Genomic DNA, 144,179 nt, shown 5'->3' with positions numbered 1-144,179 from the left:
TTCATGTTTGGTCTTGGTGTACAGATTTGCTGAAGCAAAATTTGTATGTCCTTTCAATAGCATGTTATCTCAGAATTCTCTTTGCTCTGTAGCCCTATATAAAACTCTGGTCTGCTTTCAATTACAGTTTTTTACAAGGTCCTTTGTATCTTTTATGTGCTCCATCTGAAAGAGTCTTTAATGCAGGAACAGGAAGAAAAAATTCTTTACCCATTATCCTTAGGTTAGACATCACCCAACAAAAATAAAAACAAGAAATGCCCCAAAAATACTGCTATTGACCAACAACCAAAAAACCTTGTAAAACACAAACAACACAGCTCCAGGAAGGCAGAGATGAAATTCATTAGCATTAAGAATATAATTTTTTTCTTGCGTCTTCACCTTCTTTTACTGGACTTTTGCCCATCCCTTCTGCCAGCTCTGCTTTTAATAAACTCTATTTTCTGGAATAAACAGAGTGAGTGAATCTCAGCTTTAAATTTTTAAAAATAAATTTCTCTATTTAAATTTTTTGAGAGCAACTACAGAACATGAGTTAGTGCTTTGAAAATGCAAATTACAGAAATTCGATAATAAGCCATGTTTTAAAAATTTCATTATTCTTTTGCAAAAGTTACAATTTTTGACTTTGTAATTTCTTGTACAATCAAATTTATTACTTTCTAACTTTCTCTGTCGTGCGTTCACCTTTTTTTTCTCCACTAATCTGTCCTGCCCATTTTAGCTTTTAGAATAGCATGCTGACTTGTCAAGCCATGTGTCACTTGTCTCTCTCCCCTGACATTTTCATCAACCTTTCAAAATGGTTGACATCTTAAGTGGCAGGAGGTACATATAAAAAAAATAGGTCTAACAGGTAGACAAGCTGTTATCTTATGTTAGGGAAAATATATTTTCTGCATTTCAGTTGTGCTGCATTAAATTGTTAAAACATTAATTTTAATGAAGGTTTCATCCTTCTACTCCATGATTCTAACTCAATTTCTTCTAAGTATTCCTATATACTGCTCTTCCTTCCTGGCTTTAAGAAATTACTTGGCTCTACAATGTTGCGATGGTGCTGTCTGTAATGTTTCATGGAAAGTTTTGTTCTAGGACTCCTCAGTTCCAGTATCTTCTCTGGAACGCTGGTTTCTAGGAATTCCATACCTCTTAAAAACCTGTAAAGCTTTCTTGAAGTTTTGATGATGAATCAGTTTGTGACTCACGTGGAAAAAAATAGTCAAACTTATACAAACTGAAAAAGTTACGGCTTTTTTCAGTGTTGTCTTTGAAACCAAATAGATAGAGAAGCAGAGAATAGATTACATCATCAAGTAGACATTGGGTTTAAAAATATTTCTCTCAATTAGGTATACTTTTTTAATCAGTTACATTTTGAAGAAATTTAGATGGGTATATTACATCCATAGAAGTAATTCTCGGCACACTTTTTGAACAGAGAACAGGGAATCCCAGGTGATGAATGAACAGTTCTCTTGCAGTTGGTTTTTGTAATGGCAGCAACAAGATAGATATGTCACACTAAAAATTATTCATTTGAGATTAGCATTAGTCCCTTAGTGTTGTGTGATCTGAAATCATGCATGTCCAATCAATTCTCTTCACACAAATGCAAAATTAAATTTATGTAAGCTATCTAGTCTTTCATATGTCCAATAGTAAACCTGGGTCTTCCATACTTATACAGACAATTAACAACCTTCCATGCTATAAAGTTTTCTTTGTCTTCAGTCCCAGTTCTGATATTGCTGTGCATAGAAAGTAACATTAAATATGTGGACAAGTTCTCAAATTAGCTCTGTGTTATTCACGTAGGGATCCCGGAGAAAAGACTGAATTTTTGGTGTTCCCGAAAGAGTGAGGAAGAAGCATGAGTTCTGGCATACAAAGTAAAGTAGAAACAATATGGGGCAGAGTATGGTAAAGGGTTAGGGTTCCTATTTTACTGCAGCTGTGGGTAAAGAAGCAATCTTTGCATCCTCCTTTGCATCTTAGGGACCATTACTAATTGCTGCAGAAGCATGATGTTTTGTGCCTTTCCCTCTGCCACCTGGACAAAAAGAGCTTTACATTCTGTGCAAAATGAAGTAGTGTTTGGTCACTACCCCAAGTGTTGTAGATCCAGGAAAGAGTTTAAAACATTTAGGATCAATGCATTGTGATTCTCCAAGTACTTGTTCTCCTTAGGAGCACCAAGTAATCTCCTGTTCTCATGATCTTGACCCATCAACTATAGAAATATATTAAATGCATGGTCTTGTCTTTGGCTGCCAACAAGAAGGCATATATGCTAGTTGGAAAACAAACATTAAACAGTAAAATTTCCCAAAGGACAGGGATTCCATTTTTTTGCCCAGTTGTGACATTTTCTCAAGTAAGCTTTCTTGGGAGTATGCTATGGTTGGTTCATGTAACATCTTCCTTACATGAAACAGCATTTGTCAAAGGTGAAAGTCGTCCAGGATTTATCTTTCTTTTTACCCATATTGAAAACTATTTATCAAAATAATATAATGTGATTTTAGTGTCTAAATAATGTCCAGATTCACCATCATTAAAATAACTGAAAGAAAAAAAGACAGGGAGCAAGCCACTGTTTTTTTTCAGGAGGATTGGGTAAAGAAGTAGAAAAAGTTAATGTGAAAACATTTGGAGAATGGAAAACTAGGAATACATGGCAAGGAAAAAGCAGAAAGTAGAGATGGGGTAAAAGGCTATTAAGCTTTTGATGTGCTAAGAGGTGAGGGAGACATCCAGCAAAAATTCAGTGTTTCACTGGCTCTCTTTAACTGCTCTTGGAAGCTTCTTGGCTCTTCAAGGAGTACAAAGTACCCTTGAGTATAAATTATATAAGAAGCTCCAGAGATTAGGTAGTCTGGAGCTGAAGGTGACTATTCATCTGTTCTTTTTCATTTAAAAATGTGAATATGAGTATCCATTAAAAATAAGTGTGAATAAGCGAATTATAACTTTATACTCAGGTCTCTGACTGCAAAATTGAAATTGACTGCTTACTCAGTCCCAAATTTACTTAAGCTATGGATAAACTACAATCATCAGAAGAGCACAACACATGGAATCCAGTGGAAGTGGTGCACAGACACACATGTTGCACTCAAACACCATGACTGACATTTGACTGGAAGGAATATGAGAAGAGTCAGTACCGTAGTCAGCTGAGTAGTTCCTTCCCACATGCATTCCTACAGATTTTACACTGGAAAAAAACCCAAAAAACCCCCAAAACAGACAGAACCAACATAATTCAAACCAAACAGAAAACATACTGCTATATGTTCAAAGCAAAGCATTCTTGTCTTCAAAGAAAGATAACTGTGCAGTGTAAATTCTAGGAAAAGAGGTCTGAATGTCAGAGGAAAAAGATGTCACAGAATTTTGTGATGGCATATAGCTTTTTCATCACAAGAGCAACGATTGATAGTATAGAAACACTGGGAAAAGTAGCACTTTGATCCAAATATCTTTGAACATGGAGAAAGTTTTTATTGTATCTGATTAATGTTGCGGCCTGTAATTCACACTGGACCCCTTGCACAAGTATCTTCCTGCTTTTTAAGTGAGGCATCAGTCCTCCTTGCAGGAGTCTTGGCCATCAGTCTTCCTTGCAGGAGTCTTGGCTGCAATTAACTAGCTGAGACAGCTGAGCAAGGAAGGCATTTAAGTGCTCTTTCTGACCTATTATTCTAAAGTAATTTAAATCAAATATATCTTCAGGTGCACATTAGAGCAGCCATAATGTTACCTTAAGTTGAAGGAGCTGTCACATCTCAAGGACAAAGAGCATCATCTGTATTTGATTCTTACAGTATCATTTAGCTGCCATGAAAGGGTGATACAGCAATTGATGCTGCATTTGGAAGCACCTTCTTCTAAACAACATTTAGGAACAGAGATCTTCATTTCACTTTACCCCAGCATAGATCAAGACAAGGTCAGGATCATTACAAATTATTTCCAACTGCTTCTTTTCACTGATTACAAAATACCACAAATATAAAGCAAGATCAGAATCTCATAGAATGTAAGTAATGAGTTACTTTCTCTGTTGTAGGTTTTGGTAGCTCCAAGAAACTGTGATCCATTAATTGCAAAGATCTAAATACTTTTAAACAAACTACTACAACTGAATGCTGCTGAATTTTTAAAACTATTAAAAACTGGATCTGGATCTGGAGATGTTTTAAACCTTTCACTATCCCACTGCTTTAGTCATAGCAAGCTGACATTATTTGCTCAAAAATGCCATTCACTGGTGAGAAAACTTTAGCCGGCCTGTTTCTAAACTTTGGGGTGATAATAAATAAGCTTTCCAAAACTACTGCCAAGTGTACAAATGATCCGTTTGAATTACCTGTATCTTAAAATCTGTGTCACCAAGAATCAGCTCATCAAATTAATTTCCAGTTGCCAGGTGATGGTTCATTGACAATACCTGGTTAACTTCACAGTCTGGTTTTTTGTAAGATACAAGGCTTCTCAAGAGAATAAAATACAGTGTTCTTGAAGAAAGGAGCAGAATAAATCACTCAAATGATACCATGCTTCTCTACTTTTTTATTCCAAGGAATACTGAATTAAGCTTCTATGCTTTCAAAATTGCAGTTTTCTCAAAGACAGTTTGGAATCAGTAAATATCTAAATGCCAGAATGAGCTCATTCAAGTTTCCTTTTCGGTATTCACCTCAATACCATCCACATTATGCATCTAGAAGTGAGCCTGATTGCTGCATTCTGAGCTGTTTCTTTTTTCTGTGCCTTCCCAGATTTTGCTCTCTGCAATACTAGGAAGATGAAAAGCATTAGTTTTCCTCAATCAGAACTCAGATATTGTCTGATTTTGACCTTAATGCCCCCCTTCATATAAGCTGGCAACATATAGTAGAGATGGAAACCTGACAAAGAAACCATGGTTAATCATGAGTAATATTTCTCAACTCTTGTATAGATTGCTGTCTTAACTCTTTCCTTAACTGTTACTCATAGGACCATTAATGGATTATCTTAGTCACAGCAAGACTTTCATTGAACCCACAGTTTCAAGAGACAAGACAAGAATAAATGGTCTGCAGCTACAGAAATGAGGATCCAACAGCGATGAACTTAACAGCTTTTCTTGGCTACTGGATTTTCTAATGTACAGCATCATTCCATCTCCCATGGTCTGTGCTATGAACATTTCCCTCAAGAAAAAGAGGCATGAGTAAGTGTGATTACACCTTCCTTTTGCACCATAAATATTAGGCACACCAATAAAGGTATCACCCTTTGACTGGACAAGGAATAAAAATGAGCCAATCAAGGATGAGAGAATGGAGGGTATGGGACAAAGCAGGATAGTGGTTGAACCCAGACTTCCAATGAGGGAGCTTTAATCTGTCAGACAGATCTCAGCTGACTTCCAGCAGACAGCTGACCAAAACTAAGTCATCTAACTTGGAAACATTGTATGACAGACAGAAAATACATTTGCCAGTGACTTACACAATGTCTGATTGATTACTGGCTATTGGAGCAATTTGGAAGACTGCCTTTGCTGTGGATCCAACTACAGCCTGTACATTTATCTTGCCATGGCACTTCCTGTGGGTTCATTGCCCATTGACAGGTTCTTTTCTTCTCTGTCCCTTCAGATTTGTCCCTTCAGACCTTCAAGTCATATCAACGGTTCCTATTTCTGTCGTTACCCAAGCCTATAAACATGAGCAGTTCCTCTTGTGTGAGAAGTGGTCAAACATTTGAGTTATGTGGGTAGTGTCATGAAATGTGATCTTTGATTATTTAAACAGAAGATTCCCTGGTTCTTTAACCCTGAAGGTCTTGGTAGCACTGCTTTGCATTAAATTCAATTTAAAAGAGCTTTGGTAATTTTCAAAGCAAAATTAAAGACAACATTCCTCTTTCCTTTTCCTGATGCTATGCAGAGAAAAAAGACCTGAACTATTGCAAATTGCTGATTTGGTTTAGGATTGTAACAAACATTTATCTTAGAGAAGATAATGCTCCATAAATGAAAACTGAATATTAATCAGTGGATATCCTTTTTTATGTAGACATCCCTTAAAAAAAAAATCCAGATGTCTTCAGGACAAATTTTCATTGGTTCTCAAAGTATTGTATTAAGGGAAGATATCAATTACAGAGAGAAAAAAAAGAAAAATAATATAAGCCTGTTTTGAATGTGCCAAAAAGTAATATTTACATTGTTTAATCCTTAACATTATTGGAGAAAATGAAGCAAAGATATTATTTAAAAAGCTTAGGTTATAAGATGGTATGCAAGACAAATGTATACACAGGCAAAAAAATTTCACACTGATGTTATTCTATAGACTAGTTTCTGTTTTGTGCTCTGTTCAGCCATACTGAAAAATGTTCCTTTGTATGTGAACACCTTCAGAAAAAATTGGACTCTTTCAGAATTCAAGCTCATTAATAAAAAACAAAAAAATCAAAAACCAAATAACAAACAAACAACCACAAAACAAAAAAACATCAAAAAACCTAAATCAAAAATTGGACTCTTTCAGAATTCAAGCTCATTAACAAAAAACAAAAAATCAAAAACCAAATAACAAACAACCAACCACAAAACAAAAAACAACAAAAAACTTAAACCGAACAAACTCACAACATAAGAGACGTGGAAGTAAAATTAAGGTTTTCAAGTGATCACTATACTTGGTGTCACTATTAGAGAGTATTTTCATGTCAGTTTAAGAAAACTTTTTCAAAGGGATCAGCAATATTTTTGAGCTCACCATCGTGTCAGTATGAATAAATAGCACCTGAGGATGGTGCTGGGCCTTACAAGATGTGATCTGTCTTGCAAGAATGCTACCCATAACATCAGAGGCTGATGCCAACTTGGATGTCCAGACATTTCCTGAACAAGTTTCTCAAGCACCACCTGGGAGTCTGTCTGCTTCATTGTGCAGGGCTCTCAGGTTCACTAGCAGAGGATCAGGCTACCCAGCCATGCTGCTAAGGATGGACTAGATTTTTTTAAGCTTTCTATGAAAGTTTGAAGCAAAGCTTTTCTTCAATATCAAAGCACTTTTACAAAGCATTGGTCAAAGAAGGTGTTTTCAAACTGATGAAACATGTTTCTTTCAACCTATAGTAATTTATAGTCTACCAAATTTTAATGAAGACAGAGAATCCTAAGCTGATTTTTTTTTCTGGTTAGAGATGCTTCAGTCACCATACTAGGACCAAAAAAATACAGTTTCTCTCTACATTTTTCATGAGGGATGGGTATATCCTCAGCTGGTGTAGTTCAGCTGAACAAAATGTGTATTTTAGCTGAATGAAGTTTTTCAGGAGAACTTTCTGTCTCAGCTGGAAGTGAAAATGGGTATTGGCCATGGGTTGTTCCTGCTGTCAATGATAATGGGAAACTTGATGGTAGATGACAGGAACAATTTGTTAAGAGCTCCAGCTAACTCCTCTCACAGTTTAAAAATATCTATTGGGATTGGCTGCTAGATGAACAGGCATTTCTGAAGAACAGATGGAACTGAAAAATCGTGGCTCAATAAAGCATGCCAGAGGTGGGGCTGATTTCTTTTTGAGCTTCTGTTAATGAGAGTGAGTGGGGATTGTTTCCCCAGTCTGGAATGGTTTAGGGCAATGTGGAATTTCTATGCATACACAGGGAACTCTCCTTCCCCCAGTAAGCCTAAGGTTTCTGCAGGAACATGTGTCATCACATACAATATGATTGCTAATATGGTGGGGTGTTATGTGTATTAGCAAACTACATTGAACCTGTTTGAGAACACTTAGTTTTTAATTGTTTTAAGAAATTTACTATTTTAATAACTAGCATAGTAGAGAAAGGCTAACTTCAATTTTCAAAGGGTCAAATTAAGATTTTAAATCTGTTCTTTTCAAGAAGAACCAAAAGGTAGATGCTGGAGTATGTTGCATCCCAAATAAGATACCAGCAAGTACCCCAGCAGAATCAACAAGTGATTGGGTAGTAGTTTGAATCCCTCCCATCTATTACTCATAGACATTGGTAAATTATAATCAACTCTCTGTCTTTGTGCTAAAGTGAACTCATAGCTGCCAAAATGTTACTCTAGCTAAGGGAGGAAGCCTTTAGGAAAAGAGTGACAATGAACAAATTATGAGCAACAAAAAGGTCTGAGGTTTCCTAAATTAGATCTGTTAAATATTTCCATCAAAATATTAAGGCAAATCAGGTAGAGATTATCTTAAAGCAGATCACAAATAAAAGAAGTTTTCCACTGTGTGAAGTTCATAGATTTTTGTTTTCTTTTGTATAGATTTTCTTATATCTGTTATTATAGGATCAGTAGTATTGAAGGTCTCTGAGACTGCAGAATCACATGCACACCGTACAATCATTTACTTATGAAATTTAGCAAAGAATAAAAATTTAACTGGAAATATGTTGTTTTTTGTTTTTTTTTAATAATTGTTTTCTTTCCTATGCAACCTTTATTTTCTCTTTTAATATGATATCTTTTTAGGCTTGAACATAAAATACATTGTGAAGATAATAACTGTTTTTCTGTATATAATCATTAGAAAAAATTGTTATTTCTTTCCATTAATTCTGCATAGTTTCATGAGTACCAATGAGAGCATATGTGATAGGAAACAAAGTGTATGCCATGAATTAGTGAATTGCTCAGGATTAACTTGAAATCTAACTTGATAACTGCACATTAGATCCAGAAACAATTAAGAGATAAAGCTTCAAGGTAGCATTTTCACAGTGACTTCTCAGAGCAAAATGTGCATTAAGTAAAGCAATCCAACTCTGTTTCTGAAATTGCTTGTAAACCTGCCTATGAGAGCAGAAAACTATAATATTGATCCTTTAGTATTCTGCCTGACTGCACCAGAAGTCTACAATGCTTGTGTGTCTTTTATATAACCATTGCAAAATACAGACTAGATGGAAAATCTAAACTGATCCCTGTATTATACATGGAATGGATAACTGTGTAAGTACAGACATTTCCTACTCTTGAGCTATTTTCAGATGGTTACGGTTTTGTAAAGCCCTAATCTCTTGTGAGGGCTTGACTATACAGGCTGCATATTTTAGAAGGAATATTTTTGTAGTAATTTTTCTATTATACGCTGTACTCTATCCCAGGAATTTTTCTGATGCCTGCATGCTATATTGAAACCTAAATAGATACAAATAATCTTTGATGTTTATGGTTGAACAGCTCACTGTAGGTCATTGCTGGTAGAAATGCTTACAGTTTTCATAGTTGAATTTGCACTCTAGCAACCTTGAAAATATTTTGACTTGTTGCTTTTTATGATTTGAGAAATATTAACATTTATATTTCTAATTGAGAATCTAAAAAAGGCTTTTTTTGCTCTTTGTACTGTCATGCTGGCAAGGAGTTTGGGTGGGTGTGCATGGGAGGAGGCACAGCTGAGAAGGGTGATCCTAACAGACCAAAGAGAGGTTCCAGACCATCATGCTCAGCATATAAAGTGGGAGGAAGAAGGAGGAAGAGTGGAATATTTGAAGTGACAGTGCTTGTCTTCCCAAATCACCTTTTACTTTTTATGATGGAGCCCTGCTCTCCTGAAGATGGCCAAACAACTGCCTTCCCATGGAAAACAGTGAAGCAGTTCCTTGTTTTGATTTGTTTGTGTGCACAGCTTTTGCTTTCCCTATTCACCTGTTTTTATCTCCAACTACAAGTTTTCCAGCTTTTACCCTTCCAGTTGTCTCTTGGTTCTTCCTGATAGGGGAGAGAGAGAGCTGCTGGGTGAGACCTGGCTGCTGACTGGGGTTAAACAGCAACATTTGGTTTGGTTGTTTTGGGGCTTTGTCAGGTGCTGTTTGTAAGCTTGAGTGGGATGCCATTGCTGCTTATAAAAGAATGTCTTATTTTTTGATTGTTATTTATTTTTTATATGTTCTGTGAGCTGCTTAACTTCTGCGAACAGGACACAGCCCCATTTTTAAACTGAACATCTGTAAGGTATTTTCTATTCCAACTTTGACATACTGATAAAGCATACATTGAAAGCAGATTGCTTATAAGGTTAGAAGATTAGATTGCTTAAGGTTAGAATATGCCCACTGGCTACAAGAATTTCCAATGTAAAGCAGAATTTATATCAAAAATATTACATCTAAGCATTCCATACTCTTCCAGTACCTAAGAGATATGAAATACCTGAAGTTTTAGAAAAAAGCTGCAGGGGCATTTTTGGAATAGCAGTACTATTACTACTAATTCTACTACTCCTACTACAACAACAAGAATTTTCTGTTCCTTGACCTCTAAATTGTGCATCTTCTCTGTTAATCTGAGCTTTTACTGAAGTAAAAGGACTGTGTAAGTAATTAAACCTATTAATCAGAATGTAGAATATGGCATAAACAGAAGACATAATTCTGTCTGGACATATTTGCAATGCTAATGCACTATAAAGAGGCTGTAATATTACTGTAAACCTCTTTTTATTTTGTACCTCAAGTCACCTTTGCAAATGGCAGAGTTCCTGTCAACCATACATACATTTTTTTGTCACGGTCTTTTGAATAAATGAGTCATCACTGAACAGAATGTTTGATTGCTTCCTTCTCTTTATTTTCAACCCTGAAAACTCCCCAGACTCACAAAACTAACCAGCTTAAAATAATGAATAATGAAGTCACATGCATTTGATCCAAATCCATAATTTCTTGGTTTTCTTCCTAGAAAATCAGAAAATAATTAAAAGACTACACAAATGGCTGGATGTTTATATTAAATCCACATATATTCTCAGCAAACTCACAGTAACAGAATGTCTTGCTGTCATGCACAAGGAGAAAAAAAAATAATATGGAAGTCTGCTATGTAGGACCTCTAAAATGAATTGCTATTATTTTTGGCTAATAAATGTGTAATCATTCCCTTCCGAATTGTCACAGCTTGTGTTAAAATAATGACTAACTAAGAAAAAACGCCTAATTTATTCTTATAAATGCAACTTACAACAACTTCAGTCCTGTGGTTTTGATGTGATTCAGAATAAAAAATCTGCAATAAACAAATATATTAGGGATGGTAAAAACTAGTAGAGGTACATTTTTTTCAGCTGTGAATTAATTTACTTAATATGAAGAAAAATATTCATTGGGTTTCCTGCAAATAGAAAAATTGCATCTTGTGGATGCTTAATTCAGGGTCTAGAAATATTTAGAACTTCTGATGGGGCTGAGAAGCTTAGCTGTGCAAAGGAATAGGCAAAAACCCACTGGACTTGGGGCACAGAGACTTATTATTTGCAGGTGACTTAGCAGCTCAGAGCAGACTGAACAGAACTGTTAGAGGAGGGTGGATAGCATGGTGAGCAGTGAAATGTAATAGCAAAATTTGTGTTTCAGTGGGTGAGCAGAGGTGGACAACACTGTATTCACAGGGCTGCATTAAATTGTGTGTTAGTAGATATGATAGCATCTTTTCAGAATTATGGCTATGCCTATAATGGCTGGCGTTTACTGTGAGAAAGAGCAGAGTCTCAGTGAAAATTGAAGGCTAATAATATCTTAAAATCTGATGTTGACAGTCAGTATTCAAATTTGATGGTCCTAATTTTCCCTTTATTTACACCATTTTTATGATTATCTAATTCCATTCACTTCAATAAAGCAGTTGTTCCTGATTTACAGGGACTGTGTGAGAAGTGCTGCCAGTCTTGTATAATCTGTTCATAAAAATTCCCACTATCAAACAACTTTTCTGACAACACAGTCTTTATGTTAAATGCCTGACTGCTCAAAAGTGCATTATTAAAGCCAAATTCTATCCTTAGGTGTACTCCAAAGAAACATGACTTTGGTCTCTAATACACAAAACAAAACACTGAAGAAGACAATGATTCATCCAGCTATAAGCCTTTAAATTAATCACACATTTTAAACAGTGATTTAACTGAACTTACAAACCATATAAATGCAACTGTTTTTTTTATTTTGCAGTTTATAAGCAATGTTATCAGCTTTCTCTAAATGATGCCCTTATCATGTCAGGGAACTTGTTAAATTCATAAGGCTGACACAAGTAACAGAAAACGGGCTCAATATGAATGTTCTAGAAAATGCCAGTATGAGTTTCCATTATATTAAAAAAAAGAAAAAGGTGTGGAACAAGGATCTTTATTAATAAATATAATTAATATAATTTTGATAATGTGTGCCATCTTCATATTAAAAGCTGGGTCTCTATATTCTTCTGTGGCAAGTGTAATTCTAAGGCTGCTTCTGGAAAGACAGATTAATATATCTGTGAAAAATGAAATATTTAATGATACAAAACAGCAGGCAGGCAGAAAAACACATGCAGCAGAGCAAAGGCCTTTAGCAGTGAACAACTTCCCTCTAAGCCAGCTCTCTCTTCAATCAAACCATGGTGGTCCAGAAGCACTAGACAGAATTCTGACAGGTCACAAAATAAGCCTCACTCATTTGCCATGACAAAGAAGATGCTACAGCTGGAGTTGACCACTGAAAATTGCATTTGCCTGCTAGTGTAGGTCTCCAAATCCAACAGGTTTAGCTGTACTGGGTACTGTACCATGACCCTGGTACAGGCGCTTGACCACTTGACCAAAACTTACTGTTGGTAGATTGCAAGTTGCACTGGCAGTCTGCTTGGCTTGCAGGATCAGGGAGTGAAAGAAGGACAAGTGACTTGAACATGCCTGATGTAAAGCTGTGGAGCAGCATGGAGAAGCAATCAGTTGCATGGTTCTTCTGAATGATACACCAGTCTAGACAAGGCTGCCCTCTGCCAAGCCCTGCTTTCTGACTGGGGATTGGAAGGTGGAAGACAGAAAGCTTCCTTCACTTCTGTGGCGATGCCTTTTCCAGAAACACTCTGAGTATTACCTCTGTTATTCTTCCTAGCTTAAAGATGTATACGTATACATATACGTATATGTATATGTATATGTATATACTGTGATGGAGATTTTTTGGTTTGATTTATCCCCTAAGTATTCACATTAAGAAAACTTAGTAGCTAACTGAAGACTATATTCTCGCACTGACAACCAACCTTTTACAACAAGTGAGCATTTATTAACCTGAAAATGTAACACAGTCCTAGAGTGCTCAGATTAATTAGGATTCATCAGGGATGAAAAGCCCTTGTGTGGCGCACTATCATAAAAATGTCCATTTCAGCTGCTGAACATACATAAAGAATTGACATATCTTGCTGTTGTGCTATGTTGTCAGTTTTCAAACTAAGTATACACATATAAACTCTTGGCCTGACACACTCAAGTTTCTATAACAAGACCAGGTAAGAGTTTATCAAAAACTGTGACCATTTTTATATTACATATTACCTTCCAAGGCTTAATGCCTTTCTCTTTGTACGGATAATGTGGAGATCTGATACATGACTAGCATTACACGGCCATAGCAGAAAGAGTAATTAATATTTAGTAAAAATTTAGAGATTTTGAGTTGTGAGTATGAATAGAAGAAGTTGATGATTTGCCAGATGCCTTTGATACATTCTTGGTGGAGTTTTTTTTGTTTTATTTGGTGGTTTATTTGGAAGGATTTAGTTTTTAAATTTTTTTGTTTGCTGCTTTGTTTGGGTTGGTTTTCTTTTTTTTTTTCTTTTTTTAATTAAGATTAAATGCTGTTTCCTTGAGTGTAACAACAAACAAATTAGCAAAGAAAGTGTCTCATCTCATGACACTCAAAACCTAAAGCTCGTATTTTGATTTTAGCATTTTCTCAGAGCCAGGTCCTCTTTGCTTCTATTGCTGAGCTTAATACTTCTTTGGAAATATCTCTTCCCAGATCTGTAGTGCTAGACTGTATTTCTTGCTATTTTGATTCTGTCAAGTCATGTTCCAGGACTTAGGGAACATTGGTTTCATGTATTTGCTCATTCAAACTGTATTTGTTTTCTTTGAACATGTTCACTCTCTCCTTAAAAAGTTCAAAATAGAAAACTTTAACATCCTGCAGCATCTAAAGACACAATAGAGCTGCATGATTAAACTCATGGAAAGTATTTGCCAGTATTTAAGAACATGCTGAAGGAACTTGTCAAAAATACAATTTTTCAGAGTTCTAATGGACCAGGACACTAAATTTTGAAATCCTGAAAAGGTGCTGAAATTCTCTAATGAAATTTAATGGAAAATCTTGGTGCCAATTTTTCCCTGATCTATTTCTTGTCATGCCTTCTTCACCCTTCACCATGCTTGTTTTGTTTTCGCAGAACCAAGGGCTTGGTACTATACTCTGTGAGGCCAGAATGATAACACATTGTTGTTTCTTCTAATCATAAATGATGTCTCTTAATCTTTTGGGAAAGTTGAGCTTTGGAAGTGGGTGTGGTTTTATGAAATTTCTTCTCCTTTCTATTCCTATTTTATTTAAAGTCTTTTTCCTGTCTATTTAGGCAAATATTTTTTTCCTCCTACACAATATATAAATATGAAAACATGCTTTAGCCTCAACTAAGACTTCAAACTGTGACCCTGGCACACTTCAGCCAATGACTTTGAAGACTTTTGCTCGCTTAATCAAAGAGAACAGTAAAAAAAATATTCAGCAACCAAGCTCTTGGTTGATAAAGTACTCTTGGTTGATAAAATACTCTAACATACTTGAATTACAGTGTTTCATACCTATAAAGGCACCTGTTACTTTCTTACATTAGCTGAAATGCAGTCTCTAGTTAATGATAATTAAGCAATATTAATGACCTGGGCAAATGGAATGAAGAAAAATAACTTTATCATGAAAGGGTCACTCTATACTCTCATCTCCAAGGAAACACACACACAAACTTCTGTCAGAATGAGCAAGTGCTGTGTTGACAGGGTAGAGAACGTTCATATGGGTTTTACATTTTTTCATGCTTTCTTCTGATTTTTTGTGCATTCTGTGTGGAATGAATCTATAGGACAGTAGAGAGAAAAGAAGGGTCTAAGCAGTGATGAAGAGCTTATTTCACAGTGCTAAAGTTACTGAACCATTTGTAGAATGAACACCCTGGAGCTGATCTAAGGGGTTGCATGGAGGAGCATGAACTATTTTTTCTGGATTAGTGTGGAAAAATCATCCTCTTATGCAGAACTTCCTGCAGGGAGTAAGAAAGTAAAGATTTCTATGCTGGTTGACAAATCTGGATTGACGAAACTCAAATATTTAGCATCTGGAATGGCAGGATTCACCACTTTGTCAATGCAATTAGTTGCACAGACCTCTATGTCTGAGATTTTTCTTCTATTTTTTTTTTTAAATGATAAGGTTTAACATATGTGCCAGGACTGATGTAACAGCAATGGCTACAACTTTCTCACCTTCTTCTAGCAATCTGAAAATGGCAGAGATCCCATTTGTAAAGCTTCTTTCTGAATCTAATTTCACAAAGCGGGAGGGAAGAGGGTTTGCAATTAATCAAAGCCTTCCTTTTTCATTACCTAGGGATAGGTAAGGGAGTTTTCTGTAACTGCGACTGAGGGGGCAACAGTGCCAGGGAAGAACAATGAACAATGAACAAGAACAATTTTTCAGGACCAGAAATCAAAGACCTGTCAGGCACCAGGTCTTGGTGAATGGTTAAAAAAAGAAAGCAAGGGGCTAGTCTTTAAAAAGGCTTAATGATCTTTGTCACATGTTTACTTGAGATATGTTTAATGAGATATGTTTAATAAGTGCCAGCTTCTATTCAAAATGAAAAGACAGATTTGTCCTAAACGAACAAAGGAGAGGTATATGTTGGCATTTCCTGAATAGCTTTCCAGACTTAATTCTTGACAATAGCAGACTAATTTTTCCTCATTTTTTCCTCATTTTATAACAATTATTTTCTAATGCTACTTCACTATTCTAAAAAGATTCCATCCTTCTACTCACATCCTCACCTCTTTTAAGTGCAACTGAAAAGCTGTGTGATGTTCTCATCTGCAATTTTCAATTTCACTAATCAAGTCCTTGCATTTCATATATATTGCAAGAGAGGTATTTTGGGAAGGCATTTGTTTCCCCTATTCTTTCCCACTTTTTGTCAAGCTGTTCAGAATGTTTTTCATCATCCCTCTTCACTTTTCTTTCCATATTAACAAATGAACCTTTGTTAAGCTGAAGGTTTGTACTGGAGAGAGAGTTGGAATGACCACAAAAGCTTTCTTGTTGTGCTGGCTTTTGCTAGAGTAAAGTTAATTTTCTCCACAATAGCTAGTTTGGGACTGTGTTTTGGATTTGTGCTGGAAAGAGTGTTGGTAACACAGGGATGTATTTGTTATTGCTGAGCAGCACTTACACAGAGCCAGAGTCTGCTCCTTACCCCATCCTATCAGTGAGGGGGCTGAGGGTCCACAGTTGAGAAGGGGCACAGCTGGGATAGCTGACCTTAACCAATCCAAGGAATATTCCATACCACATGGCATCATGCTTAGTATGTAGAAATGTGGGAAGGAGGAACAGTGGTATGTTTGATGTGATGGCTTGTCTTTCTAAATATTCTGATTTAGGAATGGCACTCCCTAATTTAGTGTCTTCCTACCACCGAGACTGTCCCAGACCAAATGCCAATTGCTCATTCCCACCCCCCTCCTTTCACTCTCCCTTCCTGCTTCAGGGATGGAGTTGAGAATTGGAGGCACAAAAAGGTAAAAATTGTAGGTTGAGATAAGAACAACTTACTGGAAAAAGCAACAAGATAGGAAAGTTAACTGTAACAAAAACAATACTAATAACAGAGGTGTACAAAGAGAGGGGGATTCACATACAAAAATGCTCACCAAATCCCAATGGGATGTGACACTTGTATCTATTAAACTCTTTGTCTCAACCCACAAATTTTTTCCCACTTTTACCCCATTTGATTCTCTCCCCCTCCCACTATCCAGGGGGTGAGTGACCATCTGTGTAGGGATTGGTTGCTAGCTGGAGTTACACTATGAGACCTGTCCTTCATAATCATCCTTCTGAATAAACCTGACATCCTGACATAGAACTTCTACAAAACCCATATTTGGTTGTCAGCAGTAAAGGCATTGGTTCTCTTTTATATTGATTGCTTCTCTCAGAAAAACCTCCCCATGCGTGTTGATGCACTCCACCCTCTTTGCTGAGGTGTGTGTGCTTCAGGGAACCCAGCAAGTGTGTCATAAAGATGCAAGTATTTTTTTCTGTAAATTAAGCTCTCAGACAGTTTTAGGATCATTCCTTTGCTGGAGGAAGGGTCCAGAAAGAGAAAGAAAGACAAAAACAAGTGGGTTGGCACATGTTTAAATAAATAAAAATAAGAACTCTTTATCTCTCTGTAGTGATACGGTTTAGCACTAGATATGAATTTTTCTCATTTTGCAATTCCTTACTTATGGTACTTCTTGTTTCACTGCTGGGAAGTACAATGTTGTTCTTAATAAAAACACAGCATTGATTTTGCTTAGAAATATATTATACTAATCCATGAATAAAATATGAAACATTGTTTGTTTCACCATGAAGGATGTCAAAACCCTTGTAAAACAAACGATTTTAGATAATATCAATATTTCTGTGGCTATTTGTTTAATTAGTACACTGCAGCTCTGTAACAGTTGGCCTCTCTTTGCTACCTTAGCAGCAAACAAATCTCTTCTGAGATCAAAATAATCTTCTGCTATATTTAGAGCATTGCCTTAAGATGCTATATATTTTATCACTGCATCACTTTTACACTAATGTACACTCACTGATGAAGGATTTTCCACCTCTAGGTGGAAATAAATTAGGAAAATAAGCTTTTACTTGTGGTCATGTACTCAGGACAGGTATCAGAGAACTGGAATTGGGAGACTTGTTGAGGTTAAGAGCAACCTCTGAAGATCAACTGGTCCATCCTTACTGCTCAAACAGGGTCTTCTAAGGGAGGTTGATCAGGACTGTGCACAGTTGTGTTTTAAGTATCTCTAAGGATGAAGACTCCACAACCTCTCTGTGAAATCTGATCAGTGTTTAATCAACCTTCAATTATTTTTTTCATATATTCAAGTAGAATTTCTTACATTTTAATTTGTAGCTGTTCCCTGTTTTCCTTTAAGTGGTCAATGCTTATGAGAATCTGTCTCCTTTCCCTTCATTCACTTCATCAGGAATTTAAATTTTTAATAAGTTCCCTCCTGAATCTTCTTTCCTTCAGGCTGAGGAGTCCATCTCTCCCAGCCTTAGCTGCTGTCCTTTAATCTGCAGAAACCAGACCTGGACAGTGTAATCCAGATAGGAACAGGAACACATCCATCCATTTGATTTATTTTCCATTTCTCCCAACTTGCGTCATCTGCAAACTTGCTTAGGATGCACTCTGTCCCATAATCAAGGTCATTAATGAAGATATTAAACAGTATTGGCTTTGACATTGACCCCAAGGGTACAACACTAGGGAGTGGCTCCAGCTGGACATCATGCCATAGAGCAGGAGCACATCTGGTGCTGCTAAATCTGACATGACCAAGACCCTAATTTGAAGAATTTGCTTCATCTTTATGCATCTTAGATTTGCAATACCTGGAAAAAGCTGTATCTCTTCTGAGGTTTCTGGTTAAAATTGCTATGTAAGACCTAGGCTTTTTTTCAGTCAGGTATTTTACCCCTTATTATCAGTCATAAGTTGCAAATTACCTTTCTCTATTAAAAGATTTCAATTCATATTTTTATGTCAGAAAGCCACAACTTCCGTGTTCCAAGTCTTTTTTCTTAACAGATCTTGGGAAAAAACTTTGCACTCAGATTTAATTTCAGCAACATCGGCTACTGAGCTTCAAAGAAACCACATTTTCAATTATTTTTATGTTATTAAAAGAAGAGTCTGAATTCAAAGACAAAAATTATTTCAATTCTTAGAAATCATGCTGTATAGGCTAAAAGGTGATTTATTTTTTCATTTAGGAAGAGTAGGTTTCTAATCTAGTTTAGCCAGATTTTAGACCAAGTAACATCAACCTAATAACTCCTAGCAGTACTGTAACTCTAAGTGCCCATATAAAGTATCTACTGTGGCATGTTCTCTATTTTTTAAAAAAATGCAGTGTAATAAAGAATAAGCATTTCCTGCACAGAACAAATTGAGACATGACAAAGAGTTAAGTATTCTATAAATGCTTCTGGCATCCTATAAATCATCAACTAAAGAAAATGCTGACAAATATCAACATCAGTGGAGTATTGATCTACCAAATGCACTTCAGCCTCTCACTAAACAGTTTTCTTTAAGCATACAAATTAAACAGATGAGAATGGAAAATCAGATCTTTGGCACTACCAACATCTTCAAGAGATTTGCAGAAATTTTTGCAATTATTCTCTCCTTCTCTTTTACTGTTCTCAGATTACTTCATTGGAGATGAAAGAGATGTCTGTAATATTGCATTTCATGTGCTTCAATATATGCCATATGAAAACAAGCATTTAATAGCATTCCACCCAGTATGTGTTCACTGTGTACTAAAAATTAGATTTGCAGTTAAGAACAGTGCAAGACTGTATTACCAAAAAAATTTCGTACTGGACTTGTATACTGAATTAAATCATCTGGATTCTAATATAACTTTTTATCAGTTTGGTCAGCATGGTTGATTTCACCTGTATTCCTTATAAAAAAGAGACCCCTGAGAATAGGTAACATTATGAGAATCCTTTAGCAGGTAACATTTAAATCAGAACATCCAGAGGCAGTGCCATAAGCAGATATGTCTTTTTCACCTAATAACCCAAGGCTGAATGTTAAATGCAGACAATAATATTTTATTAACATTATCAGGGTATTCAAAGAGAGGTTATGAGGCAAACAGGTAACTATTTTTATATCCTTTCATATTTCTTCTAAGAAATAATTGCTTCTAGGAGTCAAATTATTTCAATTTGTTTCCTCCTATTTGAAGGATTCATTTGTAGAAGGATTCCTTTGTTAATGTAATGATTTAGGGGTGCTTAAGTTCTACAATTCAGATCTTGAAATTCTTCAAGACAAAGCAAACTCAAGCATGTAATCACCTAATTCTTGGGCAGAGTAATACAATGATTAAAATCTCAAAAAGCCCACTTGTTTTTTCCATTGCTCTTTGCTCAATTGCAGTTTAGTTTTTTTGTCGGGTTATTTTGAAATTTTTTTTTGGTGGTATGCTTCTGGTACTACCTAAATTAAGGCAACAATGAAATGAGCTCAGTTTGATGTTAATTTTTTTGCACCCTTTTTTGAAGGATTCTATAAATGGAGAAAAAGGAATTGACACAAGAATAGGAAATAGCAATTACCATTTTAACTACAGTTTTTTCATTCAGCAAAACAAACAATCTCCATACACTAATGATTGGTATTAAGATATGCATTTCATACTTGAAAGTTTACTCTTTAGAATTATTTTATCTTATGAATATACTTTCTGTAAATATATACACATATGTATACGTGTCTAAGTCTATGTGTACATGCATGCATTTTTTCTAAGAAATAAATGACCTCAGGTATAGAACAACAAAAGGTTATTATATATTCTCAGTGTGAGTGGAAGGAATGACTCATGAGAAATATTGCACGCATTTGTTATATAAATAGGTTAGCCTTGTTTAAAGGTTGGCAAGTTCCTACCTCTGGTTCATTTTCATTTATGTTTTACAAGTCATATTATGTATTAATTATTGTATTTTGATCACGCTGCTTGTTAGATAATGCATGAGCATCTCCTTTCAGATCTCAGCTGAAATTTTAAATGCACACTGAAGCACATGTCTAGAGAGCAGTTCCACAGAATATGCTTTTAAAATTGAACTCCTGTGAACAATAGCTTAAAAGTCTAAGACTGCAGATCATAACATTTTTATATAATGAACCTGTGACCCAGACAATAACTCTTCCCTTCCCTTTTTTTTCCTTTTAAAGAAAGAGGCTAAACATTAACTTATTATACAAATGACATTGCTGTATCTTGTACCTCACTAGTTATTTGCCAATGATTTTTTTATACAATGTAATTGTTTAATGAACGATAAAACTCGTAGTTTCCATCAGCTGAAGAAGCTGACTAGACACTTGTATTTGGGCAGAAATATTGTAGACAATAACATTGCATACCAACCGTCCTGTATTTGTGTTGACTCTTTATTTCACTTCACATCAGCTTTATTTCCCCAGAGTTTAATGGGAGGACCAGCTGACACAACCTATTTTCTTTAGAGCTCATCAATACTCCTATTAAAAATCCAAGGAGAATTTAAGAGTCACATGAGATCAGGTCACCAACCTTAAGTGACTATCAACATTTACTTGAGATTTGCCATGAGATTTTCTAATGGAGACTAAAAGCTTATCTTATTTAAGTCTAGGTTGTTCATCTTCACATCACTGTATGAATTTGCAGAAATTTAGGATAATCCATGGTTGCAAATGAGAAAAAGAAAAGCTAGCATTATCTGCTAGGCAAGAATGACTGATAGAACAGTGCATCATTTTAATTTTTGAACTTATTCAAGACTATAACAGGTTTGTGATTTAAATGTAAGAAAAATCATTGTCCTGAAAGCTCAAGGTGATTCAAATAGGCCAATATTTAGAAGAAAAAAAAAGAAGTAAATCTATAAGCTGAGAATGGAAAAATCCTGCAAATGACATAGTTGTGTAGAAGGTCAGTGTCAGATAATATTTTTTTTTAGATGCTGCAGTTTTTTAAGGGAAGGAATAATTAGGATAAAGATTTGTACAAAGATCCACAATATAGCATTGAGTGCTTTGGTTTTCATCTCTTATCATAATTAAAATATTAGCTCAACATAATCAGGCCTCCAGTTTGGTACTTGCTGCATTCACACACAACAACAAGATGATTCCAGTCTAAAGAAGAATCCACCCCAAAATCTTACAATTTGGGTAGAAGACAAAGAAGTAGAACTAGAGTAAATGAATGATAACTGAGAGATTATCAAAGATGGGAAATATGAAAATGCTGATGTGCTGCACATCACTTTCTGGATCACTGTCAAGTGGCACTAAGACATAAGTGAGAGTAAAAGGAAGATCTGAAGAATGATACTGTGGCAGTTCATTAATACAAAACTCCTTCCTCTGTAATATTCACCTTCATAGACAAAAAGTACAAGAAAGTCTCTTCCCTCAATTAGGTCTCTGAGGAAGTAGGGGCTGCTTTACCTTACCATTTCCTACAATGTTCTGACATTGAATGAAAGAAATATGAAGCCATTCAGAGGAGATGAAACCAAATTGCAACCAACCAAATGAAGAAAGCCCCACAAAAACAAAATCAAAAAACCCATTCTCAAAATGCAATAAACACCTCTTCAAAAAAAACTCTTAGCAATTGCGCACATTTCTGTGGAGAGTAGGAATCCATCCTCACACCTGCAGCTAATCAATTTATGCCCTGAAGCATGATATTTGGTTTACCCTTATTATTAATTTTGGCATGCATAGCTACAAATGTTGCTAGTGTTCATATAATTAGCCCATGTCTTTTTAACATTCAACCGGGGTATTTGACTTGATGGCCTCCTGTGAGGGTGAATTTCACAGGTTGATTATATGCTGCATAAAGCAACATTTGCATTTATCGGTTCTAAATTTATTGCTTTTTAATGGCAGAGAAGAAAACTGGAGAGTAAAAAGCCATTTTATTGGCAAAATCTGTTAGGTTGCCCTAGTGAAAACTAACTAGGAAATTGTTGTTGTTTCAATAGGGAAGAAAAGAAATCCCAGAGAGTCCTAAACATAATTTCTTCACTGCTTGTGTGTTTGGGTAACAGTGGGTAAAGGAATTAACACCAGGACAAATACTGAATGACAAAAAAACCCCCAAAAACAACCCAGATCCGAAATGCAGCAGAAGGGAAAAATGAAACATGTCAGTGTATACTAATAGAATTAGGATGATGACCTATGCCACTGTATCATGCAGGAAACTTAGTTAAAAACAGTCCCTGTTCACTTTAGAGGAAAGAATGTGTGACATAAATGTCAAATGGGAGTAGCAAAACATTGATCACCATTACTTTAGTAGTACGGCTGAAACAATTTTAGATATAATTCAAGAATTTTTATTATCATAGAAAAAAACTAAACAAAACAGAAAAAGTGAAGAAACTGAATTAAAATTAACAGAATTAAGTCACAAAAAGGAAACCCTCTAAGATGTGGCCAAACCATACAATGATAATGGACTATTTTCAAAACTTCTATGTATGGCTTATAATGATGAGAACAGCACAAAAAAATACCAAAGGAGGAAAATAAGTAAGGGGGGAAAATATAAGTCTGAATAAGTCAAGCTCAAACACTAAAAGAAGAGAAAAAAATTTGAAAAATAATCAAATAACAAAAACATCTGAAACATCCACATATGAAAACATTTGAAATACGTATGAAAGAGTACCTTGCCAAAAGCTTATGAAACCTAACACTCCCAGCCCAAGAAATTTTGGGCTACATCATGCTAAATATCTACAGAACAGATTTATCTCTGAGCTAGCTGCTTAGAATTTATGTATTAATAAATGGGAGAAACAGTTCTGGGCTCACTTGGCCTATCTTAGGTAACTACCTTATGATGTAGCAAACTAAGTTGCCTCTTTTTTCTTCCCTTACTTTGAACAGAGACCGACAGTAAGTAAACCTCTCCTGCCTGATGCAGATCATCACCACTGAAGTAATCTCTAGAGCTTCTATAAAAATCAACAGGTCACTTTGAAACATTTGAAAAGATAAAGAAGTAAACGTCTATTCTCTTTATGAAGAAAATGTTGAGCAAACAGCACGCCAGAGAACAAGCCACCCACACATTTTATCTTTCATTGTTTGCCACCTTCTGCATAGGTAGCAGTGCACTAATGGTGAAAGATAACATTTTATAGATTAACTGTAAACTGCTGTCAACGTTTTTCTGAGTAGGCCGAGAGATTAATAAGATCTACTGGGCACCAAAATGCTTATTGAAAATGCAAAAGTGTTGCAATAGCAACCAATTGACTCCTCAGAAGGACTTATTTCTAAGAGTAAACCTTTGTTCTGTCATGGTTATCTTCCTTTTAAAAGAACTTGACTCATGTAGTTCTAAACCAAAGCAGAGTTTGGTCATGTAGGTCTGTCCTAGCTAATGAGAAATATCTGCAACAACAGATATTATTTGCTCCTCAGAGGTACTACAGACTTTCAAACACTAGTCAGCCAGGAAAAAAAAGGCTGAAATAGGAATGCAGTGGGATTTACTAGAGGATACAGAGAGTCCGCTTAAAATCACAAATTTTAGAGGAAGCCTGAAAACATAAATGGAAAGATGGAAAGCCATAGAAACTTTTGATGTGTGGAGAACCTGAACAAAGGTCTGCAAGTGCAAGTTGACAGTAGTTGCTTGCAAAGGACAGACTTCCACATGACCTGATAAATGAAGATTCAACAGTCTTAGGTGAGCAATGGTCTATCATGTAGCTTTGATGTCATTAACTCCACAGAAGATACTAACAAATCTTTCCATGCACCTGTACAAATGTTCCCCCGACCCCCCTAAAAGGTCTTGCAAGTAGAAAGGATTGGATGAGATGCTCATTATTGTAATTATAACCATGTATGTGGGAATACAGCTTTTTACAAGGAGAAGGAGTATGGGAAAAGTATGCTTAATCTCTGTACTAGGACTTTTCCCTTGTGTATTGGATAAAAAAGTTTGTCTCTGTAGATATCAGTTTAAATTTGCTCCCTATTTGAGTTAAAGCAGAAGTTAAAACCTCTCAACCCTTATGAAAGGCTTAAAAAAAATCCCTGAAAATCAAGACACAAAATCAAGACAGCATACAGCCTGGTTGCTGGGGAGAACTTTTCCTCAGGTTCAGTGTGGGGGTGTGCACTTGTTTAATTACAACCATAATGTGAGGAATAAGGTACCCCTTAACTGGGATGGTATCCACAGCTGTACACATGCCCCTCACAGGCCTCTTTTCTTCTCAGCTTTAGGAAGGAAGAAATAAATCACCATCCCTCAAATAACTATGGCTGGCAATGGGCATTTACATAACATAGTATTGTCTCACGTTGTGATCTCTATAAAAGGTTCTGGAAGACAATGTGGCAGCCTTTATTTGACTTTCACAAGTACTTCAGAGAGAGAAAAGGAGAAAATATGTATGTTCATAGGAAATAAAAGAGGATAAAAGAAAGGCCATTGTTGAAACAAAAATCTGGTTTCTCAAAATGAATATTAACATCTCTTTTTAGCTTTCTTCATGACTTTGAAAAATATAAGTTCCACAAAGCAGTCTCTAACACCTATTTATGGAAGCAAAACACTACAAGTAGAAGCAACATGATATCATGTGTGACTTTTTTTTTTTGTGAAATGCGATAAAACACACTGTTAGTTTGGTGGTCTTGGAACTTTATTTTTTGTGTTATTGATAAATAGATAAAGATTTGGGCAACCACCTGGTCTCAAGCACATCCCTTAAGGTTGTGAGTATATTGCATTCTTGCTCCTCAATAGCTGATGCTAAAAATCAGTATAAAACTAGAAGATAGTTCCCACTGTTCTCACAATAAATTGCTTATTTATTGTCTTTGAAATCTTTCTCCTTACTTATTGTTGATTCTCAGTCGTTCTTCCCGATGTTGTTTTCTTCATCTCCCCCAGATTCCCTCACATTAATGTTTTATGGCTTATGTAGCTATAGCAGCCAGCATCTCTCCTCTTTGAGGATCTCCTGCTCCTCCTGCTTGGATTTGTACAGGAAAACCAATCCATCAAAGAAAACTCTGAAAGTGATTTTCCCAGCTTTGAGCAATCTATTTAAACTAAGCATAACAATGGTTCAGTACCACTTTAAGGGAGATCTTCCTGAGTATGTTGCAAAGCCTGAGCTATTTAAATGCATGGAGGATTGTTTTTTCACCTAAGCAAGAACATTTGTAATCATAAAAACTAGCTAGATGAGTAAAAAGCACTATTAAAATAAAATATGTATTTACCAAAAACCTCAATATTTCAGCTTTATTGCTCTATCTATGCAGTACTAAATCATAGTAAAATGGCAAAATGCCAGGAGAAATTGAGTAATATTAGAGTATTACAGGAATACCACACCTGAGCGACTAATATAAACCAGAAGGGAAACAGTAGACCAAAATTAAAGAAAATATAAGGTTCTAAGGCTGTGCTGCATTATTCAGTATTCAAAGGTATATATCAGAATAGTATTTTTCAGTGTTTAATCAGATCTTCTTTTACTTACCTTTTTCTGCCCATCACTTCACATCTCTTTATACTCTGTGTAATGCGGTGATTTCAACCTGTGTCAGAAAGTTTAATGCTCTGCTACACAGCAGTAACAACACATCCATCTTCATTAGAAATTGTTCTTGTATCTGCCCATTCCTAAGGCCTTTCATCCACTTCTGTACAGAATGGTGACATGAAGAGCAAATCAAAAGTAAATAGGAGAAAACGACATTTTAGTGATTTGCTTGGAGATTTTGAAAGCATTACATTAACTGGTTTGGAGAAGTTTATGCATTAAAATTTTGGGAGCAGAAGCACTTTGGTTTTCTTCTCCACTTTTTTCTTTTTTTTCTAATTTTCTTTTTTCTTTTTCCCTTTTGTCTTCAAGAATGAATAATTGAAAATATCTAAAGAAACATTTCCAAAACCAATAGGTACTTTTCTTTCATTATGTCATATTATTCCCAGAGAAGGAAGAAGACCACCCCCACTATTACAAAAGATATCTTTTGGCAAGCAAAATTTAGAGTGAAGAGCTGGAGAACCAGCTCTAATATGCCTTTACCTTGCCAAATGATTGTGTATATAAGAATTCCAGTTTGGTCGTTTCATTTTTACTGAGAGTGTATAGTAATTACTCTTCACTAACATTTTGGTGCCATATGATATTTTTTATGTAATTATAAACTTTTAAGTTTTTATTTGTGGAATTTTGTGCTTTTAATGATCCTCTACATCTATTACAACACTAGCTGTGACCAACCTGGTAGCAGACAGATTATCTCGTCAGAAAAAAATGATTTAGATGGTATTGATTCAAGATCTTGAAATGTCTTTTGGAGTGAAGGAATAATTACATCCCATTCTTCCAGAAATCATTATATGTAATTCCAGGTGCTTTCTTTTCTGAAAGTGTGAGCTAGCAAAGGCTTGCTAACTATGCAAGTACTTTTCTCTTCCCTTTGTATCAAGGATAAATTAAGCACCTGGAATCAGAACTAGAATAGACTCTGGAAATAAGCACAAACTGTCCCACATCAAATAGCATATGCTATCATATGCTATCTGGTGAAGTTAACTCCAAATTAATAAGGATATAATGCAAAAAGAGGAAATATAAATCCCATCCACAAGATTAATGCAGAGCTGTCTCACACAAGACAGTGAAATAATTTTTCAGTAATAAAAAAAATAAATTATTATATTAAATTGTAACAGGGCATTTAGATATTTCATATCTCCTAGATAACAGTTTCTGAAAACATGTTTCTGTCCCATCCTAAAGAAAATACTATATTCTTAACCCAGAGGTTAAATAAGTGGGTGTTAGCATGACATACAGATTACACAAGTCTAATATAACTCACTGGTGTGTATTGTTTAATTAATTAACATTTTGATTCACAAATTGGCATCATCTGAAGTGAGATAATAATGCAAAATACATTAGCATGAACAGCAGGAGTTCCTACCTTGCCAGCTCCGAAGGATTGATTGAGGCAGCATCATTTAGGTGACTTTGGAAAATTACTTAGGTGATTTAAAAATGCATAATAAACTTTTTGAACTCTTACTGTAATTGTGCCCATGTGTGCCAGTATATTTTAAGATATTGTTAGATATATGTTAGTGTCATATGCACACAACCTCTAAATTTTTAAAAATGTAGCTTTCTTTGAATTAACAATACAAATTAATTATAAAAGTCCTTTTTATTGTACAGAAAATGCATTAGAATTATATATTAAAAGTTAAAATAGGCTATATTTTTCCCCTTGTTAGAAGACAAAACCACAGTCATCTTTACTGCAATACCTATAGAAAGAACATATAAATATGCTATTAGTGAACTGTGTAAAATTAAAACTGCACTTTTCTGTGTGTAAACTGTGTTCCTTCCTGCAATAAATCATCAGCACAGCACCAATTTAATTTCCTTTCTGAGTACATCCTAATGGGAAAATTGAAGACTAAAAAGAGTGGTCTGAGGCTTCCCTTCCCCCTTCACATATTGGATGAAGGCACAATTGCAAAATAAAAGCCACAGACAGCTTAATTATATACTTAATAGACAGCAGACAGGAAGTGCAAAGACAAGAGACCAAACACTGCTCCCATGTTGCCCAGTTCCTTAAAAGGAATGCCTCCAAATCTGGAAAATGTTATACCAAAGGTTAAGCGTTGCTTTTGTGAGGTTTTGGGAGGTGAGGAAACAGTGGTTTTTTTCAATGGGTTTGTTGCAGGTTCCCGACATATCTGGCTGCAGCGCATTCAAAATAATAAACAAGATATCTTGCTAGACACAAATTTTGTAATGTATAATACAAAACAACTTATAGATAGATTTAATAGCACATTCATTTCAAGCTAGATAATCTCTGCTTTAAATAATTAATGGATCAAACCTTTTAAATAGACAGAATGAAATAATTTCATTAAATTGCAACTTTTGTATTTAGTTTAATAAATATTCTGACAAAACCAATTTAAAATAAATATATACCACTCACCTTCAGTAGCTGAATTATATTCATGCAGTTAATTTAGTTATATGTTCATGAATTCAGCATAATTTCCCTCATTTTCTAAAATTTAACTTTACAAATGATTTAACATGGCAAATAAAGAGGTTGATGAACCAATACATGAGATCAGGTAGTTGGGTCCAGATGATTTACTACTAAGTGCTTATAAAGTCCCAGAAGAAGTAAAGATGAGCTGCAGTGGCTCCCAAAGCAAAAATAACTTTTATGAAAGTGAACATTAGTCATAGAATTTGGAAAAGAAGCAAACAGACTTATATGCCCCCACCTACTGCAAGTAATTTAACCAATTTTCAACACTTAGTACAACATTTCTGCAAGCATATTTTTAGAGGATTTTTCTCTTGAGACACCTGTCTAAGCTTTCGCTGTTGCGAAGCTGAGCTAGAATCATTAAGCCACCATAACATTATACTTATAGGAAATCTGTCAGGAAAAGGGACATTTAACCTTTAAGGAAAACCTGCCTTTACAAGAGCACAAGGATTTCTTGCAGGAGTATAATGAGGTACCATGACAATGGACCAAGAAAAGCAAAGTGAAAAACTTTTCTCCTTCACACCTTGATAGCAAGTTAACTGTTGCAAACTAAACAAAAGGCTTGATCACTATTTTTGTGAGAATTCTTGTCCAATAAATATTGAGTATAGGTGAAGCACCCCCGCCTTATATCCTGGGGTATAATTCAAACCCAAGAGAAGAGATGAACTGACAAGAAATGGTGGAGTGAGTTCAACACCATTATACACACAAGGATTTAAAGCCATGAAGAGTCATTCAAACAGGAACAGTCCTTGTGAAAATACAATTAAGATCATGTAAGGAAAGAAATCTACTGAAAAAGTCTTTGAAATACAAACATGTTTCTGGTTCTCAGGGGAAAAGTTTGGGAAAATTTTGACCCTGCTTCTTGTTTCCTTCTATTCATGTATTAGACTCTAATAAAATGGTAAAAACAGGACATGGCATATTACACAGCTTTTCTAACTTTGCTGTTTTACTAGGCTTCTTTTATAGCAAAATAATACCACTAGAAATTTCTCTACTCCTCCTACATAGTGATTTATTTTTTTTCTTTCCTAAATGAAGTATTATGAAATAGGAATCTGTAAGCAGAATCACATTGCTCTTCTGCATTAGCTGACAAGGACTATGACAGAGATATCATGAGTACAGTTTTTATGGGCAAAATGACTGGATTGCTTTTGTGCTTCTTACTCTCTTTGAGGAAAAGTCCATATTTCTGTCTGGAATAGGAACTTGTGATAAATAGAAATTACCTCTAAAATGCTAGACTAGCTGTCATAGATGAGAAAAGATAAATGACAACCTGTAGCAGATATGGATAATGGATTCTATTTAAGAATTAACAAGTTCAGTGCTTATACTCTGCTTGATTATGCTACACACTCACTCCCTTGTTGTCCTTTGTATTGTTTTGTCAGATGCAGTAGTGTAGCAAGCTGACTTTTGGCCATCAGGGACAATATGTTTCTTCTGCATAAGACAGGCAATTTTGTATTAACTCGAGCTTAATTAAGTTTTCAAGTTCTTACACTCATCCCAAATGTCTAGAAATATCCAGAAATCTACCAAGAAATAAACTGTTGCAGAAACTCAGAGGATGTAAGTTTACGCATTTTACCATAACAAATTTACACCTTAGAGTTCCTTCATGTGCAATTTTCACCCATTTAGTCTTCAGCCGAATAGTTACAGGTGTTCTGTGTGGAAATGTAACTAAACATATCACCATAAGAAATCAGGATCATTTAAAAAGCTAGACGCAGTGGCTGCAGACTGATAAAAAAAGCTGATCTCAGCTTTGCAATTAATATGGATGGGGATGGGTTGTGTTCAAATATCGTGTCAACTTTTCATTACTTAACAAGATTAAATGTTTAACAGGTACCATGTGGCTGTGAACCACACCTTATATAATCACTCGATAAAATAAACCAAGGGTCGGTTGAATTGTGTTATTTATTTTCATTGATGTTGTTTGCAGGTTAAAGTAATCCTACCATGTTTATGCAAAGCATTGGAATTCCTGACATATGTAAAGATGCAGAGTCAATAATTATGTCTTTGCAAACAACAGAAGACATAAAATTTGGCAAACTGGCAGGTTTAGAGTTTTTGTTATGATCAGACTAAGGGATTGTAACATGCAAATATTAATATGTACTGAAGCCACTCTGTCCCCAGTCCTGCACAGTACAACTGGGTCTAACTTTCAGTTTCGGGATTTAGACCTCAGCTAACTATGTTTTTCCTAGTTTTTCCTAGGTTTTGCATAGGCATATCACAGAATCACACTCTTAAACAAGAAAATGAAAATGCATTTTCCTTAAAATTTCATCACCTGTACAATATAACTACTTTCTAGAATATGCACACACACATTTGCTTTTTCCTGTCTACATTCTAAGAAAAAAATTTAAAAATCTTTGCATACAAAATTTCAGCTATCCTTCTTTCATCTTCAAGAAAGAAGTACATGACTGTTGGTATGATAATGACTTCCCTAAATGTGGTTGCATAAGTAACAAAGTACCAAATGGGGGGAAAAGTGTACTTTTTTCCCTAATTGTTGCTCACCAATTCTCTTTATGTTCATTGCTATTATCCTCATCGCATCCACCACCTGCTGCCAAGAGAGTTTTCTTTTAGTCTACTAGGCTATATAAAGTTACACAAGTGTTTGTTTGTTTGTTTTATCACTTCCATGCACACTATTGAAGGGAACGAGAGTGTTGTCCTTATGAATAATTTGGTGAATCAGCTTGCAGTTCTGCAACTTAGATTACTTAATAGTAAAGAAAAGCAAGGCAATTGCATCCAGCTCCTTCTATGTACTTAGAATATCTGTGTACTATGACTTAGAATTCTCATAATACGCTAGAATCAATGGTACCTCCATACCACAAAAGCTTTAAAGCAGTCTACCGTCTTTTAGAAAAAAAAATATCTAATGACTTTATTGAAAGGGACTTCTAAATTATTTAACAGAAGAAAATCATTTAGCATGAAAGAGCATTAAGGTTCTTTCAGAAACAAGAACAAAAAAGCTATTCTGAACAGGTGGAATATGCCATGTATTTGCTGCTTCTTGGATATAATATAGAAAAAAAAGCATCATAATCAAGAGAGAGTTTCAAACAAATCTTCTATTGCAATGTGTAAGGTTCTGATAATGCTATTTTCTGTTGTTTGGATAGATTCACAGTTACTCTGAGTCATAGAAGGCTAAAAGTTTTCCACCAAAGCATTGTTGAGTTTTTGTGGTCTCCATTTTGGAATTTCTGCCCAAGCTTCTCCTTTTTGTTGTTCTATGACCATCCTTAATTTTTAAATAGTTTGGCTGAAACAGTCATAAGGTATATAATAAGAATATAGTAATAATATAAACTGTGCTTCTATTTCATATTAACTCTTAGGAATACTTTCTATCAGGAATGAATGCACAAAGTAATTCAAGGGGTTTGTGGATGAGAAACTCAACATGAGCTGGCAGTGTGCACTGGCAGCCCAGAAAGTCAGCTGTGTCCTGGGCTGTATCATGGGCAGTGTGTCCAACAGGTCAAGCCAGACAGGGTACTTGTAGAAGTTCCTGTAGTGATAGGACAATGGTAGGGGTTTAAACTGGAAGAGAGGAGGTTTAGATAAGATATAGAGAAGAAATTCTTTACTGTAAGAGTGGTGAGGCACTGGAACTGGTTGCTCAGAGAAGTTGTGGATTTCCCATCCCTGGAAACGTTCAAGTCTAGATTGGATGGGCTTTAAGCAATGCCAGGGGGGTTAGAACTAGATAATCATTAAAATTATTTCCAGCCCAAAGCATTCTATGATTTCATTATTTGAATAAATTTTTTGAAGAAGCCAAAACCCCACCATCTTTATCTCATTCCTATAAATCATAATTAACTTTTTCTTAAAAGTAAAAAATCTCCTTGTAACCACTTCAGTAACACAGGTATGAATTCAGAAAAGTGGTAAACACAGAACAGCTGTATGCTATATCCTAAGTCACATATAGTGTTGATGAAATTGATTCTATAGGTACTTCCAGTTTACTTTTTTTAAAAAATTTTTCATTATTCTTGAGGTGAGCATTCCAAAGCTACATATGTGTCTAAGATATTATATAAATAGAAAATAGTTTTCTCTTTTTAATCATAATTTAAGCAAACATTAAAGACAGGGCAAAATATTGTCCTGAGAAAAACTTTGAAAATAATTGATTCCTCACCAGAGAAATAAACGCAGAAAATCAGGTTTTGACCACAGAAAATACATGCTGCTGTCATTTTTCTTATTGAAGAAAGATGATATTTCAATTTTTTTTCCTACCCTGAGTATATTTTAGAATAGTGAAGTAGTGTAAATTGTGTAGTCTGTATTTGTGGTTGTCATATAGTTGAAATGCATCTTCCCTGAAGTTACTCTTGTAAATGTAGTGTAATGACACCTGAACACAGTTTAAAATGGTAGCCATTCAGACATTCCGGACATTATCCATAGAAATAAACAAATGCTAAATCTCTTCTACCTTAATCGCAACTGCTTTGGGATTCTTTAGGCAGAGGTTTCCTTGCTCAGATATCTTATTATTTTTGCTGCTTTAATTTTCTTGCATACAAAGATACAACCTCTGGATTTGGAAATCTCTGAGCTATGAACTCTTGCAGGCAGGGACAACAGAATGGATGAATGTTGCTATAACCTTGTCCTATCGTGCTTTGCTCTAGACCTCTGCCATCTGTCCCTGCTGGTGATAGAGGCCTAAATAGACTTTTAGTCCAATTTAGCATAGACATTCCTAATATTTTTTCAGTTTCAGCATGTTAAGGACATACCTTCACTCCATCCCTTTCCCCCGCACTCCACATCTCCACTTCTCATTTTAATCTATATAAGAAACAAATTGGATAAGTTTTCTCTGAAGCCTAAGTGGGTAGAAACTCACCCAGTGACTTTCAGTAAAATCTTTGTTTTCTTGGCAGAAAAAAATGTCTCAAATACAAAGATGAGGGGTTTGTAGACTTAGGTCTTATTACAAAAGGATCTGATTTATTCAGCAATCACTGTTTAGGTTTCTGTGAGTTTTAGCAGATGACAGACAACTGAACATTAAATCTATAGTTTTGCTGGTTGCAGTTTGTCTCAGATTTGGCAGTTTATGTAAGTCTCGATATCAAGAATGCTATGAGAAGTTACCATTTTTTCCTTGCTTGCATTATATTTTGATAGCCTGACATTTGTTCTCTTCAAATACATGAGCTATGAGGCTGTCTTGCCACTTGTGCTAGTTCAGCTCATACCACTTAAAATCAAGTTTGATACCTCTAATGCACTTGAAAAGTACTTTCGTTTTTACTATCCTCCTGTGTATTATCTTTTCATAATATCAAAGAACTCCTATTTTCCAAATATCTATGAGGGTTTTTTTTGTGTTGCTTGCGATATTTGTGGCTCAGTTTTGCTGTTCTTACCCAGCCATCCATAATTTCACAGCTCAAGGTCAGCCCCAAAGGAAAACATGCATTTCTGACCTCACAGTAGACAAATTCAAATATGAGGAAAGTTGTGTAAATAAGAGGGGAAAAATGCAATAAATATTCAGCTTGCCAGTCAAACTTTTATGTATTTCCATAATATTATTTGACAATGGCATACAATGTATCTGAGTATGAAACACTTTTGATCTCAGAATGAGACAGAATTCCTTTACATTTACTGCTTCAGTAGAAGTATTGTAGTTGTAAGTTATTTGTAGTTATAAGAAATTTGGCAATTCCCTATAAATCAAATCTGTTTCCTCCTCTTTTTGTAGAAACATGAATTTTGACAAGAAACACCACTGAAAAATAAATTTCAATATTAGGCTGAAATTTCTCTTTGCATCTGTAAAAAGAAATATTCCATGAGGATGGGACTGCTTCATTCATTTTTTTTTCCCTTTCTTCTCTTATTTTGTTTTCTTGGTAGATTTTTGTTTAGTTTAAGGACAAGGTCACTGAAAAGTAAACATATCCTTATCTCATTTAATGTGAACTAGAATTGCCAGCATTCACCTATGTTTCCTGGGATCTGAAAAATTAGTTCCTAGGAAGCTATGAAATTCCAGTTGCAGAATTGCTTGCAGTTATCCAAGGTGCTGTAAAACATGTCGCAAGAAAACTCAAAGGCTAAAGAGGAACTTTATCTCCAAAATTTTCATACAAAGGAATTTAGAGGAGATTTCATTAAATTTAGATTTTTACTAGTTCAGAACACTTTAGCCAAGACAAAACTTGCTTTATATATTATTGCAGGTTCTCATTTGTTGTTAGTAGCCAATGAAGAGAAACCACTGAAGTGCATTCCTAATAAACACCTCTTATTATCTTACACCACACTCCAGAGTGAAAAACACCCTGCTGCTTTTTTGCTTGCTCTGTCACATATATATTTCTCTTGATTGTTTCTTATATTTGCTGATTAAAATGTGTCATTAAAAGAGACCATGTGATCAGGAAGTAAACAGCAAATTATCTAACCTATTCAATTATACCTGTGAAGACTATTTTTAGCAATTTAGAATCTCAGTATTTGTACCATTAGTGTAATTTTAAAATAAAATAATTGAAGTACTTTGAACACAATGGCACAGAGTGTGAGAAGCACCAGCTTGAATTCCAAAGTATTTGTTCCAAACACAAGTCAAAACCCAGTGTTTATAATTTTAAAATACAGTTTTAAATGACATGCATTTCTACAAAAAGCATATATGTTTCAGCAGTAAATTTAGACTCCAATTAATAAATATTTTTAAGCAATCAAATACTGCAAAATTATTTTAATCCGTTCAGCAGCAACTGCTCAAGTGGATAAAACTTCATGTGTTTAACTATCTCATTGAATTGCAGTATACACTGCAAATTTGAAATGTCAATAATTTGGAATTTTTAGAAGATTGTTGAGCTGTTAATAAAGTAAGTTATTTAGATGTTGCCATGACAAATAAAAAAATCATTAATTTCAAAAGGGATCTGTAAAATATTCTCACACTACAAGAAATCATATATCCTGTCTCCAGATTTCCTTTAGGGTCATGATGCCATTTTCAGAAATGTCACAAGAAATATAGAATGTAACACATCCATCAAGTAATTTGAGCACTACTCATTGGCTTTTGTTCTGTGTACATGCATATTAAATGAAGATAAAACTGAAAGATGCTTTGAATACTAATGTTTGCATATTATCAGAAAAGTCATCTTCTGGGAATGGTACCTATAAAGAGCTGTTTCACTAAAGTGACGGAAAACAATAACACCCTGTTAGGTAACCTTCATCAGGAGAAAATGAAGAGAAGTATATAACTATCAAATGTCCTCAAAAATAAGACAATATTTTCATTTGCACTGCCTCTAATGGCAATGGAGGACTGATGGAAAATAGGAAAGGTGGTAAATATAGACATGTAAAAATTCTTATTTGGTTAAAGTCCTGGGCTGAAAATATGAGAAATGCCTGAGAGAAATGCTAAGCAGCCAGATCAAGGTGATTTGTGAAACTCCCAAGAAATCATGTGATTTGTGACACTAGATTAAAAACTGACATGATTGCTTTAAAAACAATTGCAATGGTACATTTAAAACTTAACATGAGAGAGTTAGAAATTATGAGGAATCTGTCCACAAAAAAATGATCTGTACTCAGAAGACCATTGCTGAGCATACATGACCATACATACAGAAGACCATACATGCTCAGAAGACCATACATGCTCAGAAGACCATTGATGTTGCCTTAATTTTGCTTCTTCAACTATTTTGTATCAGGGGAAAGCCTATCCATATTTGAAGGATTTATAACTTGCAATGTCTTCAGGGCATTGTCCATATATAAATAGAGACTTAAAATCAACTACCTTATATTATTTTTAAATGGTTTGTTTTGTATTCAGCTTCAGAGCAAAGTAAGTTTTTTCCTTGCACACAGTGGTTTTTGCTTTATATGGAAATTCCACTCTGATTAAAAAGTCAGGCCTTCACTTCCAACAGGAAAATTATTAAATAGCTGCAATAATATTTTAACTGAAATATATCTGTTTAAAAGACTGTAATACTGTGATACAAAATTATTCACAAACCAGCTACTGAATAGTTTTAATAGGTTCAGCCTCTGTGGGGATTTTTGCAGTACACAAAAATCTTTCTTCTTTCCCTCACCATGACTTAAAATATTGACATAAATAAAAAAAAAAAAAACCCTTAGACTGAGGGTTGTGGTTTAATCCCAGTCAACTACAAAGCCCCAAAGGCCTCTCACTCACAGTGGGGCAGGAAGAGATCAGAAGAGGAAATTTGTGTTGAGATAAAGACAGTTTCATGGGGAAAGCAATAGCTGCACAGGAAAGTAAAGAAAAGCAAGGAATTCCTTCAAACTTCCCATGCACAGGCAGGTGTTCAAGCATTCCCAGGAAAGCTTCTCCATCATGTGTAACAATGACTTGCAATACAAATGTCATTACTCCAAATACGTCCCCCCACTCTTTCTTCTTCCTCCTCTTTACATGCCGAATATGATGTCAAATAGTATGGAATGTCCCTCTGGTCATTTAGGGTCAGCTGTCCCAGCTGTGTCGCCTCCCCATTCTCTGTGCATCCCTAATGTCCTCACTGGTGGGGTGGGATGAGAAACAGAAAAGGACTCAGCTATGTGCAAGTGCTGCTCAGCAGTAAAGAAAACAATGCCTGAATTATGAACACTGGTTCCAGTGCAAATCCAAAACACAGCCCCATGATACTCTGAAGAAAACTAACTCTACCCCAGTTAAAACCAGCACACTAGTCTAAATTCTAACAACTTCATCCTCTAGTGTTTTTTGATTCTATTACCATAGCAACAATTAGTTTGTCTTTATAAGGCAGAAAAAATATTTCATTCAAGCAGTAGTATACATGTAAGTGCTTGCCAGAAAGTAAACTTGTGCAAAGGACCACACACATTATATCCCCAGTAGGTATTGTTCATTACTAGCTGAACAGGAACACTGCAATTGATATTTTACTTTTCAGTTTTTCTGTAGTGATTTCAAAATGACCCCATCATGCATTGATCTGCCTCTGCTGTTGGCCACCCTCTGCAGCCCCAAGCCACCACACAGCAGTGCCAGGTCTAGAAGTAGATCATGTGTTAGATCTTTTCTCCTGTGTGACTACCAACTGTGTTGGGGAGGTGAGTGTGTTGTTTTACTGCCATGATGTGTGTAGTCTGCAACTACTCCCTGCTGCTCCACTACACCTGTAACATCACCAGAGGAACCACAGGAGTGCAATGCAGAGCAAAGTGCACAACACTGCAAGGCAGGGCAGTGCTGCAATAGAGCTCACAGTTGTGGCACTGATTTGCTTCCTCTCTTAGAGGATATATTATTTGTGTCAACAGCAGTGGAAAAAAGCACATCTTCATGAACCAAAACATGAAACTATCACTGCATAGTGGTCAGAAACATTCTGCTCCCTTAGACTCACCATGTCTCTATTTTAATTTAAGGCCGTCTGACAAATCAAAGCAGCCACAATAGCGTAATATTCTTTTTGCTTGAAAAAGGTGTTGCACAACATAAGTCAAGACACTACTGCCTGCTTCAGGTCTTCAGAGCTCCTTCCCCAGTCTGTTGCATAGTGTGAGTGAATAGAGAAGGACATAACGAAGCCCCCAGATCAGCAAAAATTTCCAGTGCAAAGGTTTCCTCTCTCCAGCACTGTAGAAAACAAGCATCCCTGTCATACTGGCATCCTTCCCATTAGTTAAAGCTCTTGGAGACTGTAAGAGATAGAGACTAATGTCTTCTGCTTTTTTTTTAGCTGATGATGTGCCATACAATTACAGTTTTTGTAATTATACAATTATGAAAAAAAAAATTCTTGAAGACCTTCCTGTTCTGCAGCAGGCCAACTTTAAGGTTTTGTACCATGACCAAACCACTTTCTTTGCATGACAAACTGTGTCATTGCCAAAAACATGGCTGAGTTTCTCTTTCATCTTGTGCTAAAGTCATCAAAACTGTCATGTTCTAATGGGGAAGAAAAATTTATGTGTTCAAAAATGACATTTCCTGTTCTGAAAAGTCAAAATTATTTTCACTGGAATGCTTTATTTAGCTCTGGTTTCCAGTGCTGCATTTTTGTTTATAAAATATTAATTTAAAGTGTATGATAGTATTTTCTTTGTATTAGCAGGTTTGAGTTTTAATTCCCTAGGCTTGTCAAGGGGGCTGATTTAGTTTCCCATTTCCTACAGTTCTGTGTGAGTGAATCTCATTAAATGGAATTGCTGTTCTGCATGCAAATCAGAGAAAACAGTTTTGGTGGACAGTTCTAGCTCATTTTAAGTTGAATACACAACCATGCCTGCTAAACACTATTGTCAGTGCAAGGTGCTGAGGAATACATCTGGTGCTGTTGCTGAGTCTGTATGATGATAATTGAGATGCAGGTGGAGCTCTGGGTGGGAGCTCTAGACAAGCAGCTGTGAAATGCCAATGCTTTGTTGAACAAAAGGCATGAAGACAGGTGGTGGCAGCCAGGTGGATAGACACTGGGAGACTCAGCAGGAATGGAGTACTCTGCAGGAAGAGCAAGAATTTTCTGTAGGCACACTGTGAGGTATAAAAGCCCAGTGGTTGCTTTGTTGGTAGAAAACAGCTGTGGATGTTTCTGTGTTAATGTGCCATGAATAAATTGCTTTATGGAACTGGATATCTGAGACTCTGGGAAACTCGGGGTGGACCTAGTAAGGAAACCTGGCCTGGCTGTGTGAGTGAGGTGTGTGGGGAGTCAAGCAGGGCACATGTCAATCGCTGGAGCCACCTGGTGTGAAAGGGCTGTGAACCCAGCAGTGAAAGTCTCTGGCCTTGGAGAGTTACTGCTGAGGAGTCTCAGCAAGGGTCAAACAGGGAAGTTTCCATAACAAAGTAGTGTATGTGTCCATTTTGCATGTCTTTTGTTACATATTTTTATGAAATGTTACCTAGCCTTTTCTATAATTTTGCTCAAATCATAAGATGCCTATCTCTTGCTGATTGTTTTTATATAGGAATATTGTAAATAATTCCCATCTGGTCTCTGTGAGCTAAGCCCCTAAGATATTCAAATTACTCTCATATTGGCATCTCAGAAGATCTTGTCCAGCCCTTCAACATTGTCTGGGAATACTATTGTTCAGAACTTTTTTTTTTTTTCCCTTCTGAATATTGTCATGAATAAGTGAATGTAGAGCAGAGGAGAGTGTGGGGAGGGAGAAGAAGGAGAAGGATGGGGGAGTTCTTCATCACAATAAACTATTTCTATCCCAAAGCTAGACGGTTTGGGAAGATCTTCATACTTATCAGAATGCAGGGACATCAGTCATCTAACTTGATGACTGAGGTGTAAGGTGGTAAGACTTGTTCTTGGCTCACTATGCCATACTGTTCCTTGTGGGCACATTCCTGAGGCGAAAAGCTACAGCCACGTAGTTTTAGCGTCTGTATTCTCAAAAAACCCTTCTTTGAAGAAATTCTGAAAAAGGTTATTTTTCTTAAAGGTTTGATGCATGCACAATTTTACTTCATTTAATAGAACTGCTCTAACTTAGAGGTCATATCAAATAACATTAAAATACATCCAGCAAATGAGAAGAAGAAATTTGAACTGTCTCCAGATTATTTTCCCTTGTGATATCTTATTGCTTTTCCCACAATTACAGTGATCAGGTTGCCTCTAATCTGCAAGTGAAGAATGTGTTCTCTTTTACTATTGCTTAAATCATTTTGGGAGACCTTTATGATTATAATACAAAATGACTGATCTGTGTGACAGTTCCTGAAACCTTGAGATTTGGTGGGACTAGCTATGTTGTAATATTCAGAATACTATTTCATGATCCTGCACTCAACAAACCATCAATCATTGTGAGTAATACATAATTATGTATTGCTTAAGAGAAGGGTTTTTTTCATCCCCAAGGTAACATAAAATACAAGTAATTACTAGGGGTATGACATTTAAATAGAGATGCTGTCTCAGATAAAAAAAATCTACTGTAAAATAAGTAAAAATTATAAAAACAAAGTGAAAGCAAAACTAAATAGCAGTTAAATATCACCAAAGAATAAGCTTAGAATGACTACAAGCAGAATGTCATGAGGTGAACAAAGATAAGTGTGTTTAGAACTTCTCCCATAGGAACAGGAATAAGGTAAAAAAGTGACACTGCACAGCTTTTATAATGTAGATGATACAACTCGTTCGGCTGCTCAAGTGGTGAAAACAAGACATGAATTATTCTGGCAAAATGTCCATGTGAAACCAGGATGTGGATTTTGCATAGCTCTTTGTTTCCTGCCCTGACACTGGCCCTGAGGCATTTTGTTATGGTCAAGAGCTGAAAGATTCAAGAGACAACAGTACACAATGTATGCACCTCTGCATCAATGTTAGTGCCAACAAAATATATTAAAAGTCATGAAAGTTCAAAGGAGTCCTAAGGTTGTTAAAAGCAAGAAGTTTAAGGATGTTGTCTTCAGAGCTGGACCTGGCTATAAAAAATAATTTTGTTTACCTCACCTTCAGTCTAAACAAAGGGTTGAAAAGCAATGGAAGAACACCAAGGTTTTGTTTTGCAATATCAAGAATGATGTCACCCAGAACACAACATTTTGTGAGGCATTTCCAGTCTGCTCTTGACACTGCTGACTGAGTCTGAGTTGCAAAGGGGCCTCAGGGATTTGTAATACACAGAGAACTGCAATTCAGACACCTCCATTCAGTAAGCTGAATGTCACTCTTAACATCTGATTATCATAGAATCATAGAAAGGCCTGGATTGGAAGGAAAATTAAAAATCATCTAGTTCCAAGACCCTGCTCTGGCCAGGGACACTTTACACTAGATCAGGTTGCTCAGACCCTCATCCAGCCTGGCCAGGAACACTTGCAGTGATGTGGCATAAACAGATGCCTGGGGAAGCCTCTTCCTGTGCCTTACAACCCTCAATATAAATTTTTCCTGATTTCTAATTTAAACCTACTATCCTTCAGTTTTAAGCCCTTCGCCCTTGTCCTGTCATTAAACACCCTCATAAAAATTCTTTCTTGTAGCCTCTTTAGACACTGGAAGGTAAAAATCATATAGATGTAAGAAAAGGAGCGGGGGGCTGAAGCAATCTCTGATATACTCCAAGGTGTTTTTACAATTCTATTGAGTTGCTTCAGTGGGGTAAAAATCCATTCATACAATAATATGTTGATCCCATAACATGTAACTTACGCTAGAAGTTAAAATTTGGTATTCAGAATAAACTCACACTTCCAAACTCTTCCTGTAAAAACAACACTAAGATTTGCAAAAATTTCTCACTTGGCAGTTAAGCTTTGTTCTTGTTTTCTGTAAACCACCACCCACAGAAAGAAATGGTAATTTGGATGAATGACCTAACTCACAGATATCAAGCCTAGCCATGAAATTATAGATGACAAAGGGTTCACTCTTTTTGCAGGCAAAATTATTGTATTCAATGGTTAGTGAGCTGTTCCAAAGAAGTCATCCTCATGTTCTGTTCAACCTGTCATTAAGGGCAAGAAACAAGGCATTGTGCAAGGTGTGGGCCATTTCCTTTCCTTGTAATCTTCCACTTTCCCCATTACTTAGGAAAAGAATGGTTCTTGAAACCTGTTGATATGAATATAGTGTTAAAAGTGTTTCTTGAACTTGGCTATGGATAAATTTCACTTTTGCATCTAATGTAATGCCCACAAAGATGCATTTTTATTTTTTTTTAGGAAAACCACAAACTTCTTCTTTTCCTATAATTAATTTTAAATTTTTTTTTCCACTTAATAGCAGTGTGTTTTGTTTGGTTATTGGGGCTGTTTTTGTCTTATTGGAGCAGACCATTAGGTAAAGTGAACTAAGAAACAAAAAAAAAAAAAATTATACCATACCAATTAATACCCAACACCACAAGATCTGGAAACACTTATCTGATAACATTTTATTGGTAAATTTTACAAGTGCTAGGTTTACTTCTTTATTTTCTCTTACTTTTTCTTCCCTTTCCTGTCACAGACTTCCTGCCTCTACTTCTCCTTGAATTGTGGTGTCTGATGGATACAGTCTTATGAAAAACTAGTACTGTTGCAATAAGGATTGTGAACTGTGTTTGAAGGATATTAAAAAAAAGAATTATTCTTTCTGACTGAAAACCATTAGGAATTTATCATCTTTTCTTTTAGAGGGAAGAATTTGTGAACTGTTCCTCTTTTTCATCAGACAAACCCGCAGCTGATATTAACAGAAATTAAGGGGAATTGGCCTCTCTAGTCATAAATTCCACAGTGAATAACTCAGGTAAATAATTTTGAAATAAGTCATATAAGCTAGTCATCTGCCTGTAGTCTTTCTTCTAATTTAGAAAGTGAGCCTGCATTCCTAAGTTAAAAAGTGTTTATTGTGTTATGGTAGATCAGAAAGACCTTTAAGAAAAGGGTTAATATAGAAGTACACCAAATTTCTTAGCACAATAATGAATGCTTTCCTATTTTCTTGACTGAACATCTATTTTCAAAATGGCATTTTCTTGAAAGAACATTAAAAACTCCATTACTGACCTGAAAACTCTGTGTTTTTATGCACATAAATACAGCTTCACTTCTTTCCATTTCTACCTGACTCCTTCCCCTTCTCATTCCACCTGTCTTTAATGAAAATATTGTAGCAAAGAACCAACAAACTTATTTAATCTAAAGTAATATTTTAAATGAAATATAATAAAAACCCATAGTTTCATCTTTGTCTTGTGTTTCCTTCAGCCTTTACCTATCAGCTAACTAGAAAGAAAAGTGAGAATTTTCAACAACATTGGAGTTCTCTCTGAAATGCATAAAAACACCTTCACCCTTTACAAAAACTCCCACAATGACTTCAAGTGGCAACCACCTTTTACTCAGTCATGGCTCATGTGGCTGTCACCCCCAGTAGTCATGGCAGGAAGAAGGCATCAGAGTCATGCCAGAGTCCCTTCAGCTGCAGAGGATACCGTAAGGAGCTCCTCAAGTTTGAGGAGCATTACTAAATCGCAGCTGGTGGTTGGCTGGTCTGAATGCCACTCCAAAACTGAGCCCCTGGGAGCCCTGGTCATTGTCCACTGGTGAAATATTCCCGCTGTTCCCATTTCTCTTGGTTCACAAGCTTACTGCATGAAGATTTCAGCCTGTGGGGTGTCCTTATCAATTTTAGTAGGGTGAAGGAAGCAGTGAAAATAGCAAAAGCAGCCCTCCAACAATCTACACTTTTATATCTACCTAAATCAGCAATTTCTGTGCACACATATGATGTTTTCTAATGTTAACAAGCATTTAAATACACCACAAAACAGACAATAAACATTAACACAGTTCCTTTTATAGTTGCTTTGCAATATAGCACAAAACTAGAATTAACTCTGCCACAATTCCATTTTGTCTTTAAAGACTGGTTAACAGGTTGCAGTAAAAAAGCCACAGTGTTTTGATGTTTGCCTGTAAAACAAATGCAGTCAGATGAAAAGTTCTGGCTTTTCTCCCCTGAAATTAAAGAAAAAGTAAAACAAAATCCAAAAATATATCAACACTCAGTTGAAAGTAGCACCCAAAGTCATGTCAAAGGCAAAGCATTCAAGATGTATCTAGGATAAGCGGAGACCCTGGCTTGTTTCCACAGGAAAAAGAAGCAGCAAATATTTCAGAAAGTTAGTCAGAGCCATTACTTAACTTGTCAGAATTTTATTATGGTTATATTAAAAACTACTTGATCCTTTTCTTATTAATCAATCAAAGGTAAATCCAAAGCAAATTTTCTTACTGTTTTAGGCTAAGTTTCAATGACTTGTTTAATTTATCAATCTGCAGAGTTCTCTGCTTTAAGGACAGCAAGAGAGTCATCTCTATTTAATAATTGTAAAAATCTAGTTCAGAACATGATCATTAAAGGACGGTCATACATAAGGAAAAAAGAAAGGAAACGGGGCCTCAGGAGACATTTGTTGCAGCACGTGCAAGGCAAACATACAAAAAAGAAACTCTTTAAAGAAGACAACAAGAAAACAACAACGAATTCAAGAATCTTCTTTTAATAATGGCTAAGAAGACATTGATGCAGTATTTATAGAACATAAAGCTGAATTTAAAGAGAAGGAATTAAGTATTTTGAAAAAAATTATTGACTGAGAGATCCAAAGTCATATGTGTAGACATGGTGAAGTTAATTAAATGTGCTAATTGTTTTTAACATCAAATCTATCCCACCTACCCTTGTTATACATCCCCAAAAAATCAGCTTTGCGCAAGTATTTTATTTCGTTTAGTACAAAATAAGACAGAACTCAAGAGATATCTTTAAAGTTCTGTACTATATAGAAACTATCTTATGTTAAATTACTTGGCATCATCAGAAATCTATTTTATGGATTTTTATGTTATCATATGTATTCCTGTAGGAGTCAGTAAATACCAAATACTCAGCACTTCTTTGTAGGTGGTCAGCAAGTTTGACAATTAAGCCCCTTATTCCCATATCTCAAGAGTATAGTGTAAGTCTAGGTCACACTGAAGGCATTAGATTTCATGATTGAATCCCTAGTTTATAGGATTTGTACTCTTGCATAATACTATCGGTATTGAGTAGTTTTTTTCATGACTACAGGATTTCTATTATGGGTGTCATCTTTAGAACAACATTTTGAAATTGTGGGATATTTTCTCTTCATAGAGAGTTGTACTGAGCTACCGAGCTGTGAAGGAGATGACTGCTGTGATTTACTTGTGATTCACCTGCTCAGCACCTGGGATCATACCCAGGCTGTGTCTGCCATCATTTTGGTCTGACAGAGAAGTCAGCTGGGCATACCCCTCCACCTACTCCACATTCCATCAGATTCATTGTAGGAGGTAGTTCAGGGGTGAGTTGCAGGTAGGAATGCTTTCTGGAGTGGACATTTTTGTGAGTGAACCTATATTCACATTTATGAGGAGAAAAAAGGTTTCTACCAAAATTATGTCCCTTTTTGTGAGACAGATGTCTCAAGTCTCTGGTCAAAAATTTTCTTTTCTTGGCGTCTGAATCAGTGCAATATTTGAGAGCAAGGCTGCTGAGCTGCTCTTGTAACTATTGCCATTGAGAATCAGAAGAGTATTTCACCTTCTGTGCCTGTCTGTGCAGGGAATGGGCCATACATGCCTGTCTAAAGACACCATGGCCATCACTCCCTGAGCTTTCCCCTGGAGAAGTGAATGCTTCTTCCTCCCTTTGCCAGCCATGGTGTCATCCTTGTTTTCAGAGTATTGCACCCATTCTCACGCAGAAAGCAGTGGGGACAGAGACCACAGGGATTCAGGGATTCTACTGTGGTAGTGTGCCTCTGCTTGGGCAGAAGCTCATCCAGAGTTTGTATTCAATACCTGAGAAAGTATAAACAGCTTTATTTCCTTCAATGGTCTGGAACACCTATAGTTGCATTTACGTGGTGAAGGGGAATTGAAAGTTGTACCTGCTCATTAGTGATAATTTGTGACTCTGGAATTATTTGACATGTAGGGCAAGACAGCACATTTGCAGAGCGGGTTAAACTCTCTGGAAGCAGGAATGCCAGGGACAGAACATTTTTCTTACAAGGAAATGAACTCCCCTTGGTGATGGGATCAGAAGGAGCCTCAGCATAGGCTTGTGGCCATCATGGAATGCAAGAACTTAGAGGCCCAGGCTCTGACCCCTCAGCAGAAGGGCTAGAGGATAGACTAGAAGTTGAGTTAAGATGTCTCATACAACCTCTCTCAGAACTCATTCTGGTGCAATTTTGTTTAAGGAATTGGCTCTTAATACATGTTTGCAGGCTCCTTGTAGAATTGTTCATAGTAATAGAATTATTTCTAATGCATCATTAATTTATTTTATTTTATTTTGCTTATATTTAAACAAAAACAGTAGCTTAATTCTCCTCAAGAGATACAACTAAATTTCCTCAACAACAGAGTACGCACAGTCTTTTCCCATTATGTTCCTCAACATAAAGTTCCCATCAGGACCTCTCTGCCAGGTATCCAATATTGCACCTTCCACTTACCTGTCCTGCTGGCACTTCAAGAGTTCACATTCCTTGTGCTCTTCTACTGAAAAAAGTGGGCAGGCAGACCTTGCTTGTGATTCCTGCCATGGGTGCAGCTGGGTGTTGCCCCGTCTTTGCTATATTTTACCATAAGGATAAGTCACTTTCAAGTTTATTAACAGTTAATGAAAGGGAGGAAAGACAAATGTGACTGTAACACCCTGAAATCTGTTTCTAAATTTCTACTTTCCATTAGTGATGACAAACTAATCAAAACAAATCAAAACCAAACCAAAATCCCAAAGTATCCAGATTGCCACAAAGTCCATAGAAAGAAATTAATACTTTAGAAAGCATATAAAAATGATTGCCTATGATTTCCTTGTCTTTTTATCTTTATTATAAGGCCAGATTCTTTTAGTTTAATCAGAAGATGGGCACAACTTTACTGTCAAGAACTATGTTCTATCACTGTAATATTTTATACCACAGCTAGTCTGAATAATTGCATTGGTCTTTAGTACCTGGACATTTTTCTTTTGGGATGTAATGGAATTAGCTGAAGTATATATTTTATTGCTTCTTGTAAAATCTAAGAAACAAAGCAGAAAGTATGTATTTACCAAGGACTAAAATCAAGTAAAATATATAAATATAACACAAAAGTATACCAAACATTTCCTTCACTCACAAGGCAAAAATTTTAATTACTAAAGAATCACATTTCAATCACATTGCAAAAGGGCTTTCAGAGGCTGTATCTTGTCTGAATGTATTACTTGAGAGAATAAGAAACAGTACTTTGGTAAAAAACTCCTGACCTGAATCTGCAAAGTTCATTCAATAAAATACATTCAGTCTCCAAAGCTGAAATAAGAAAAGCTTCAAAAATAACAAGCAAATGATTCATATCCAGGGGAATGAGAGCTTGGTGGTTTAGGTTTTTTTTTTTTCCTTTTCTTGATAAAGGCACAAGTGGGAATTGCAGCCAGCACTTTACACTTCTGTTTCAACTCTGCTACAGACATTCTTGTGATATTCAGGAAATCTCTTAGGAATGCAGTTCATCAACATGTATTTCTTTGGTCAACTGCAGAAATGTTTGCAGAACTAGTTACTTCTGGCAATATGGTACAACTGAAAAACAGAATTTATTCTATTTGGTTTGAAGCAAAGGTAGGGGTAGGTTTGAGATGCAAAGAAAATATTGAAAGCTTTTCATTTTGTGAAGGTTAGATTTTTTCTTTTTGTCTTAATCCTTGCTTGCAGAAGAAAAAAAAACAACCTAAAAATTTGACAGACATTTCAACAAAGCTAAAATAAAGAAAAACCTTTGAGAGATTGATGCTGAGCTTTAAAAATGCAATAAAAAGAGCACTTCACCCCATCACCCTCAAGGATGAAACAGGTTTGTCCAGAGTTCCATGAACCACAGAAAGTGCAATCTCCCCTTTAGGGAATATATAATTTAAAACCAGAGACTATAAATTGCATTTTTATTATGTGGTTTTTACTGTTTCTCTCAATCTGAGGAGCCCCAGCTGAAGACCAAGATCTCAATTTCGCTTGGGACTGTGTAAACAGAACAAAGTTGTGACGGGCATAATTCAACCCAGTTCAACTATGCAGTCTGTTGCATTTTCAACACATGTATGTATGTATGGGCCAAGGCATCTTTGAAATGCACAGAGCACAACCAATTCCCTTTTGCAGCCCAGGGCACCTCCTGCACCCAAAGCAGTTGGGGCAGCACTGGGATGGTGTGAGGGCACTTCAGTCACCACAAAGAGCAACAATTTCTGCCAGCATGCTTGGGACCCATTGCTGCACTTAATATGTAGTAGGAGATGTGGTAAAAATGGGTATCAGAGCACTTGAATCATGGAAATGAGCAATGGTGTTCATTTGTTAGCTCTATGGCCAGTGCATGCCAACCACCACACCCAGTGGGTACTGTCTTTTTCTTAGGCATACAGAAGATGTGTAGGAAGACTTTTAGGGAAGGATTTGATTTTATTTAAAGGTTTTTTACTAAATCTTTATGAATAACAGAGGTTGTCACAAATCCTGAGTAGCAAAACAAGAAATCCAGTGCTTGACTCTAAAACTGGGATCATGCACACATAGAGAATGGAATCCTGGAGTTACAAAGGTTGGGAAAAACCTCAAAAATCATCAGTCCAACATTCATCCAAGTTGGTAGGAAACAGGTCATTAACAAGGTTAATCTCTGATTTATCATTTGCTCCGTGACTTTTCTCTGGCCATGTCTGAAGTCTGACCAGCAGCTTAGGTAAAAATGCACCACACATTGGAGAGTGGCAGCAGCAGATTAAATGCTACTCCAGCTTCACTGAAGTCCAGAGAGTAGTTTTAAAAGTGAGGGGTTTTTTATGCCATAGTGATGTCTGTTTCACCTGGACAATCTGGATGCTGGTGGAGTGACAACCACCATTCCCAACCCAGAGCTGAAACCATACACACCACTTTTGAATGTCATCTGCAAACACCATATTTAATCCTGAGAGGAATGGGATCCTGAATCCTAATGTATACACTAACATGGCTAGCCTCTACAAACAGGAATACTAATCTGGATTATTTTTGGGAAGCAAGAGTAAGCAACATTCAGATCTGGTTTATATGTAAGTTTAGTGTGTATTGTGTTTTGCATAAACAGAAATGAATGCTAAATTAAACTGGGTTTGCTGAGTGCTATGGGGTAACTTCTATTTTGACCAACACGTGGGCTGTTGGCTGGCAATACTGACAGTAGCTTTTTAGGGGAAATTGTCTGTAGGCATTTCAAACTTATAATAACTCCATGAAACAACAGTAGAAAATAATTAAAAAATTAATGCTTTAACACTTTTAGATGATGCAGTAGGTTTTTTTTTCAATGGAGAGTTTTTTGTTTCTGTCGTCAAAATGCCTTTTTTTTTTTTTTTTTGTATTATTGTTACTACTTTAAGTTTCCCAGTCTGGGTCCTGTTAATCTTCAGTTGTCCAACCTATCTTCCACTGATTTTAGACATCTCTCTTGCCTAACAAATCTTGGAAGGTTAAAACAGCGTGTAGTGTTCATCTGGAGCTGTTTAACAACTACCCTCCATTTGCTTCTTCTCCATCCACATGCCTTAAGAAATCCCACTCCTTTGTTCTTTTGTGACTGGCTGTTTCTCATTTTCAACTCTTCACTGAGATGACTGGCTCTGTTGGGTCATGTAACACTTTTGTGTTATACAAAGTAAATGCAGTAATTAGTAAATAGGGGAACAAGTAATCCAAGACGCATTAGTGATTAAAGACAGACATATTTTCTGCAGTCCAAGAGGTAATACTTGATGCTATAATAAAATTTAAATGTTTTAATAGTACATACTTTCTTCTTTCCTAATCTTAATTTTTGCTTTTATAATAAATTTTTCATTCCAAGATGCTCCATTCTAAAATAACATTTGAGTATACGTTTTGTAGGATGGCTTAGTAAGTCTTCTAGCCAAGTTCACCAGTGTAAATATTCCCAGAAGAGATTCCTCTTTCCACTGAAACCTACTCCTGCTTCTTTTGAACTGATTTTCCTCCCCACAAAAGAAAAAAATATGTTTCCTGATCTATGACAAAAGTTTGACTCACTTTCTACGTAAGAATCAATGCTTTGATTTACAAGTTAATTTACTGACTCAATGATAAAACATTAACATTAATTCATATAGATATTAATATTTCTGCCTTTGTACTGCATAGTTCTACACACAGAGCTGCTCAGACAGTGTGACAAAAAGCTAATGACAGGTGACCCTGTTTTTCATTTTTACCAGATACTTCATGGTTTGATCTAGGAGACTTATTCTTCCTTATATTTTCATTTTCCTTGAAAATTATAGTCTATATTCTTGGCTTTTGCTGTTGTATAAACCCAAGTATTTTTTCATTCTTTCTATGCAGGCATAAAATGACAGTTCCTTTAGCAAGGAAAATTATAAATTGGATTTTGTTTTGGTTTGTTTTGACAACAAGACATAATGTATCCTGTTGTTTCAAGTTTAATCTTCCTTTTGCCCATGGGTGATTAAGCTCTTTTCAGAACTAAGTTTGTTAAATACATATTTGGCTAATTTAGAAATGAATGGTGGAAATTAATTATATTAACATATCATATATTATTTACCAGACACATCAATTATCCTATAAATATGTATTTACAAAACACAAATTATTTCCTCAATAACAATAATTCTCTGGATAAACTGTAGATAGCATTCATTTTCTCATCTGAGGATCTCAAATTGTCTTTGGCATGAAACTTCATAAGAAGTCTGTTGAAGTCATTTGAAGAATGCTTATTACTAAAAATACGTAACTTACTTTTCAATTGACTCTGATTTTAAAACGTCTTCCTTTTCTTTCCTTCCAAAATAGTGTGACAAGATCATGATAAGATCCTGCAGTTTGATGCAATTTTCTCTGAAAGAAAGGGAGACACCTTATGTGGCTCCTCTTGTGTCAAGTTTATTTGGCCACGGTGAGTTTTCTTAGCACAGTGAGGTGATATTCCTCTGAGTTTTCTCTCTACTTAGTTATTGAGATTCAGCTAATTGAGTTGCAGAAAAAGTTAGCTAGTCAAAATTCGCTAGAAGAGACTGTGATTATACAAACTGGAGAAAAAGAACCAGGTATATGTATGTATCCGGTGATACTGTCGTTGCTTTCATTCAATCCTGCCCTTTTGCTTTTTTCTCCCACATATTTTGTCATTGATGAGATACCTGTAAAACATTAAAATGTTATATTTTGTTGTTTTAGGTGGTACAAATTAACAGTCACATCAGTGTAGTAAATATCTCAATTACCTCAAATATCTCAGATGGTCATGAGGCGACAAAAAAGAAATGTAATGTATTTTAACAAATTGTCATTTTTGTCATATTGCTGGATTAACAGTTTTTACGCATTTGAGCCTTGCAGAAACAGCAGCAAATTAACCAAATATAAAAAAATCTCTTATTTCCAAATATGTTTCAATAAACATTGTCATGATATAAATCCTTCAGACCATATTTTTCCTGGCCTCTGAATATTTCATTAAATATCTATTTTTCTGTATTCTAATGAGGTGAGAGAACTGCATTAAATAAGGTTACAAAAATTTCCATGACCCTAATCAATCTAAATTATAATTCTGAATTTTTTCTCTAGGTTTTCAAATTAAAATCTCAGCAGCAACAAGGAAATAGATTTCTTTGGGTGTTGCAGAAGGTATTTATATATCACCTGAATGGAAAGAGTACTCAATAAGCTATGACACACAACCCTGCTAGAAATTCCAGTCTTGGTTTGAGATTAAAAACACAGGCAATAGAAAACTCAACAGATTGTTGAAGAAATATCAAATTTTATATGAAAAACCTCTAATTTTAATCTTTATCCAAGTTATGCTCTTGGCCAAAATTTTGCAGATAAACTGCAAGGTATGATGATGCTGTTTGAAAACAAGGCTCCATTTTCCTGACACCAGTTGTTCACTGGTGCCAAATACCTGACTCTGCAGTTGTTCCAGGCAACACCATTCTTCCAAGCTGTTCTTAGAGCACTTTCAGCATTACAGGGCTAGATACACAGGGATAGTTGTAAGGCAAGAGGAAATTTAAAACTTTCACATATATATTTTAAATTAAAAAAAAAGGTGTGGTGTATAAATGTTATGTTCTGTGTCCTTCTGCACAGAGAAGTGAGCTGGCAGCTGCCTGATCAGATATGATCCATCTCTCACTGGCACCTGAGCTTCATAAAGGGGCTTTTAATTTTAGCCCAAATTTGTATATATCCAATTCAGAGCGCAGGAACATTAAGTTCAAATTCATCTGCAAAGGAATGACTAAGAAAATTGAAGAGAATATGTTTGCAAAGAAGGTAAGAAAATGATAGCAATGACTTTGAGTTTGCTGTAGATATATCTGACAGATTACTGAATAGTATTAAATTTTTAAAATAGTCTTTCTGGTTAAGGTTGCCAAAGCAACACTCTGAAGGGATGCATTGGGAAATTATTTTGGTCCATAATATCATTAACAAAAACATAGAGAGTTTTTGTGCAAATCTCACCTGACATTTTCTTTCAAAATTATTATAAAAATTTACATTTTTAAAATGAAACTTAAAAAACAACAAAAAGCAATTAGCTTTTCCTTACAGTAGTGAGCTTATTGGTTGATTTATATATTCTGTTGTTAATTATATCTGTCTCGCAGGAACTGGCCCATTGAGATGGAAATCTTCTTCAAGACATCCTGGGACTAACAATACACAAGGCATACATTTATCTATCAGAGCATTCATAAGTATATTTTCTTAAGAATATGAAAAGACACATTTCCTGGAGCATTATGAACCTCCACAGGCCAAAGAAATCCTGGTAGAAGAATAACCAAAGCTAAATTACCCATCAAATATCATGATCACTCTTTGTGCAGTAACTTTAATGCCAAAACAATATTATTTCTGGCATATATGTATTGTTAGACATTTCAACACTGTCTGAAATAGACAGAGCCAGCAAATCACAGAGATGTAATGAGTAAAAGACATTACCCTAGCTTTAATGAATCCCACCACAGCCTTTAGAAAAGTTCATGATATTGAGTTATTTTGCCACTATTAGTTACATAGCTAATGAACACTCGTACACTGCTGAAGTTTGAGTTAGCAAAAAAGCAGAGCCTGCCACATTTAGGCATATTCTTCATATCTACGTCTTTGAGGTCTTCCTTAATGTAAGTTTTTAGACTTTATCACAGCTCTTAAGTAAGGAGAAAATCCTAAGCCATCATTTGGGCCTTCCATGTGCACTGAGTGCTCTCAACCCTTTCCTAGCCATGCCTCAATACCACAGATGTAGAGGAAAGCTGTTGGAAAAAGTTCTACCACCTTCATGAGAGGAAATTTCAATTTTGTCAATGTTATTCTCCGTTGACTATTTCTAGCCACTATAAACCAAGAAAATTTGTCTACATGGACTGCAGAAAGTGACCATATAGGTAAAGGATTCTCAGTGTTACATTCTTTACTCTGTTGCATTTCTGCATTTTATCTATTTCAGTTACATTTCCTGGATATAAATTAGATCATGTTTTCTTACTTGAGATCATAAAAAATTAACTATGTTGCCTTCAAAACTTTCATTTATAAGAACAATTGAGACATTCTACATGAACTGTATCCTGACTTCCTCATTTTGTATGTTATACAATAGTGCAGAACATATACAATAGGCTGTGACCATATCCTCAGTTCATTTAAATATCTTGGTCTTGTTGACTTCATTGCATATGAATGCTATGCCTGTGTTCTTCAACTGCTCCTCCAATGGGATGAATGTTTAATGTAATGAGACCATTCTTTTTCTGACTCAGAACAACAAATATGACAGAAAAAGGTAAAATTGAACAATAATTTATATTTAATTCCTTTAAACAATATCCAGATAAAAAGTCAATCACTTATACACTTTTTGTTATCTACTTGACTTCCTTTTATTAGTTTTCCTAAGATATTCCCAAAGGAGTATTTAGACACTGCTGATATTTTTCATTTTTGATCAGGGAAAATCTATATGTTTTCTTTAGCCCTTTTACAACAGATTTTGTACAAATAAATTAGTAATAAACACAATTGCATATAAAAATGAGGTTTTTAATCTTTTTACAAATTTGCATGTGTAGAGTATTTTTTCTAAAATATTAAACAAAAAAATATAATTTTCCACTAACTAATTGTAGAGGCTGTATTAAAAAAGAAAAAAAAAAGGAAAAGTGGTTACCTTTGTGAAATAATATTTGAAAAAGATAGGAGTCTAGAGATAAATCTTCATATCTTTATATAAAGCACACATTTTTAAGTTCCACAAAGCTGAGAGCAAAGGAACTGCTGAGGGCAGAAGACTTTCTGAGAGCAGAAATACAAACAGAAAATAACACTTAAATTTTTACCCTTTCATAAGGAGACACTAAAGTTATAAACTCTGATTTCATTGTGTATTTATGGTAACAGATTTGTTGGGTTTGCACTTCTCACACTATTGTAATAGTCATGTCTTTTAAATCTAGGTCAAACATAACAGTAGTCTGAATTTTTCTATTAACATGCCAATGCATTTGTATAGCAGCATCATAGCAATCCAGCTTGTTGTACAGAATCATATGAAAAAACTTCCATGCAATTCAATAGCTTTGGGGTGATGACCCAGGATGATTGCACTAGTCCTGGGAAGGCCACTCCATATTGGCATCTTAGAATCCCTAAAACTGCCTGGAATGTAGGCCTATGTATGACATTAAGTTTCTACTATTCTGCAGGAAGGAATGAAAAATTCTGTTACTCCTGCATCTGCTCAAACATGTCTCATTCAATAATTACTCATTGTTATTTTGATATCAAGATACAACATGCGTTATGTAAAATTTTTATTCCAAAATTCTCAATTAATGAGCTAGAGGAAGCCATGTTTCTCAAATACATTATTCTACTAACTTCAAAGCTAAGAGATCCATGACCCAAAGACCACTGAAATCAATGTAACAAATCTTGCTGAGTAGAGGGAATATTGTGCAAAGCTTTCCTAGACAGTGTTCCTTAAATGCTTCTGGTTCTTTTACCATCCTTGGAGAAAAATGTGAAGATGTATGAGGCACTAAGGTGATGTGCCAGCCCTGTTATAAATGCAGCTGTAAAGTCATGAGAGTGGTTGTTAGACAATCTATTCTCAGCCTTAAAAGCCTGTTAAGACAAAGAAATCAAAAGACATCCCCCCAACTTTTAGGCCAAAGACCAGGGGGAAATATGAAACTAATTCTTTTAAAAAAATCTCTGAATTACGGCAATCTGAATTTTCTATTTATATATCAATGTATTAGCATTACATGTTGTGTACAGTTCCAATAATTATACAGAGGCACCTGTAGACAAATATTTTTAACACTTAAATCAGAAAGAAAGCAGAGTTATTGTAAATACACCTAAATCACAACACCTATAAAAAGTTAAAGAAATGACACCCAAAATGCTTCTCTTTTCAGAGAAAACACTTTTCAAAATATTTAAGCTAAAAATCAATCATATTAAATGCGTGCTAAGGAATGAGAATATTAACAGCTAATAGATAAGAGTGGAAAGAAATAATGCACAAAAGTCATATAAATAAAAACAAGAAAATATTTAAAGAAATGTTTAAACATAAACTCCTGCATTGATGCAACTAAGGAAAGTCAAGCCAGTCATTGCTGAATTCCTTTTAGTATTAAATAGTGTGCAATTAGGAAAGAAACAAATAGATGAAGAAATTGCACTTTAATGACTTTCTGTGTTAATAAATTATATATATGACAGTTTGAGTAACTATGGAGCTCAGACACATGGGAAAATGAAAGGCAATGATAGGAATGAAGCTATGATGCCCTCATTACCAGCAGTGATTTTGCATATTGCCATGAGTGTGTGGGAAAGCTATATATTCATTTTCTTAAGTAGAACATTTTAAAAAATGTGACAGTGATTTTGTTTTAAAGCCAAGTGCAACAAAAAACCTGAAAATTCTTTCTGAATATTCTTCCGTAGTACATGAAGCCTTATATATTTTCAGCAGAGGAGCACAAGATTCCCTCATCTGAGGGAGGTTTTCTTAGTGCCTTACTTCAAGCATCACAGTTCAGTACTTACATTAGCATGATAGGCTTCCTATATTCCCTGAGTAATTAATGGAGATAGATGGACTTCTCCAAAAGGTAATTCAGAGCAAGAACCTAACCAAGGTCACCTGAATTGCTCTCCATGGGAGCATCTCTCTCTGACTACAGAGGAAGTTCCGGCCATTTCCCAGTCAGCTTCTCTGGATCATTAAGGTGCCTCAAGTGAAAATCCTTGAATACCTCCCCATGCCCAGCCCAGATGACCAGACACTGGGCTAGAGGACTCAGAGCAGCATCATGCACCTGCTGGCAAATACTAAAACAAGAGCCAGAGGGAGAGGATGGAAGGGGATTGGAGCTAAACTTCCTGCAGATTACCAAGTGAATTCCCAAAATAAATTTTGTTTTCTTTGGGTCTTATCTTTTTCTAGTTAAAAAACAAACCAGACAGAGTAATTGAGGCCTGCCTCCTGTAAGGGGACAAGGGGAGAGGGACTGTGTTGAAAGACACATGCTATATATAGAGATGCCTGGAATTCCGGCAGATGAATGGTGTCTGGGGCCTCATTGTGTTGTCACCTTGCTGCAAACCATCTGTGAAAGAGAGGTTCCTATAAGAAGTTTTTCCTTGATGGCTTAAATTAAATATATTTCCCAGACAAAGGTCTCAGAGATAGTAGAATGCATTTCTGTGCCCATTTAAAGCCCATATTTCTCTTCAAACCAAGAGGACATATAATTTGCTAAACAAACTTAGACTAGGTGCATTTCTGAAACTCTCAACAGCTCCTGTAGCTATTTTTGCATTGTGTTCAATTTGGAGCATCTTTAAATGCAAGTGAAGACATCCTAAAAGGACCTGGGGATTTTGTTCCCAGAGAAGTATTTAGGACTTACTTGCCAAGTGCTGCAATCAGCAGCATTTTCTTTGCTCGTATATTGCTATGAAACACAGGCATAAACCAGCTCTGGCAGGGATGATGGAGCATTCTCTAGAGAAGGCATAGAATAGAAAAATCTGCTCAAATCTCACCCACCATTCCCTTTCAGTTCGGTTGCAGAAGCTCCCTAGAGCACTGTAGGCCACTTCTATGCTGCTAGTTCAGCAGCAGTGCCAAGTTCAAATCCAGCTTTGCCAGCTAAGCAGCTTGAAAGAGTTACATCTGCATTGCCTTAGCCCATCTCTGGCTCTCATTAGCTGTGCCCCCTCTGTGCTTCACTTGGAGTAACTTGACCTCTCCTGCTATCCTACAGTCCATGTCCTCTATCTGTCTGACAGGCTCTCCCAGCAGATATATAGTCCAGTCTGACTTGTCCCAGGATTCTTTTCTGCTGCATCCTATTAGCATGCACAAAAAATCTGCTTCTTAGGAAGCCTGATATTTGCAGAAATGTGGAGCAGGTCCATGACAGTCATTTTAAGCACTTGATTGTTTCTCTGCTTTGGATCATACACTGGGAGTTGCAAGTCTCTTTGCTCTTTGTTTTGCCATCAACAACAACTGCAGTGGCCCTGAGAGAAAGATATCCTGCTTAAACAGTGACAGGCCTTTCAGGAAATTTCCTCATATGAACAGATTGTAGCTGGAGTCTTCTCTTAGAAGGGACCAGACTCTGCAGCCTGATTTACTGTTCATCACTGGCAAGGCACCAGCTTTGAAAGAAAAAAGCCACTGTCAGTGTCAGAGTAACAGAAGGAGGCAATCAGTCATGTGCTCTTCCTACACAGGGAATGTCAACTGCATTGCCATTTGTTCAGTGTGGCCTGAGGGTGGCTGCAGCCCTGAGAAATCTTCTTTGAGAAGAGTGCGCTGTAGTAATTCAAAATGATCCTGACCATTTGACCATTTGGCAGCTTTGTGGGCATTCACTAGAAATCTCTTCTCACTAACAGATTCAGTGAAGTCTCCTGATCTCCATTCTTGATCCAAGGAAAATGTCTGGCTTGAAGGCTCAGAAGGACACAGGTTTTTGAGTACCATCTCCAGAACAGTATTTCAGCATGAATCTCCTATCCAACCCTCCTGCACCAACCTTGGGGCACAAAGTAGATGCTGTCTTTGAGACCTGACTCTCAGGCTCTAGCCCTCAGTTATGTTTCTCTCACTAACAACATCTTTTGAGGATCAAGGTCATCTTTGATGTCTCCACAAATAAAGACTGCTGGAACACATTTACAGTGAGAGAAGTTGGGCTATTAAGGTGCAATTCCTGTGTCTCTAACTCTGGAAGATCTGTGTCTTCCCCATCTTGATCCTGACCAGCTCTGGGGAAGATGTTTTCTTCTTTTTAGCAACTGTGATTTCTTTAGTGCCCAACAAAGCTGTCCAGTTCCTAAGAAGCTCAAGTGGTCCCTGGCAAACAAAGAATCTCTAAAGGTGGCAGAATCTGAATTAACTGAGCAGAGGAGCAGGAGATGCAAAGACAGTGGCATTTAGCAGGACTGCAGGACTGGAGGGATTTGTTTGGAGGAGAAACAACCTGGCAAGGTACCAGTTACATCTGTACTACTGCTGAGAAGGAGATGACTCAGAAATCTAAAGAACCTTCCAAGGGGAGCTGCTTCTCCGTGCTAGAGTGAAAGAGTTAACACAACATATGACTTCATATTTAAGCTAATGTCATTACATATGTATGTCAATAAGTTTCTTTCCTGGCTGACACCTCATGAGGCCTACTTGTTATTTCACTTTTGAAATGTCAGAGTAAAACATTTCTTCACTGTGACTATTGACTGAGGTGATCATTCTTTAGGATGACACATCTTTAGCTTATCTATTAAAATATAAAGCCCCTTAAAACACATGTTAAAATATAAGCCCTTCATAGAAGAGAACTGCCTACCTTTTATTTCTTCTTCTCTACTGTTTTTCTCTGCATTTTACCCAATGCAAATGAGACAGAATAATTACATATAATTGTGGTAGGCTAGCCTTTGCAAAGAGCCAAATACACACCCAGCTGCTCACTCACTCCTCCTTCTCAGGGTGGGTAGAGGGAGAAAAAGGATAGGAAAGATCAAAGGCCAAGATAAAGATAGGAATATTGCTTACCAATTACCTTCATGGGCAAAACAGACTCAATATGTGGAAAATTCATTTAATTTTTTGCCAGTTTCAATTAGGTTCATTGTAGAGCCAGATGTTGCTGTGCCTGTCACTGGGCAGCCCATAACCTCCTCCCACAGAGGCTATCCTGCAGTCCCTCTTGTACCAAAACCATAAAACCCATACAATATGTATGTCAACCCATAAAATAATAATTAGCACCCCAGCTTGCATATTAACATGAATGCAATCAGTTTTGATATACCAGCCTAGGGTTTTAATTGGAATCATCTGCTGATCTAAGATTATCTTCATCTGATCCCTGTGCTATCTTTTGGTTTACATCACAGAGTGGTCTCAATGCACACAAACTGGATTCCTTTTGGATGAAGGAATTTGAAGGAACTGGAATATGGTCTTTAGCAACAAAACAAACACACTCCATCTGCAAGAGGGAATTCAGTCTATGCAAACAGTCCAGAGCTGGTCTGCAGTAAAAAAGTCCTCAGATACAAACAATGCAGGAATCAGATGCCCAGCATCAACTTTCTTGACCTTCACGTCTATTCTTAGTAGCTTATAGTATTTGAAGTATTTGAAAATATAAGTATAGGCAAGTTTGAATCCTAAATTGCATTATTTTGAATTATTTTATTTAAATTCAGTTCTGCCTTTTTTTTTTTCCTTTCTTTTCTATTATCACAGTATCTTCAGGCAGTTATTTCCCTCTCTCATCTACATAAAGTGAACAGGCTTTATGAATTTACTCAAGAGTCACAGTGGAGGAAATTTAAACAGGTCATTTCTCCTTTATTTATTATACATGTCATTGTCATCCCTGTGTCCAACAGATATATGCATTGGAATTTAGGAAAATGAGGTATTGGGGAATCTGAAGTACAGCTTAAATGATGTTTCCTAGTTGATACTGTAGGACAGAGACAGACACTGCTAAGGAAAGAAATTTCGTTCTGCTCTAGAAATGTACCAAAAATCTCTATACACATTTCCCTGAAATTCTAGCATAGTGTAAATTTTAAGGAGTGATGTATCAATGTTCTCATTATGCTCCACATGTCTGCACAAGAGGCATCCACAGTCCATGGAAGAGACTAAATTAGGTTGATGAGTAGATGAGTGTTTATAACACAATAACACCTGGAGGTCTCAATTAATTATCTCTATTGTGTTTTGCACGGTATGAATTCACTTTAGAACACAGTTCTTATCCTAAATACGTTAAAGGAAGATTTTGAAGAATCTTTTATAATGTCTTAATTTCCCTTCTACACAAGCTGGAAGAACAGAGGTAAGCCAAAACTACAAAACTAAATTTTAAAAATCTGACCCTGTGCCTCCTCTAATAAAAAGAAGAAAAGAAAAGAAAAGAAAAGAAAAGAAAAGAAAAGAAAAGAAAAGAAAAGAAAAGAGAAAAGAAAAGAAAAGAAAGAAAAATTGTCAATTTTGCCAGCAATGCTTTTAATTCTCTTTCCTAGTACTAATACTGTAGTCATCAACTCAGAGCAAGGCATTTCACAGTCAGAAAAATGTTTTGAATACTTTGTAGACAGAGATTTCCTGAGAAGACTTTCAAAGGTTTTTTCATTTGAAACACTATTTAGATTTCACTATAAAAAGAAATTTATGTTGCAGAAGTATGTTAATGAATTTCAAACATACATCATTACTGGAAGAAACTGTTTAGCAATGTCAAAAAAGGATGGGAACTAGATGTGAGTTACAGAAAAGACCTTAATTTTTTTGTATAGTGACAGATTTTGTTAAAGGGATACCTAGAAACCCCTGAAAGCATTGCTGCTGCTGTTAGAGAAGCAAGCAAACCAACTGAAACCAAAACAAGTTGCCTACAGGAGAAAAAAATGAAGTAGATGAATTTATAATGAAATATATGGCAAGAACTACCTGACTATCTAAAGATGAAGAAAGATTCACAGCTGCAGATTCTGACAAAACTACTCAAATTCAAATCATCAATGTCTGTAATGGACTCATTGTTGGCCCTGAATAAAACTTTTAATTTTACCAGCTTCTGTTTTACATTTAAATTTTTTTATAAAACCCGTTGTATTCTGACACTTCCCCCACACTAAATCAGTAAGCTGCTCTCCCTGCAGCCCTTGTTTTAAGCTTACTCTTCTGCCAGGGTTTTGGCAATCCAGGGCTTCCAGAGAAGCCAAGAGCCTTTCAGAAGCAGTGCAACGGGAAGATGGATCACTTTCAGAACAGCTCATGGTGGCTGCAGATGCCACCAGGAAATCTTGTGAATGCTGAGCAATTTTCCAGTTCTCAGTGTACAGGATTTTCTTTACAGTCAAGAGATTTTCTCTGGGTGGTGGATCCCAGGCTGAAAACAGAAAAATGGCTCAACCTTTTTTTGGGAAGTGATGCAAGAAAAATGTTTCACATTTTAAGGCACCTTAGCTCTAGGTAAAAGCAAAAGAAGGGAAAAACAGTCATCTCTGTCTACTGCATTATATAGAATGCCATTTTCAGAGAAACTTCTTAAAGATTCCACCATTCCCATGAGAAATTTGCCGCCAAGACTAAATAAAATTCTAATTTTAAAAGGTGCTTTATGTCTTACTAACACAGGCAGGCTTTCCTGGCCTATGGTTTTGAGCAATATAATGCTTAGTGGTTTCCATCCGTCTACACAAGACTTAATAGGTAGGTAAAAGTTGAAAAAAAAAACCACTGGTCCTATCTTTGCAGACAACTTCTCTTTAAATGTATGAGTAAAGCCTTTTTCTTTTTTGTTGGGTTTTTTTGGGGTTTTTTTTGTTTGTTTTTTACACAAAAGAGCTACAGAACACCTCTATCTGCTCCCTTTTCTCTCATTATGCGTTTTCTAAGTCAAAAGAGAAAACAGGGACAGCTGTTAAAGACAGGTCCTATAATTTCCCACTTGTATGGATGCTGTATACCTAGATCTGTACATTCAAAGCAGTTGGTGAGATCTGGTGAGCTGAAGTGCAAAAACAGAAACCCAGAACTGTAAGTTTTTCACACACACACACACACACACACACTCACACACACACACACACACACACACACACACACATATACACTCAAAAAAATAGCTGAAAATCAGTGGAGAAGGTTGAATATCATGTACAAAGTTCACAGGAGATGAATATGAGAAGAGCCATTAGCACACTCCACACATTAATTACTCCACCAGGTAACTCAATACACTGCAGTCAATTTGAGAGTTATGGCAGCTGCAGAGTCAGCCCTGCAGGTTGGCTTACCAATTCAGAGCAAATTATAACCTTCTCAGAAATGTAATAATGCTTTTAGGCAGGTGTGCTAACCATCAAGGGAACATGGACCTTCTCTCCTTTAGTTAAGAAATGCAAGGCCTGGGAGCTTTCTGAAGCAAGGATATGGCAGGGTGAGCAGCAGAGCCTGAGCAAGGGAAAGCAGTGCGATGACACCAGCATCTTCACGGCATTCACATTTTACATTAGCTTGTGGCACCAAACCAGCTGTCAGTCAGTGTACAAAGGTTTGATCAGACTGCTCAGAACTGTATCTCTATGCTATCCACTGCATTTGTCAGCAATGTGTCCAAGATCTTTGCTGTTTTGGGTGTAAGTGCAAACACAGTGATGGACAAATGGGATGAGGACAGCATGTATATGGCATATTAGAGCTTTATTCTGATGTACTTATTCATCTTCTATCTTTGGCATATTACTGGAAACAAGCAAGACAGTGATACATACCAGGGTATCATAGCAGCGCAGGAATAGAATTTACTACAGGTTGCAGATTTATGATTGTGGAAAGGCAGGAGAACAAATGTGCATCCCTCACACAATTGACAGAGGAGAAATGCAGGCCTTAGCCAAAACCTGAAGGCAAGACCAAGTAAGTCACTCAGTATAGCATAATCTGAGCACAGCATATGCTGAAGTTTTCTGGATTCATCAGAGGTGGAAGATGCCTTTTGACTATAAAAAACCACTAAGACAACAAGAAAGGGTTCAGATGGAAAAAAATAAAAGGAAAAATTGAGTTATGTTCTACTACTTATCACTGTTTTTTTGTTTTGCACCTTTTCTTCTGCATCTTGCTATTCCTTTATTTTTTTTTCCTTTAGGTACCATGACAAATAGACCATATACTCCAAAATGCTTAAATTTTCTTATCTTTATATTTTATTTTGTCATCTAAAGTGAAGAGGAAGCATTGAAGTATTGCTAATGCATACAATTTTTCAATTATGAAAAAAGACAAATTAGAAAATTGGCAAAATCACTGCTTCAAGTTAAAAAAAAACCAAAAAAACCATTCAGGAATACAAAACCACTGAAGCTGAGAGAATTTACTTTGAGCTCACAGCTATATAGGTTCTGTAAAACATCATCTTCATTCCAAAATCAATTAATCAGTGGTGCCTGGTGCAACACTGTTGCTCACATGTGGTTCTAAGTGATACTTCCTTATTAAAAAATGCCTCTACATCCCCTCTAAGTCATCTATGCATCCTCAAAGATGGATGAGAATGCATCCTGTGATATTGTTATATGGAATTTAGAGGTCTTATTGGTGAAATGTATGAACTATGATATTTGCAGCTATGGCAGAGAATAGAAACTGTATGACTAAAAAGGAAAATGAACTAAAGGCTACTAAAAACTTATTACAAGTAAGTTGCAACATATTCTCTTCCATCTTGTTTTGAAATGTGACCAGGAAGCAGAATGCATAAGGCACTGGTCATTCAAGTCTGGATTTGAGTGTTCAAGAGTGTTTTCTCTGAGGAAAAGGAATGTCAGCATTTTGCACACACTTTTGGGATGTGTGCATCATTATATACATTTGTCCAATCTAATGGCCAGGACTTGAAAAGTATGTATGTGGCCTCCAGCCCAGTCTCCCAGAAAACCAAACCAAACCACACTAAACATAATCAAGACAAAACAAAATTAACAGCTTCTCCCTTTTTTGGAAAAACAACAGCAGCCATCAAGATAGATTTTTGGCAAAATAACCAGAATGCCAAAAATTTAAATAGGTCATATTGACATTCTGGTATTTTTAAAGAATTTATTTCAGACTTATGGCAATAGACTCTAGGTTAGCTTTGGAAATGTCTAAGCACCTGACTGGGTCTGCCTGAGTAACTACAAGGAGAGGAATTATCAGGAGCACACCCACTTGAAAGTACTGTGCAGATGACCAGGGAGACTATAATGCATCTCATGAGTTAATTGCTACTCGTTAATCACAGTGCAGTCTTTGACATAAGCACTTGTCACTTTTCCTGAATAGTGAGAGTCAACAAGTATAAAAAATTAATATCTCTTGAAACTTGTGTCATCATCAGTGGAACCTAAAGAGCATGTCACATATTGATTATGAGACTGAAAGTTTCCTATACAACTTTCATATAAATGCAGCTAACAATTCAATGAAGCAGACACAAAATGCCAGGTTTTACCAAATGTTTAGTAAGGGTTAGAAAATTTTATAAGGAAACCATTATCATAATTATTTTAACTAGTTAAAAAATTGTTAGCGACATTAAAATATTTTTGTGTCCCCCATGAATTACTGGCATACTAGTGGAAATAAATAGTAATACACCAGATGATACTCTTGCTACCTGATGGGGTACTTGCAGTTAACAACATGACACCAGATCACATGGGATGAAAACCTACAGGTGTGATTTTGACAGCTTTGGTTGCAAAACTCAAAATGGGCTGTACACACACTTCTTCTCCACTTGAAGACATTGGTGAAGCTCAGAGGTTTTGTTAGAAGCTTATAAAACTGTTTTGTTTTGCTTTCTGTACTTGTGAAGGCAGCAATCTCAATCCAATTCCGCTGGTGAAATTATTATAAAAACCCAACAACAACAAACTAAAAGACTTGGCTCTGCAAAGAAAATCATCCACTTTGTTAAAACTGAATTTCCAAATGTTCTGAGTTTATTGCTTCTCTATTTCTCTTACAGAGGGATGAATGAAACACACAAGTACTGATGATTGGCTGGACTTGTTTGCAACAGCTGCAGGAGGAGTTGCCAAATCTGGTTTCATATAAGATAGCCTAAGTGCCTGATAAGCATTAAAATTCATTTCCATTCTTTAGCATGGATAAAAGTACACTCTTGCTGTAAAAAATGTGACAAAATGCTTAAATGCTGTATGCTTTTCTTGGTCACTGTTTCATGCTGCAGCAAGATCTTAATCGGCAAATGTCACCTCCTTTATGGCTCCTTTGACCTTATTGTCAGATTTTTCCCACAAACAATTGTTAACATTATTTTCTCATAATATGGCCTTAGAATCCTTCAAAAGCTCAGTGGCAAATGCATCTAAATCTGCACGGTAGTGGAATAATAACTTATTTTGAAAACAATCTTCCATAGAAATCCCTCTTAGAATTAAAACTGAAAAAAATAAAAAGAAAACCCACCTCAAGCTAAATGCTCTGCTAAGAGGAGGATTGTATCACAGCTGTTATTTCCATGTTTTATTCACAATTGCTTTTCTCCCTTCAGCCGGCTGCTCTTTCTTTAGCTTAGAAACATCTACTATTGAAAGATGGCCATTTCTGTTTTTGAAACCAAGGGCCAAACAGCAGCACATAACCCTTTGGCAAGAAGCCCATGAGCTGCAGTCTATTAAAACATACAAGCTAGACCCATTATTCTTTGTTCTTTCTCTACAAAAAGAAAGGAATTTCAGGCTGTGCAACACTTCATATGACACAGCCTTCTCCCACCTATGTGCCAAAACACTCTGCTGTTCTTTTTCCACATTTTTCAGAGTAGACAGTATTCTGGGGTCATTCAGAGCAAGCAAACTTGTCAGGTGGGAAAGCAGTCTGATAACCCTTCATACCCTCTTCTCATTCTTGTGCTGCATTTTTTCATTGTAGTAGCTGAACACTTCTCAGTACTGTATGAAGAGATAAGCTGAACTTTTTTTCAGTCCTATCAAGTGTATGGAGAGCAGGCTGGATTTTCCTTTGAATATGATGTATATATACACCTACATCTACCCACGTGTATGATATCAGGGAAGATAAAATCAAATAAATGTGCTCTGCACTTAAAGTAGAAGTTAAGCTGCAAAGACCCTCTTTCTCACAAAGGCCTTTGCAGCCCCCTTCAAAGGAAAATTCCTTACTGTAGAAAATTTCTTTATTCTATGGGAAAGAAATCTGTTGTGGTGCTTGAGTAGCCTAGTTAACTATTTGGGTGCCTTCGTTCTTCAGTTAGGCAACCTGAACATAAGGTTTGAGTGTTTTGAATAAGGAAAGGGCTGGGCTGGTGTGCTGTGGTTTGCTGTCATGGGAAGCAGAAGTCAAAGCCTTTGTGTCTGACCATCTGAGAAGAGCTATTTTTCCTATGCTCTGTGCTTCCTCATGGAGTACACTGTTTTCCACTTGTACCTCCTCAGATGCCATTAATTCAGAGATAATTCTGGTTTGCCTGTTTAACACCAGCTCCCTGGATACTTCCATAAGTGTTGTACTGCTGTTGCTAGGGAGTTAATCCATTTCTGCTGATTAGTCACCCTCTGCTGTCATAGGTGACTTTAGAGCTAAATAGTTCACCTAGACAGAGGACTGTGATCACAAGGACTGGGACCCCCTGGCAGAGCAAGTAGAAATAAAGAAAAAAAACACTGCCCATAAAACTTTTTTTTCTTTTTTTCTTTTTTTCTTTTTTTTTCAAAAAGGTGGTGAATTCTTTGGGAAAATCAGTGTAGAAATTGAAAAAAAAAAAGAAAATTTTTAAAGAGTGTCTGAGTCATTCAACAACTTTTTAAACTAAATTTAACCTTTACTGGCATTCAAAAGCACTAAGACAATGAATTTTTATTTTTTTTTTGGATGGGTAGAATCCTTTCTATGCAACAAATAATTATTCTGACTGAATTTCTGCAAAGACACTCTTGTAAAATAAATTTCTAGTTTTATTTTAAAATCTATTCAGTTTTGAATGAGTCACTCAGTGCCTACACATAAGGGAATCTTGCAGTTTAAATAATATTTAAGACTTGAAATGAAACCATGTTTTATGTCTGAATAGTGAACTATAATTACCTCAGTTCATAACTGTCAAGAAAGAAAAGGCAAAAGGCAAAGGCAAGGGAGGGCAGGGAAAGTAAAAGGAAAAAAGGGAAGGGAAAAGGGGGAATGGGGAAAAGAAAAGAAAAGAAAAGAAAAGAAAAGAAAAGAAAAGAAAAGAAAAGAAAAGAAAAGAAAAGAAAAGAAAAGAAAAGAAAAGAAAAGAAAAGAAAAGAAAAGAAAGAGAAAATGACACATTTTTCATCCATACATAAGATACTATTCATTCTTTATTTGTAAATCTACAGACTGACTCCCAGAATTAAACCAGAAATCCAGGAATGACAAGACAAGAGAGGATGGAAAAGCATTCTGTTTCCCACAAACAACACCATTTATGCTTTTATGAACTCATTTAACAATTTTAGCTATAGGGTAAATGCCACTCTCTGTTAGACAGCATATCTGGATTTCTGTCTCATTTAGACAGACAAAATGAGGTGACCTGAAACAACCAATTTTTCTCTAGACTAGACAACTTAATTTCAATAACCTGACAGAAATGTGTTTATACAGTTCAGTGGTTTACAAGAATCCAAATGCACATCACGAATATAAGGTAAGTAGTAATAGGATAAATCTCAAGGCATAGTTATTGTTTTTGTCAATTGTGAAGTATTGTCCTGTTACCTTTTTTGTAATTCTAGGAATGAATGAGCTCAAGTTCATTTTGCAAACTAAAAAATGAGTGTTTATTTACTTTATTTTTGTAATCTCATCATAACTTTCTGATCTCCTTGCTGTCCTAAGACAAGGGGCAGCATAATATAACACTCACTGTAAAAAGGCTATTATATTAAGTAAAAATTTTGCTCTGCTCGGCAGAGGACAGGATCCTTCACAGTAGTGAGAATGTTGCCCAAAGATTGTGAAACTGGTGTATTTTAGCCATAGTTTTGGTATTCTAGGAAAAGTTTACAGCAATCAGCATTCACCCAGCAAATAAGGTCTAACATATGTGGCATTGCTTTAAAGGTATATCACACTCCCTGGAAAAAAAATACTCATATCACTTTCCTGTCTCTATTGATCTGAGGTTAAACTCCATTAACAGTAATAGGAATAGCTACAGAAATATCTGCTATTCTGCTTTATGTAGGTGCCCTTGTATTGACATTTAATCTTAGTCAGCCAAACGGGATAAGGAAAAATTTCATGTGGAAGACACTTGTGACAATTGCTCCACAATGAGATTAAAGCAAAACAGATGACACATTTTTTTGCCATCAAAGCATGATGCCATGTTTTGTTATAATCCATTTTGCCACAGAATACAGTAAGCAAAAGGTTCCTTTTTCACAAACAACAGTATGATTAGAAAGACTTAATTTTTTAATCTCCTTCCACTGTTTCCATATCAACTGACAGAAAGAAGCATATTTGATGTTTTTTTAAACAAAATAATAATTAAGGAAGAGGGGAAATGCATGTATATTTTTTTATGCCTAGTCTGAGAAATCCAGTTAGATAAAGTCAGCATTTAAAGCTTTGGAAAACTTGTATGTGAGAGATCAAGAATATATTTCCTGAGAGACACAGCAGTTAACAGTAACAATTATACTATTTCTGTAGGGTGGGGGGAAAATTGTGAAAAGACAACACATCACTAAGCATGACAAACCTTCGAACGCTGATGTAGTAGTGCTACACTGTGACCAAGAACATGTTAAGTCTCATTAAATACAAATAATAGAGGCTTATTGCCTGCCACTAATTCTAGTCCTGTAAAGAAGATGCTGGAATTGCTTCTTTGCTGTTTGATTTTATCTGCCATTTCAAAGTACATGTATATCACGGGCTGGAAGAATTATTCACCTTATTTCTCTGTGTTTTGTCACAATAGGACAAATAGAAAGGAATTAGTTGAAGGAACAGAAAGAGGTGTCTGCTATGTAAGTCCTAAAGGACGTATTTTTCTGATTGAGAAGAAACAAAGACTAAGAAATACTGGCAGGGGCAGATGTGTTTAAGTGATGTGTTTAATTTCTGTTTCTCCAGCTTGAATGACTGTGCATTTTAAATGCTGTTAAGAGGTCCATCAATGTGACACTGGAGTTTGGTGTAATAAGTAAAATGTTCCAGCACTGTCTCCATGAGTGACCTCTGTTATCACCTTAGGCAAGGTCCCACCTCCCATCATTTATCTGGCCAATTAATAAACCATACAGGCCAGGGACCGTCTCTCATTCTCTGTGCCTACATTGAGGGAGCCCTGTCCCCGTGGCAGGAAATATATATTACTGGAATACAAATGTCAGTGATTCAATTAAAAAAAAAAAAAGTTGAAGAAGCAAAGGGAAAAACTTGCCTGACATGACTGCGAACAGATTATTGAAAGGTTTATTTGCAAGAAAGGGACTTTTCATCAGGTTATCCAGTTAGAAAATTTGGATCAAATTTAGTGCATAGTAACAGCCGATTATTGAAAAGAAGAAACCATACTAAATCTTTTAAGTACTGGGAGCATTTAATTTTCCAGGAAACATCTCAGGAAAATTTGCATGTCACTCACAGGTCAAGGAGGAATGAACCCTTTTCACTAACTTTTGAATTCACAATGGACATGGGAGGTCCCAATTCAAATATATACATTTCCAGTCTAAATTTACAGTAACCAAAACCCTTGTCTTGCATGAAGTAACAGGAAGTAACTCCCTTAAGGGCATTGGGAATAATGTTTGTCAATTTCTAGACGTGCTTTTATTTAAAAAGAACAAAAATAAAAAGAGAAGTAATTTTTTATGGAAAAAAATATATTGCTTATCAACATATCAAAAAGTCAAGCAATCAATTTTTTGAGGGTTTTTGTTACTGTTTTTCAACAGGAAAACTAGAAATTCCAAAGAACAAAATTTTCCCCCAATATTTCCAAACATATGCAGAAAAAAAAAGCGACAGAAAGAATATTTGAATTTCTTATCAGTTTTAATTACAAATTAAAGACTTACAGTTGGGTAATTTCTTCTATTTTAATGGAAATCTTACTGGTTTATGCATTTTTACATGCTTTGTAAAATAGAGATATCAACAACTTTTATTGACTTTACTTTCTGTTTTAAAATTACCTGTATTAGAAGTTTTCCTCCTATCACCCCAACTTATTTATTTTTGGTCCATATCCTGGAAAGATGTTAGATTAATTTTTGATGAAACCATACTTGGAGCATGTTCACTTCTGCTAGTAATCTATCCATGGAACCAGACTAAAGAAATTCTAAATTGCTCTAAGTGCTAAAGCATGCATGGCATGGCCATTGTGACCTCAGCACTGGCTCTTTTCTGGTCCTAGGTAGCAGGATTTGTGACTGTAAACATAGGCATAGCTCATCATGAGAAATTAAAAAAACCTAAATAATGAGATTTTAATATTGTTGACACAGTTCTAAATATCCGTAGGAGGGCTGCTGCAGAAAACTATGAAATATGAAGATCTACCATATGTAGTCCTAAATACAAGTGCAATAGTGCTACAATTACAATAGCATACTTGCAGTATTAACTTCAATAAAAGATTTGCAATCACAGAAATAAAAAAACAAAGTACAATTGAAATAATAAATCTCTGCATAGATTTTAAGACTTTCTGTGACATTTTCATAAACACAAATTGAAATGAAGACCGTAATGACTTAGAGTGTCTACTACAGTTCTTTTCTATCCTCTAACCTATACGTAGTTTATGAAAGATTTGCAGTTCTTAATTCATAGTCCTTAATGAAGTTGTAATTTTGGGTTTGGATTCACAACACAAAAGATGAATAAAAAATTAGAAGTTTGTTCTACTCTACATCAGTAGGAGTGCATGGCTGTCTAATTCAATTCAAAGACTTTAACCTACTGGTACTGTCTCTGCTAGACTGTGGGAGGAAACCTATCAAGCACAAAATAGTATCTTCAAACACATTGCTAAAATAGTAGAAACTGTAGGATAGGTGCCAAACTGAAATGAATGTTTTCTCTTATCCCAAGAAAGCAGTCATCTGAGCATCTTTGAGACTCCCCTTTCCACATTTCAATGGATGAAAATAATCTCCTTTTAAAATGCCAATAGTCCAACTCTCCCCTGTCTTCAGTTTTATTAATCCTTTATATGTCTACAAAGTGAACAAGATGCTTAAATTTCTTATGACTCATATGTGCTGCTCTAGCAGTGCAATAAATGCCATAAAGATTCCCCTTTTTCAAGTACAGTATAGAAGTTTTGGTGTTCCCCAATCCATTAATTTAAAGTGTCCTGTTCTTATAAAAAGTTTAACTTTGTAAAACCTTTCAAATTATGGACCTGCCCTCATAGTTTAAGGAGCGTCTGAGCTACATAATCTATTACGTTGTTTGGGACTTTGAGTCTCTCTTCTGTTCCCAGCCATGCATATGAAAGTAGCAGGGAGCAAAAGACTGTAAAACAATACATATTCTACCTATTAGACAAAGTCCCTGTTTGAAGGGGCACAAATAGCTGACATAATGACTATCAGTGTATGACATCATGCTAGACTGTGTTATCGAGACACAACATTTCTAATGTCAATAATCCTGCAACATCACACCAAAAGCTGCGTTAAATCCCTTAGCAGTTGCCTGTAATTACCTAAAATGTACAGGTGAGTGCACAGACGTATAACTACTTGTTCTTTTTTAACATCTGGTAATTAAGTGGAGAAAAGTGGTGGTTTCTTGTGGGAAAATATTTTACCCATTAATCTTAACCACAATAATGTAGTCACAGCATTTGGATCAAGTTGCAGAAAGGATAAAAATAACTGGCAGGATTGTATTTCACACACCGATATCTAATCTGCATTTATTTTTCTGCATCATGTTCTTCATAGTATCATGATGGCTTTCATAAATGGAGAGAATAGGGTTACAAAGAGAGAATACATTGCAAGGACATGCACTAAAAGCATACTCAGACTGTAAGAGTGGGAAAATGAACTGGCACTCGTAATCATATTAGGACCCACATCTGAAATTTCACTCTTCCACTTTTTCTGTATGTTTCAGCTGTGCCCCATTTTACTTAGAATTCAAACTCCTAGCCCTAAAGAGTTCTCATATGATTTTATTCTTTATCTAAAAAGAAATTATAGGAAAATAAATACAGTATATATGTGAGTAGACTGGCTTTTATTGCTATAACAGGCAGTTAGGTGGTAAAAGACTGAAATTAAAGAGTTGCATCAGCATGACGCTGACATAATATAGAGGAAATCAGTCCCATTCTGGATTCATTTTAATGCACAATATGAAAAAGAGAGACAAGAATAAAGTTATGTTTATGGCTTGCTGGTATAACCAGCACCTCTTACTGCATATAACTTCATTTGAACAAATGCAAATGAGTTATTCAGATACAGTACCTACATCTTTTTAGCAAATTCTTTTACATTAATTTTATTTGAATGTAGACATCTGCTGAGAAATCATAAAGTATCAATTAAGCTTTCTCTATGTGTGATTTAACTGAAGTGTTTTCATCATGGACACGACCATTGCCTAATTCAGGATCAATTTGTATGCAAACCAAACCAATTTTTAAGTATTTGGAATCAATCACTTGAATATTGAAAGCTCCCTATATTTGAAATATTGAAGTTACCCATTCAGTGAGCTACATTCATGCTGTGCACTGAATTAGGCAGAAGTCTTGTGAAAAAATGCTGTGTGATTATATAATTAATTCCAATACAGATGTAGAAAAGGAGCACTGGTAGTCTTCATTCCAGTTTTTCCTTACCCTGAGCAGATGGCTTTACAGTCTTACCTCTGATGTAGCAAAGCAGTGCTGCTGGTTTAACAGAATTGCCTGGGGGTTTTTGTCTTTTTTTTTGTTTTGTTTTAATGAGCAAAATAATAACTAAAACATATACTGAAATATATGGATGCATATTGCCTTCCATACTGATTTGCAAAAAGACTTATGCTGCAACAAATTAGAAAACTTAATTCTTCTATATTAATGTCCTGAGAATTTTCTTTTTCCGCTGCAAACGAATATCTCCTGTGACCATTTTGATTTTCCAAGTGATATATGCAGGCCTCTGTGACTTGAACTAAAGTACTTGCAAGTCATCCCTTGGCTATAGCTTCCTACGGAGGAGGCAGTGGAGAGAGAGAGCATGCAGCTCTGTGTGACACAAGTGTGTGGTTCCCCCAGCTCTTGCTCACATTGAATTGTTACCTCCATAAATAGGACAGATAGTTGTGCTCCCACCCACTGATCTGGCCTAGAATCCATATTGTCCGAAGCACGGGATTATCCCATGAGCAATACATCCTTTGGCTTTAGAGCTTCTGCATTAAACCTGGCTTCACACAGAACCAGACAGCATGCAGCTGTCTGCACTTGTCTGCACCCATAGGCACACAATTCCTACGCGCTCCTCTCTGCTATGCGAATTACACCTTGCTGATGCTTTTCATAGCACTTCGTGACAGTAAAATAAAACAGAGCTAAGCATTCACTCTAATGTTCAGAGAAGGAAAGTGCTGCAGTAATTATAAGCTTCTCTATTCTCTACAATTGCCTTTTGATTTTGTCTCCTTTTCCTTCACAGCTGAATTCCTGTCATGTATTCCTTCTGCTCCTGTCTATCCCTAAAACATGCCTTCTCAAACCTGACTCTCCATTGCTTTACCTTCACCCGTCTCTTCTCTTTTATTCCTAAAAATGTCCAAGTAAGCTTTTCAGAAGCTTAAGACTTTGATCTTTGGAGCAAAGTTTCACAGAAACCTTTCTCTCCGAAGAAGATTTCAATCTAATAAACCAAGCACTGAGTGCCAGGAGGGAGTTATGCACTGAAAGAAAACATCTGTGGCTGGCTGGCTTTAAGGGCTCACTCTTCCTGTTCCTTACAGCCCCCTTTGCATTCAAGTGGCCATATCCCAGGCAGCATTTTCAGAGGTATCATCAGCACTTTTGCTAGAAAGGGAAAAAACACATACATTTGCAATATACAGGCAATGCTGCAAAGATCCGAAGTTGTTTCTTTCAGTTTTTCTTTCTTTTGGCAGCATTTAATCTTTACTATTTTCTCCTGTGTAGGGTGAGCTGGTAGGAAGTTTCAGGAGCATTCTTCAAGATAGCCAGGACAATACTGGGAGAAAAATCTTCCTGGTTAGTCTGGCTGCTAATCTTCTGCTAACCTGCTGCCCTGATTGTGGGTAAGCAGGGGAACAAGGAGACGAGTAATCTTTATCCTTAATACCTGAAGCATTAAACTGCACATTTTAAATTAAACAATTACTCAGCAATGTGTCCAACTATCTTCCTACTGGTGAGAACTTGCTTAAGTTCCATGAATCTTAAGCTCGCGTTGACCTGAAAGAACAGGTATTTTATTGAAATGGCATTTGAACCAGAATATTTTTCTGGTTGATATAACATATTTTGAAACAGATTAATACTCTTCCAAACGGTTTTAGCAGATTTTGCAAAGCTAGGCTATGAGTGTTTCCTGTCAAGCTGCACAAAAACAAAGACTGGAACTTTTCCCATTGAGAATCACTCCTCCAAAACCAGCTTTTGGATGAGAAAAAACCCATTTTTCTGTGACTCACATGTGTTTTGAGTTTCAAAATAAACCCAAAATTATCACAGTGCATTGGAATATTTCCCACCTCATATCTGCATGCTCACTGTGCTGGGATTATAATAATTGCATTCAGGAATGAAGAGGTGCTCCAGCTTCCCTTGCATTTTCACGCAGGCTGCTTGCTGGGATGATGGGTATGTTCAGATCTGCTGCTCTTAGCAAGTAGCTGTGCTGAGCTGCAGGGCAGCTTGCCCCTAGGCTGACATTTTGGGAGACACAACTTTCTGGGTGACCACTCCTATGCTTCTGAAGCAGGTCAGCAACATGCTGGGTTTGACACTGAAGCACATTGTCAAATTTTATATTCCTTCCCTCTGTCAAGAGCATAAAAGCACTTATTTAATGGATCATTCAGAGTTCAGAGACCATGCAAGATGCCTCTTCTACATTTTCATCTATAGAGTAACCTTAGTTTCTGTAACAAAAGTTGTGAAACATGCAATATTGATGAACAAGCTTTTTTTTGGGTTTTTTTTGGGTTTTTTTTCCTCTCAAGAAAGTACATCTATTTTTAAACAAAATGTATATCTGCTGTTTCTAAGAGAATGAGTCTGGAGTTCTACCGCTTTATTGTTTTGTCTTCTAAAATAATTATGTGATAGGCTAAAAGCAGATTTTAAAATTTGAGAAATTTTACTTTCTTTATTTTTTTCAAAGCATTTGATACTCAGTTCCACCGAAATATACTTGATTCATTAAGATGATTGTTTCCAATAAAGCCCTTAAAAGCTTCCTTTGTATATAACTTTGCTTAAACTTTTAAAATTAAGTAACTTTTTAGACTAAAAAAATATTTTCTATTTGAAAATTCTCAAATAATATTGAAGTTGCTTGAAACAGAATTAAAAGTTTTATTTCAAGCTGAAATTCTCATAAAATCACAAATATTTTCTTTTCCCAGCTGAGCTCTTCTCAAGAGTTTAGCTTGTAGAGAACTCAGATTAAATATCTTCAGCATTAGTTTATTTCTCTGAACTAGCAGGAATTCTACAATGGAAATTAGTGGGAAAAGATCTCATATTAAGGAAAATTTTTATTCTGAAATATTTATTTTAATTTTAATTCTATCCCAGTAGATATCCAAAAAATTCAAAAATTAGGTGACTGAGATTTTTTTTTTCCCCCCAGGTCACAAGAATAAGTTTTGATTGTAATGCCTAAATTGTGGTAATTATAATTTTGCTGTGTTCCAGTGAATGGAGGGAATAGACCCTAATGGCATGGTTAAGTGTGTGTAGGATGATGTTTTTTTAAAGCGTACATCACCTCAGTTCTTTGGGATAAAAGGCAACAGCTCATAAGAAAGCATCATCCAGAAAATTGCTGTTGTTATGAATAAACATTAAAATCCATTTTAAAATATTAAAATACAATTTAAACTATTAAAATACATTTTAAACTATTAAAATTGTATTTTCCATATTTACATTTTCCTCTACAATTATCTATATGTATTAGAAACTATATAAAGGTACCGTTTTATCAAAAGATTCTGTACAGAAATCCTGTAACCTCATTAAATGTGTTTTATTTTGCGTGACTAAAGATTTGGACAGTGCAAAAGGGCTTTGTCCCAGCGATGTCAAAATATATGCTCACATGAATCCCGTGGAAACTCTGGAGCTTGGGGCCTGTGCCTGCAGTGATACAATGGATACAGAGGATAGAGTGGACTGCGAAGTGATGGTAACAGGAAAGGCCTTACAGCATCACAGGAGGTTGTGTTATAGCCAGCCAGAGACACATCCAGCCTGCTATGCAAGGGGAAGTAGGACATGGAAAACCCAGAATGGCACAGACCATTGTGTCCCTCTAGCAGGTAGCTGGACACTAAAATGATCACTGACACAAAATTAAATATGTCATGTTACCACAAGGTTCATTTTATTATTAAAAAAAAAAGAAAAAAAATAAAATTTCTGATACAAATGAATTATTTTCCTGATTTTTTGTCATTCTAATCAATACCTCAGTGATTTGCTAGATGTTTTGTATCATTCTTCTTTGTCCCAAGAAAGCATGGAAAACAGATGGTGAAATACCTAAGTAACTAAATATTCTTTGCTTAATAATGCTAAACTAAAATTCTCTGCATGAGCTCTGCATCTTCTAATTTGTTTCAGCTAATACATATTTATTTTTCTTTTAATAATTTGTCCTTCTTACCAATAATTTATTATTTAGAAAGTACAGCAATGTGGCCTTCTTAACTGGGCTACAAAATTTAGACGCTGGAAATTTAGAAGTCTAAAATTAAGTGGTGCATCTAGTACATTACTCTCATTCTTGATAAAAAAGTAACAAATGTTATTCAACTGTAACTGTTTGTCTTTCTGCATCTTAAACTCAAAAACAAACAGGCATCAAAGTCAAAATTTTACTATGAATACAGCAAGCCTGGTAAAAATAGAAGCTGTATAAAAGCAGCCAAGGGTCTTACTAAGAGATTCAAGGAAGGAGAAGTACAAGAGAACATAGCATAATAGGATTAAGAGGGAAAAGCTGATTTACAACAGAAATGTAAGAACTGAAATTCATAATTAAAGGCTGGGAACATGGTTCACATGCATTCAGTGTAAATTAGGAATAACATTTCTGAAGTTTCTGGAGTGGAATATTTGTAAGTGAAGAGAAGACCTAGTCATTGAAATAGCCTGAAATAACTGAAACAGGCTGTTCCTTTTTTTCAATTATGCAAAGCCATACGAAACCATAACCAAAAATATTTTAAATAAATTAGATTCATTGAGAGTTTATTGAGAGTTTATTTATTGAGAGTTGAAGATATTTTATTAATTGTCTACATTAATTTCATGTGTCTGAGGAATGTACCATGTAAATTTGTGATTGTAATGTGGTGGGGATCATACCCATTATCAGTATTCTTACCCTCTCTGCTTTATTATTTACCCCTTGAAGGAAACTTTAGTCTGATTATCTGATACTTGGAACTGATTTTAGTGGCCACAAAATCAAAACAAGTTTTGTAATCAATGACATAACTTTAAGTGCAGCCATATTTTTCCCTCTCGTTATGTTCTGAAAATAGGTGTACATAGAAGAACCTGCACTTTGCTTATTAGCTGTGGGAGTTCCTTTTCCTGGGAGCAGAATACAGGCACTTGGTATGTGCACATTAACGTGAATAACATACTGAGTGTCTTCTGTATGAATTCAAGTACAACCTGGGGTGCAGTTAGGATAAGACTCCCTTAGGTGTCTCTTCAAAAGGTGCCTGTACTCCATCAACACCTCAAAATCTTGTAGGCCCTTTGCTGCTATCAGCAGCACAGCATCCGCCAGCCTCTGAGGAAGCACTTGTAGAAAATGTGTAATCAGCTTTGACTGTGCCTACAAGTGTCAAGGGAAGTTGCTGAATGAAGCATGAGATTGTTCCATACTCCAACCTATGCTGCTCTGAGAAGAGATGGCTTTTTTACATAATCAGCTGTAAGCACTGGTGAAAGGGCTTTTTCCCCCTCCCGGGCATTTGCTAACTGAGATCCCCTCTCTACTCATAGTGAATAGTCAGTCCACTTCAAAAGAAAAAATTTACAGTTATCTCTTCTGACTGTGCATGCTGAGCTTAAGGGAAACAGAGCCCTAGGTTCCTTATGAGATCCACAGAAAGATGGGATGCTGCTGCGTAAATTCAAGCTACTGCATCTGTGACCTAATTTCTAGTAGTGCTTGACTCTCTACAGATTAAATAAGGCTGGGAGCAACCACATGCTGAGTCTGGTGCTTCTGCTGGGTGGGATATATGGATGTCCAGTCATCTAAACATGTTTAGAAAAAATCTGGGAATTAATTGGAAAGTTAGAGTCCAGTTTCATAGTTAACCATTTAGTGTTAACCACCTTAAGGACCCATTATATTTCACAGCATATGAAAGTCCTCAGAATCTCAGAGGAAGGAATTGCTGTCCTCCTTGTAGAGCTGCATCTGCTATTGCATTAACACAACATTCTGTGAAGATTTTTTGGTTTGTCCTTAAGTTTTTTCCCTTGCAAAATAATCCCAAGCAGTTATCCCATATTATGACAACCCAAAGCAGCCTTTTTAGAAGTTTTCTTGTCAGTTTTGACTTGACAGTACTTTTACAGAAAGAGTTAGTGGTTTACAACTCATTCTGTTTTGTAGAGTTTCTTCTTTTTTTTCTTTTTCTTTTTCTTTTTCTTTTTCATCTTTAGTATAAAAGGCAGGCTGATTCAGTGCAATATAAGATATTAGAGCACGATATTTTGACTTTTCAATTATCCTTTAATACCGTAATTTGTTGCCTTGAGTTATATCTAAAATCTATAAAAATGTAAATCTTGAGGCTTTTCTCAGATATTTGATGCTACGATTACTGCAGTGATAACCTTGTAATTTAAACGCAGCCAGGTGGGAAAAGAGGTGAAGAGAGAACAATCTTCAACTGTTGTGATGCCCTCTTTGTATGCATACACAGACATTAAATCAAAATCCCTGCATTTATTTTAATCTATCATCTACATATTCTCCTATGTAATCAAATCTTTCAAATCTAATTAAACAAACATGTCACTGTTTCTAGGGATACTATTACTTATTCCTTGAAGAAGCTTCTGAAATAGACCTAGAGTCTGTGTATGCAAACTTACAAGATTGTACAAAATGGTATAATTTTCGCAGGCTTAGCTTTTTGCATTTTCTTTGATTGTTCAGTTCTCCTGCTGAGCTGTTTTTTGGTAGTATTGCACCTCTTCGAAACTCTAGAGGCACATATGTAAAATGGATTTTTTAATGTAATTTTCTGGTTCCAGAGCTTCCTAATTGTTGAATCTACAGGGATACAAAGTTTCTTTCTTGCCTTTTTTTTTTTTTCCAAGCATTTTTCTATCTATGTTTTGGTTTTGTAAACCCCCTAAAGTATAGCATGGAGGCCCTTTGGAAGTTAGTTTATGCGTATAAAACCATTTCCCAGTGGGCAGTTGGATGTAAAATAGGGAAATGCACAGCTGATTTATATTCCACATACCTCCCAGTCCCTTCTGTGACACCCAGAATATCTTAGCTAAGCATGCCATTCATTCCAGAAACACTAAATTTCAGCATCACTTTCAGTGGAAATAGAATCATCCTCACAATCAGAACCAAAAGCAAGTACCCTGCACTGTTACCAAACAATGATTTTCTAAATCTTAAGCTTGAATAACCACCAATGAATAAATTTGTTTTTAATATCCATTGATATCATAAAAATCAGACATAGAAGGTGGACCTTGAAAAAGCTTTCAGCAAGCATGCCTGCTGCCTTATGTAATGATGCACCTGAGTGCTGCCAGTGGTGTTACTGAATGGACACAAACAAGCTGCCACCTTTTTTTGCTGTAATGCTTCACTGGTTTAGCCTGCATCCTGTTCAAAGCAATCATACTGCTAATCTCATTAATTATGCTATCTCTTACACATAGCTTCTAACTAATAGGCCTTAAAATTCCTTACAGGGACGTCAGTGGCACAGTTTATGAAAGGGAATATGGAAAAGGAAGAGCAGTGAGAATAGACAGGAAGGATTGTAAAGGATATAATTCCTTCAAACCCCCTTTAGATGCAGTAGGCTGTGGCCCTCCCAATATTACAATGCAGAATGCCAGGAGAAAAGAGAAAATAACCCACATTTTGCTATTCCAAGAGCAGGGCTCTATCTTGGTTCTGGCCAGGACACAGTTAATTTTTGTAATAGTCAAGAGGGGCTGTTTCTGGGATCTGCAGGTTATAGAACCTGGATGGTTCTATACCATCTCACTTGATTTTCTGGTGGCAGGGGAAGGGATTCCATCCCTGTGGTGTGGGCTGGAGGAGGGAACATTCAGGTATTGTCAGGGGGTTTCCCTGTGAATCACTTGCCTCTTTCTTGTAACCTTTGTCATTAGTATTGTTGCGGTTGCTGTTGTTTTCTTATCTCATTGCTATTTCCAGTAAATTTTTCTTATCTCAACCCCTGATCTTTACTTTTTTATGCCTTGAATTCTCTCCAGCCTTCCACTGTGGAGGGGTAGGGAGGTGTGAGTGAGTGGTGCATGGTTTAGAGTGGTTTCAGGGGGATCACTAAGTTAGAGACTACCATTCTCAAACCACAACAGCCTCTTAACAAAAGACTTCCTACCTTGAAATTTTTAATTATCTGTATTCCTTAGCATGTAACATTACCATCTACTGGCATTGACAAGTCTGTATGCAACAAGGCGGAGAAAGAGCTTTAAATAGTAGATGATGAACAATGACTATTTTTCATTTTGCTATATTTAATCAAAAATTATTTCCCATATGAAAAGACCAATATCTGTGTCATATAACATATTTTTAGCAGTGTCCTGTCAGTTTTCAACACAGCATGCACTCACTCTTTTATCCACAGCTGTACTCTTGAATATTTTTAAAATTATTTTAGCTTTAAAAATGAATGTTACTGTATTGCCAATAATGATACAGATGATGGATATTTTGGTAAAATTATGAAAGAATAGATACTCAGGGGTCACATGCAAGACTTAGCTTTCATCTGGTACCTCAATGACAAGTCACAAAACTCTTTTTAAAATTAAGGAGAGTTGACTCATCTGCAAAATTTCAAGTGGTGTACTGAAAATTGACAACTCCCTGTTGTAAAAAATGTGAACAAAATATTCAATAGAAAATATTTCTGCTTATATTTTATGGAAAAGATTATTTATGCTCTTGAACATTAAATATTCTCTGGACAGGAGTACTTTCAGAGCACAAAGAAAATTGTGCTTTCATTGTTTACAGTTTTAAAGAAGCTCAGTGTCACAAAAGAAATGAAACTCAGTGGGACAGAGGAGTTCTCAACAATAAACGTTGAGAATACCCACCATTAAAAGTATTTCAGCAGCTGCCTAATGCCTTCAAAGATTTGTCGGCAGGTAGCTGTGGCAGGCACCCTGCTACACACCTTTATTGTTTACAGTTTGCCTTTTTTCTGCCCCACAGATAGCATGCAGTCATTGTCAGAGCTGGAGCTCTATTCAGACTCCACTTGCATCCTTGAAAAGCATTTAAATTGTGGTTTAACCAGGAGTCTAGTCTTTAAGAAAATATATCTGCAGTTAGCTATTTTGAGGGTAAAAGGATATTTAAAGAGCAATCCTTTGCTCTCATCATGTGAGGGGATGGACTTAGGCCTGTACTTTTGCTGTTGTTGGTGGAAAACTCAATTAATCAAAACACTTCTGCAGAGGATGTGAAGGTCAGCCAGAAGAGTCTGGACGTAATTCTTGCCTTTAAAGAGGAACTCGATGTCCAGCTCACACTGACTGACCGTCAGAGCATCTTAGAATGAGAATGCTTTTTGTTATATTAAATATTTAAAGGTGTTACATTTTTTATGAACTCTTCCATATCTTCATAGTCGTCCGTCTGATATAGGTACTATTACTTATGAGATTTCATAGACAGGAAATCCAGATATGTAGGTCAAATGTAGTTTAGTCAAGTTGAAACTTTAAAAAACCCACAAACTTAGTAACGGTCTGGAAAGGGCAAGTGTAGGACCTGAGTGTCTAGATTTAAGAAGAGCAGGAGGTTATCATGAGTGACGGTGATAGAGAGGATCTCTTTTGGCAGTTCACAAGAGAACATCTTGCAATAGCTCTTTGCCATTGCTTACCTCTATGAAAAAAATTTTACTATTTTTTTAAGAAAAGGGAAACTTGATTGCACTATACTGAATATACTTTCATTTGAGATAATGGATTCTCAACTGCAAATTCATATATAAACAACCATGATTTTTGAATTATAAAGAATTATAGGAAATCTGAAAAGGCATCTCACCTACCTTCCTCTTCCCAAAGTAGTATTTTGTTAATTAGGAAGTGTGCTACTGCCTATTTCTTATACCACACAGTTCACAGACAATTGCTAGATGGAAGATAACAAGGACTTAACTAATTGACATTAGCTTTCATTACTCTCTAATGTCTCAAATAAGGTAATATGAGAGTGAAATAAATTTAGACTAATGTAATATCCAATTAGGATATAATCCAAGGTAGATATTTCACTATTTGAATATTCTTTCCTTCACTGAACCCTCCTGATGAGGTCTGCCTTGTATTTCTCAGCAGTACATTAGAGGCACAGTCATCTTTCACAAGAAGAACAGAAGAATTTCACAAGGCAAAATGAAGTGTCATGTTATTTAATTGGATCAGTATGATCAACAGTCCCATGACACTATACTCAGATGCACAGCTCAGATGTGAACTTCTCTTTTTTCATATTTAATATCATATTTAATATTCCTTTTCCACAATTATTGCTGTGGAACTACAGTCGCAGCAAGATGCACATAACTCAACTGACCTCAGCTTAACACTGAGTATCACTCAAGTATGCTCAGACAAAAAACCTCTCTTTAAATTTGAAGATTGTCAGTTTTCAGGCCTACATGGACAATGACTACAAACACAGTTCAGATCTACTGGCCTATCTCAGCTACATTTCTTGGAATATCGAAGACCTCCGAGAGACATTTAAAAACTAATTTTTATAATCTGAGCAATTGATGTGAGGTGTATCCAACCTAAAAAAAAATTAAATGACACTACCTGGACATCAGCAAGACACAGAAAATTTACACCAGTACATTTTAAAGGAACACATGGCTAAACACATTTAAATATTTGTTTGTGTATTGCATATATTAGAAATATGTGTTAAATTCTAAAGCACAGAATATATTTTACAAGAAACATTCAAGGTCCATTTAGTTCTATATATTTTGGCACTATATCCAGAGCCACAATTTGAGACTTCTGAAATTTTTAAATCTGAACCGTTGAGATTCTAATGTACAATTTAATCTCCTGTTGTAAGAAAGAATATTAATAAAATATATCTAGTTTTGAAGCAAAGAACTTATTTCCAAAATTCAGTATATTTGATCTAATGGGACAAATGTAAATGTGGTCCCACTCTGATAAATGGACCCAAAGGGAGTTATTCTGAGAGTGGTACAATCTATTTGCCTGTCTTCTGCTGTCCCCTGCAGTTAATCTATTTTGTAAAGGCCATACTCAGAGTTTTGTTTTCCAGGAGTACTTTTGATAAAATCAGTAATTAATACTTGGATTTCTATCAGAATAAAAAACTTATTTGAAACTGCAGTACAGCAAAAGGTAGTCTTGAAATCTTAGTCCATGGAAAGATTGGCAAGGGTGACACACACACCTGAGCTCTGACATCACACAGCTCATTGACTCAGAATCTGTCTCCTTTCTAAAAGGACAGGATGCAGAAGAGTAAATTCAGGCACAACAAAGGCTCAAATGTGTATACTATAAAAAGCAGGGTAAACTAAGGAAAGGTTTTAGAAAAGTAGTGTAGGGTAACATTGTCACTTAGCATAGTATGTCACTTTCGTGACATAGACTTTCTTTTATTTTAATCCAAGATTAAATCTTAACTGCAAATTTAATTAAGAAACTAAGAAATCTTCTCTTTGAAATGAGAAAAAAAAGTAGCACAGCAGATATGTCTATAATAAAGACAGTCGTACTTGCATTCATTAATGATTTTTTTTGAAAATTGAGTTTATCAGCTAAGATGCACCTTGACATTTTGGAAAAATATAAGACAATTGATTTGATCTTCATTCAAAATGTCAACGGATTTTCTGAACATCTATTCTATTATCTTAGCATTATGCTACTCCTCTCATATTCTCATTATTTATCTCCTCCAATTCCATCTTCCTGTTAATTTTTGAATTTCTACTTTTTTTTTTGAGTGTGATCTCCCACTCTTCTTCACAACATGATCCCCTGTTTGTTCCACAGTTCTCCACTTATTTTCTGGCTGTAATCTTTTCTCCTTTCTCTCAAACATGTGAGTTTAATCATTCCACTCAGGCATACAAAGGTCAGTGCAGACCCACAGCCATGCCCAGGGCATGGAGTATGGTTTGGGGAGTGTTCTGCTTAAAATTGTTGTGTTCAACTTCCTGCAGCCCAGCATTGAAAATTTACCCGCATCTAATACTGATGATTGAGAAAAGGCAAGGAAAGAAAACCATTTTCAGACTTCTTGTACTTAAAAATTTAAGTGTAACAGAAAACTGTTTTAGTGATGATATTGTCATAAGTGTTATTAAGTTTTAGCCTTAATGAGCACATTATACTTTAAGAGATACAGAAATTAATTAATAGGACTATTAATGGCAGTGTTACTTGCAGTGTGATATTTTAAGGTCAGTAACTTTTCTAGTCATTATCTTATTCTATACTACAAGAGTGTCTGAAAGGAAGCTTAATAACTGAAGATCACTTTGGTATTCATTAATTCTTTCTTAATTTTTAAAATGTTTGTAGTTAAATTTTCTTTATAACATGATTAAACAATAATTACAAATTTACTGGTGATGCTCCATTCTTTCAGTTCCAAAATTATTAATTATTGCTCTACGCAATCATACTTCAGAGTAAATCCTGAAGATTTACCTGTGAGTGATTACTTCTATAGGGACAATTCCTGAGCTATCCAGTAGTACTATTTATGTAAGATGCTCTTAGGTGACATCTCATGGGTACCTAGAAAAAGTAGTATAAAATTACACCTTCAGAAGAACTTCTGCAAGCTGCATAATTTTCCGGTTTTTATTAGTTGGACTAAGAAAATATGTTTCCCTTAGCTTCCAGGATGGTTGTGTTAATAATGTTTGTTAAATTTTTATTACATTGTGTGGGTCTTTTACAGAAAACTTCTTCTGTGGAGCTAGATTTCTATGTGAAACTTAAGCTCAACTTCACATGCCTCTCTTCTTTGTGGGGAAAGAAGATACCTTTAAGAGCAGCACTTGTGCTTTGTGTAAAATGCTGTGTGATCTTGAACTGTAGGATGCACTAGTGTAGGACTCTACTGCTAAAAAGGGAAACACAAGTAAGTGACTGGAAAATACAGAGCAGAAGCTTGTATTTCATCCATCAAATATGGTTCAATCCAAGCAAAACATCGCTGTACCTCACCACATACCTGAAATAAACATGCACTTTCCATTGCCATATAATGCACACCGGAACAGCTTCCAACCATGATGGCTGTGACTGCAACAAATTCTAGACACATAATGGAATTGTGAATTTGTCTGTGGGGCTATGGTTTTAGGCTACAAAAAGGTGATGATGCAATGTTAGTTTTTTAAGTGCAATTAATACAATGATGGTATTCCTATCTTTCCAGGTCTTCTGAATAAACAAGTGTCCTAAAAATACAGCATGTGGCACCATCTGGATATCCTGTTAGCGTCACTTTGCTTTCCAGTACAACTGGTTCACAACACAAAAAGGAAGATTGAGACTATGGTGGAAATATTTTGAGAATATGACAAAGTCCAGAGACAGCTGAAGCAGGCAAACGGTAGCCCAGTAAAATGTAATTTTTCTACTGTTTCCTATAGACAACACATTTTTTTGTTGGTCTGAGAGGAGCAGATTCTCTAGACCTGTCTAGGCTTCTTTTGTTCAGATGTGATAGCAGTTTATCTTGCAATCAAATAACTACTGTGCAAATTTATTTTAGTTTAGTATTAATTTGTAGCAATAACAAGTGTTTACACTGTGTACATTGAATGACTAGAAAAATATGGTATGGAAGAGCAGACACAGAGTGATACTAAAAGGTCCAGTACTGGAAACACAAACCTCAGTTGCCAAAGGACAGCTGAGAAGTACTGCTGAAGGATGCGCCAGTGGAACTTTTGGATGTTGTCATTATGTCTAAGGGAATTCCTTCTGGTTTTCACATCATCCATCATCCATGTTAAGAGAACAGGGAAAACCACTGGGATCTTCACTTAACCTCATTCTGTGTGCTACTATTTCTTATGGCCAATGGCATTCAAGTACATTTGAATGTTTTAAGAGGTGAAAAATGTTGATGAAATGCAGAATTGGAATGAAACTGAAAAAGGAAGATGCATGTGCTCAGCACCTTGGGAAAAAAAAATCCCCACAAAAACAAATAAATCCTGAATATTATATTTCTTTGGCTTGACAGATAAAATAATTACTACTTAAAATGTAAACTGAAGATGCTTGAGTCTTAAAAGGTTAGACTTGTAGCTTTCATGTTTGCAGCAAATTCCATGACTATAAGAAACACACTGATTTAAAACTTTATTGTCAGAAAGAAATAGAAATTTAAGAATAATAGAGCAAAGCTAAGTCTTGTATTGGAAAGTTGTCAAAGTCATGGTACTCTCAGTGGCAGTATACAGTGGACAATTACAGCTTTTGAAAACCTTATAACCCTTCTGCTTCAAATGCAAAACTAAAATCAAGAATGGGAGAAAACAGATGCCCTAAAGAATAACCATTAAGAATCTGCACTGGAAAACTCTGCCAAACAGGAAAGGATAACTTGACATCACACAGACTATGGTGTCTGGGCATTGTGCTCTGTGGAGGCAATTCTTTTGTGATTGAAACAGGTTATCTTGTATGGACACAGTACTCTTTTGTCACCTGCCTCTAATCTGCTGCTATTCTTATCTCTAGTTTAGATGAGTCTGTACTGGAAAGAGTACATGCTGGGAAAAGTGTTTACATTTCACCAAAAATTATATGTGGCAATATATGAAAATGCCTTCTGGAGATTAAAGTTAGTGCATAGATTAAGAAGTAAATTTAAAAATATGTACTTCTTATCCATCTGGAGTTAAAATGTTTACAAGATGCATCACTGAGCTTCAATTTTTTGTTTTTGAAATAGAGAGGCTTTAGATGGAATAATAACCAATATTTATTTATAGATAAAGAAATCAGTTCAGACTTAAAAAGACATTCAGTGTCCTTGATATGAAGATAGGTACCTAGTGGAGTTTTTAAAAGCCTACATGCTGTGGCTTTTTCTATAAAATCTTCCTACTTCAGATGTCAGAAAAGTAAACACTATTTTAAAAAGTGAATTTAGGTAAGTGTGCAATCCTACAAACACAATTCTAATGAAAAATCAAATGGGGATTGTTACTGTATAGGTGGTAGTTCACATTATTTCTTGGTAAACCTATTTCATAGTTTAAAATATTAAAATGTTCATTATGATGATAAGATCAAAATTATCACAGGCAGAAGAATGAAGGTATTAGAGAATGGTCAGCAATTAGTAGAATGGCAATTGGCAAGCACTTGAAGAAGAAGAAATAATTTGTAAAAGTTATCCTATTGTTATCTTAATATCTCTATTTTGACAGTTCCACACATATTAATATAATTCCTATATTCCTATAATGATATTTAGTTGTGAAATAGGTATGCAGCAGCAAACAGATTCACAGACAAAGAAACCTTGACTGCATAATATTTAGTCACACTGTTTGGAATAATTGCTAAACCTGAATGTGACTAACAGTAGGGATATAGAAACTCTGTTTCCAATTTGTAGAAACGAGATTGTTTGGAATAAAAAAGTCTGAAAAATACATCACTTTAAAAGTCCTATGTGCTGGGCAAGAACTTCTGATATGGGGATCTATATGAAAACAAAGGCAAGATCAATAAAAAATGAAGGAAAACAGCAAGGGAAAACAGTTATGTAGCCCTTTTGTATACAAACCATGGATATATTTTGGAGCATCAAAGAAAATGCTTTTATAATTCATGTAAATTACTAATCCTCTGCAACGCTTCTTTCTTCCCTACATTTTTCCTTATGTTATCATGTCAGTTCTAGGTGGTTCTCAGGCCCTTGGAAACAGCATCTCTTGTTCAAACTCTGAAACATTTAGAATCTCAAGCACTGATGTACTCATGCAACAACCAATAAAAATTACAATTCACAAATATGCGACTCTTAGGTCTCAAAACTTTATCCTGTCATGGTAGAGCTGCCTGGCAATACTAAGCATAGCATATCATTCCAATAATTTTTCCTTACAGGCAAAGGAGAATACAGCTTTCAAAAGTGACTTTAAGGTCAAAATTCCACTATGTGTTGAGAGGATCTCATTCTTTATCTTGTAATGAGCTCAGTAGGCCCATTTGATGTAGACCAAATGGTCAAAATGAAATCTTTAATCTCTTTGACATTCATGCAGACCTTCTCAGCTTAGCTTTTAGCTGTTTCATTATTTTTCTTTTTTAAGCAAATGAGCACAAATACTATGCAATACGCATTTTTTTGAGGTATTTATGTGTTATTTTCAGCATTTACCACATACCTGCCATGGTTTCCTAGCAGTGTCTTAATTTAACAACGTGCATTATACTTTTCAAATAATTTTACTTAGTGTGTGAATATAGTTCACTGTTGTGGTGAAAAAAAATGAAAAGCAAATATATTATTAAATGTTAAGTGAGTTATAAGTCTGTATATAACACCTGTTGCTTCCCCTTGTGGGGTTCTAACTTCAGACAGTTGATATTTCTGTCACGAGACCCTTCTTGTTCTCTCTCCACCTTTTCAAGTACAGATAACTCTGCATCATGTGCCTAAAAAAAGTTATCCACCCAAATTAGTGACAAAATATCATGCACGGAATTGTCATAAGACCATGAGAATGGCATTCTCCTGGAAAAAAAAAATTCTGTCTATCACTGTCTCTTTCAACACTGTGTATTTCCTAATGCTCATGCATTTCTGTCAGTGCTCATTTGGCATATACCACATTGTTCACACTTCATGTTGGAGTTTTACCCTTTCCAAATCTGACTGGACTTTGCTGACACTGTTGAATTATGATTAGTCTCAAGAGCGTTATCCAATATAGATGTGATTAAAAATTCTCTAATCCCACAGAGCAGCAAGCAAAGCTTTCTCAGAGTCTGAGCATTTCTCATCATTCACTCATTCAGTTTTTTCCTGCTATGAGCTGTAACTCATTTCTTATTCCTGTGACTGCTTTTGCACTCAGTATTATGAGCTTGGCCATTTTGCACACAGAAAAATTCTCCCTTCATCCAAAAGGTTAAGTGAGAATTACATAACTTAGTTTTCATTTCACAGCTTTCAATCTGTTAAAAACATACTTCCCTTTCCCTTCCCCTTCCCTTCCCTTCCCTTTCCCCCTCCCTTCCCCTTCCCCTTCCCCTTCCCCTTCTTTGTCTCTCCTCTTCCCCTTCCCCTTCCCCTTCCCCTTCCTCTTCCCCTTCCCATTTTTTCTTTTCTTCTTCTGTTCTCTTATTACAATTGTATGGTTGATCTTTAATCACAGGTGATTTGAACCATTCACCCTAACTCACATTCTTCTTGGCAAATACTGAGCGATACTTTAAAAAAAAAAATTACTCACAGTTTTGGCCTTTTCTCATTGTGCAGTGACATTTCTTGGGCAATTTTGCCATCTGTGGGAAAAAATTAAAAGGAGGGGAGTAAGGGTGAAATCTCTGTCCTCTGTTCTGAAATATCACTTATTCTATCACTTAGATATGAGATATATGAGATTATCTCTTTGCATCTTTTCAAGCAATCTTGACTCTGTATCTTTCATTGTTCTGACTTAGAATAGAAAAATATTTAATTGGGGGTAAAAAAGGGCTTATTAAGTGAAAGCTTCTAGTGACTTCCACATTATTTTCAAATTCTAAACTGCAACAACATGTTTTTGCAGTGTTATAATTACAAAAGCAGACTTGCAAAAGTAATTTGTCAGCATGTTATCAGTTTCAATGCAGACATGAACAAGTAGTGCCAGTGGACTATCATCTGGTAGAACCTAAATATTTGTAAAGAAGAAAAGAGATCTGTTTAGGGTTTTCCAAATGATACAAAACTGGTCATCCGCTAATATGTCATAAAATGCCTATTTAGAAAGTATTAGAGTCTGATTTATCAACCCTAAAAAAAAGTATAGCTGAAATAATAATGTGAGTCATGGCACCCACACTGTTAAGATCCAGCACTGCAATTCTATCTTTTGCTTCCATCATCAATATTTAAGCTAGAAAATCTTTATCCTAAAGGATTCTCTGACCTGCCAGGTTGCTCCTGATGTTTTTCTCACTTTCTCCCTGATGGTCTTCTAACAAGCCTTTACAGCATGTTTTCCCTGCTTCTCTTATCCAAAGCAAATGGCAGTTCACACTTCTATCATGACTTCACTGAAGACTCTGCATACAAGTATCACCTAGGGCTATATTCAGTTTAGCAAAAAACATATGTAAGACTGACTCCTTCAAAACATCACAAGAGTGTGCAACAGCATGGGAATCAAGGGTCAGTTTTTATTGGCATATGGTATCAAAAGAAGGCATAAAATTAACAAATCCTATGTGTAGACCCTGCCTTAAAACTTTCATTTATTTTGAGGGTGTGAAAGAGAAATCCAAACACAAAATATTTCTCCAGTATCTTGATAAATAAAACAGTCAATCACTAGAAATGTGTGACCTTAAAAGCTTTATTTCTTTTTTGACAATTCCCAGCAACCACAAAAGATCCCTGAACTGGATAAGCTACTCTTCATCAAATGAATCATTCTAAAAGGATTGTGCTTTGGGGAAGAGGAAATGTTTCTTGTCTATAATTTTTGAACAGAAAACCAGTAAAGCAACTCTGCTGTGGATTTGCCTATATGTCCATCAGAGATTCCAGGTGGACATCTTCTCTACTGCATTTCCTGAGATTTAATTAATGTTAGGATATTTCTGATTATAAAGTGTACAAACTGGACACACTTCTGAATTTAGTTAGCTACTATTTAGCGACCTGTGATAAAACAGAGTCAAATATGTTGAAGAGCTGGATAAGAATTAATGTTAGGATATTTCTGATTATAAAGTGTACAAACTGGACACACTTCTGAATTGAGTTAGCTACTATTTAACCACCTGTGATAAAGAGAGTCAAATATGTTGAAGAGCTGGATAAAAGAGACTGGAATAGCATAGAGAAGGACAAGGATTTTGAGACGCAGTATCCTTAGAAAAACAGATTAGATTTCAAGAAGGAAAATGGTCCAAGGTCTTCTGCTATGGAATGAAAACAATGGGATGGACTTTTAAGACAGACCAGATATTTGGGCAGAAGATAATGTTGTCAAAATGACCCATGGGAAACTGTCCATGAAAGCATTTATGATTAATATTAGGGCATTTCAGCCCTCAGAAAAACATGTTAGAGCAGCTTTTCAGTAGGAATATGCGAATGAAAAAATAAGCTAGTTTCAAACTTGATCATTTTGTGAAACGGATTATATGCCTAGGCTGCCAGCAGTAGCAGCAGGTGGAACTGAGGAGGCAAATGTTTTCTTTCAATTTATGCTTCACAGAGTAAATCTGGCTCAAACAACTGGCGTTTTTACTTAGCAAAGTGATTGAAAGGAAACCTAGCTCCTAAGAGGGACTTGGAATTGAAACAGTTTTGCTATGTAAGACCAGACAAAGGCATGGAAAGATTTTAACAATACAATCTGGGAAAGAAATGTAACAAACATTTAAGCAGGCTTTATCCAGCTCAACTTAGAAGTCTTAAATTTATGTTCTTGAATCTGTTTCAGGTAACTATTTAACCAAGGGAGAGAAAGTGCTAGAAAGTGATTTATTGGATATATCTTAAAAGTCTATCTTAGCACAAATTCCAATTTTAGCCACCTTTTTTAGGCACCAGCTTGTTGTTGTCACAATTTTATTTAGAAGCTGTCTTTTTCTCTTTATAGACAAGCACATCATGTCAGGTAAATTTTATTGATCTCACAGAAGTTTCTTTATAAGGGAAAAAAAGAGGTTAAATTTCTCTTTTGAAAAATAAATTAATATGAAAAAAATTACCTATAAATCCCAGATTTTCCATTATAACAATGAAAATAATTATTAAAAAAACCCCAAATTTTATTATTGTTTTATTAGTAAGGAAGAAACCTTATTCTCATGAGAAACAGTATTCTCATGCTGATTTGACATTGGTAAAATAATTTTCTTAAAAATAAATGCAAATGAGAAAAATTTAAAGTACAGAAGGGTGTGAAATGGTTGTTCTGCTACCCTTGGGTATGGTGGTACATCTGTTATATCAGATTAAAACTACATTAATTTATAAATGGGTAGAGCACTTCATTGAATAGTCGTGTCAGATTATAAACTTGTGAACTGGTGATGAACTAATTTAAGTACCTGGCTTTTCTCTTTGCTTCAGTGACAGAATCCAGTTAACTGCACCAAATATACAGCCAGTGCTTAATGCATTGATAAAAAAATGCCTTTAAAATTCAAAAGATCCATTTACTTTAATGCAAGTGAACTCTGTACTTTGGAAAAGCTCAACTTAACAGAGAAAATAAGAAATCATCCTGGTATTTCTTCTTTTTAAAGACTTTCTGCATCAAACAGATGTGAGAAGGAAGGAAGGAAGGAAGGAAGGAAGGAAGGAAGGAAGGAAGGAAGGAAGGAAAAGACAGAAGACTAGATAGGAATCTCAGAGAAAAGTATTTTTAGATGACTGCAAGAAAACCAAACAGTGTCTGCAATATTCCAGTCTTAACACACTGCATTTTTTCCCAGACAGCCTGTTTATGCTAGCAAAATTATCTTGTTTAATTAACCAGATGACCAAGTTAAGCTAGTGGCTATTGATCTGGCACGTGGCAAATTAAAGTCTTAAGTTTCTTATCCTTCACTGGTAACTCACAAAGTTATTCACATAGGTAGCTCAGTTGAATTCATTAGGATTCTCCATGTGGACCAGTCGTAAGAGAAGAATTTTCTTACCTGAGATATATTTTTGTTACCTCGAGAGTACTCATGCTCAGCTTGACCCTCTGCAGCAAGCACCATATCTTGGCAGAAGAAGGGGGAAAAAAGACACATCACTCTTGCAGAATTCTGCAAGCAGAATAGTCAACTTGAACTATATGGGCTCATCTCATGTTTGGCTTTCACATGTAGATGCCTATCCTGAGAGTATAAGAGGGCTTTTTGAATTTTTTTCCAGGGCACTTTGGAACCCCTGTGTACAACTGGCTGAGAGTCTGTAGTCCATAAGTAGCCTGTTACAACAATATTCTTAGAATTTGCTGCTGATCCAAACTGTGTTGCTTTTGAGGACTCGCAGGGCATCCTTTGCTTTGGTGTTTGAAATTTTATTCATTAATATTTAACTGTTACCCATTTGATCTTTCTATTTTCTTTTTTCACACCAGGAAGGTACTCAGATTTATTCTAGATGTTATTTGTATGTTGTGTTTATGGAACTACTCAAATTTTAGAGAGAGTCTGGATCCAGCCCTTACCAAACAAATGCAGAGTTTACATTTTCCTTATCAGAGGGATTAGTCCCTTAACTCAGGGATTTCTAATGGAAGGCTTTAAATATTTTCCACAAGTCTGGGCTCCCCATTCCTCTAATATCAACAAGAATTTTGCAACCCGTGCTTCTCCAGTATTAAGATGGATGTTTTACTTGATGAGTTGCATGTTTTTCACAAGCTTCAAACTCAATTAATATTTGGAGTGCTGGTATTCTAGGAACAGAGATTAGTTAATCTTTTTTCTTGTATTGATTCCTGGAATGAGTTAAACATACAGGTTCCAGTAATATTACTAGGAGGTGAATTTCTTAATCCTTAGATCTTTAGTGGCACAATAGGGCACTAAGAGAACAAAACACACTATGCAGCGTTAGAGGAAGCTAAGTAATTCTAAATGAAAATTCAAGCAGCACAGGACAGTCTTTCTGATAACATTTGCTTGCCTAGAACATTCTCAATCATGGATTTTAATAGCCATCACTGAAATAATAAAAGGAGTAAGTAGTAGGAATTAAATAATGGCCTGCTCTTAACCTTGAGATAAATATTTTAAATACCACAAATAACTAAAAGTAATGCCATTCCTAATGCAGGCAGCGAAAAGGCATATACTCTTCAGTGTTATATCATCTAAGGCTCCCAGGAAGAGCTCTTATCACTGTACTGTAAAAAAAAAAGCTGGAGACCTGGCTAATCTCACAGCTTCCTATATTTCTAAATTTGACTTGCTAATTATAGTTCAGCTCTCTTATAGTCAGTTCAGTTATATGTTGTACAAGTAAATGGCTGAGGGCAAAATAGTAGTAGCAGAGGTACAGTACCAAGTGGCTGAGATAACAGAACAGCACATTGATACATTGACTGACACAGACTGTTTTAAGAATAATAAGACCAAATAGATGGTTTTATATTCTTTGTCACATCTCTGATTATACCTGCTGTTTTTCTTGCAAGTGCTGATTGTTTAATCTGTTATAAATATTTATTTTATTCTTCTAAGGGAATAGCTTTCTGAGAAATTTACTGGACATTTATTTCACTTTACTAACTAAAAAATCCATTTAGAAATAGAGCTCTCAGTGAGATTGTGTTTGATAAAGACATGTTGGTCCAGATTCTGTCCTGAGATACTGTTTGAACACAGTGGTGTTACAAAGGCATAACTGAGTCTTGAATGTAGTCCTGCATATCATCAAGAATATGAGATCCTACTGTTAAAAATACAATTGTGAAAGCTAACAGTCAATAAAAAATAGCCTTTTTTAAATGTTGGCAATAGCTGGAATAGATACACCAATTTAATCTCCCTGTAGGCATATAGAAAACCACTGTCTCAGCAGGGCTGCCTCATGATCCACACCTGACTGGGTCCCTGGATGCGGATAGAAATTAATACAGATTTCTCTCGCCTCATCTCTGAAGTTTCCTATAGGTGCTTCCAGCACTCCACAGGTAAAAATGCTAAGCACATAATTATTGATGATTTTCTGTTTCTCCATTAGTCTGCATTTGTTTACTTCATACTTTATCCCTAATGTGATTTTGATGAGAAAACTCTTACACAGCCTGCACCTGGTATGTTATTAGTCTGCAATCACATGAAATATGGACTTCTCTGTCTTAAACAGGACTAAAAAAGGAAACCTTTGGGTCCCAGTGGGTCACATACCTATGTGATATTCTGTGTCACAACAGTATTAATGACTATAGGAAAATATATAGGAACATAAGCATCCATCCTTTTCTCCCTTCCCATTTTATTTTGTGCCAGTGCGATGCTGGCAAGAAAGGAGATAGAAGAAATTGAGAAGTAGAATAGGCTCTCATGGAGCAGCTGAAGTGAGATTGTGATTTGCAAAACACACAAATCTGGACAGCCACTGAATGATGCTAGCATGAAAATTAAAATTGAAAATGTTTCTATATTGCCACGTTTCCTATAGTCTGGTGTTAAACCTGGAGTTTCAGTTGATATCAGGCACATGATACTACAGATGCTAGGGCTTTCTGTTGTATTTAAGGAAGCCCAAGTGAGTTATCTTCATTAACTCTCAAATTCATATGGCATAATGTTTTTTGTCGCCGTTTCTCAGGAGAGAAGATATCACAGCTGTCTGTAGAAAGGATGAGTATATTGTAGTCATTTGCTAGCACACTTAAACAAAGTTCAGAATACAGTTGTCACAATCAGAAAGAGAAATAAAATTAAAATAATGCATTCACAACAGTCTCATTATGAATGACATTATTTGAGGTTTATCTCTATTGCACTCTTCTTGCTTTTTGTATTCATTAACACTGCAAAGCAGAAAGGCTGTTTTTGTGTCCACATCAAAACTATTATCCCAATAAGCATTAATTAGTACCTTTGGGCTCAATCATGTTCCTACTTCAATCAGAGCCTAAAATATTCATTGATTTCAATAGAAAAAGGATAAGGTCTTTTGTCAGTAGCTTCAGAAAGGTCAAAGGGAGTCTGATTTGCCTTCCTATTCTGTCTGGAGTCCTCACCATATGTATTGCTGACTTTCATTCAAATTGCCAACAGCAGCAAAGCAGAGGTCTCTACAGGTTGAAACCTTACTGACATTTTAAGACCAGGAGTTAACATACTCAGATATACTAATGTCTTGGGAATGTCAACTCTGGTACCTTTCAAGCAGCTCAGTCTTCTATATGTCAGATTTTTACCAGAGACACTTCACTTTGCCCAAGTTCCAGGTCAGGAACAGAGAGGCCTGTGCAGCTTGGCCACTCATCATACTGAAATTTTCATCTGCACTTGACTTCAGATCTAACCTTTAAGCATCCAAAGTGTCCCAAAGAAAACAGTATAGAAGATCTGTAGGTTTGTGTCTGGGTGGTGTAGGTGAAACAAGGAAACACGTAAAATCTTGTTGTTGGTCTTTGAAAGAGTTATGCTTTACTGCTTCAGCAAAGAAAACCAAAAAATATCACTAAGAATAGGACTTGGAGAAAAAGCCTGGAACCCTTTCCTGATATGGAAACCTTTAATTGATTTGGAATGCAAATAAATAAATAAATAAATAAATAACCCCTTTCAGCCTCCCTGAGTTCATAAACATGTTATTTGTCTAAACTTTTAAAATTAACTTTGAAATTTAAGTTGTTTTACAAATTGAGACATGGATTCTTGATTCACATGGTCTCAAAGGAATCTGGTCCTACATTGGTTCTCTTTTCCTTTCATTTTCAATAGAAAATTAAGAACCATGATTTTTGGGAAAAATTTGGTGAGAATTCATTTAAATTTTTAGCATGTCTAAAATTTCCTTGAAAGGTTTAATAACATAATGCTTTAAAATTCTGGATCCCCTATGCAATGATACAAGAAATCTTCAAAGGCAGCTCTGTTCCAGAGAACATTCACTTGTACAAATATGCAGGCCTTATGATTGGGGTGAAGAGAGTTGCACCTATACTTTGGAAAATAAAAGTCCTTCAGTCAACGTGAGTCAGTCAATTGATGTAAAGTTGTGGTGGTAATCTTTCTTGAGTCAAAAATTTGCTTTCTGACTCACATTTACTGCTAACCTTAATAACATACAAATAAGGCAACACAAAATTATTATGAATGTAAATTTATTCACTAATAATATTGCACTGAATTACTCTGTTAAAGCCTTGTGAATAGGTAACAATTCTGATATTCTTCTCAGTTCCTTGGAATAAACAACAATAGTGTCCTGGTTTAAAGGTCTGATTCAAACAAGAAAACAGATTTACAGTCTATTAGAATGCTCTAAGTATTAATATGGCATTTCAGCTGAGTCTATCCCTTTTTAATTGCATGACCTTGGTAGTTTGAGCTAAAGACAAAGTTTAGTACTGAAATCACTGGTAGTATACAGTACTTATTCACCAGTTAAATGATGCTTTATTGCACTGTGCTTGTATCAGTAGGAATTATTTCTAGGAAATAATTTATACAACAAGGTTATGCACATTTTTCCTGCTCAGAATTTATACACAGCTTTTTAATGAAGTTTCTCATCCTATGAAAATATTGCTTGGGCTCTTGGGACCATGTCTGTGTCATTTCACAGTTCTTGTGGGAAAAGGACTCGAAATTTATTGTATTATTGGAATGTGAACAAAAAGACATTCCTGGTTCAAGTTAACTTCTTGCTCTCTAGCCTTGTCACATTGCAAATCATCAGAGAAGGGCCATTCACTGCTTTTCTGTGCACATTCTTACCATGACCCCGTAAGACACTATATATGTTTTCAATAAATTTGGAAGGAACAGTTAAATTTAAGCCAATGAATGACAGTTATTAACATGAAATCTTTAATCAGGTTCTAATAAAGTGTTTGAGTTTTCCAGATGTTAATATTGTCCTATTCTAATCTCTCTTCATATGTTTGGTTATTCTAGCTCCAACATATCTGCTGATGTAGAAATACAACTGTGGAGCTGCTTCCTAGAGTAACTGACTGAAGGCTCTTGACATCACAAATAACTGACTCCTAAAACTTTCCTAATCAAATATTAAATTCTACCTGCCAGTACCCAGAGTTGATTTTGTGTTTTGTTGATGTTGAAAATCTAAATCTAGAATTTAGCACTGCAGATGACAGGAAGGAATAATTTCCTATTTAAACAATTCACTTCTGATTTACATTTTCCTTGCGTTAATTGATCTCTCCCTTCACAATTATTTAAACATAATATTTATGCAGAGGATTATAGCATCCAAAAATTAATTTCGGCTCTCTTCTTTTGAAGTAGTTTTTCCATTCCTCTGAATATTTTGGGACATCTTTTACATGTGTGCTTCATGTTGTGCTCATCTCTCTTGAGTACGGGTGATGAGAACTGAAAGCTGTGTTTCCAGGCAGTGTCTTACTAATGCCTGGCATGATGGTGCTAATATTTACCTGTTTCTAGTGGAATTATTTTTTCTGATTGAGGTCTTCCAAAATCCTTAGTTGCCTTCTGCAGCTGGTAGTGATTGATGGATGCACCCATATCTTTATCCTCTGTCATTCCCAACTGATGAACTTGCAGTTCAGAACATAAATCCGTGTTAACTCTCAAGTGAGCAGCCTTGCTTACTTCATTATTACATTTCTTCCCAGAGCTGTGGCTCCAGTTCTCAGGGTCAGGCAACTTGCAGTATATTCCAATCTTTCTTTCTAGCAATAAAGCTTCCTACCTCACTGTCATCAAATTTCACTGGCCTACTCCTGTGTATGTTCCAAGCTTGTTAGTGGGCACATTAAATAAAGTTGCCTTCCAGACTCATCCTTGGTGAACTCTTCTATGCCTGCAGGAGATACTCCTGAAAGAGATGAGCTGAATTTTATCCATGGCTCTTTCCCCTTCACTTTTTCATTAATACCTCAATTTACTTTACAATACTAAAAGAGCTATGGAATCCAAGTAAATTAGATCCTGTAACAAGGAAATCTGCTATCTCACCAGGGAAAAATAGATGGTTAATCTATTAATATGTAGCTTTCATAAAGACTTTTCCTTACTTTCCTTCAGAACAAAAGAAAACTTGTAGAAAGTGTTGTCAAAAGTCTGCCTAGCTCATGAGCTCTTCACTGAAAGAAAACAGGAGCAGGTCTTCAGGAAAGAGAAAAAACCTCACAAAATTTGTAGTAAAAAAATTTCCTGATATACAGGAGACCCCAGTATTTATTAGCCTTGGAAAAGTCATTGAAATATATCATCTGTTTTCCTTTGACACTTCTGCTTTTTTTCTTCCATCACAGCTCTTGAATAGATACACAATATGTCCCCTTTCCTCTCTGTGTGACTGGTTAAAATGTTTGTAAACTAGATTTTATGTACCAGATTTCTTACAATATTGTGAGTCAAGACTGTAAAATTTACTATGATTTCAAAAGTTAATTATCTGAGTTCTGCTTCCATGGTTTTTCAACCTTGTAATTTATTTTTTCCCATTTGTCACTGCACATTTGCTGCTGTGTTCAATATCATCATTTGTAATGAGGCCTAAGGTGAACTGTATTAAGTTTTGAGTACTATTTGGATAGCTGCCCCTTGCTTGTTTTTACTGTAGCTTTGATTGCTAGTTATAGGTGAGAATATATCTCTATTTGAATTTTGTGAATTCTCACCTTTTCCATAAAGTTTGAGGTCTGAGGCAAAGATTTTTTTTTTTTTAAATAACAAATCCTCAATTAAATTCCACCAAAATTCTTTGTTTCCTCTTAATAACCTCTGTGAAATCATTTTTCCTCCAGTCCAGACTGGAGGTGTTGCCCACAAGTTTTTTCTATGACTATTAGGGACAGTAGGTCCAGATACTTTTCACATCTTTGATTTAATGACATTTCAAAGTCCACTCAGAACATCAGTCTTTGCTAACTGCATTTATTAGTTTCTAGAATTCTCAAAGACAGAGAAATAAAGAATCTTAGTAACAGATCAACTTATTTATTTTGTACAGCTGAAAGCTGGAGACACATGTTGACTTCCAGTTGAAATGGTATCAGAGAAATGGTTGTCATTGTCTTGGCTTTCTCAGTTGTTTATAACTGCTGCCTTCTCAAAAATTTCTATCCTGTTGAGAATTTTCAAGTGATTGCTCTATTTGGGACAAAACAAGATAGACTAATTTAAACAGTCCCAAAGGTGATCTTTTCTACATGACATATTTTCTTTAAAATAGTTCAGAAAGTGATTGCAGAAGCATCTCATCCAGCAAAAGCCATAAAGGAGCAATCTTCAAGAGGATGTGGGAGCGGCGGTGCAGGATGAACTAAAGAGTGGCACCAGCATACCGGAAAAGGCAGAAAACTATATGCATGTACAACTTAACTCCATCACAATGCAGAGTCAAATAGGCTGCTTCAGACCATCTTTCACAGAAGATGAGATGCACTTTTTTCAAAATGTTGCAACAGTATAAAATACTATTTCTGCATGTTCATGAATGAGATAGCGTAACTCATGTTTAGATGTGATTTTTCTACTGTAAATTTTCAAGCTTACCTAGGTGACAGTTAAATTAAGAAATTATTTTCTGACAGCACAGCTGTCCCAGTACCACAGCTATTCCCAATCCCTTTACAACAGACTGAGGTGAGGCAAGACAAGCATCAGTGGCAACAGTGGTGACTAAGTCCAGAAGTGAGCATTAGATCAAAATGTACAGAAGGAGGATCTGGGCAACTACAGTCCTGTCAGCCTGGCCTTGGTGCAGAGCAAGGTTGTGAAAGGGATCATCTTGAGTGTTATCACATGGCACATAGAGGATCACAAGGGAGCAGGTCCAGTCAGCACAGGTTTAGGAAAGGCAGCTCCTGTCTGATCAGCCTGGTCTCCTTTTATAACTGGGTGACCAACCTGGTGGATGAGGGAAAGGCTGTGGATGTGTCCATGTGGACTTCAGCAGTCTTTGATACTATCTTCCATGGCATTCTCCTGGTAAAACTGGCAGCCCACAGCTTTCACAGGGACACTCTTCACTGGGTTAAAAACTTGCTGGATGAGCAGGCCCAGAGAATGGTGGTGAATGCATCCAGTTGTTTTCCAGTCTTATGGAGCTCAGTGTTTGGGCTTAATGTTTTTGTTGATGATGTGAATGAGGGGATTGATTGTATACTCAGTAAATTTGCAAGGACACCAAGATGGGGGGGAGTGTTGATTTGCTGGATGTAAGGAAAGGTCTGCAGAAGGGTCTGGACTGGCTGGATCAATAGGCTGAGACCAGTGGCTTGAGATTCAACCATGTCAAGTATTGTTGTGTCACAGCAACCTGAGGCAGTGCTTTAGGCTGAGGAAGAGTGCCTGGAAAGCTGCCCGGTGGAAGGCGACCTGGGGAAGCTAGTTAACAGCTGACTGAACATGAGCCAGTGTGTGCCCAGGTGGCCAAAAAGGCCAGTGGTAACCTGGTTTATAATATCCTAGCCAGCAGCACCATGGAAGTGATTGTCCCTGTGTACTCAGCACTGTTGAGGCCACACCTCAACTACTGTGCCTAGTTCTGGGCACCTCAATTCAAGAATAGCATTGAGGTGCTGGAGCATGTCCTGTGAAGGATAACAAAGCTGATGTAGTATCTAGAGAGTAAAACCACTGAGGAGTGGTTGAGGAAGTTGAAGTTGCTTAAAATGGAGAAAAAAAGCCTCGGGGAAAACCTTATCACTCCCTATGACTGCCTGAAATGAGGCTGTAGCCAGTACGAATTGGTCTCTTCTCCCAGGCAACTAGAGGCAGGACAAGCTGTTCTATTTTTTTTTTTCCCTAATTATAACAGTTTATATGTTGTTCCCCTTTGGAACAGTAATGGGACGCAATATATAATGATGGGGCATAGGGATTTTTCAAAGTGTATTGTACCTATATCTTCCTTAAATTCACCAAAGTGTCCTCAAAGTGTTTGCAAAGCAGACAACTTACTTGGGGCTCAAACATACTAAGATTTCTGTATGTGCCTAAATTTAGCATGGGAGAAATTACTTTGAAACTTAAGAAACTGGACATTTGTTTAGTGTACAAAGAAGACAGTGACATTGTCATGGTTATATAAACTACAGGTGCTTAACTCCAGATTTTATTTTTCTGGAAATTAGATGCTGAAATCAGAAAAATCTTGTGCACTTTATAAAGCTGTTTAACTGTAAACTATAGTGCAGTACTGTAAGATGGTTGTTATAGTCTACTGTGTTAGTTCTTTGTTTTATTGTGTAGGAAGATATTCTTATACAGAGACCAAGAACTGTCATAAAAATGCCTCTGAAATACATAGTTAGTATTGAATATAGTCTTCCTAACAGAGAAGACTGAAGTTGATCCATTATCTTTGTCTTAATTATGGATAAAAATTTTCTTTACATGGTTTATCACTTGAAAATCAGCTCTCTTCTCCATCCATTTCTTGATATTTTGTTTTCAACTTGTTCATAAATTTTAAAAAGTGCTTTTTTAAAAAAACCCAAATTTGGTTGTAAAGCTTTTGCACCACATTTCTGTGTACTTTGTAAGAAGCAAGCAAATAAACATAATGTAGGGGGAATAATGGCCTAGCTACTGCACTAATAATCATCAGGACTGATAAAATCAGATATCATGAGATCATTTATGTTGTTCAATGGAGTGAAAACCTCCTCTAAGTTTTACAGAAGAAGAAGAACTTGCTAAAATTATATCATTGTCTTATTCAAAATCTAACAAGAGTCCCTAAAACAGAAAGCAGAACAGCGACATCTTATCTCTTGGAACATATGAAGAGCATTGGCAATGTTTGTCTTGGTGATGACTTGCATTACTTCCTATTCAGACGCATTTCACTGAAGCTCAAAGACACATACTGTTTGCCACTTACTGGAAAATTAGACTGGATGAAGTCCAGAATCAATTTAGTTTCTTAATGTAAAAGTGTAGTGGAATATATATGGTGATAAAGACTTTAGAGCAGGTGATAATTGTTTTAGGTCTTTGCTAAACACACAACTGTTTGAGAAATACACAAGTGAAATACTACTAGTAATATTCTGAGTTAACTCATAGAGTAGAACTGCCCAATTTTCCTAATGTTCTGATTAAAAGGTAAAAAGGAAGAAAAAACCTCGAAGCAGATAGTAACATATAGTTAATGCAGTAACTAAACATCTAATCTTTCAATCCTCTTATTTATGTATGCATATTTCCATAATATTTCAATTTTTATTTGTTGATATTCATGAAGCACAGCCAGTCTTTATCAAAATACAGTCTTATGGTTAAGAAACAGAGACACAAAGCAAAACACCAAATTGAGTTGAAAAGAATTTGGATATTCTTTCTCCCACATAAATGACTAAATGGTGAGGCAAATATCACATTATTGTGCTGTCCTTCCAGTTGTGCACTCCAACTGTAATCAACAAGGACTTTCAGCAGAGAAGGCATCCTGGGGATAACAGGATGTAATGTGGACTGCAATACTTGGTACCAAGGTGATACCATAAGTCTGGTTGCAGACACAGATTTTGCACAAAGGACTACCTGAAATGCAGTGCTGATTAAAGAGAGTGTCATCTTTCTGAGCCATATGAAACTATTAGACAAAAATAAATACTGACACACAGGTTTCTTTTTATAAATTTTATTTGTCCAAATTTGCCAGAGCAATTCTCATTTTCTAAGCAATCAATTAACAGGATTTTCTGGTACATGTTTTTTGTTTAAGTCAGGGAAATTAACATATCTGACATTTTCCAGAAAATTCTAAGTTGCTATTTTTTCCTATACAAAACCCCATATATGTTAAAAAAAAAAAATGGTAAGTAGTTACTTCCCTGGAAGTAACAAGAAGATTCTAAAGAGGATTTGTGAATTTGCAGTGGATCTTATTACTGCAGTGAAAGTTTATGCACTGTACTAATTGTGAACGTTTTCTACACTGCTCAGGTAATCCATTTCCAGTCTTGGCAACAGACCAAAATCCGCTACAGACCTCAGTCCAAAGCCCTTGGTCAGAGCCATTCACCTTTTTTCACACAAACAAGACTTGTATCCACTAGTAATAAGAAGCAGGAAATAGGTAGAAACTTCATTAATAAAGTTAGTATTCAAAACATATGAAGGCTTTTCACAAATGGAAAAAAAAAACCACTGAGCCTGATGAACCTGAATTTTTATTTTATCAAGCAAGTTTGAACAGAGAAGAAAAATTTAAGGCAAATTTCTTCAAGTGGCCTAAAGAAAGTAGATAGTCACTTCCAGTGACTTCCTGCTTTAGAGACATACAGATTTAATTTTAATTATTCACTTTGAATTAACAGTTATATTGTACAGAAAATATAGGTAAAACCAAACTCCATTTTTCTCCTTCCCACTGCTTTTCACTGGCAATCCATATTGTTGCTGGATTACCAAATTTGTCAATCTATTGCAAAAGCATGAAGTGCTCAGCATTTTCAGGTTCAACAAAGGCCTCCAAGCCAAACAAAGTAGTTGAAACCTGAGTCATATTAAAAAAGTGAGGTCACTTCTGACTGACAGTACTTCAGCCTGTAAAAAAGGACTATAGTTACAGAACGTTTACTAACCAACATATTCATTTCTTTCATTAAAGCATCTGAAAGTTTTAGTGGGCCATCTATAAAAATATCTTTGTCTTTAAAACTGTATTCAAAGGACACAACTGATTCAATATTTTTTGTGCATAAGATGAAAAATTGAGGCAAAGGGGCTAAGACCATGATAGGTAAGCATATCACATTTACAGTCAATTCAAGGGAATGGAATCTGGGTCAAAGAAACTTAGGAGCACAATTCCTGTGGAAAGTTATTACAAAAATCCCTTTTTCTCTTTTGAGCTTTATTGAAATTTCTTATTGTGAATCTATGTTATTCTATGTGTTTAGACAAACAAATTAAAAAAATATTTATTGCTAATAAAAATACACAAATTAATGCAAATACATATGTAATTTGCTGCCTCTTATTTATTTACATTATTTATGCATATTTCTCCCCCAGCTGGGAATATATAAAAACTGAACACATATATCTGTCTCAGAATTCTAGTTCTAAAATATTAAATGAACATCCAAGGTTCATGCCTTTTTTCAAAGGCACTGCAAGAACTTCTTGAAATGTGTGTTCACCTATAACCTTCTAAACTGCAATTATGGATGCTCTAAATACCATATAAGGAATGAAATATCTTTTGGCCTATGTGCTACCTCCCTATAAAAAATATGCTATGAAGATTAGTAAAAGGTCCATGTGATAATTCTACACTCCAGTTTTGATTGTGCTCTTGCAAACAGAACAGAGAGTAGAAGTTGTTGACGTTGATCCCAATTATTTAAGAAATTTAACATGAACTAAAATGAAACATCCCAAAAGTGGATTTTCCTTTGAATAATGTTAAAAATCCGAATTTAGGAAGGTGTTCTGTAGAGCCACTGCACTACTGTTAGATCCATACAATGAGAATTTCAAAAAAATTAAAAATCACATTTTTACCAAGAAAATATTTAGTTTTTCATTCTGTTTGAAAAATGCCACTTTTATTCCTCACTACCAAAAAACCTTTTGGAACTGTCTCTGTCTTTTTTGATAGAACGGAGATTGGCTTGCAGTTCTCATGTTCCGCTATCCAACTATGAGTGAAAATATATAGACCATGTTTCAGAATGAAACAGCTGGTCACAGGATTGATTTTTCCTCCTTGAAAGTGGAAAACTGTCATCAAAGTAACACCTTTCAATTATAATTATTGGTGCTAACATTCAGTTTCTGTCATGCCAACTCCTCAACCTACCAAGCTGTCTTCATTCTCCGGGAAAGAAATCTACTCCAGAAGGGTTATGAATAGAAAAATTTAGGGCAAGGAGATAAAATTCCTGTATTGGATGTGATAAAAATATACCAAGTAGAAATACATTGCTACTTAACTTTCTTTAGACTAGGGAAAGTCAAGGATAATGGTCTTGACTTGAAAATGTCAAGGACAAAATATGGTACTACTGGGTGATTCTGTGATCATTTCTTGGCAGGCCATCTTGAATACAGTCTGTAAAAGTGACTAAATCTCTTTCCTTAGGTGAGAAAGCTCAAAAGCAGATAAAATATGATTGAAGATTTTCTCCTGATGCCCTAAGATTGCAAAATGATGAGGCTTTTTAAAGATCTTTTGTTCAACTCTTCAGCATTTTTGCCTGCTTATAATACACTTAACATAAATGAACTTTTAACTTCTTAATAAGTGTGCCTTTGCTTTTACATAATCTTTCAATTTCTTCATCTTTAAAATATATCTATATCAGGAAACATCTTTTTATACTTCTCTTAGTTTTTCCTGAATAATAGTTATGTTATATAATGTAGCATAAAAATACATTTGAAGTCTTATCACATTTTTCTGAAAAATCATTATTAGACATTCAGCAGTGGATTGTCCTGTCTCCCTAGTCTGAATAAATCTGTGTAAGTTTTCTCCTGTTTAATGATTACATTGCTACAACACTGAATGAAACAAACAATCTTGCTAAGGTAATTTATAATCGTAAACTGCATAAATATTATGCTGCTGTGATTTTATGGCCTTCTTTGTTTGTGGTGCTTGCAGTTTGTAGAAAAAGCATGTTTTGATAAAATGGCTACGTTGCCATCTGTGGGAAGTTGAGGGGCTTGGGTTTTTCTTAATTTTGTTTGTTTGTGGTTTCTGGTTTTGGTTTCTAGGAGTGTGTTTCTTGGTGGAAATTTGGCCCTTGGGGCTGCCAAAGTACATTTGCTTAATAGTGTTTTATAGCAGTTCCATTTCCTTTTCACTTACAGTTTTATTTGGCTTTTTAGGCTGTGCTAAGTGCTTGGCCTATTCTCTTTATTTGTTTCTTAATGGCAGCTGGCATAAGATTGAGGAAATCCAACTTAAGTGGTCTAGATATGTGTCTAATTTAAACAAATAACTTTGCTCCTAAACTTCCTATTTCCATTGCATTCTTTAACTTCTATTGGGAATTAAGTGACTGGAATAATAAAGACTTGACTTTAAATTGTCATTTGAGTGGCAGAGCAAAAAGCGGGGGAAGGATTACAATAATTTTTCCTTTTTGTTTGAGAAACAAATCAAGTCGTACTGGATACCTAAGCTACAAGTAATTTCTTGAAGCATGGTGATCAGTCTGCTGCATGCAATAAATTATATATGCTACTGAGAATTAGAGTTCAAAAAAATAATTTTAGCAATTAAAATACTGCTAAATTACAACAATAAAATCCCACAGGACATTTTGCAGAAAAAAGTGTATCAGACTAAAGGTAAATACAGTTCAAATCCACTGAAAATTCATTTTCCAGGTTTGAGCTTAGTGTCCTGTGTTCTGATCACAAAGATCAGAAATGCATAGTTAAAAGTTATTTGAAGCAATATTTATTCCTTTACTAAAAGAGGATATATATTGTTAAAGAGATTTAATAGATTTTCCTTTGTAGAGTAAATACATTTGCCCCCACTTCATATAACTAAAAGAAATACCTGAATACAAATGGGAGTTGTAAATGTAATAATTAATACCGGAAGTTATGAAAATGCTACACAAATTGCTCTCCCATGGATAAGTTGATCTGTGTGTGTAAAATTTCTCATGTAAAGACCTCTCCTGAATTCTCTTTGTGCTTCAATTTAGAGACATGCAAAGTCCTTGAGTTTGTAACTACTTCTGTACTTTCCTGTTTAATTTGAATCTACCCTTTCAGGACACTTTCAATGTTATCCAGAGATAGCACCTTATTTTGAGTCCAATTCTAGTATTAGTGTGTATTTAGTCATATTTTGTGCCAAAGGTAATTACTTTTAAATTTATTTTCAAATTATTTTTCAGTCTGTTATTATGGCCATGCTCCAGTGAAGTGTTAATTCACATGGTTACCTTTTCCATTCTGACCAATCCTTAAAATTCATCAAAACACTACTCAAATCTTCAGTAATAGCTGCACTTTTAAACAGTTTACCAAGCCATAGGTAGATTGCTCCGATAACAGACAGATTATAGAAGTCCCATTCTTGATGAAGACAAGCAGAAAATTGTCTAGGATAGCAGACTACCCTAGGAGACTGCTAAGAAGGCTGAAACGTAACCTTACTCTCCCTCTTCAATTACTCTGCAGGTCTAGGAAGTTCATTCTTGGTGATACTGACACATACAGGGGGGATGCACGTTGCAGGAGAGGTCCTTCCTGTGTATGCTCTTCTCTCCTGCTATCTGGAGCCAGGGGTCTTACCCAGGGGCTCACTGTTTGTTGTATTGATTCAGTTGGATGCCTTTGAAAGGAAGGCAACTTCAACAGGAAGCATATATGTGTCTTCAAGATGAGTGTTGATATATACATCTTAATCAAATAAACTGGCTTAATTCACAATCTTTTATCCAAATAACAGACTGAAATGTTGAATGAGTTTTATGAGTTCTATCCATAATCTTTATTCTAACCTGACTAATTAAGGCATTTTTCTGGCCCGTACTCATGTGTAGTGGAGACGTGCAAACAAACATCTTTTCTATGAAAATGCTTGTGTACACATCAAACTCTTCTGGCCTGAGATCATGCTCAGAGCAGGCTTTGGAGTGGCCGAGGCAGACATTTGTACTAGTAGGAAGAATCTGACCCTGCCTACCCCAAAGATGAAAGACTCTACAGAAGTACCACTATCAACAGTGCTTCAGTGATTCCAACAAAGTAATTTAGAAGTTCAAGCACCAAACACTTCCTTATTAGGTGAGGAGAAGTGCAGATACCAATCTCTTCTTTGTGGTGACCAGTAACAGAACTTGCATGAAAGGCCTGAAGGTGTGTCAGAGGAGGTTTAGGCTGGATGTTAGAGAAAGGCTCTTCACCCAGAGGGTGGTTGAGCACTGGAACAGGCTCCCCAGGGAAGTGATCACAGCAACAAGCCTGACAGAGCTCAAGAAGGACTTGGGCAATACTCTTGAGCACATGGTGTGATGCTTGACAATGCTGCTGTGCAGGGCCAGGAGTTGGACTCCATGATCCCTATAGGTCCCTCCCAAATCAACTTATTTTTTGATGTTGTGATTCTGTGAAACCATGTATGGCACTGAAGTCATCCCAGCTCCTGGGAAGTGATGTTCATGAAATGCAGCCTGAAGACCAATTTCCTGAATCCACAATGAGTAAGGAGGGTTGCAGCTTGGCTTTTGCAATGAAAGTTGTTTGAATGTGGACAGAAGCTATGGTCTCCTACAGCTATACTGTACAACCTTGAGAAAAAAAGAGCCAACAAGCTACAGAATCACAGAAAGGCATTTCTTTTCCTATGCATCCCCTGTCTGAAGAACAGTCCAAATCACCTTTTTTTGTCTGAACTGTGGCTAAACAGTCTTTCTTTCCTCCCTTCCAAATTCAGGCAAACACTCTACTACCCTTACCAGTGCATCCAGCTTTCTGTTGTCCATCACACACTTTCTTGAAAGCTCAAAATTGTGCCAAACTCACAATTCTTTACCTCCTAACTGAAATAAAATTGAGTTTTCATGTGGGTTTTTTTTGAGTTTACTGCTAATACTACCTTTTTGCATGGCCCTGGAAAGCTGACCTAGAGTTTGAAAGGTTGAAAGTGGTCATGGCTAAGATGAATTAGTGAACTGAGGAGAGGAGAAGCAATCAATAACAGGTGATGAATACAATTTATCATACTGAAACTTCCATGGTGTTTTTGGGATGTAATTGCACATATCAAGACACACACTGCATTTCTCCTTTCAGCATTTTTTTTGACCCTATGCCACACTTTTTAGATCCTGGTTCTGTTGCTATTTCTCTTAAAATGATTGAGATTATCATAATTAATTGATTTCTTCCTCCCTTAAACATGCATCTCTCAAGCTTGAGGACCAAAATATTCAGTTAAATAAATTCCCAAACATTAACCAGTCCTTTCTTCCCTGCTATCAGCCATCTTACTATGAGTTCCTCATGTCAAACTGAACTGCCCCCACCTTAGTAACTAGAAAATTCTATGTTATCACCTAAATAAATACTAAATTAAAAAAAAAAACAACCAAAAAAACAAAAAACAACAGCGGAAAAAATTAAATGGCTCTGTGCATCCAGAAATACCTTGCATGCTCCTGTCTATAGGAACAACATTTGTCCATACATATTTTTCTAGCAACACAATTAATTGTGAAACATGGGGGCAGGCTAGTGGTGCCAGTCTGTAAAGGTAAAAGTCTCACCCATTAAAACAAGACAAGCATCTAATACCTAATTCACATGTTTTATGTATACCTAAGGTTCTTCTCTGACTTGAATTTCTAAAAGTTTACATAAAAAATGTGATATGTTCAACTTAAATTTTACTGAATAGTCTCATTTTTACTTCTCAGTTACACAAGCCACCTTTGAAATAACATTTTTAAATTGTTATGAAAGACAGTGTGATTCAAATATATATTTCTGTTTCTTTTTAATACCTTTCTTTGGATATCACTTTTATAAATGCATAAAAGTGTCCTGTTTATATTACTCTAGGCATAGTCTTTTTTAGAAGTCTTGGCTTATTCTTGGCAAGGGAACATTATCATGTAGATAATGATGAGATAATAACTTTGATTTTGAGCTTCTATTACTTAAAATCTTGCAGCACTCCCTGAACAGGTTGTACACTGGGGCTTGTTAGCTCTGTAATTGCAATTCTTACCTTGAAGGCATTTTTGTATGCCCAGCATCCAAATGGACAGCCCAGGGAATTGAATTCTGAAGTATATTGCTCATTCATTTGATTATTCACAGTATAGCTGGATTCAGCAAGGATCTTAGAAGTTTCTTATCTAAAAACATTTGTGAGGACTTTCCTAGAGGACAGCTAATTCAGGTTCAGAGTTCATATCTGAAATCTGAACCTTAAGAAGAAACAAGCCACTAATGCAGCTCCATTGTACTGGAGTCTAATGACAGGTGGTTCTGTGTAACAGAATGAGGAATCTGCCACTGCCAGTTATCCCAATGGAATTAGCACAATGGAATTCACATATAACAACATATCTTAATATAACCACATATGGTTCATGAAAACCATGAATACTTACATGAGTTTCACATTACATGGTACTTTTTTCTGTAACATCTTGTAGTGGTTTAACATCCTTAGGTTGGATTGATGGGCCAAGGCAAACAATATGAAGTTTTGCCACAAGACCAAGTCGCAGGTCCTGCACATGGGTAACAAGAGCCCTTGTTGTGCTACAGGCTGGGAGCAGAGTGGTTAGAAAGCTGCCCAGAGAACAACCTGGAGATGCTGGTCAACAGCCAGCTTAATTCTAGCCAGTGTATTCCCAGGTGGCCGAGAAGGCCAAGGGCATCCGGGCTTGTATCAGGAGTAGTGTGGCCAGCAGGACTATTTCTGCTAGTCATTGTCCCCCTGTACTCAGCACTGTTGAGACCATACCTCGAGTCCTTGTCACTATCTGTCCTTGCAAACGAGGTTCATGATGGTTTGTTTTACTGATCTCAGGGTGCAAAAAACCGATGCGACAAGGGGATTGCAATGATAATCAAAAACAAATGTACCTTTATTGAAATGACCACAATAAAATGCTTTAGGGAGAGGGGGAGTGAAGAAAAGGGAAGGAATGAGGAAAAAGAGGGGAAAAGAAAGGAGGTGTATAGCTACCAGACGTGGAAAATGACGTAGTCCTTCAAAGTCCAGTCAACAAAGACTGTTGTATTCACATCAGGGGAGATCTCAAAAATCCCTAGCTAACTCAGGGGTTTTTATTATTGAAAATTGCGAAGGAGGGAGAAACAAATACAATAGTCCAAGTTCTCAGCAATGGGCGAGAACCATTATCTTCTTGGTCCAGTGTTTGGCAAACATCTTGCTTTGGTCAGCTGGCCTCCCCACACACACCTTCCCCCCACTGCAATGGGGGTTTCAGTCTCAGTCCTTGGAAGGAGGAGCTTATGGGTATGAGACTCATGTCTCAGTCCTTGAGGGAGAGGCTTCTCCCATCTCAGTCCCTCTGTCACAGTGGTTGAATGGTAAATGGAGACTTTTTTCCTCCAGAGAGAAAGTCCAGACAAGTTGGGAGGTGGGGAAATTCCAGAACAAGTGCTGTGAGGCAATGCAGGTGAAGGAGGGCAAGGTGCCCCTTTTCTTTTCATTGAGTGCAGTGTTCCATGGAGTGGGCAAACACACATGTGAACAATGGCTTGGCTTGGTGGGCGACAATTCAAGCAGGACCAGGATCCTGGAACAGAATCCTTCTTTTCTTTCCTTGGTGGTCCCAGTTTCTGTCCTTCTTTCATGACGATCATGAGGCAAAAATGAGGGAAATTTTGGACAGACACAGTCCTATGTTCAGTTTTGGGCCTTCTAATTCAAGAAAGACATTGAGATGCTGGAGCATGTCCAGAGAAGGACAATGGAGCTGGTGAAGGGTCTGGACAGTAAGTCCTATGAGAAGCAGATGAGGGAGCTGGAGTTGGCAAGATTGGAGACAAGGAGGCTCAGGGTGACCCTTATATCTCTCTTTACATCTGCCTGAAAGGAGGCTGTAGCAAGGTGAAAGACAACTTTCTCCCAGGCAACCAGTAACAGGACAAGATAACATAGTCACAAATTGCACAAGGGAAGGCTTAGGCTGGAAAACAGGAGGAATTTCTGCATGGAAAGGGCAGTTAAACATTGGAAAGGGCTACCCAGAGAGGTAGTGAAATCACTATCCCTGAAGGTGTCCAACACACAATTGGACATGGGATTTAGTGACATGGTCTATTTGACAAAGTAGATGATCAGTCAAAGGCTGGACTAAATGATCTTAGAGGTCTTTTCCAGCCTAAATGTTTCTATTATTCTGTGAAAATTGTCTGCACACATAATCCAACCAGAAGACATCATTAACTGCTCATACATATATGTTTAGTCTTGTTAATTCTGTTTTAATGGAAACATACTTGTAAAACTGGGGTGAAAAAGCATTTCCGATTACCTGGTGATTACCTGATGACCTATTAGGAGTTACTCTGTTACTTCTAACAGAAACGGCAGGGATCTTTCAGTTTGGTTTTCTTGGTGAGCAATTTCTCACAGATTGTCTCATTTATCCTGCTTCACTTAACATTTTACCTACCATACGCTAAACAGCCTATGCATATACACTGCTGAGGTTTCATATTCTTTAGAAGCTAATTCATATTTGGGCTAGGTTGATTCTGTGAATTCTTTAAGCCCCTCCTTCTCTGCTGGAGAACAAGTTCAGAGATGTAGTAGGTGGAGCTCTACCCTGAGGCAGGAATAGCTTGCTCCTGAGATGAGAGGAAAAACTTTTTGATAATATGAAGTAACAAAATTTTAGTTTCTCTGTAATTAAAAAAAAATGCAATGATGTCAATATCAATGCACTCTGTTATGTTCACTACTAAAATACACTTTATACAGGGGGAAAAAATACATTGCCAGTAGGTAGGCAGCTGCAATGTTCTAATGCTAGCTATTGAGCTAGAGCAGATCCCTTCAAAACTTTGAGTGTCTGTGATGAATGGATAATATTACTTCCACACTGGTCCTGAGATCAGTGCTACGGGAGTACTGCAGATACTGAGGTAACAATATCTCTTTACAGAAAATCTCTGTTTCTCTATTTTATCTTTTATAGAGACTCTCCAAGGAAAGGTACACCTCAATGGTACAGGCTTTCAGGGGTTAGATCCTATACAGTAGCAGATTGGGACAGTGGATGTATGAGAGTATACTTGGGCAGAAGGATGGTCTTAGCAGCAGTTTCCTGCATCTGTTTTGTTAATCAAGGCTCTCCAGCCCAGCTCTTTGTGACATCGTTCATTCACAAGGTGATACAAAGTTCATTGCCACAGGGTACCTGTTGTACTAACCTTGGAGAAATGGCTGGTTTTTTATTGTTTAAAAATACAAGTACAGTTATAAACATATTTAGAAAATCTGTTTGAATGGATCCAGATCAACCAATTAGTATGATCAATACTAATTAGTATGTTTCAATATTCTTCTCCTTCTAGTGACCAAATGTACTAGCAATTCCCATATTGCCATTGTTCCTCAGGTTGGCCATAAGACACACACAAGATCTTACTGTCTGTTTTGTCATTAAATGGCATAGATCCAACCATTACAAAAAATAATATTTCAAGGATGATTACCAAGCCTCATGTGGAAGTAATTCTGAACAACACTACCAAATCACCAGTCAAAGTCTTTATGGTTAAGGACACACTTGAACACAGGTCACTAATATTTATTTGTAATAGCCAATATGCTTAGTAATCAGACAGACAAATGGCTGTAGACAGAAGAATAGCATAGCCAGGAAATGGGAACTATAATCAGGAAGTAGTAGGGGATGAAAGAGAGATTGAAATAGAAATAGAAGAAATATTAAATATGTACAAAATAGGATTTGTTACCCAGCACTCTTTTATTTATTTTTTCTGTATGATAAGGTTAAGAGCCAAAATAAACTTGTCAGAGATGCTCTGGGTCTGGAGCTATACAATAGGACCATATTAGCCTCTCTTTTTAACTTGTAGCATGTAGCAACAGTTAATTAAATTAAGGGCAATAAAGTTAGAATGAATGAAAGGATAAGTCTTCTTTCCACAGTGCATAATCAATTTGTGGCATTTACAGCCACTGCAGGTCGTGTAGACAGACATTGTGGTTGAATAATTTTATGACTAGCAATAACATTTGCAGCTCTGTCAACTTAGACAGTGACAGAAAGATAATCAAAGAGACCCTGGGAAGAACACTGACCCAAGAACTCAAAGGTCTGTTATATTACGAAGGACTTAGCACCAGCTCCAAATGTCACATCATTTATCAGTGTGTGAATGCATAACATGCAGAGAATTAAAGGACATTACATCCCATTTTTAATATTCAGTAACTAAGTGGTCAAAGAATAGACAAAAATTGTATTCTCTTCTTGATCAGTGAGCTTCCAAATGATGTTAAACAAGTTTCCTTGAGTATACTCTCTTTTGTCACTCCCTGAAAATGTCAGTGTGTTATTGGGGCCTGATTTTCTCCCTGGAGTTCTGGTGTTGGATTAGAAATCATGAGATGCATTAAGATGCAAATTTAGAAGCAATCTTTTTTGTTGCTGTTGTTTTTGTATTTCTGGCTTACAAGTTTGTTTTTTTTAAGACTTTTTTCAAGGTTGAATCCTACAACCAAGAAGGAAGAGATTATTCTCCTCCCCGTCACTGTTAACACCTTGTGCCCATCATATGCAAGCTTCTTCTACAAGAAGATACAAGGAAAAATATCAATAGCTGTGATTGTCATCTTTGAACTGACCAAAACTAGATCACATCTGGCCAGTGTTCACCTCCAAAATAGACTGAAAAGGAAAGTTTTCCATTCTCTTTTATGTTCTTGTTTCACACTATTACTCACAAAGGCTGGCCTGTCTATCTTTGTCTGTCCCTTGAAACACAAGACAATGTTTCAAGCAATACCGTGATCTTCTCAAGTCAATTTCTTCTTCAGAAATAGTGTGGTTCCATTTTATAACTCATGTAAACCAGGTTATCTCATCTTGAAAATCTAGACAATTTGCAACTTAATATAAATAGACTTTTCAGATCAGCATTCTTTCCAGCAGCAGCTTGCTAGGATGATTTCAGAAGCGTCACGCGTCAGGCACTGTCAAATAAATCTTGAGCTAATAAAGAGGATTAGCCAATTTTCTATACTTCTTGAAACAGAGACAGTTTTTAAGCATGCTCCCTCCTGTAACCAAATGAAAATGGTTCTAATCAAGACACAGACCTGCCAGAACAGTTGGCCTCTATATGAAGTCAGGTAGCAGTGCAGTTCATCTAATAAACATATGAAAGAAAGAGTGCAGCCACTTCTTCATCCTTGCCTGTATTCACAAGAGTGTATCCATGGCTCTACTAATCATTTAAAAATATATATTTCATTTAACTACCATAATTTTCTTATTGAAAAGGAACATAAAATGGAAAACAAACTATTTAGTTAGTGCATAATGAAACATATGAACCTAGGAGAAAAGTCTGCATATTTTATTTTAAATAATATATACATATGTGCATATGAAATCTGATGTCAATTTGAAAAAAAAAAAGAGTCAAAATATGTTTTTACATATTCAAAACTGTGAGAAAGTAGGTAAGAGGGCAATGTACATGATAATGGCAAGAAGAGTCAAATAATGAGATATGGAAGATATTTGGATCTCTTTGTGGGTATTCAGTCTAGTGATGTCTGAGTACTGTAATGGTCATACCTTCAAAAGTAAGTTCATAGGCCCAATTGTTGATTCATATAGTTGCCAAAGTGCAGCAAAGATAACAGAATTTAAAACACTGAAATAAAAATTAAATCAGGGATAATTTGGACCAGTCTTTTACATGAAGTTTTCTGTCAAATATTGGCTTATTTGCTACCTCTTATCTCAAAAGATACTATTTCCTTAAGTTCTGCTGAGTGTGAGGTAGCAGAGCATGAGCCAACTTCCCCGAAAACATACCTACCCACTGTCATCTCTTAAGACTTCTTAATGTCACAATCAGGCAGTTTTACACCATTTTGCATCAGATTTGAACATAAAAGTCAAATCTCCTGTCTCACATAGACACAGATTTTGCATAAGTAAGGCTCCCTCTGAACAGGCCTGACACCTACACAAGCCCTGAATGGGAAAGCACCAAAGGAAAAGATCTGGTTTTAAAATGCGACATCTCAAAATCTCTTCACAACTGCTGTTAAAAGGCTTGTAATGGGCCAATTAGTTCATGGCAAAGTTGAAGGGAATGTGGGGAGATCTTGAATTTCATGTATTTTTGCCGTTACACAGAGCATGAACTGCCTTTAAATGCTGAATACCTTGCGTGTGTCAGTTTAGACATCTCAAAAGTGCATAAACAGGAATTCAACTGCTCATTTTGTGCAGAAGGTAACTATTTTTCTATCAGATGGTATAGCTGGAAACAAAAAAAGTAACAGAAAAGAAATTCAAACTGCAATTTAAAGTAGAACAAATAATTTCAGATTTTTTTAACAAAACCTGTATTTCATAATTTTATTCTCTGAAAGACACATGAATGATATAAACCACTGTGACGCTTTTTAAAATATGTTTTAGTTTAAACTGCTCCAGTGTCATTCTGCAATTTGATATTTACACTCATTTCCATCATGTTTGCTCGGAAAAATCCACACTGACAAGCAAGAGTACAGGTAATGCTGTACCAGTTCTGCCTGAATCCTGCCACATTCACATACATGTTTGTGTGTACAAAGTGCCAAATTGTCCCTGATTTGAAGTCATCACTAGGAGAAAGTGCTGCATGCATAGCAAATAACTACTTTTGCATAACCATAAATTTCACAGAGAACATTTACCACAACATTACTAAGGACCAAGTAAACATATGTTCAGATGGATACCTTTAAAGGTAAAATCCTTGTTACACTCAATTCAGCAGGTCATAAAATACAAACCGTGACATTTTTCAGAGTTTTTTGGTGGTTTTGTGGGGTTTTTTGTTTTGTTTTGTTTTGTTTTTGTTTTTTTGGAGGGGTGTTAAATGTCTGTTTGGTTTTGCTGGGTTTTTTGTTGACTTTTTTTTTTTAAAGTTAATTTTAATTACGTTTAGCATTATTGGAAAAACAGCAAGATGCCTATTGGAATGCTCTTCCTCTGTTTAGTCCCTAGAGACTTGCCACCTAATTGGCTTCATGTCTTACTATTTCTGATGTAAAATTGGCCAGTCATTGGCCTCAATCCGCAGTGCTTCCAAGCTACTCAAGCTACTCCTTTTCATCTTCTCAGAGACACTTACAGAGATTCTAGACTTGTACTTCAGGGTGATTTTAACTATGCTCTGTCCTTCTGAAGTACTTTTGTATTTAAAGCTACCTCATCAGTCAGAACTGCTTTCCATTGCATAATACAACTTCAGTTATGACTTCCCAGGAACACAGTTTATAAATGGAATATTTAGTTAGAATAAGATTAGGAGGAATGTAAATTTCTCATGACAGAATTTCTGACAACATGTGTCCAAGGAAAAAGAGAAAAGTAGTGGTATGATGGTCTTGGAGTCTGGCCAATGAGGAATCAAAAGTGGGTCACAGGGTTCCCATTGCTGTGCTTAGTTGAGTCACAGGCTGCCAGACCTGGCAGGATTATTTGAAAACAGTTGGAGTAACCCTTGAATGCCACCAAGGTCTGACTCAGCAGAGCAGTTAAGCAGCTGCCTCTCTTTAAACTGACACACTTAGGTCTTGGAACTTAAATATCTCAACAGAAATAAAAGGGGTGAGCAGCTTGCTTGTACCATTTAACAGTACATGATTTCTACTTGCTGTAGAAACATATACAGTGAGAGACTAGACTCCAAAATATCTATGAGAGAGACATATGGAAAGCAGGTTTGAATTTTTATAGTACTAAAAGATTAAACCCACTGAGATTTCATATGAATTTTCATGTATTATTTAAATCTAGAAACTGAGAGCCCAGGGGACACAAAAGAAATTTTTCTGATTAAAGCAGAAGATGTGTGGTTAGGAAGACTCAGACTCAATTCCCAGGTTTGCTGCAGTGTGTGACCTTTAGGCTTTGGGATAAAAAATAGACAACCATATTTTTTCTTTTTGCAGTCTGGCATGGTTGTAGTTCCAGTGAAAGCATGTATTGAAAATCCTTTCTCCCTTCTGAAGAAAACCTTCTCCATTTGTCCCTCCATCATGATTTAAGAAGTGAAGAAGCTCATGGTGAAGAGCAAAACAGGAGAAAACTGCAAAACCTCTTCAGCAACCTATACTTTAGGCTTTGGGATAAAAAATAGACAACCATATTTTTTCTTTTTGCAGTCTGGCATGGTTGTAGTTCCAGTGAAAGCATGTATTGAAAATCCTTTCTCCCTTCTGAAGAAAACCTTCTCCATTCGTCCCTCCATCATGATTTAAGACATGAAGAAGCTCATGGTGAAGAGCAAAACCTCTTCAGCAACCTATATTCTTGCTTCCAACATAAATTTCTAAAGCAGTAGGCAAACTAGCACAACACAGATTCAATAATTCTTGGTATTGCAACAGAGAAGCAAAAGACATTCCTAATGGATTTGTGTGGAAATATAAAGCTCTGTTTGCTTTGGTGGTCTCCCTAGTCCCAATAAGTTCATCTGTCCATATAGGCAGAAAAATATTAAGTATTAAACAAAACAATCTCAAAACGTATTTGAGACCTAGAGAGGAAAAAGAATCCAAATATGCAGAGATCTAATTTTTTTTTAAGTGCAGTAAAAGCTATTACTGCCCTTATATAAGTAGTGGCTGGAGTCACAGAGCAGCATAAAATACAGAAGATGGATAGGTATTCTAATTTTTGCTAACATGGTATTTCATAGCATTGGTTTCAATGGAATTACTTCAGAGAGTGAAAGCACCTGGATTTCTTCATTTACAAAATTGCAACCTGGAACTAGAGGGATATCTCTTATGAACTCATCAACCTTTATTTTTATGCATAATTTGCATGAAAGAGTGGATTAAAATCTAAGATTTATGTTGTAGTTTCTTCATAGGAAAATGTATTTGACTCTAAACAAATATCAGAATTGTTTTCCTTCCTTTGTATTTTTCAATATTTGAATGAAACTGATGCCTTAAGCTTTATCTTTTGTATTTTCCAGATTCTGTACTGCATTAGTACATAACTCTGAAATTCATATAAAGCGTTAGCAAGTTCTCTTCACAGTTTAGTTAGACAAAGCAATCCTTTTCCAGCCTGAGAACCAAAGAGTATAAACAACAGCAAACTGAGGGGAGCAATGTGGGAGGATGGGACCTCATAACCTGAAGCTGTAATTGGACAATTAACCCCAATATGCAAATGGACCCAAACTTATTAGAGTGTGAAAACCTGTGACCAGGCGTCCATCTCTGTATAGTCTCGGCCAGGCTCTTGTAGTGCCAAGGTTTATCTTTTGAAAGCCTTTTTAATACCTACTTTATTCCTTTAACACTGTTTAGCCTCTGTTCTAGGTAGCCTCTCAAGGCATCAGAGAAACTACATTTGTGAAAAGGACACCTAAACTGTGTAACTCTGAAGTGCAAGACATGAAGGCTGACCAGATCAGGAGTTTAAAAACTAGAACAGGGATCAATTAAACGAAGACTAGGTCATTAATGGTGTACTAGTTTGAAAGAAAATCAGTGGGAGATGCCAAGTCAGAATTACAATTTAACAGGAAAATTAAAATAAAGGCACTGATACAGAAACACTGGCTTACACTGACAGAGTCAGGACACAACCTGGCATCTTGCTGGTCACAGCGATGGTAGCAGTCCAATTAAGTGGTCTCTGCAGTCCTGTTGGAGTGATGAATGAGATTTGGTCAAAGTGTAAAGAAGATTTGGTCAGCTTTATTTGTAGTGAAGTCTGGTCCTTTTCTGGAGACAAAGTGGTGATTAGCTTTTCTCTCCTGGGAATCCAATGCTTCTCATGGTGTTCCAAATCTCAGATTATAGTCAGGTAGGAATGCTTGGTTCCTCTGCTGGGCAGAGCATCTCACCATGTTAGGATGTAGTTTTATCAGTCATGCAGTGAGACTCAATGATCCATTAAAAGAAGATATCCCCCTCAGAGTTATGAGGCATGAGTCATGCCCCACCTATTTTCAACAGCTTATGAAGATGGTAATAGAATATACACTTTTGGTTACATTTTACATTGTAACCTAAGACAAGTGGCTACCCAGATACAAGCCAGGTCAGAAATACCTGAGCAACTGGAAAGTGGGAGATCACACCAGAGATGTTCACCAATATACAGCACTGCTTCTGCTGGCAGTAGCCAAAGACAGCGACATCTTGAACGAACCAAGCAAATGGCAGCTTGTACATGGTTTTGGAACAGACAGTACAAAGGCAGGGAGGGCAATGTCATGCCTTGTGAGATCCCAGCACAGACAGGCTTTTAGTGAGCACCAAGACACCCTCACTCGTGTGACTTCATATTCCCATGCAGACTGTAGTGGCATATACAGGGTGTCCTCACTGCTCTGACATTTGTTAATCTTCTACCATCCAGAATCCTTGAAAACTATCATTGTCTGACTCAAGTCAGTGCAGCTCTTAAGCTTTTTTAATCCTACCTGGTGTCAGGATCTCCGCTCAGCATGATCAAATCACCAGCTCCTTGTCTACCCTGTCTCTGATTTTCAAGTATGAACTCTGACCCCTTGTATTTCTGCAGTGTATCTTGTGTTGCAGGTCAACTTTGAAGGTCGTAGACTTCATCTCACCTGCTGGCCTTACCACCAAAGTTTTGTGTTGAAATCCAGCAGCAGGCCTTTCGAGTGCCTACTTCTTTTATAAGAAAATAAGCATTCTAAAAATAGAGCGCTAAGTCCTAGGGCTGAGCAAAACGTGCTAAGCCAGAGAAAGAAAAAGTTAGCAAGGTAAAAGATCTGTTGCTGTTGGAAAAAATAGGTAAATAAGAAAAATATTAGTCCTGACAAAGGTGTGTTGGACCTTATGCTATTATGATTTCCTGGAATCATTTTATCTGTGCTAAAAATAAGTAGTTAATTTGTTACAACAAGATAATCCTTATATCTGTGTGTCTTGAATTTCAGTGTACAGAAGTTATTGACAGTTAATAACAAAATATTTAAGAAATTAGAAAATAATATTTGTGTGTGCATGTGATTTTATGCCAATGTTTACGCATATCAAATTTGTCTTGCTCTCTCTATGGCCAAATTAATTCTTCTAGTCACATCCTGGTAATCCCAGAGAAATCTGACGGTCATTGACATGCTGCCTTATAGCCTCTCCCATGCTAATTCAAAGAATTTGGTTTACAGGGAAAGGAAAAGAGACAAATGTGACTTCAGCATCATGCTTCACTTTCTAAACGGTTTCTTTTTATTATATGATATAATGTGGGACCACAGGAGGATTTACTGCCTACCAAGAAGTGCTCCCAGTGACTCTTACTGTAAAGCAAGCGATGACTGTGTTGGTGTCATGGTGTTCTGGCGCCACGTTAGTTGTAAGGATTTGGATGAAGAAACATGATTAACTGCTAAAGCTAGCTGCAAAGAACTGATACCTTTATGCTGTTGGCCATCTTATCTTACACCATGAGTGTTTTCTGTTGTCAATCTCATCTTTCTGCAGTAATTGGAAGGCTGAAATGGAGCACTCAGATAGGTTTGGGAATAAATCCCACAGTGTTAACCTCAATGAGATAGTTTTGTAGGCTTAACTTCAATAAAGCATGCTATTTCAGTGAAGCTTTTTTAGAGGGCCTTGCTAGATAACCAGCTCTGACTAGACAGCTGGAGGCCTTCATTCAGGTTTTCTTTCCTTAGTAAATTATGCAGTCAGATTTTCAGCAAAGTTTTCCCCACATTAACAGAAGATAGGCAAAATCTAACTACAGTGGAATAAGATCTCCCTGGGGGGCATTCCCTAGTTTAGGGAGACACAAGAAGCTTCCCTCAAAAAGCTGTTAGACCCCTTTGGCTCCTTCCCCTGTTCCTACATCTGTTCCTGTGTCCCTGAGCCACTCCCTCCCTTTTCCCTGATTGGCCCTCATCTTTCTACTGCCCTGAGACCAAGAACACCCCCTACCCCTTGGGGTTGAGTAACCTAGACCCTTCACATGTGTGTGCCTTGGGAACTCTGAACATCTCACCACGGGGCTGAATTAAACATCTGTGGGTATTATGCAAAGGACTTTTTACTTCTTTACCCTGGACTTTGCTAGCAGTTATTCAGGCTGCAACACCTTGCCTCCAGGCTTCAGAGCATATTTAGACTTATTTTTCTGTTCATTTCTTCCCTTGCTGTTTCTTATGATCAAAATAACTGCAGAGCATTTTAAATTAAAATATCCACATCTTTCCTTACCAAATTTATATCTTCATTCCCTGTACCAGGTTCCCTGCAAAAGCAGCTCTAGGATGGCTAGGATCAGATGGCCACCAGAGGGAGCAGGCGGAGCCTCCAAAGTGTAACGAGGACTCAATGTTGGGAGCAAAGGGGGTCAGAGATGCCCACTGCTCCTTTGCACCAGTCACTCATTGAGGTGGACAGTCAGGCTGGGGTAAGAGCTCACGGTGTGGCACCTAAGATGCTTGCAACCCAGCTGCTAAAAAAAAAAGAAAAATCATATTTATCTGTATATAGCTATATATATATCACACACACACACACACACATATACAAATATATATATATATATATATATATATATATATATATAAAACACACATATATTTATACAAAAGTAAAAAGAACAAAGTGAAAATACCATGAGCCCAGGTAAACAGGCAGTTTTAACAGGATGGCTCTGGTTTATGTTATCTAGAATCAGGTCTGGATACTGTTGAAGGTTTTGGTGGTTCTGTGCTTCTTCTTAGCAGTCTCAATGTGTTTCAAAGCCCAGACTGAAGTCAACTATTAATTTTGTTTCTTGAAGAGGAGAGCAACTGAACTTATTTCATCAAAACTTTGATGTTTTTTAACAGGCAAGGATGGTCCTCTCAGACCATCCTAGACATCTTTCCCCATATGCAATCACATAATACCTTGATGTCAGGAGGGACAAATGACTTCTACCCTTTTACGTAACCCAGGAGAAAAAAAAAAAAAAAAAAAAAAGATGTGCAGGAAGACTTGAAGGACTGCTACAACTGGCTTTGTGACAATCATTTCCATGCCCACATGTCCATAAGAGGCTGTGTCATAGCTGTGGTTTCTTTACCACTTCAAGATTAACTCTGTAGCTAACCTAAAATGGGCAATTTTCAAAGCTGCAACCCCTGTCAAGACTTACATAATAGTAACAGTTCAAGATTAACTCTGTAGCTAACCTAAAATGGGCAATACTTTTCAAAGCTGCAACCCCTGTCAAGGCTTACATAATAGTAACAAAATACATACACACGTGCAAATATATACACACATGACACATATGTTTCTTTATCACCTTGTTATTAACATCTACCTAATTACAGTTGTGTTCATATTAGTAACTGATCTTTTTAATTATATATCATTTGGTCCTTCATGGGCTACAGATAAAAGTGACTCACGGGCACAGCCTTCTGCTGCTTCTGCTACCATCAGTCTTCCTGCTCCCAGACACAGATGTGTGTGTGAATACAAATTTGAGCTAGAGCTAGTGTTCTTGAAAGCTTATTTTCCGGCTAAAAGTAATAGGTTTCATAGAGGTTGTCTGTCAGTACTATGAAAAGGCTGGTGGTGATTCCAACCAGGAGCTGGAAAGGCTTGTTGTTGAAAGGCAGAGCTAACACTGATGTGGTATGTTTGGGAACAGAGGAGTCTGTATATTTTTGAATAAAAGTCTATTTACCTTCCTATGCTAGAAGATAGCTCATCTTCTGCACTAATCATTATTTTTTTGTTTGGCTAAAATTATCCCTCTGCTGAGGAGTGACACATTCTGAAAATGTCAGGGATTATATATCTGTAGTTAGAGAATAAGGTTCTCCATCAATGATACATTCTGAGAATCCTTAAAGTCTTTTGTGTGTGTGTGTGAGTCTAAAGTCAATCAAATTAGTGACAATCCTTTCTTTCAGAGCTTTAACTGAATCAGTAAAGCTCCATATTCAGAATTAATCTTGTTAAAAGCATCAATTTGCTTTAGAATATAAAAGGCAGGTAGCAGATTTTGCTGCTTTCGAAATCTCCCTGAGTAAGGTATTAATCTCTAAACAATGGGAATATTGTTAGGAGGCAAAAGTGTGAAAGTCCTGCTTCTTACTGTTCTGTCTCTATGCTACATGATTTGCTGCTGTAAAAATGCAGTTAACAAGAAAACACGTGTTCAATTTCCTCTGGAAACTTCATATTAGTTTTTATCTTAAAAAAAAAGAAAATAAAGAAAAAGTCTTAAAATTGACATCATGGATATCAGAATTATTAGTAAACACTTCTATCAAGCATTAATAAATTAAGTACAAGGAAAACCAAGTGCACACACCCTGTCATTGAAATATTGAAATGCAACAAAACTTGAAGCATACAGTTGTATTGAGGTTTTAAGGGTGGGGGTTGGTCGTTTGGTGGGTTTTTTTTTCTTTTTTTGCTTGATTGTGTTTTGGGTTGGTGGGCATTTTTGTTTTGTTCATTGATGGGGTTTGGGGATTTTGGTTGGTTGTCTTTTGCTCTGTTTTGTTGGGGTTTTGTGTGCATGTCTGTGTGTGTGTTTGTGTGCAGTTTTTTGCAAGATTATAAAGGAAATAAAAGTAGTCATTTGATAAAATGTTGTCCTGGGTTTTTCCTGAAGTTGGGGCATTGAAGTGAGTTTGAAGCAGATTTTAATTGCAGAGTATAGAAATATCAAAGATGTGCTATTCAAATATACATAGTTTATCTGAATGTATATCTGAAACTCAGAGCATGTTTTCACCAGCAAGTGAGGAAGCTTCCAGAGAGAATTCATGCATCCTGACCACCCATGACCACTGCAGAAGTAGCTGGAAATTACAAGTACTCTTGAAAGGTTTTCAAATCAGGTCCCTGAGACTCACAGTATATGATGCGACCAGCTGCCCTGTGAAACCTCTTTTTTATTCTCTTGACAAAAAAAAAAAAAAAAAAAAAAAAAGATAACACTTAGATGATTAGCCTTCAAGGTCTGGAGCAATTTATAGCGGTGAGTTGGATGATTAGTGGGTTTAGACAGGATGCACTTACCCCAAAGGTTTGCATGCCTCTAATTTGAATTGCCAAGCCACTTCCACATCAGAGAGACACAGCTCTGCACATCAATTTCTTTCACTAAATATTCCCTTTGACTCAGTCTATATTCCCACTGTAATCAAGAACTCATTGTACCAAACTTTCTTGAGAATAAAGGGAAGAATAAACAGCTATTCAACAAAAACTTTCTATTCTTTTGTACCATTGAAAATTTACTGATGTGTTTTAGACATGACCAAAGAGTCTATCTCTTGCTCTTTCAGTGATTACTTGATCAGACACCTATTGCCTTTCACATTCAGGAATAATAGATCATGGGTAAGAATAGCAGTATTTTCCTTCAATCTTACTTGAAATATTAATATTTCTAAAGCCACATTTCTTCATTACTTTTAGTCTAATAGAATTTAACAGATCATGCCTAGAGATCCATAATAGATCCTCTAAGCAATCCTAAGAGATTCTGCTGACAACTGCTATAGAGCTTTCCATAGGATGATCTTCTAATTTTTAAACTCAACTTAATCAAGAATACAACAGTTTTATTATGACAGCAGGTTATTATCTTACCAATTTTTCACTTCAAGGTTCAAAAAATTTTTACTTTTTATGCAGAAACAGCAAATTAGATATCCCATCTTGCAAAGAGCAAGCTAAATGGAAAGGAAGTAGTAAATTCCAACCTGAATGTGGTCTTGTGTTCTGGATACTGCAGTCTTCCATCTTAATATCAATATCCAAAAACAGGAAGAATCTCAGGCAGAAGCTCATCTGCTCAGATAGAATCTTTCACTCTCAAACAAAAGTTTAATTGTCAGTTTCATGTACAAAGCTGTCATCTGCTATTTATGAGAAAAAGAACAAAAAATTGTTTAGCAATAAAATTACTTAAACTATATTTGCTGATGGAAATTTTTTAGTCATTATCATTAAGGTTTTTTGCAATGTGGTAGAAACTTGAAAAATTCCTGTTACAACCTAAAAATTACTTCCCAAAATGTGTACATTATTAGAAGTTTTGAGCTAAAGGCAAAACTAGCAAAGTAACACTTCCCTCCAATGGTTAGCTGAAATGGAGGGAATGGGTTTTGGAAATAATTTATTTACTTTAATAACAAGTTTGGCTTTCTGTTCCAAATATAAATATGAAATTTGTAATACATTTAGGATTAAAATATATCTTATGAATACCAGTAAAATTGCTGTCCCTAACTTGAATGGTATGAACAGTTTTTCTTGCTTTTCTAGCAATTATGTCATGCTGTAGAATGGTTGTCTGGGCATGTGGTCCAAATCTTACTGGAATGTCCTTTACCTGCAGCCTTCCTTTTTGTCAGTTCTTCACCTGTGGATGGATGATCAAAGCTACATGTGCACTTCCTCCCACCAACTTCTTGCAACAGAAAAGCAGAGGGGAGAAATTCTGGTTGGGTTATCTCACCTGGAAAGGTAAAAGGAGAAGGAAATGGGGACTGAAAACAATTCCATGTGTGTCTATGTGTCACTTTTCTGTCAAAGATTCAATTCTTTTATTTCTAGATATTTTTATAAAAACCTAACAAAACACAGAAATTGAAACCTGTTGCATCTGGAAACTATCATCCTCCCATCCCATTCCAGAAATGTCATATTATTAAATTAAAGCTAGATTATACTCTGATAAAAATTCAAAAAAGAAAGAGCAGATTTCAAGGTAATCCATCTTCCAAGACTTCTCAGAGATTTTATGCTGACATTCCTTTGACAGTATCATACCATTCATGAAATCTGTCTAGGCAGAAAAGGCTCTTCAATTGGCTATATTTATTTAGTACAAACACTGCACAATTCTTCTATTTTTACATGAAAAATAGACTGTGACAGAGAATCCTTACTATTGAAAATTACAATTAAAAGAAAAAAACAGAAAAATAAAAAACATGCCATGAGAACCCCAAGTATGAGCAATAATTTAAAAATTAGCAACAATCTAAAAAAATAAACTTTTTCTTTTGATATTTTTTGTCTACTTTAATGAAAGCACATTCTTCTTTTTCCATTACTTTCATTAAGGGTTTTTATAATCTACTTTTTACTTCCTAAGGGAAAGTGTGTTTTTAAGTCCAAGACAATCTTATCAACTTCAGTTTATTATATAGTATGGTATGAAAACCTTATCTATGATATAATCAGTCTAACTAATAATGTGGAATAAATGGAATTTAAAAAGAAGGAAAGAAAAAATATACATTTCTTCAATAGAAATTAAAATCAGCATAACATCCATATTTGAACTTATGAAAAAATATCTTTTCACTGAAGTATGAACTTTGTATTACTCCAGGATTGGGTCTCGACTTTCTTCAAGGGCTACATGTCCTTATTTAGGGGGCCCCAGAACTGGATTCAGCACTGCAGGTGGGGTCTCACAAGAGAAGAGCAGAGAGGCAGAATCCCCTCCTTCACCCTGATGGTCACACTGCTTTTGATGCAGTCCAGGATGAGGTGGGATTTCTGGGTTATGAGCACACATTGCTGAGCCAGGTTGAACTTCTCATTAACCAACATCCTTGAGTCCTCCTCTTAAAAGCTGCTCTTTATCCTGTATTTGTGTTTTCCCTCCCTCCTCCCATATAGCAGCTCAGAGGGATGGGGAATGGGTGCTGTAGTCACTTCATTACCCCTTGCCTCTGCCACTCCTTTCTTTTCAAGGGAGGACACCTCACACTTTTCCCCTGCACCAGCTTGGGGTCCCTCCCACAGGAGACAGTCCTCCACAAATTTCTCCCACAGGAATCCTCCCTATCAGCTTCAGTTCTTCATGAACTGCTCCAGAGTGGGTCTTTCCATGGGGTTCAATCCTTTAGAAACAAACTTCTCCAGGGGTGGATCCCTGATGGGATCAAAGGTCCTGCCAGCAAAACTGCTCTAGTGTGTGCTCCCTCCATGGGGCCACTGGTCCTGCCAGGAGCCTGTTCCAGTGTGGACTTCCTAAGGGGTCATAGCCTCATTTGTCAACCAACTTCTCTGGTATGGGGTCCTCCAGGTTCTGCAGGGGAATTTCTGCTCTGGCACCTGGATCATCTCCTTCCCATCCTTCTTCACTGACCTTGGTGTCTGCAGGGCTGTTCCTCTCACATATTCTCATGCCTCTCTCCAGCTGCATTTGCACAGGTAATTTCCCCCTTCTTAAATATGTTATCCTATCCATCTGGGAGCTGTCTGGTATTGGCTCTGTCAGATATGGGGGGAACTTCTGGAAGCTTCTCACAGAAGCCAGCCCTGTATCTTCCCCACTACCAAAGCCTTGAAACACAAATCCAAAACGTCTCCTCACACTACCAAAATAAAAAAAAAAATAAAAAAGGAATATAAAATTACAATTATTTCAACCATTTCTGTATGTACACATATATATGCTTTATTACACTTTTTTGGTAAAATGTGCTATTTGTATTTCTTCTAAGCTGCTAAGCAAACGTGACATTGCACTGCAGAGGTGTTTACATTTTATTTGTAGACTAAAAAGTATAAGTGACTAAAAGTACAAGACATGCAGTGGGAAAAGGCATTCTGATAATTCTACCACTGAAAAACATTGTGTGAGGTTAAAGGAATTGGAAAGAGATTGCAGAAGAAATTACAGTCATCTGAGTGCCAAATATTCAAGGTATATTTGAGCAGAGAAGGGATAAGGTTGCAAATGATAGGTCACTAAAATCTCACTCTGTATAACACTAAGAGAGGAGCTAATTTTTTGTAGGGAATGAGATTATTTGTATTTTTAAACAACCATGAAGGCAAATTAATTCCTCTGACCTTGGGCAATTAAACTGAGGTGTCTCAGGTCCTCACACCAGAGTGAAAAGGTCCTCAAGAAAACAGATTATGTTTCCAGATGCTTAGAGTCAAAAATTAATTTGAGTCACACTGCCCAACAGACAAAACAGTGTTTCCTGACCCAGATAGCTTACTGCCTACAGGTTTTCCTAAAATGATAGCCAGTAGAAAACATTAGTGCCAGGGCACCATCATTCTTATATGAGAGAGTTAAGCTTAGCCCCAAAACAGAAACCTTTAAGTTAACTATTTTTATTAATTGATGTTTATGTAGTGTGTTCTTTGTTACAGAATTTTCTCATCAACAGCATGTGCTACTGAGTTCACATCAGGTAATAGATGCAAAAATAAGTAAAACTCCTATCATAGAGATTATGTATTACAAAAAATATTATTTGATAAGTGAAGATATGAAGGTGTTGTTTTCGGGGTCTTCATGGCAGTGATATGCACATGCTGCAGTCAACTGCATTTTGAGAAAAGTAGCATCACAGAGGATACTTAGCTGAAGCCTGGAAAACACATGTTTCTGCACTGCAGTAAAAATTCTGTGCTGACTCAACCAACAAGAAATTTTTTTCTGCCTATTTTCTGGCAGCATGGTTAAGACAATGCTGATTCTTAGTTTGACTGATCTGTAGCATGACAAGTTTTCAAGCATGGCAGAAGCCTTGCAGCAAATCTGCCTCTGACAGAGACGCACAAAAGTGGGATGTTGCAAGCGGCACACACGGAACAGTCACGTGCATTTGTGTGCACACACACAGGGTGGCAGCCTCCATTGATTCGGCTTTCTGGATTGCAAATAGAACAAAATATAAATTATTCTTTAATATGCATTATTGCTGGGCTCCACATCCAAATATACTTGGAAAACAATTTTCCAGGAAAACCATATCAAATTTCACCATAATGTAGAGAAAATGTTTTTTAGATTTGTAAGTTTCGCTTATTAGTTGAAGAGCAATTTCATTCCTGATTGAACATCAATAGATATTTGCACTATTTTAACATAATTAGAGTTATTTTAAACTTTGATCTGTTCTCTGTTGTTTACTGTCCTAGCTGTATTTGGCAGCCAAGTTGGAGACAACTGCAATCAAACCAAGTTAACAAAAATAACTATTTAAAAATTATTTCCAAGCTGTTTGCCACCAGAGTTCTCCTGCAGTGACATGTCATTTCTCGGTTATTTTATTGAACTGCAAACACAGAAATAAGATTTGTACCTATTTGTGCCTTTTGTATGACTTAGTATTTAGCAGAATTTAAGACAATTAATATAATTTAAGCCTGGAGGAAAATTTTTTGGATTCTTTTTAGTGTTTAACAGCATATTTTAAATTATATACTTTGGCAATCAATTTCAGTTAATGGTACACTAAGACAAAATTCTAAGCTATATTTTAAAAAGTTCCTGGCTCTTAAATCAAGGAGATTCTGAAAATATTAGTGAAATATTTCATATTTCCCCAATTATGAAATATTAAATTATTTCTCTCAAAACAGTCAGGAGTCCAAGATCTCCACTCACATAAACTCAAAATCACATACAATTTCATGTGTAACTTTGATTTTGTTGCTTTAATGTATTTGATATTTCATATTTATGACACTAAAAAGTATTTTCTTATATGACTTTAATAAATCACAATTGCCAAAAAAACCCTTATCTGCATCTAAAAAGGGCTTAATGCCTGTTTTACTTGCTTAAGGGGTATTCACACCTTTAAAAATAGGTTTTACATCAAATGAGTATGTATTTGTAACATCTATGTGTAGATTTCTCCTTTTATTCTGGCACACACTTTTGGCAGTTCTAAAATTTCATAAAAATTCAGTCCTATTCATCATATACATGTATGCCAGTTTAAAAACCCATGAATATACTCAAATTCACCAGCAGGAAACAGTCCACACACAATTGTAGCATTGAGAAAAGCCTGACCAACAAACCTTTCTTACTTGCAGTAAAACAAACCAAAAAAACCCCCAAAAATAATGAACCAAAGCAAATGAACAGAGACTCAGAAGACTCAGAATAAGGTTCTTCATTTCTATTCAGAACACAATTATTTGCATACTGCCTTGAGTGTTCAGTACCCTTTGTATCACAATCTCATGAAGAGCTACTCTGTTATATTGATCTTCAGTTTTGTATTAAGAATTTGAATTGTTCCAGAGTACGTACATTTGGTTTCAACAGACAAACAGATTAAATTTGTACATATAACAAAAATATGGACAGTTGCAGAACATATGGACATCAACAACATGTTTCTGAGATACTCTATTCTGCAGTTTATCAGTACTTATCCTAAAATATTGAGAAACCATTAAATGCCAAAAAACCAAAAGAATCATGATATTACCCATCTCAAAATGCCAAAGCATAGCCCTGGAAATTTGGCTCTATATTTGTTGGTTTGGGTTTTTTTTTTATTTATTTTTTCATTATTTACACCACTGATAAGTAACTTCATATTTCAGGGTTCTCAGGGTATGAAGAGATAAAGTATTCTCATCTAATCACAGAATTTCTGTCAAAACAGAGCAATATCATTTTATTTTTTTGTTATTTGCTACACAGCTACTAACTCTTAGTCCTTTGGGTGCTTGAGGATACAAAACTGTAGCTACAGAGCTCCTGACCTTTGTATATCCAAAGCTCTTTTTATTTTCAAAAGGTAGGAGTTTGTAAGGAAAGCAGAACTGATTTTTTTAAGAACATTATATTTGTTTCTTCTCTGCCATCTTCATCTTCCTCCCATATAAACCTTTTTTACAGACCTTTTACTTAAGCTTCTCCACTTGTCATTTTCAAAAATATCAATTTCCTTATAAAAGCAAAGAAAATGAAACTCATTCTAGATCAAAACTGACATAGAATAGATGTTGCACTTACTGGCCCAGGAAGCACAAGCTGTGAAGGTCACTGCAGAATCCTGAGGGACCACTAAAATGCAATTCCCTGACTTAAAAATTTTGAGAAACCTATTTCTCCCATGCCAGGCTATGAGAACCCTGCAAGTGTTTTCTGGTTCATCTGAGAGGCCCCATTGCATGTGTGGTTCAAAATGACCATATTTGCTCCCCAGGCTAATTTAACCCAAAAGCCAAGGCACACTTGGAGAAGGGCCTGACTGCCACACTCTGGGCTACCCTGCCTGTACACCATTCAGCCAAGCAACCAAGCATTTCCTTGGTCTCTCTTTGCTGCTGGGTGAGAGGCATTAGCAGAGGCAGTGCAGGGGCTGTGGAACAAGGTGCCCAGTTGGGACTGGTTCCTAATTAAGGGTTCTGGGGAAGGGGCCCCTTTTCCCCCACTGCTGCTGCAGGAATACAGTGTGACAATAAGGAAACCTGCAACCCCCTCTTCTCTATGGCAGCAAAGAGCTAACCCTGCTCTTTAAAAAACATTTGAATGCCCTGCCAGGACCCTCAGTGCTTGCTGCAGGCTGTCGGCAATGGCTGGGAGACAGCTTGAACACTTCTCCAGTGTCCACATATTTGTGTTCCACCTTCCTGATTCTTACCCATGCCCCTAAAAAATTCATGTTTTTAAAGTGTAGCCATTTCTTGCCAATCTTCTTCCAAATTCTTACTTGGCTTTTAGTTTTCTTTTCAGAAATGCTAGTAAGTCATGCACGACAGCTCCAGTGACCAGGCTAATGTGTAAGGCTGGCATTTCAAGTTAATGTCAAAATATTAGAAGTGGTTTGCACTTAGCTGTCTTTAGGGACTGATAAGGCTGCACAGCTTTTTTCAGAGCATGTGACACACTGCTCACATTATAAGCCACTAGCAATATTATCAAAAATCTCCTACAGCATAAATAAATAGCTGCTCACATGATGTAGCTGCCATAAGTTGGTTGTATTTCCTTGTCCTCAGTTTCTGACTGCAACATGTAATAACAATCTTCCTAGAGAAAATTACTCAAACAAACCTCAACTACATGCAATATTTCCACTATTCCTATTTTGCAAGATAGTGTTCTGATACAGTGACTGTCTTTTGTGCTCTCTTTCAGAACAAATCAGAGCTTAATAATAGAGCAAACATAGAGATGTACAGAGAGTGCATTAAAGTCACCTCCACTTTTCCTAACAAACACATTGCCATCTGTCATTCCCATAATAGTGCATGAAGGCAAAAAAAATTCAGCTTGAAGAAATGATCTAGAAAGAACCAGTCACTGCACATGCATTGATTACTACAAATGTGTTGCTTTAAGGGCAAACCTGTTTGGGAGTCTGAACTCTTATAATCTCTCACAAAAGATACAGAGGGGAAAATGGGAAACCAGGGAAAAGCATAATTATAGTATCTTCCTGTCAAATGGATGGAGGGATAAAACGTCATCTTCCTGCATAATAAATAAATTAGAATTTCAATATTTAAGTCCTTGTCAGAGAGAAGATCTATCACAGAATAACCATTAATTTCCATGCTGCCTCTAGGGTAATTTTTCTCCATTGAGGACATTTGACTGTTAAATGCTAATAGGAATTAAATAAATGCTTATGAAGGTTAAGATATCTAATCAAGAAAACCCAGAAAAGATTAAAATTACTTCCCTCCCCCCCCGCTACTTACAGCAGACACTGGTTGTGATATCCAGATGTGAAGCATCTAATGAGCATAATGGCATCTATTTTAGGAACTACTGTAGCGTATATTACTTTGCAGATCACGACCGTTAGAAAAAATTAAAGACAAGGAAATTGTGGTGTCCCTGTCAGCTGACTTCATCAGTTGCACTTTGTATTTTATCCTTGAAACCTGTCAGACTCTCAGTAAACAACAGTACTTCAGTGTCATCTATATTCACCAGAAGATCCTAATAGCTGCTGAGGTAACCTTGACTGTCAGTCCTGCATAGCAACCAGTGGTGACCACACTTAGGGCTCTGGTCACATCACTCTTATCTGGACAATCTTTGCTTTTCCTTTCTTCACACTTGCATTTTTATGCATCAACACATCACTTCCTTCTTTATTGGACCCTCTACAATGGATCCTATTTCCTTATACCTAGAGAGGAGGTGCAAAAATATTAGCTTTTCTCAGCATTAATAATCATCACCATGCAGTACCAACATATGTTTTTCTATATAAAATCCTGTGTAAAGAAAAAAAGGGGTTACTGTATTTTTAAACATTTTTTTCTTATCTAGAAGAAGTTAAGTGAGTTGTTTTGGTTTTTTTTTTAATTAACTTGGCATTTTAATAATTTCAAAATCCACCATTTTTAATCTTGTATTTTGAAACATTTTTTTTCTTATCTAGAAGAAGTTAAGTGAGTTGTTTTGTTTTTTTTTTTTAATTAACTTGGCATTTTCATAATTTCAAAATCCACCATTTTTAATCCGATTTTTAAAATTATGCCATTTACAGTCCCAATTTTGACAAATCTACTGCTCAGAAAATTCAAGCAGCCTACCCCTTCTACTGGAATCCTCTTTCCAGGTATCTGGCTTCTTTCCTGTGTCAGCCTTAGTGCCCTTATGTGCTCTGGAAGACAGTGTGATGAGGAGCCACGAGAGATCAGGAAGCAGAGCAGCAACAGATGAGTACCAAGACCACTGCAGAAATCTTTGGATTTGTGAGAAAGCCCAAAAGTCATGGGGGATTCTTACTAGAGGAAGCATTTTGGAGAACATCCCTCAGATGTTTCTTGAACTTCCTGCCAGGATTGATCTTAACCTTTCAAGGAATACCAGGAACTCAAGAGATATACTCAATTTTATCAGGAACATAACTGGGAAAGCTTCAGAATCAAAATTTATATAGGTGCACCAAAGGGCAGAGCCACAGATGCAGAGGCATTTCTTCTCAACTTCCATCTTGGTCAGCATTACTTTTGATGTCTACTTAGCAGAGAATTTTCCTTGCCTGAAAACAAGTGATCATTATTCCACCCAATTTTGGCTGGTTAGCTATTGGCAAGATGCCTAAGGTTTTTCCCCCCGTCTGTTACCATAGAGATGGAAAGCACAACGTGAGAGCACAGTGATAGTTTGTTCATAAAGTAAGAATCACCTGCTGGATTTGCAGGCAGAGTTTGAAAAGGAAGCCTCTTCACTAAAAAAAAAAAAATGAAAGGCTCTTTTTCCTGATGGCATTAGAGTGGGGGGTTTTAGTCATTTAGCAATTTGTGCCTCAAATTGCTTCCTTGAAAACTATTTGAAAAACATCATGACTCCAGCTACATTTTTTCCCAAAGTCTCCAGGATCATCATCATCATCATCATCCATAAGATTAAGCCTGGAGAACAAACATGGTCTTCAACTATACTTGTGAAAACTCATGGTCTTCAAATCAAAGTTGCAATGCTATGTGCTTGGAAGTGAAATTTCACAGTGGTATGTCACAATATAAAGTACCCAGAAAGTCTTTGTTAATGCTTCTGTCAGGTGGAAACTCAGCTTAGTTGTTAAACCCAGAGTGAGCTTCGAGGCTGGCAGTCTAAACAAGAAAAAAATCTTGTGAAAACTGCTGCAGAGAATGTGAAGATGTAACTTAAATGATCACATCCAAGAAAACTAGTCAGGAAAGGGTTGTTCATCCAGGGTGCAAATAATTATTCCTAATTAATGAGTTCCCTGCAAAAATGTGTCCGTATTGAGAACCCTATGGTCTTTACAGCTTTAGTAGTCATCATCTCAAAGTTCTAGAGAATACCTTTTTCAGCAGACAAGACCTCAGTCTAAAACACTGCCAAGAGAAGGAAAACAGGAGCTTTTCTATTGGAAATAATGTAGTAAATTAACAGTTAGAATTGCTATTGTCGCATTACATAGTTATAAATAGTAGTCATGTGGAATTTCCACAGACAAATGTATAGCTACTAATGGCACGTTTTGCTCATTTAGCTGCCAGATTGCTCAAAGGCAAGACTTGCATCTGCAATTTCTGCAGGTACATAGAAGACTGGGACAAAAATTCCTCCTATTCAACAACTGCAGCCAGGCTCATGGGTTTATAGCTAAAAATCTGATGCAGTTTTTACACTTGAAATTGATGTTTTTTGTGAATCATTGTCTAAATAAAATTTAATGTGTATTCCCTCCTTACGGCACTCAACTTTACCACTCTTCAAGAAATAAAAGGGCCATCATTTGAGGAATGGGAGAAGACGTTTAACATTCATGTTCCCCTTCCTTTTTGCTTTGTACATTACTTCATTCACACCTCAATGCAAAGTACACTTTTTTGTAGTGCAAGTCTGCAGCACTAAACTTGTGGCAAGTTACAAGGACAGTTCTCCTGTCATTAAATATCTATCATTTTATTCCAGTCAGAGGTTAAGAAAATATGTAAAACCAAACCTGTAGAGAATGTCCAGAATGGGATGGAGAAATATTTAGCTCTTGTAGCTACACCACTCTATTTTATTAGCTGCTGCAAAGTAGAGCTATGCAAACATTGTTAAGGTGGAAAAGTTGCTTTAGAAACCAAGTTCCACAAAAACAGCTCTAGAGAAGCAAAAATAACAAATTACTTTATACAGGTGTATTCATTTATAAAGAAAGATATGAAATGCAGAGAAGAAAAAAAGACTTTCATTTTCTTGTATTGTTCTCAAGAATGCAAGAAAATTGAACTCTCTCAGCTCACACTGGACTTACTTCAAATATCTGCTGCCAGTCAGAACATTCCTTCTGACAGGATTCCACTTACCAAGTGCTTTGCAATCCAAGGACTGTACTAGTTTTCAATCAAAGAGAAAGGAACACAGCACAGAAGCTATCATCTTCTACAGATGACTACAATCTTGGCATGCCTGTGGAAAGTTTTGGAGAAGAAAGCTGCTTGTAGAGCATTTCTTTGGTGAAGTTATTTTAGATTGAGTTTTACCGTGAACACTGTCATAGATTAAAGGAAATAAAGAAAGATAGAACACATTTAGGAGGAGTGAAAGATGTTCTATGAATTAGAATAAGCTATTTTTTTAAAATTCAAACTATTTCATTCACCCTCACAAGTAAACAGAATCAATCAGAAGTTAGCAACCCTGTTAAAAGCACTGAGAATACTACCAATTGTTTTATTGTGAATATTTAAGGTTATTTTATGGCCTTCTACCTTCCAGAACAATCAAGGCTAGAGAAATAGCAATTAAGATTCATGTCTTAGTTCTCAAAATTTATTGCAGTGGGATTCCAATAAGTAAATTTTTATTCTATCATTGTTTTTTCACCTCATTTAACACTCATGTCCCACTGCAGTAGAGGAGAGAATGCAGTTTCTGGAGAACCTTAATATTATATTCAACTTGCAGGTGATAAATAGAGTTGACGTGGAATGAATGGCATAAGGATAACCAGTGCATCAGAGTCATCAGCAGATACCCTGAATATTGCTGTTTCAAGGTATTTCTCTCATTTCTCACAGTGTGCATAACATAAAATCTGTTAGAAATTGAAACTGTTTTCACAGCAGTGACCTGTGTCACAGCAGAAAGAAAATACATGGTCACAGTGGTTCAGACTACTACAACACGAAGAAGATAGTGCACACTACAGCCAGTACATCTTGATGGTCTCTCTAGCACAAGCATCTAGCAGGCAAGGCAGTAAAAATGACAGATAATGCCCCCATAGACCTTGACACATCTAGTAGTCAAGTTAACAAATTCCACCGCAAAAATATACTACCTGGTTGTTGTTTTAAATGTAGTTTGTGGATAGCATCCAGAGTGCAAATGTGTCTGTTGGACTGAGTATCAGACCTCTGGGATCTCCATGACCTCGTCATTTACCCACGTAACACCCACATCCATCTAACACACATTAGAATGCAGTGTGCCGCCTGTGCTCGGAGCAATCAGCCATTGCTGAATCCTCACACTGTGACACTTGTCTGTGACTTAATTCTGGGTAGTCTCAGCAATCAGACAGCCAAGTGGAGGGCAAACATTATCTTGCACTTAAGCTCTAACTTTTTGCATATAAAATTTTGTGGAATAATAATACATGGCCAAAGGATATTCCTACATTTTAAGTTTGAAGCTGCAGGACTTAATGTGACTAGTGATGCATGTCTTTCATGTGCACTCTTAAAGACAAAGAAAATCTATTCTCTTATGGCTTTGAATATTTTGAAAATAGCATTTCTCCGATAGATGTTCATGCAATGAATTTACATAACATTTTAAACTCTAAAACTGGGCTGGTGCCCAACACTGCAGCAGATAAGCCTGATCATTTATAGAAAAGCCTCTCTCCTAAATGTCATGTAGCATCTTTAGATACTAATAGTGAACTATATAAGAAGACAGTAACAAAAGAGATGAAGAGAACTGTAAAACAGACAAGACTTAGAATTAAAGAGATCTGGCAGGATATGTACTCCTGGTTAACTCACAGGGTTATTAGTATATGTGTTAAAATGCAAACTTTGACCCAGCTCCAGGAGAAGCTGAAAGGATGACAGATAAAACACATACAAAAGATTGCTTGACACATTAAGGCAGTAGTTTTAGACTTTATGGGTCGGCATTCTCTTTGATAATGTGAACTTCCACTGAGTCTGGTGTTAAAGCAGGACCCAGATGATTAGTGCTTTATTCACAATGGTTCAGGACAGCTCTTGAGATTGACAGAGGCAATACTTAGACCATCTACCCACTCAAAGTGAAGTTTAGTAACTGATACATTGATTGTAAAAAAGAAAAAGAAAAAGACAATCATTTCCAGACTTAGAGATTTCAATTATTTTGTACTCATGCAGACTTTTCTCAGTGCTGGTGACTGTGAGGTCCTTAGTGCTTTACGATATAGAAGGAGCAGATTCACATTATCCCAATCTATCTGGGTTGTAGACACAATCTCACAGAATGACTAAGCCCTAGAGTCAGGTGAGAGTGACTGGAAAGGGGCAAAAGTAAAAGAGGGTTTTATAGGGGAGAGCTGGCTCATTCTAATGCCTCATTTCTATAAAAATACCATGAAAAAAAAAATCCCTACCTTAGGTTATACCTACCATCTGATATGCAGAAAGCATGGCAACAATTCCTTTTCTTTTTTGTTGAAAATAGCCCTGAGGCTCATCAAGAAACACCAAGATACAAGTGTATGAGATTTCTGCTATATCTGATTCCTTGAAAAAATGTTGTCTCTTAAAGGATCATAAGCTGTTTGCCCATCATGCCAGTCACAATCAGTGATCAATGAATTTTTATTTCTGCTTTCATCCTCTTACTTATGATATTTGTACAGTTATATTTTTATTTATTTATGATGGCAGTTACTCTGTTGTAGTGGTGCTTTGGTTTCACACAAAATGCTCCTGAAGTTCTTCAACATTGATGCTTTTAGGTTTTATGTTCTTTTACTTTCTCAAAAGCTCAGAAGCAGAGAGAAGGATAGGCTTGCTTCATTATAGCACAGCTTTCAGGAAGACACTTTATATAATAATTATATATAATTACAATAAAATAATATTTAACTATAATAAAATTAAATATCAATAAAATAATTTATTATAATTAAATACTTTCGTAATTTGCAGATCCAAACATGTAATTTTCCATTCCATACATTTTCAAGGCCATGTTTATAGTATCTTGCTTTTCTCACTTTGTTTGTTTGTTTCACTTTATTCTTTTGGCTTCACTTTGGCTAAACTTTTTGATTCAAAAATATTTAAAAAGGAATTATAACCTGGATAAGACTTCTGTCTCTAAAGACAGAGAAGCTTTGCAATGCAACTTCAATAAAAAATTATTTTGCCCTTACAATTTAACATATCAGTGTTTGCAGTGTTATTTGAGTGAGTTTTCAACTGTATGCTGCTTGAGGCAGAAATGCCTAATTTTGTGTCAGTACCACCAAGCTTAATTGTTCCGACCTCCAGTTGGAGTATTTAAATAAACAATAGTGAAATATTAAAAGAACAATATCTCTAAGAGCTTAAAATAAAGACCACAAGCAGCTTGAAAGAAATGACACCATTTAAAATGTTAATTTTCCAATTTCAATATTTTTCATTTAACACACTGCTAACAGTAAGTCAAACAGCATGTTCAGATTGCATTTTATTGCCTCATCAATGGACTTATCTGCTCTGCTGAGTTTAATTTAGCCTAGATACATAACACAAACCACATAAAATATGGATTTTCTAATCTTTAGCTGAACAATGCAAGTTTTACATACCTGATTACTTTACTATTGGATTTAACTGTCAATATGATTTATATATTAATGCAAATTCAAGTATAGTGCATTCTTTTTGAACAAAAATAAATACTCAATTCTGTTTAATTTTATCAAAATAAGAAATAAGGTTTTAAGGAAATGTAAATAAGATCCTGTGAGAGTGTTGACACCTAGGACCTTCATAAGCCAGGCGTGTAAAAATCATATACTTGTTATACAAGCCTCCTGTAGCTAGAGGCAGTGACAGTAATCAGAACAAAAATTAACCAATTAAGTTATCTTTTTAAGATTTCTCTAAATAACAGAACTTCATTTATCACCCAGTATGTAGTATGCAATACAGTCAAGCTTCCATCTGACTTCCATAATTTTGATTATCCCAATAAAATAGTAGTTTAATAAAAAACTCTAGAACTCTGAAAATACATCCAGCGGTACCATCTGAACAGATGCAGAGTAATCAACTATTTATTCTATAGTTATTTACTTGCATGCATATGTAGCTATTAATGTAATGACTACAGTTTGGAATTTTTTATCTTAAGCAAAAATACACTTTCCATCAAATTAGACATATAATTGTATTTATACAATTATACAATTATCTTAGGAACAAAAATGAGTGGCAAAGTTCCCGGTGAATTTTGCATATTATCTCAATAAATTATTATGAAATCTTTGATAAGGCATTTCTGTAGCAAGCAAAGTAAATGAATTTTAAACATAAGATAGCAGCAGCAATTAAACACTCTCCTACACAATAATTAAGTTTGTTCCAAGTCTGTTTCTTCATTAAACATTTGGGCAAACACACTAGCAGAAATATTATTTTTATAAGACCCACAGCAGCAACAATACCATGTAGGAGTTTCAGCAGCACACCCCAAAGAATGAACAACACTGCTGAGGAGAAAAGCTGCCTCCTGTTCTCTATTTCATAATGTGAAGAAACCGTGAAGATTTTACTGCATAATGGCTTTAAGTTGCAGGCAAAGTCAGCAGTCATCATTCCAAGAGCACATTTGTTTGGGTCAAGCAGAGAAAATTGTCAAACCATTATAAACCAGCCTACAGAGACAAGGCAAATGATGCAGCTACACCATCTTCCTGACTGTTTTACAGTACAAATTGACATCGTTCCTGTGTGGTGACAAAGTGGGAGGAAAAGGGTACTTTGAGGACTTCACTTATTTTGAATTTTCTGTTGTTCTTATTCAAGGTATCAGAGAATCTGGCATAACTGAATAGCAAAAGGAATAGACTTAAACCAGCTATGACATTTAAAAAAAACCAAAAAGAATAATTACCTGTATAACTTACAGTCACAAGACAGCAGCAAGGTTAAAAGGTTCAAGATAGTTTTGCAGCATAAAATGCACTGTGTTGGGCAGGATAGAGGTTCATCTGGTATTGCACCCACAGGGCTGTTATTCACATTTTTTTTCAGGTTAACAAACTATCACAGAGGACATTTGTCTGTATTTGGGCTTCTCTCCACAGAGTGCAGAAGCACAGGGTGAAATAGAGAGGCTGAGCACCAGTGTCACCTTATAATGTTCACTTTCTTCTTTCCTAACTGGTATCAGAGCAAATAGGTGCAAGAAGCTAATTTTGGAAACAGACCAAAAAGAAGAGTGGTTCACTGTTACAAAGAAAATTAGCATTTTCACTGCATGCCTTTTTAATTTTTTTTTTCTAAAAAATGTACACCTCAAATACAGATGAAGACAAACTACAGAGAGATGCAGTAGACTTTCAGTCTAAATCCAGGTACTGGCTTCCAAGCATCATTTTGGCTACCAGATATCCAGCTGCATCAGTATCACTAAACACAGTTAGCAAAATAAAGCCTTTGATATCTCAGTGTCAATAGTTGTTAATGTTCCTAAAAACATATGACCTTCAGCATCTAATAACTTTGCAAGAAACCTTGACATTTTCATGATGGAAATCCAACAGATTTTAAGCCAAATGACCTCAGGCATGACAAAACATGACAAAAATCATGTCCCTACTAATTCATTTCATGAAGACAGCAAGAATTAATGACACAATATTATGATCAACACCATTTCTATATGGAGCCAGAAACCCATAAAAATCATGCTAGTAGATAAAGAACATCAGTAATATGCTACAGGGTTCAAGATAATGAGAATATATATTGTTTCTTCTTTTTGTCAACTTCTGTTTGCTTTTTTTTTGGCCTGAACAGAGGCAACCAGGGGGCTTCAGACTCTCTGATCAGTCTCTGAAAACTTGTATCTTTCTGGAACCTATGGTCAAATCCAAACTCCAGTAAAACAGCAAGGCTCCTTACATTTCAAGAGGATAACATAGAAAACAGATGAAACACTTAGAGCTTGCTACTTATAAGCACTGGCTACATCAG

The sequence above is a fragment of the Passer montanus genome, unplaced genomic scaffold (assembly GCF_014805655.1).
Source record: "Passer montanus isolate IOZ18808 unplaced genomic scaffold, ASM1480565v1 scaffold31, whole genome shotgun sequence".
In the NCBI taxonomy this organism is placed as follows: Eukaryota; Metazoa; Chordata; class Aves; order Passeriformes; family Passeridae; genus Passer; species Passer montanus.
The sequence above is the reverse complement of the archived record's forward strand: the minus strand, read 5'-3'. Positions refer to the sequence as shown.